The sequence below is a fragment of the Vulpes lagopus genome, chromosome 3, assembly GCF_018345385.1.
Source record: "Vulpes lagopus strain Blue_001 chromosome 3, ASM1834538v1, whole genome shotgun sequence".
NCBI lineage: Eukaryota > Metazoa > Chordata > Mammalia > Carnivora > Canidae > Vulpes > Vulpes lagopus.
The window spans coordinates 1,858,771-2,002,949 of NC_054826.1; the positions used below are offsets into that span (position 1 = coordinate 1,858,771).

Genomic DNA, 144,179 nt, shown 5'->3' on the forward strand with positions numbered 1-144,179 from the left:
GCCACGTTCCTCGTCTCAATCAAACCGCTAATTTAAAGGTGAAGAAGCAGAAGTATGGTGTTTAGAAAACAAAAACAAAACAAAACAAAAACAACCATAGAGCGGGAAAGCTGATGAGAAGGCAATCTCCAAGTGGTGATTTCTAGGCCCAGAACGGGTCTCCTGAGCAATGTACAAAATTATATATTCTGAGTCCCAAAATAATGAATGGTCACTGCAGAAATACTCGTTCCACACAGGACTTTCTAACATGGTGTTAGACAGCCGAGCCACCCTCCGCTCGCCTCTGAAAAGGGAGCCACTGGCAACAGTTTGGGCCAAAACCCCACAGAATTGTCCCGGGTATCTACGTACAGCACAAAGCCACAATCCCACACGTACGGGTCCGCAACCTGCTTTAGTATTTAAGAAATAGGTTTTTGACACCTTTCCTTGCGTTTGATTTTGACCAAATGGATATTGTAATTCCAACGAGACCGTTTTTCTTTTTTGTCCCAACTCCTTTTGTAACACTGATGTTTTGAGGGGGGGGACCATGATGCTTTGCGTCAAGTACCCTGGCCTGGAAATCCTTCCTTCTGACACTGAGTTGACCTTGTCTGAGCAGCGGATTCCTGGGCTTGAGACACAAGAGGGTCGTGGCATCTATTTGGGGGTCTTCGGGAGTCTCTCCGGAGAGCAGAGTTGGGTAGATACTGGCATTTGCACAGTATCTGCCCCGGAGAAGCAGGCCAAGCGGCACCCTTTAATTAATTTATACCCAGAAATGTACGTCCTCTGCATTCTGTTTGGCAACTTGCTTTTTGCACTTAGCAATTTATTTCGGGCACCATGCCTTGCATTGGAGTTGAAGTAAAAATACTTTAATTACCAGTAGGGGCTGATCTGAGAGCAGGGGCAGGTAGGAACAAGGCATGAACAAGGCATGGCGAGACCTCAGGCTCTTGCTATTTAACACTAGAACCTCTTCCGTCTCATTTATCCAAAAGCAGAGCCATGTGAATAATTGTTCTACAACATTCTTTATGCCATTTAAAAGTAACCTGTTCTTTGAAGGTTTTAACAGGCGATTATGGGGGAGGGGCAGCCAAAGGATTAAGGCCTGTGTTGGGAAGCCCGAGAGGCCTCTGCTGTAGTACGCCGCCCCGGCTCTGGAGAAACAGGCGGGCACCATCTAGAAAAAGCCTTTGTACGGGAGGGAGGCAAACCTCTTTTCATCATTGGTTTGATGTATTTTCTTAATAGAAGAAAAGTATCTGGGGACTGACGCGATGGGGGTAAGGGAGACACTGCAGTGTGCAAAGGGACAGGGAGCTGGGATGGGAGCTCCTCGGGTGACGGAGGAGGTGGTTTTCTCCACCCGCCTCTTCTCTCGGGCTACACTGTTCCGGCGTAGTGCCAAGGCCCGCCTGCTCCTTCCGATTCGACTCCGATGCCTGGTAGGAAGCACGCGTTTGCTCGGGGCTCCCGGCTAAGGTTTTACTGGACGGAAAGGGGAGGCTGGAGCGAGGAGGCCTAGAGGCCTGGAGGCCCCGCTCAGCCCCTTGCTCAGCATGCAGCGACCCAGACTGGAATTCAAAACCCCTGGTGGGAAGGCAGCTGGGCCCTGCTCTGGAGGGACCGCTCAGGTTGTGTGAAGGTGCTGCAAGGTGGGCGGCGGCGGGCTCGGGGGGCCCGGAGGGCCCGCTTCGGGGAAGATGTGCCCCATTCACGCCTCCCACAGCCACTGCCTGCGAGACACCCCGACCCACAGCCAGAGGCAGCTTCCCTGCAGGATGTGCTCTTAAGACACATCGAGTCTTTTCCAACTTATGCTCTTTTAAACCAAGGTTTCCCGACCTTGTCATTACAGGCATTTTAGCCCGGATAATTGCTGGCTGCGGGGCGGCTCTGGGGGTACTGGAGGGTACTGGGCAGCGCCGGTTTTACCCGTTAGGTGCCAGTGGCCCCTTCCCATCATACCCGTCTCCCCGAAGGCCTCTGGGTAGGGCCAAACGTTCCCTGGAAGCCGAAGGGCACCTGCAAAGGCAGTTCCTTCACGGGGCCGTGTGAACGGTGAGGTTGGGATGGGGGGGGCATGAAATACATTCACAGATGTCCGTATCCTCCTTTGGTTGGAAGTCACACATGCATTTTAGGGGAGAAAAGCTGCACACGTTCAGACGTCACACCACACCGGCCTTTATAACTCGCAGTTTGCAGGTCAGGCCTTGTGCACGTCTACAGCAACCCGCTCGCCCCGCCGGTGCTTCCGACTAGAGCCGCGTTTCCCGGATTCTCTGTGTGGGTGCCACAGGTGGCCTTGGTGGCCTTGAACAGGAGCTGGCCAGAAGAGGCCCGGCCACGGCGGCCGGGGTCACGCGGGCCGCGCTAGGTCACCGCGCCTCTGTCTCACTCACGTCGGTCTGCATCGTTGATGTGGGATCTCACGCCCTTTTTCCACAATTTAGGAGAGAAGGAAGGGGAGGCGGGGCAGACGCCGGGCCTGGCTGGCTGATACGGGAGCGGTGGGCGAGGGCTGGGGGTGAGATGAGGTCTCCACACTAATCTGTTGTACGCGCCTCACTTGACGCGCTCGCTAACAATCTGGAAGGCCGGACACCGGAGTTCTTGGAAACTGACGAGGAATTTCGGTGACAATGTGTCCGTTATCTTGCAAGCAATTCTTTGGCAAATTTTAAGGAAAGATCAGTGGTCACTGCATAATTTATCTTTCTGATGGGTATTTTCGTGATGCACGTTATGCTCCACCGAAGCAAATTATGCAGGCAATTGAAAATGACAATAGAATTCATTTTACAACCCAGGAAGTGCAGCTTTGTTTATTAAGAATGTATTCATTCCATTTGGAGAGTGAGGCAGCTTTTATTTTCGTGTGTGTAATGTCGACAGGTAATGAAATTTGTCACAGATCGCGCTTTACCATATGCGTCCAAGTCCATTAGTTCATAATCTAAGCAGCCAGTGGCATCCACAGTAGTTAATGTTAACAATTTTCTCAATTCCAGAGCTTCAGATGCTTATTCCTGAAGTCCCTGAGTGAGTTGTTTTTAAAATTTTTTCAAGAGCACACACACGAAAAATGTAAGATGTTGGATGAACGAGTAAAACTCAGACTACAAACGTCACCATATTGGATTCTATGTAATAACGGATTGAGATGTGACATTTTGGTCACCGTTTGATGCATGTCGACAAATCCCGAGATTAATGGCACTATCAGCCCATTACATCATGATTTCATTAAAGAAAATTCCTAAAAAAAAAAAAAAAAAAAAAAAAATCCTTGAGGGGACAGCGAAATCTGATGGGAGACCACACTATCGCCTTGGTGTGAGCCTGTACCTCTATTTCTATGGTAACCTGTGATCTGCTTTCCAGTCACACCTTCGCAAGGCCGGTTTCCGCCCTCACGAACACTGCGCCAGGAGCACTGGAGGTGAACAGACATTCCTTCCTATGTCGTCTCTTTGTGGAAAAATCAGACAAAGGGAAAAATAGAAGGTAATATTCGGAGGCTTCTCATGAAAACACAATAGGAACGGACGCTCACTAATTGTCAGATGCCTTACACGTCTGAAAGACCGCAGAGCTAAAAACCGAATATTAAAGAAACAACTACTCAGGGGCCCTAGCAGATACATTCAGTGGATGCCTTGGGCTTTAATGAAATTGCAAATGCTCATCTGATCTGATAAAGTAAACACTTAGAGGCTTGCCCAACATGGTTGAAAATTTTATTTTGGTCCAGCAGTTCTCAACCTGGAGTGATTTTTGTCTCCTGGGGTTCGTCTGGCAATGCCTGGAGGCACTGTGGGTTGTCACAACTGGTGTCGTGTTGCTGGGGGTGGTGATGGTGCCGCGAGTGTGTGTGTGCCTGCGCGCAGGTGCATACTCACTACTGACAACTAGTGGGTAGAGGTCGGCTGTGATGCTCCACATCCACAAGAGCCCTGACACTACCCCTTACCCGCTCCCTCATCCAAAATAAAAAATTACCCGCCCCAGACAGGAGGCTGAGAAACTCAGCACACAGCCTCGGGGACGGTGGTCAGAAGGAGGCACGAATATGGGACATACGACATCACTGAGCATAACCGTTCAGAGACATGAAACGCTTGGGAGACACCCCCGGTTGTAATCCTCTTCCCTGTCCTTGTACTGCACTTACTTTTTTGCTATTTCACTTAAAAGGCAAAGAAAAGAAAAGAAAGGGGGAAAAGGAAAAAAAGGTACCCGGAAACAAACAAAAAATCACCATTTTTTTCTTCCGGCCTTTCGGTCACAAGGCGAACATTCCGGCTTGCAGGCGTTCAGTCTGTTGTGGTCACCTGGCCCTGCGCGGGCATCCTCGGGGTCCCCCGCACACCTGGCGGGCACAGTCCGGGGTGGACCCTGGCGCCCTGCTTGATTTACATGTGAAGTTCCAATTCGTTTTTTTGTTTTTTCCCCTGTTGATTGAAAAGGCACTTACCTCCCCCAGTTGCCTGCGGACGCACCCGCCTGTGGCATCCTCCCCTAAGGACGAGGCCTCCGTCCCGGGCCTGCGAGGACGCGCCGCCCCGCCCCGCCCGCCCAGGTGAGGAGGGCGCCGCGGGCTTCCCGGGGCCGCGGGCACGCCCAGGCCGTCCGGGCGCAGCCAGAGGGCGCCAGCGGGCCGCGCAGAGGGGCCCCGAGGTCGGCGGCCGCCGGCAGGTGACGCGGGCTTTTGTCTGAGGACGAGCAGCCGGGGTGAGCGTCGCCGCGCCGTCTCCCGCATCCGCTCCCCGCCGACAGGTGAGCCAGGTGGGTGGACTCCCGCCCCCGCCCCCGCCCCCGCCCCCCGGGCGCCCGGACCCCCGGACCCCCGGACCCCCGGACCCGCCGCCGCGCGCCACCGCGCAGGACCCGCCGCTGCCTCTGCTCGGCCGCCGCCTGCCCAACGCCCGCAGCATCCTCGCGGGGCGCGGCGCCCACCCCACGCGGGCGGTCCAGGCGTCCGGGTGTCTGGGTGCCCGGGTGTCCCGGTGTCCAGCTGTGCAGATGTCCCGGTGTCCAGGCGTCCGGGTGTCAGGGTGTCCGGGTGTCAGGGTGTCCGGGTGTCCAGGCGTCCGGGTGTCAGGGTGTCCGGGTGTCCCGGTGTCCAGGTGTCTGGGTGTCCGGGTGTCCAGGTGTCTGCCTGTCCAGGTGTCTGGGTGTCCGGCTGTCCGGCTGTCCAGGTGTCTGGGTGTCCCGGTGTCCCGGTGTCCGGGTGTCCGGCTGTCCAGGTGTCTGGGTGTCCGGTGTCCCAGTGTCCCGGTGTCCAGGTGTCCAGGTGTCCGGGTGTCCGGGTGTCCGGGTGTCCGGGTGTCCCGGTGTCCGGGGCTCCGGCGGGCGCGGCGCGCGAGGGTGCGGGGGTGCGGGACGGGCAGCAGGTGCAGGGGGCGCCGTGGGCACCCGGGGCGGGCGGGGCGGGGCGGGCCTCTGCGGCCAGCCCAGGGGGAGACGGAGAGGGCGAGGCAGAGGCAGCGGCAGAGGCAGAGGGAGGGGAGGGGGAGGGGGAGGGGCGCCCACGGACGCCGGGCTCGGCTCGGCGGGGGAGGGGCGGCGGCGCAGGGCGGGGGAGGGGCGCGGAGGGGGCGCGCAGGCCGGGGCCGGGGCGGGGGTCGGAGGGCCGGGGCCGGGGCGCAGGGGGGCGGGCGGGGCCCGGGGCGGCGCGGAGGGGCGGGGCTGGCGGGGGGGGGGGGAGGCGGGAGCGGGAGCGGGAGGGGGAGGGGCAGGGGGCGGGCGGCGGGCGGGCGCCGGGGGAGGGCGCTGGGCAGGAAGGGGAGGGGGAGCGCGGGCGCGCGGCGCAGGGGCTGCGGCGGCAGGAGCGGCGGCGGCGGCAGTAGCGGCGGCGGCGGCGGCGGCGGCGGCAGCTCCCACTCGCTCCTCGCTGCGGGCTCGGCCGTCGAGCCGGGACTCAGCCTCCGCCCGCGGCCAGGCACCGCCGGCCACGCCCGCACCGCGCGCTCGCGGCTCCGCTCCCGGGCACCGCACCCGAGCCGGTAAGAGGGCGCCCGGGCCCGCGCCCCCCGCGCCCCCCGCGGCCCCCGCGCCCCCCGCGCCCCCCGCGCCCCCCCCCCGGCCCCCGCCCCGGCCCCGGCCCCGGCCCCGGCCTTTGTTCCCTGGACGGCGGCCTCCGCGGGGCTCCCGTGGGCGCGGGGCGCGGGGGTGCGGGTGGGGGGGGGGGGCGGGCGCGCCGGGGGCCGGGGCCGGGGACCTGTCGGGGCGCCGCGGTGCCGCGGGAGCGACTGTCACCGGCCGGGGAGGGGTCGGGGCGCGGGGCCCCCGGGCCAGGGGCGGTTTGCTCGGGGGCTCCCGTGGGCGCCGCCGCGGGGGGCTGCGGGGGCTGCGGGGGCTGCGGGGGGCGCGGCGGGCGGACTGCGGTTCCCGGGTGGGTGCGCCCGCGGCCCTCGGGGAGACTCGCCGCACCCTCCTCCCCGGAGACGCCGCCGCCCCGGGCGGGCCTCGAACCCGCGCCGCCCGCGCGACCGGCCCGCGGAGGTGGGCGCGGCGCCCCCGGTGCAGCCCGAAGCCCAGCTTGGGGCGGGCGGACCCCCTCGGGCTCCCGCGGGGCCGGCGGCGCGGGGGGGGGCGGGGGCCTCCCGGGGTCGCCCCGGGGCTCGGGGCCGGGCGCCGCGGGCCGAATGAATGAACCGGGGCCGCGATTACCTATTCCTTTGTCTCGGCCCGGCGCATGCGCCGCAGAGCTGGGTGTGGAGGCCCCGGCAGCCCCAGCCCAGCCCCAGCCCAGCCCAGCCCCAGCCCAGCCCAGCCCCAGCCCAGCCCAGCCCCAGCCCAGCCCCAGCCCAGCCGGGCGCCCCATCGCCCCCCGCCCCCCCCTCCGCGCCGGGGAACAAAGGCGTCGGCCCCAAATGTTGCACGAGACCCCCGGACGCAGAGGACGGGGTCTTCTTCCCCTTCCAGGTTGCCTCTCGCCCTTGGCATTCCTAGCGATGGAAAATAAGATTATCCTTGGTGCTGAGAGCGAACTGCGGATTATGTCCGTGACCCAACACTGATTTCCCTTCCCAGCACGGCCCATTGTCCCCCCCCCCCCAGCCTATTGCACCGCAGGGATGCAGGCCCCCTCCACTGGCATCACTTAACCATTTGACAGATTTTTTTTTTTTTTTTGCTGCTGGTCCTTTGATTAAGGGACGCTGGTCCCCAAACTGACAGCGGCTCTCCGCCCCTAGTGTCACTACTTGGGAGGAATTAAGACATTTCTGGCGCCTGTGGGAACGAGATGGCCTACGGAGCGGAGCAGGGGGAGGTGGTCACCTTGTCAGAATCCGAACCCGGCCTGTTCTTCTCTGGATTCCTGCCTCATTGTTTCACTAGGGATCCCAAAAGGCCAGCCCCATGGAGAAGGGAATCACGGATAGGGGAGGAGGAAGAAGGCAACCGGGGCTGCTGGGGCAAAGATGCTTGACTGAATTCACGATGCTTCCTTTTTTTTTTTCCCTTTTCTTTCTTTTGGCGATATCTAACAGAAGCCATGATACTCGTACCTTTGATGTTGATTTTCTTCAAAATGATGTGCCATCCAGGTTATGGCCATTCGGATTTCTTTTTGACTTTAGGGGCTACTTTATTGTGCCATCCAAAAGGCCACTTATGGATAGAAAAGAGCTAAATGCCGTATTTTTGCAATGGCCCATTACAAATTTTCTGTTTAAGTATTCTCGGCACACCCTGGTAGGACAACATGTGGCAGGAAAATGGAAGTCATCTCTTTTGTTCCTTTTAATAAGAGGATATTGATACTGATCACGTTTAATACGGCCGGGCCTGTACTTGAGAGGGTAGCTGCTGGTACCCCCTCTATTCCCTAGTATTGAGCCGCTTATTATGGTGTAGAGGGCTATCTGCAGGCTTTCTTCTTTTTCTTTTTTCCTTTGAGGCTATGTCTTTTGAGGGAGAGGCGAGTTGGAGTAGATGGGCCTTGATAGCAAATGTATACCAATAGGCCCCCAATTCAGTAAGTCTTAGTTTTTTTAAGCAAGATAATTTTTAAACCGAATTTGCAAAAATCATCAGTTCCCTTACTCTTTTATCCAGCTTGGTTTTTGGCAGTCCCTGGCAGGTGGAGAAAGGGAGCTAATGGGCCTTTCGACAAAAGGCGCCCACAAGGAGCATATCGACGGTGGCATTTTTGTCTCTTAACTGGTGCTCATGCTTTCATGATGGCGTGCGGAAGAGAACCTTCTCTCCTGCTGGACCACCCTAATTTGAATGTCCAATGGAAGAGCTCTAAGGGCTTCAGCTGCCTATCCTTGGGCGCATCTCTACAATCTTACTGAATTTACCAGAACACGTCACAGGGTAGCGTGAGATGTGTGTGATGCGTTCCGTCTCTTTAGTTTTCGTGGTTTCTGAAACAGATTTACATTCAAGAACACTTTAGAAACCATTTTCGCTTCATGGCCAAGATAAGCAGAGTATGAAAAACTGACATTTGGGGGAGTTTTAGTCACTGTAAAATGGATGTCTGGGTGTTATACACAGTAGTTTTGTAAAGACTTGCAAAATCCAAAACTGTTTTTTAAGGTGCCATGTCTATACACACGTGCTTACACACATATATACACACACAGACACGCACGTACTTATACGTACACATGCAATAAAATACACATGCATTTCATTACTGATGATAATGAAACTAAATTAGTTGTGTAGAATATTACTTAATGGTGCTTCGTGTTGGTCTTTGGAGAGTAATGAATTTTGTTCTTTCTAAATATATGTACGTAGATGGGGGCGTCTAGCTAGGGTCCTAAGAAGCTCCTTTCCAGTTTCTAGCGGTGTAAAACGAATGGGCTGCTCTGAACGTCTCGGATTAAGATGTTCATTTACGGGTTTACAAACTCCCGTTGAGGCACTCCTGAACTTTAAAAGCTGTAATGAACGATGCTCACCAAATAAAGGACTTACAAAATTGTTCTGTCTTATTTTTCTAATCTCTTGTTAAAATCCTGTTTTGAAAAACATCCCAAGAAGGCCTGTCAACTGCCCTGTGTCAGAAGCAATCGCTTTTGGTGTCTGATTCTGTTGAAAGAAATGCCCCGATTTGCTTAGGCCTTTATGTTGCATGTGGTTGGACCTGCCCGTTTGACCCCTTCTGTGCCAGGGGTCAGCGTCTTCGCGATCATTTTAGCTGGTGAAGGGGAAGCTGGGGGGTGGGGTGGGGGGGGGTGGGGGTGGGGGGCCACTAAGGACACTCTGAGATGTAGATGAGCTGAAGTTCTCAGGGAAATGGGGGCAGCATCTAGCATTCATCAGGTCTCCTGGACCACCCTTGGCTTTGAGGTTGTGAATAGCCCGGAATGTTTGCGAAGAGAAAATACTGTGTGTGTCTGGGGGAGGCAGCCGAGGCACAGTGCAAAGTGACTGGGTTTGAAAAATCCCTAGACTCTGGCTCCGCCCCGGTGGGCAGACTCCTGGAGGCCTCCGTGAGTCTCACTACTTCAGCGGTAGGATTGGGGTAATAATTGTTCACTTTCTCACGATACTAAGGACCACCCCTACGGCTAAACAGCGCAGAAGCACAATGACGGGCTCTCCGAGGCCTCCTGACCCGCCGCTGCACCTCCGCAGGCCCGCGTGCTTGACGCCCTCACTCACTCCTGTGCTGGAGCTGCAGTTGTGGCCCAAGCCGATTCATCACGGCCTCGGGGTTTCAGGCTTAGAAACGGGGCCTTCGCCTCCAGAGATGCTCAGCTATCATGATTGCTAACTAGTGTCCTCATACATGTGCGTATTTGACATTTAATGAGACACTGTGGGAATTTGCCCAAAAGTGGATTGGACGAAGCCAGCGTAGCCCCTCATTGAACTTCCCAGGGCCGCTTACGTAACTCAAGAGGTGGCATTGACATTCTTTTGAGAAAATACAGGGGTAGGCCTGAAGCCCCGACGCTGCCAGCCTGCCAAGGAAGGGTCTCGGTTACAGGCGCTTGCGTCCGCCACTGTTTCTCTAGACAGACACCGAGGTTAAGTGTCCGCTGAACCTCACAAGAGCAAAAGATGAGCGTGTAGAATCCAGTTGTTAGCAGCATGTAGGCAAATTGTGATCTTGAGGAGACACGGGCCTTAGCGACGCTGATCCAGCAGCATTCTCCTCCCTCTGGACGTCAGAAATGGGGTGACGTGGAGGCAGAGGAGTCCTGTCGTGCATTTTCCTGTTTCTGCAACCCGAGGATTTAAATAACTTTAAAAAATCAGGCTTTCTAAAGGCAGTAGATCTTTTTTTTTTTTTTTTTTTCAAACAAAAACAGGGAAAGCAGAGAGTTTTTGGACTAGCCAAGGCCATCGGTGAGGGGAGGTTGCAAGCGAGCAGGTTTCAAAGTCTAGGAATAAATTCCTGAAAGCTTTGGAGGCTTAGAAATAGAAACCATCTGCATGCACACCAGGGGCCTGGGGCGTAAGGAAACATTTCAAGATATAGAAAAAGGGCGTTTCGTGGGGAAGGCAATGCAGTCACACCATATTTCCTCCTTATCACTTAAACATTTTATGAACTTTGCTTTTGAATCGATGATTTTTTTCTTCATTTTAGAAAGAACTGGGTTTCATCGGTTTGTTGCTTAAACTTTTAAATACACATTCCAGCCGTCGCTTGTACATTGTGTAGGGAGTATGATGCCTAGAAGAGCATGATACGGAGGGCGGGGTGTGGTGGACTTGGACTTGGGGCCCGTCACTGGGTTAAGAATCGGGTCTCTGCTGTGTGGCTTTCTCGGCAGATTGCTTAGCGTCTCTGTGCCTCCGTCCTCGTCCACGAGATGCAGGTTACTGCTGAGTCTCCGCAAGGATTAAGTGCAGTCGTCAAACACCAGGACACTGCCTCACGTTTTCTGTATGTCTCGGTAAAGCACATTCACCATAAAATGGTGAGAGAACCCGCCTTCCCCTCCGTCTGTAGCCATTCACGTGCTCCTTTCAGAGGCCAGAGGCCGTCCTCGTAAAACAGGCCGGGGCCGTGGGGCCTTGGATGGAAGTTGGTTGAACGTAGAAGTGCGAGGTTTAGGAAGACCCTCCAGGTGTAGCCATGGTACCTTGAATAGGTTGCCAGGGCACTTGTACTCGTTTCAGAAGGCCAGAGTGGGTTGATTAGTACAACCCTAGCCTCCATATGGAACTGATATTTAAAAAAAAAAAAAAAAAAAAGAAAGAAAAAGAAAAAAAGAAAGTCCTTGCCACTTGAGAGACCTTCTGAGAAAGGCTTACTGTTTTGATAATGTTGAGATCTGGGTAAGACTGTATGACCTGGGGAACAGACAGAATTCATTCAGATTCCTGAGCCTGAGCCTCCTCAGCTTCTGTGGTGTCCTGGATCCAGATGCATTCGTTTGCATTTGAAAGGAGTGTCTTACTAGTAAGTCATTAGCACTAAGATTGATAGAAACCACTCTTGATATTTGAAATTCCGAGGACACACGTGGTATACACTTGCTTGCGCACATCCCCACCAGCCTATGCCAGGAGTTGAACTTTTATTATTCAGGAATGTAGAGGTCGTCACCTGTTGACAGAATGCTTGGAATTAATTATCCCCATGGAGACCTTGGTCACCCTGGCTTCTTAAAAGCAAAAAGGAAGTTCTTTGGACTTTCAGATATTTGGGTTTGATGGATCTTGGAATCAGTTTGAACCTTTCAGGTATTTAAATCAGGGATCTGCCCAAGTGATTTGTATTTGACCTTCTGGACACTGAGTTTTGCTCTTAGGTGAAGGCAAAGTCATTTCCATTTTGCTTAAATCATTTTCTTTTCTTTCTTTCTTTTTTTTAAGGTTTTATTTATTTATTTATTTATTTATTTATTTATTTATTTATTTATTTATGTGAGAGAGAGAGAGAGCGCGCGCACGTGCACCCAAGCTGGGGGAGGGGCGGAGGGAGAGGGAGAAGCAGACTCCCCCTGGGCAGCGAGCCCCACCTAAGGCTCCATCCCAGGACCCAGTCATGACCTGACCCGAAGGCAGGCGCTTAACCGACTGAGCCAGCCGAGTTAAATCATTTTCTAATGGTTTTTTAAACAGGTTTTTGAATCTTACAGATGTAGGAGGGAAATTGTATTTTGCTTTAACTGTCAGGTATTCACCATAGGAAACGTTTCGGATAGGGATGTTGTATCTTTTAAATGTTTTCCTCTATGAAAGTTTGGGTATTTTTTGTTGTTGCTTAATCTGGAGAAGTGAAAGGATGAGACTGGACATTTGTTGATATTTCCTTGTATATCCTATGCTCTAATTGAATTTTATCCCCTCAAACAAATTGTAAAATGCATCTTACCCAGGCGTAAGTGAAAAATGGAGGGCTCAGTAATGACCATAAGATTGTAGAGCTAATAGAAAGTCATAGAATTCACATCCATATCGATGGCCCTGTTCTGCTCTCTGGTGCGACACTGTGTTTTCCATGAGCCTTGGCCATTTTATCTGGAATATAATGGGTGACCTTCTAATAGATTAGCGTCTTTGATATTCATTTAGAGAGAGAGAGGATCCTAAGTTCTTCAAGAAAAATTACTTACTGTAGAAGGGATTCAATGCAGAACAAATATTGAGTCAGTACATACGTTAAGTGACCTGCAGATTAGAAGTGCTTCTTGTCATAGAGAACTTGGCCTAGTGTCCTTAAGTCATCCTTTTCTTGGATGGTGATGATGGTGGTGGTGGTGGCCGCTTCGAATAAGGACTCTTAGATGGATATGGCCTTGGTTGGCCCCTTTGCTTTCCTCGATACACCTCGCAAGGGGAGATACACACCCAGATGCCTTACCTGTAATTCGCCCAGTTACTAACCAGGGATGCTACTTGACCTCCTTCCTGCTATGCACTTAGGGTCGCCCGACGAGAAGCAAACTGAGTCCTATCTTTGTGAACCCATTTTCATTCTGCCTCCATGTAGGATTCATTTGCAGAAAATCGGTGACTGCTTTCAAATACCCCCCTAACTCCAGCCTCAATCTTTTGTAAATACTTGTGTCATCCTCCCAGAATGTTTGAAAGCTCGTGACCTAAACAATTATTTTTGGAACTCAAAAGGACCTTAGAAAAGTTGGTGGCTTACTCAAAGTCTCATGAGCTGGTTAGTGGCCCAGTGGAAAACCAGGTTATTTCCCAATAAAGCCTCCCTGCCGCTGCCCCTCCCTTCTGTGGAATTGAGTCAAACTCTTACCCAATGTCTGTAACTTAAATTCTTACCATTCTTTGACCCTGGTACCATTTTTTGAAAATCCAGTCCTGATCCTCTCCCTGCCGCCCTCCCCCCCTCTCCTCTGCACAACGAATCTCTTCTGCCATTGATGGGGACCACTGGTGCCCCTTACCTGTGGTTGGTACCTGCTATGGCTTTACTCCATGCCTTCTTTCCCCTTCAACTTACCTCGCCCCTCTTGCATTATAGGACGTGACTTCCTTCACATGCCAAAGCATTTATGGCACGCATTAAAGTAACTTTGCTTATAAGAGTAAATTTTGGGGTCACATCTTTGCTTTCTTCCTCAAATGAACAGTGGTGCTGGCTGGGGGCGGTGGGGGGGCAGGTGCTACGGAGTGAGGGGACACATTGGAAAAGAAAGCCAGTTGGCTTTAGGCTGGTTTGGGGGCTGTGAAGTGGTGCATAGCCCAGCGCTGTGCCCTAGGAAATGCTCAGGGAGGCCCTTGGAAGATCCAGGGTGTCGTGGGGGAGGGTGGACACCAGCTCTTCCGTGGATTGCTGAGGTTCTCTGGCTCGGTGGTTTGAGAGCTGCGTAAAGCCCGAGGTTGAATCTTTTTTCTTCAGAATTGCCACGGATAGCACTGGGGCCGAGTTAGAGGATTTAAGAGAGCTGCAGGTTCCTGAAATCGCCGTTAAAATACGGCCCTTAAGGCCTTACGTTGTTAAAACACACTGGAGAGCTTAGTAATCGGGTATTTGGAACTTATTTGAGCACTGTGAGTTGTTTGTGGGCATTCACACTTGGAGAAACGGTGGTAAGTTTACTTTGGGTGAGATTCAGTTTTAATTTCATATTTAACAGTGAGTAGACACTGCGGTAAGTTCACTGTTGATGAGATACGGTTTTAACGTCGTATTTACAAGGATCCATCTAGACGTTCCAGTAAGGGGAGAGCAAGCGTCGACGAACGTACGTTCTTTCCAGGGAAACCTGCAATCCGTGTGACTTCACAGTTTTTATAAATGCTTTTAATTATTACCGCTTTGTGGGTCAGAAATATATTCCTAAAATAAATCCAGATGGAAACTTCTTTTTCAAGTTTATGAAGAAACAGACACGAGAGCACAGCCTTTCCTGGTTGAGCTTTCTAAATTACAAGTTTCTTGGACGGCTTGGCAAACCGATTTTGCACGGAGCCACCTCATTTACCTGTCGACACACACCCTCCGGACTAGACTAATACACCCGCCAAGTTATGTAGTAACAGGGTCTAGTTGGGAAACATTGTATCAAAAGAGACAATAAGAGCAACCATCTAGTAACCGTAAGAACATCCCTATTTCCTTTTTTTTTTTTTGAATTTTATTTATTCCTGAGAGACACAGAGAGAGAGGCAGAGACACAGGCAGAGGGAGAAGCAGGCTCCATGCAGGGACCCCTACGTGGGACCCGATCCCGGGACCCCAGGGTCATGCCTCGGGCCAAAGGCAGATGCTCAACCACTGAGCCACCAGGTGCTCCAGAACGTCCCTATTTCTCAAGAATATATAGAAGAAAGGTCTTCCTGGGCCTGTGGAGTACTGTCCTAGCTTCTCTGAGCTTGTCTTGAAAACAGTAGGGGCTGGAGGGATGTTTGCCTCTGGCCTTTACAGATGTCCTCAGCTGTTTGGATGCAGAGTAGGGGCGTCTGTATTTGCCTCGGGCATCTTTGAGCCGATCGGGAGAAAGGAAAATCTAGAGAAATCAGTGGTGTAGAGGTGGGAAGATGAGAGGTGACTTTCTGCCCTCCTTCATCCTGCATCGCGTCAGGAAGGTAGGGTGCGGGTACGTGACCACGTCGGCATTCGCTACAGACATTCATATGATTAGAGAAGGTGGTCTGGAATCTTCTCCAAGTGACTCATGAAAGAATCTCAACAGTTGCTGGTGACCCTGGCTCCTGGGGCTTCTCAGGATCTCCCAGCCTCAGTGGATACCGCCCTGTTGACAGGTCAGGTTTCCTCAGTAGCCCTGGTGATCTTTTGTCGAGACCTCTAGTCTCGAATTCCCAGGGCTCACCCAACTGGACTTGGGAAACCTGGTTCTAGAATTTCCAGGGCTTGGCTCTCAGACACGTGGTAACAGGTGTTTGTAGCAACGTTCTCTACAAGGTTGTTAACGCAAGATGAATAATGGTTTCTCAGGTATGTGTTTTCTTCACGCGACCACCGTCTGCAAGTTACTTTTGTCCCTCATCCAATCCAGTGGTTGGCTGATGACTGAGAAGTCTCACGGAAGGTCTCGCTGGTGTAAGAAATAAAAACATTAATAGCTCACTCCGTTTCCCTCCTTCCTTTCTGGTCTGACTGGGATTGTTCCCACCATCCAGAGAGTTTAGCTTTATTTCATCTGTCCTGGAGTCTCTTGGGTGGGTGGCCATCCTAGGAGACCCCGACTGGCCACAATGCACAAGTCACAGAAGTGACTTTAACGCAGCGGAGTTCTATTACACAGGACTTCACTAAGGTAAGAGTGAAGTATTCCAACTTCCATGGTAGTTGGAATAGGGAATGGAATAAACGCGGTGGGAAAGGAGCTCTCGTAATGTTTCTAAGATCTTAGGTTCAACATTCAACCAACTCTGAAGCAGAGAGTGTAACAAAAAGTGAATTAAAAAAAAAAAAAGATAGATTTATTTATTTATTTATTTATTTATTTGTTATTTATGAGAGACACAGAAAGAGGGAGAAGGAGGCTCCCTGCGGGGAGCCTGATGTGGGACTCAATCCCAGGACCCCGCGGTCAGGACCTGAGCTGAAGGCAGACGCTCAACCACTGAGCCCCCCAGGGGCCCCAAAACGTGAATTTTTGTGAAAGTGACTCTAAATGTCCATCGGCTTCACATCACCCCCTCCCACCACCACCACCACCGAAACAACAGTGTTAATTAGCCTGTCCTGCTTACAGAAGGCCACTCTGTCGCACTTTGAACTTGAGTGCTGCCCATGGTAACACAGTCTTTGACCGAGGTCCTGCTTCCAGCAGCAAGCACCATGACGTTAGCAGGTGCTGCCTGCAGGGAGCAGTTGGCCCCCCGGGACAGGTGTACTCCCGTTCCCCCTTTAACTGCTCTTCTTCAAGCCAAGAGCCACTGCTTGCAGTTCTCACTTCTGAATCGATGCCCATTGGCTGGGCATAGGACCAAAGGAGGACCTTTTGTCACTCCTTTCTATAGTGAGGTAGCCAAGAATCTCCGATAAAAGGCAAGGAAGTCCAGGATGATGTAATATTGCGAAAAATGTCACTGCTGTTTCTAAGAGGAGTGAAGAAAAAAAACTGAAGCCAGTTTTGCGTTGGGCCGGATTCCTATTGGAAGAGGGTGTAACATGGGGAGTGGGGGCAGGGTTCTGCAGAGCCCAAGCCAAGGCAACCCAGACCCTTGGGGCATTGAGACAGTTGTTAGTAGCAGCAGCGCAGAGCACGACCAACCCAGCAGGCCCTGGCGTGTTGGCAATTGTTTGCATAGTTTGCCGGGCAGAGAAATCATCTCACTGCTTACACAACTGTTTTAGAGGATTAAAATGCACGGTGGTGAGTGTGCGGTTTAATTGGCATTCCCATTTAAACCTGATTCTGAGAACGTATTGAACCATCGCCCTGCCTAATTAAGCGGTCTGGTCCTCAGGGGGCCGGGGGGAGGGGGCACCTGTGAGCAGCGGCGTCACTTGTTAAACGCAGGTTTGTGGAACACTTCTGAAAAGGATTGGAACGGGCCGTGCTTGGAGGTTCTTGTTCGGTAATTTTGCAGCTGGGTTTCTGGCCGGAGAGAGGGGAACACCATTCCTTTCTGTTCTGGGCATGTCTGGATTCCCCTTGTGTGGGCAGGATTTCTGGTAAGTAGAAAAAGCAAGCAGAACCGCATTGTTCTGGGTCAGCCCTCAGTGACCCGTTGTTAGTATGCCCGCTGCTCCTTTGTCCGGGCGTCTGAGTGTGAGGAGGGAGGGACGGGGCGTTCTTGTCTTGGTCTCCTGGGGCTCCCACTACACCACCGTCTGCATGGCTGAGACAACAGAAATTGATTTTCTCATCATGTACGGGCCTAGAGGTGCAAGATCAAGGTGTTGGCACGCTTGGTTTCTTCTGTCTCTCTCCTTGGCTTGCGGTGGCCGCCTTCTTGCTGGGACCTCTTGCATCTGGTGCACACACCCACCCCTGGTGTCTCTTCCTGATTTCTATAAACACACCAGTCCTGCTGGATTAAGGTCCCCCTCCTCATGGCCTCGTGTTACCTGAATCACCCTCTTGGAGGCCCGGTCTCCAAATAGAGTCACATTTTGAGATACTGTTGGGAGGTTAGGGCTTCAACGTATGAATTTTGTGGGAACACAGCTCAACCTGTAACAACTCATGCTCATTCATACTAGGAAAGGTGGTCTATGGTGAGGAACATTCCAAAGTCCCGTGTGAAAAGCTGCTTCACTCGCCCCTGCCCCTCAGAAGAGGGTGGAGAGAATCGATGGTGCTTGATCCCCTGGTTTGGTCCTCACCAATCCATGCGGGACAAACCCAAGTGCCTCCATGTGACATGAGATGCAGGGAAGTTAATTTCCCCCCAAGATTCATGTCATTAGAAAATGTCAAGCCTGGTGTAGGTTCAAAGTCATGTTTTTGTGGCTTCATTGGACTGGGGATGGCAAAGGGTGTAGGCAGGTACTGTTTGCTCCCTTGTGGTCATGGTGGACGTTGGTACCTGCCTTGGAATTCTCGACACCATGCCCTGGGCAGTTGCCACCAACCGGCAAGTAGTAGTGTGTGGTGAAACCTGGGTTGTACTCTGGCATCCTGTTAAGATTCTCTGCCCCTGCCCACAGGCTTTCCCATGCACAAGGACATGCACATACCCAAATATTACAAGAGCGTGAACAAAGGACGTGAGAGAAAGATTTACTTAGTACAGTGTAAAGAACTAGCTAGTTTGAGTAAATGAAAATGGAATTATTTGGAGGTAAGCCCTCTTTAAAAATGTCTTACCAAGGGCCCCTGGGTGGCTCAGTGGTTGAGCATCTGCCTTCGGCTCAGGGCGTGACCCCCAGGTCCTGGGATCGAGTCCTACATCAGGCTCCCTGCATGGAGGCTGTTTCTCCCTCTGCCTGTGTCTCTGTGTCTCTCAGGAATAAATGAATAAAATCTTTAAAAAATTTTTTAAAAATGTCCTACCAATTGTGACAATGGCAGAGAGAACTTATTGTAAAGGAAAGAGTGGAAAAGATGTGTAGGCTGATTTAAAATCCTCCTCTAGCATCACGGCTTCCTGGTAGGGATTCACCACGTGCAGTCTCACCGTGGAGCAGGTTTACATGGCTGGAGGTGTTGGAAGACGGGTTTTAGCAAAGGCAAGTGTGTGAGAAGCAGAGTTTTGATGAAAGGTTTACTTAGCATGCAGTTGGGACACTAGGGAGTGGACGGTGAGAAGTGTGAGGAATTGTGTCAAGTCTTGATGACTTCAGAAATCAAGGCTAATAAATTTTGGGTCTTTCCAAATAACGAAACAAGTACTGATACTTATGGGATTTTTTGAGGGGCATTCTCAACAAATGTAGATGTGGGCATATGCCTGTGCTTAACACTTTTGAGAGACTTTCTGAAAAAGCAATTTGCAGGGTTGGAGGATGTCCTCTGGAGTGACTCATCCATTGCCTCTTTGTATTTCAAATTTCAGGTCACGTCATGTTGTGTTAACTACGGCAATAAAAATATTACCTCATTAATCCACCACGAAATTGAATATAACAATTCAATTTTACTACACCAGATAAACCACGGACCCTGAAATAATTGAAAGTTGGTACTATTTAGTGTCTTTTATAAAAGCTTATATGTGGTCAATTACTTTCTGCATAAAATGCGCTGCAAGTAATAGGATTTTTAATTTTAGCTCTTTAATTTACGCAACGTCTATTTTCAAGCTGATGTCCATGGTCTTCATTTCATGCTTATTCTTGGTCAATCCTTTTTCCTCTGATTCTCCAAAACTGGACTCTTCCTGGTGACCCAGCTCCCGTAAGCCTCCCTTGTCAGTGTCTCTCTGTATGTTCAGTACCCTCTGCTCTAAGCCATGAACCTCACAGAAGCTTCTAAGGCTTCTATTCCTCTCCTTGATTACTGCCCTAATACCCTGCTACATCCCTCTACCTAACACTTTATATCATGACTTTCTGGTCCACTTAGAATAAAATATAAAAATCCTTGCCAATCTGTAAATTCCTGCACATGTATCTTCTAGTTTCCTCTTCAAACTCCCTCATCCTTCTCTCTCGTCCACCTTCGTTCTCTCAAGGCTGCTGCATGCAGGCTCTTGCCTACCGTTCCCTCTGCCTGGAATATTCTTTCTCCCTCTGGCCAAGAACCCTTCAGTTAAATGCCACTTTCTCAGAGATGCCTTTCCTGCCTGTCCTCACCTTGTGTAGCACTTGGCATTTTTGTTCTTGCATTTATCAAAGCGGATGTGATTATTTGCTGTCTCCACTCCTCTGGATGAAAAGGATAGAAGGCGGAAATGTATTGGTTTTTTGCCCCTTCTCAGTGTTCTTGTAGGACGGTTGTGGTGCGTACCACGCTCGCCACGCTTCACAGGGTGCAAGGTGGTCTGTTGTTCATTCTATTCATGGGGGGCCTGCATCTTTGGAAAATCACTTTTGGCAGCTGAAATGGCTTCCATTTATGGACACCAAATTTCTCCTCAGGGTTGTGCTTACTATGAAGATGAATATGGGATGAACTCCAATTAGTGTGATTATTCTGTTTCCAGGCAGTAACTTTAGTAGTAATTGTCCTAAAGCCCTGAGACATTACCAATAATTAGTACTAATGGCTTATGCATCTAATCTTCCTCCCTAGGTAGAGTCTCCAAGGAAGAGTGAAACTGTATTATTTGTGGGGAACAAGCACTGTTACACTATGGAATCTTTTCAGAAATAAACCACAGCGAATGGAGGCTGGGGCTGGTTTAGGTTTAGTCCTCACCCTTTCCTCCAAGTTACCAGATATCATGGGTTCAGACTGGATCAATCATTATCGAACGACTTCACCCATGCATTTTTCATAAGAGCCTTTGTGAGGTTGGGCGTGGTAGGCCCCCAGATGCCATGTGGCTTTAAATCTTTACACATTTTGTTGGTTATAACAAAGTGAAAATAAATTTGGCCCAGGTTCTGTGCTGTAACCACTTATTCCAGCTTGTGCATTCCTCCAGGCCTGGAGCTAGCTAGCTTCCTTCATCTTTGGGTGTCAGTTTCTAGCTCAGAACCTGTTGGTTGCAGAAGGGGCTGAATGCACAGAAGAGCATGTTCCATTTGGCCATTTGGCATCATTCTGTACAAATTAGACCTATTTTGGAATGTTGTTATTTGCTTTGCCTTCAAGTCCAGGCACCAGCTGATAATGAACCTTTAGCAAAGGCCATAGTGTTTCCTTTAGGGGGCGGGGGGGGGGGGGGGCACATCATTTGTGATTCCTCTCCTCCTTGTTTTCATACACTTCGTGATGGCCGGCATTCAACTGTCATCATCTCCTCCCTGAGCATTGTGCTTTAGTTTGAACCAAGGCGATTAGAGCAATAAATACTTTCAGTGTCACCTCTGAGATCTCTCATAGATCTGTGTCTGGTTTCCTAAAGCCAAGTTTTAGTGATGGAATTCTTATGAAGTAAAAAAAAAAAAAAAAAAATGCTTCTAGTTCTTTACATTGATACAAAATGGATTTCTGGATCAACCTGTATTTAAGAAATAATAATACAGGGTTTCAGTACACCTGTATCTGACCATCACCATTCACTCATTCTAGATAGTGGTATTTTATTTGCAAAATTTTTGTTATAACAGGTTTCTTTTTTACACACTCAAGTGTAGTTATAGTTGAGATGATTGGGATCCTTAATGCTACATTTGTGAGCTGAGTTGGGGTCTGAGACCATGCACATGATTCATACCCGAAACACTTGCTACTTATACTGATTGTTAAATCAATACTTCGTCTTTAAGTGGTCTCATTTTAAATGAATTCAGTTTATGGATTGGCCAGTGGCATTCTCTGCTGCCGGGACCTCCTTCCCCTAATGCCCCTCATTCTAGGCTACAGAAGGGCACTTCCGTGTCCATCAAAGAAGTTGGCTGTCAGGAAAAGGGAGAGAGGGCAGCTGTAGGTTGTCTGATCCATAGGGTCAACCCAGGTTGGTTTAAATTGAGTAGTAGAATAGAAAGGGCAGTGATACCTCTTTACAGTTAACTTTTTTATTCTTAGGAGGCACCATTTAGTCTCCCTAACTTCATATTCTGTTTGGAAGCCCTGGCCTCGTTGTAGGTTAGGTACTTGGAATATGTAATTAGCTGGAATGACATGGTATCGATGGTTGAGCAGGAATTTATGACACAAACTGGATGACAGATATGCCTTTTGATGTGTATTTCCAAGCAGTTTACTGGATGATATTTTCCATCCTTTATTTTTCCTTAAACCCTCTGATGTGACTTGCATTAAGGAAGCCCACGCAATATTGCTGTAGAGGTCTAGATTCAGTCGTCTTCGAATTCTAGGAACGTTCACCTGGGCCTCCATCTTCAGCCGTTATGAGCACGTGCTTCACCTCACCCTCTTCAGTTTTGAAGATTATTCTATTTCTGCTCCATATGTTATTGTTATTGGGGTGGGTGCACATGAGGTACACTCACACATTTGCAGCTGTAAGTAAAAAAAAAAAAAAAAAAAAAAAAAAAACAACCACACATCATATAGTGAAAAGATACAAATACGGCTTTTGTGATTGTATCCTTTATGTAAAGATCTGAGTCAAGACTAAGCTTTTTTTTTTTAAGACTAAGCTTTTTAAAAGTAGTTCAAATGAGCAGCCAACGTGGGATCTTTCTGTTGTTAAATGCAACGTGGAGAAATACAAACCACATTAAACCGTGCAGAATTAATGTTTGTTTATTGAATGAGCTGGGAGATGCAAAGACTGGTGGTTGCCTTCCTTTAAGGAGCTTCCAGTCAGTGACAGCAAACAAGCGCACCAGTAGTTACAATGAGACAAGTGTTGGCCTCTCGATATGTGGAAGAGGCATCGGCCGAAGATAGCCATCAAATTAACCACCTGGATTGGATCAGTCGTTGCTTCTGTCTTTTCTCTGTTCTGCTGTAGGTCAGATGACCCGCCTCTTCACTTGACTAAGCCACGTGAGATATTCCAAGTTCAGTTGGCAACTATTTAAAGAGTTTCCTGTGACTATCACTTTTGAGATATTCAGGACTGATTTTGTTTCATTTAAAGGTCTTAATTATCAGATAGAAAAGCCATTGATACGGCTTACATTTCCATCAGAAACAAAGCACTTTAGGGATGAGAAGTGGAAGGAAGGGCCTTCCAAAACTAGTTAGTAATGAAAACACAGTGAGAATATACGTCGCGTCTCTACTACACGGTGCCTGAGGACCTCTTGGGGAGATGTCCGCAGCAGGTGCCCCCTCCTGGCAGCTTGGCTCCCTGACAGGGTCCTCGGCTGGAGAGAATGACGGAAGAGTTGCTGTTTCTTCTGTCTTCAAGATTCTAAGAAAATCTCACAGTGGTTTGCAGGACCCTTCAAATCTTTATTCTAGGGAGGCTAACTTCTTGAATCTAAAGTGTAAGTGGCATTTGTCCTTCATTCCGGAGAGAAGTGTAATCACTAGGAACACGAATTGGGGGCGCATGGAAATGACTCCGAAATTAACACATGACATATGATGAAAAGAAGCGGTATCTCTGGGCAAAGAAAACGTTTTATTCTGATAAAATCTGCTCTGGAAATTGTTAATTCCAGAGCCTCTTCTGAATTGGGTCAGTTTGCAGCGCTAACGTAGATAACATGATTTTTCCTCAGTGCTTCGTTATGGGAATTATATTTTCTTCCATATCTAGTCCCACTGGCCCAAAAGTGCTGGATTCTCTGGACTCCGAGGTTGCAAATAGTTTACAGAAAAAACTGAGACTCTTGAGCATGATTTTTTTTTTTTTTCTTTTTAATCTCAGCAAGCTTAGGGCAAGGGTGGTTGCCAATGTCTTCTCGGTCCTCCAGCCTTCCGCTTCTGGTCAGATTTGTATTACCTGCCGTCCGGCCTGGCTGACGGGCAGATGGTCATTTCTCATGGGAACCCTGTCGGCTGAACTGTGGGTTCCCTAGAACGTCAGGCAGTAGGTGGCCGGAGTAATTCCTCGATGTGAATCGGTGTATTAGTCCTTGAGATTATTCTATTATTCTACCTCTCAAAGCAAAAATGGCTTCTCATTACAGGTGTTAAACCAGTGAATACATCGGTGGTGATCTTGGGCAAATCATTCAGAGAACTAATTTCCCGGCTGGTAAATAGGAAATTGTCTTTGTGTTGATGTTCTGGCCTAAATAGTTAAATGGCTGCTGAGTATATTCTGCAAGTATGTCTTACGGGTTTAGTTTTCATGTCATTGTTAAACAAAAACAAAAAACCCAAATATTTTAATACTAAGAATTAAAGATTTATAAGTTCTCAGAGATTCTGATATTTAAAGGTTGAGTAGTTTAGATGTGGTTCATGCACATGTTTAATTAGATCCATATTTAAAAAAATTTTTTTAACAGGCAGTCTTGATATAAATAAGTCCCAATTCTGTGTATCAAAAAAGCTGGTGTGTTGCTGTGTAATTCCCCTGAAATTTTCAAAAGCTCTGGAATTTTTCTGTAGAACTTGAAAGCTTGTTCATGGAATCTTCCAGCCCACACTGCAGTAAACACCCAAGGATTCTTCACGAAAGTGTTGAAACAAGGACTGATAGGACTATCTGATTAGGGACATGAAGAACCTTCCTCTGAGCTCACCAGGAATGCTGCCCTGGGTTGAAGCACAGGCTGCAGTCCTTTGCTCTAGTGACCTGGAGAGCTTTCATTCTGGGGAAGGACAACCACTCAAGTCTGTGGTTGAACTTGCAGGCCTTTCAGGCGTGGACCCATGCATGGGAATGAGGTATTTCAATGGGGCTTCCATCCCCTAACTGGCTGGATGTTCCCTGATGTTGTGTTCTCAAGTCAGAGCACCTGTGTCCCCAACCCGGAGCACAACACAGTGTGTGCGTGAAGAGGCTGCGTAGTTATGTGAATGCTTTCTTGGGGGGAATCAGTGTCTTTTCAGCTTGGCACTTCAACTGCTACTATATTTGGTTTTTGACTTGAAATATTTTTTGTCTATTATCTAGGTGCCTTTCTGTTTTCTCTGTATTGAAGTTGCTTTTTTTTTTTTTTTTTTTTTTTTAAAGAACAGCACTGGACTTTTCCTTCTTCTTAAAATCTTAACAGATCCATTCGGTTCTCACCATTTCAGCCTCTTACACAGGAAAGTGGTCACTGTCTTCAACCAACTCAATTGACATAGCTGCCTTTCTGGGTTTTTATTGAAACCAAAATTAAACTTCAAAGACACTGAAGAAGCTTGAGCCTCCCGTCTCTCCCTTTCAACTAACACCTACCAATGTTTATCTTGGGAATAATTTGATGTTTATTTGATGAAACGTGTAGTTAAGTGTTAATGGAGATGAATGTCAAGCTTCAGAACGGTGTGCAGAAACCTTTAATATTCCGTGTTGAGCATTTGATGCTCTGTGGTCAGGGGTTTCTGTGGAATCCATGAAAACAAGGAGAAATGCTTGCCTGGCCCCCACGTGGTCTCAACTGAACATGCCTGAGGGTGACCATGGCCCTTTCCCATCAGACTTGGTTCACCTTTTCCTCTTTATACCCCCCCCCCCCCCCGCCGTCACTCTACCTGCCTCACATCATCTCCAGCTTGTCATCCTATCTCCTAGTGCCGGGAACTGTTCATAATTTCTGGTAAATATCTGAAGTGTGACATAAATGATATTGCTATTTAAACATGACTCATTATGAATTGCATTTAAATATTGGTGTGACAATGACTTTTCAAAGAATACATGGAAATTTCTGTTTGAGTATAAACTGTTAATCATCTGCTTTCTGTTCAACTTCGGTAAATGTTTGAGTATCTTTCCACTCAAATGAGGAGTGTCTAGTTCTGATAAATGCCTAGGAAAGGAGGATTGGCTTCGTTCTTCCTCATTTTACCCATATAAGAAGCCAGTGGGGTAGCTTCATCCAATAGAATATATCAATGAGTTGACAGATAAAGCCACATACCTCCTTCGTACCTGGATAACCCATCGACACACGACTAAATAGTACACATGGCATATTTAGCTCCTTCTGGAAGAAGATATGGCATATATGAAGTCTTCTCGCTCCCTTTGTTTTTTCTTGATAAACCATTTTTGAAGCCTCCAGATTCAGGATCCGAATAAACAGGTCAGTGTTGGTACCTGTAGCAGAAGGCCGTAGATTTGGTGATCATTGTTGACCTCACACTCATCCTGGGATGGAGGCCTCAGTGTCCCCAGGATGTGTTTAGGTGGCCCAGGCGCTCAATCCAAATTACAGCTTCATTCATCTCCCTTCCAAGGCCTTGCAAAGCAAGGCTGATTCTCATGAGGGCCCAGCTGGGATTTCAGATATGCATGGCATATTTGCGTCTCCTATCGTCCCCTTACGGTTGAAAATCCAGGCTTCAATTAGTGAGGCAAAACTCTTCTAGTTTGGATTCCCTCCAAATCTGTGAATACGTACTTATTGAGAATCCTTTTTACTACTAACTACCATGGTGGCGGTGAAGCCTTTGGAAGTGTCATTCTCACCATGTGATGATGTTTGCATTTCCTCTTTCAGTCTGTAGTCCTGTAGTTGGAACTGTTAATAGAGATGTAATTTCAAAGACTCCTGAATAAAAAGCCTGGCTTGATGTGATTTCGGCTCTAAGCTGACAGCATAAAACCATCATTACAGGGAAGACAAAACTCTGCAGAGAGTTCATTTTTTAAATGATATTTTACAACATTTTATATAATCTCTTTTAATTATGACACAACCAAATAAAACCTTTTGGTTCCTGAACCAGGCTTAACCAGGTGCCACGCAGGCAGTGCTCCCAGCTTTCCAGGGACTGACATTCTAAGGTGGAGCAACCCGATGAGGGGGGCGTTGTTGTTATCCCATTGTACAAATGATGAAATTTTGACACAGAGAAAGAAGTAAGAGATTTGTGGCCACTGTGACTTTGCCCCTTCTTGGTCCACATTCCAGGCTAGTAAGTTCCCAGAAGCATTCCCAGTCAATAGGAAAAGTTACCTGTTGCCTCCAATTTGGCAATTTGGGTAACTTTTATTCAGCTTCGTTACATAAGTACTGTCCATGGGCTGCATTTGCTGGAAGTGAACTAGATCCTGAAGCTCTCGTAGATCTGCCCCAGAACTCGAGCAGAGCCAGGGCACATGGCCACCGCTGTGTCTGAGGGCCTCCTGAGGGCCACTGGTGTCCCAGACACCCCCTGCCCCGGCCCCTTTGCCTACGTGATGAAGGGGTGTCGTGATAGATCCACCTGGACCTGGGTCCTCACTTCACACCTTGTATGTATCTACGTTGGCTGGAGCCAGTTCCTCCACCCTCCTCAACTCCAGTTACTTTTGTGTCTAATTCACATGAAAGAGGTCTAATTCCAGTTATTGTATGGATTAGCCAGGCGGGGGGGCACAAGGGAAGATGGAGTGGTGGTTACTGTTATTCTTTCCCATCTCATCTCTACATCTCTGTTTCCTTAGAGCACTTATGACACGTTGTAAATCTTTTGTCCATGAATTTGTCTTGCTCATTCATGGACAGTGTCTTATTGTGAGATCTTATTGTTGGTGAACTTGTCTTATTTGTGCATGACTCTTAACCATCTCCCCTGTGAGCCTGTAATGTCAGCTGTGTGCTACCAGCCCCAGCTGTTCCATGTAGGGCTCAATTTCCAGCATCCCATACTTCGTATGTCTTCAATGAATATTTATCCTCTACCCACAGAAAACAAAGCAGTAGAGCTCTTGCCAGAATGTTCATCAGGCACAGTTTCTCCAGCGTAGTATGTGCTGGGTACGATGTGCAATCAGGTAAATTTAATGCTTTGCCAATATTTGCTTATACTGTTAACTGAAAAACAGAGTTTGAGGTTTCTTTTCTTTGTTTTTTAAAATATTTTTATTTATTCATGAGAGAGAGAGAGGCAGAGACACAGGCAGAGGGAGAAGCAGGCTCCCTGCAGGGACCCCGATGCGGGACTCGGTCTCAGGACCCCGGGGTCACAGCCCGAGCCGAAGGCAGACGCTCCACCACTAAGCCACCCAGGCATCCCAAGTTCGAGATTTCTAACTGATATTTTAGGTTCTCAAACCTAAATAGAGGATAAGGTTCTATTCTATGGGAATCTACATGTTAAATATTTCCCATAGATACCTTCTTGATAAGCAGATGTACATTACACCTTCCCAGGGTCTGGAGGACGGAGTAGTAAGATGAAAGGTTGGCCCAGCAGTGTGTGTGTGTGTGTGTGTGTGTGTGTGTGTGTGTGTTTAACAAGTAATTTAATTCATGCCAGTATAATTGGATTTATGCTCATGAGTGATCTGCTTTAACTTCAGTCTGAAGTTAAACTGTTAAAGCGACAGTTTTCGCTGCTGTTTGCTTTGCTTTGTGTGTACAGGTAAAAATTGTAGTGAAACTTAAGCATGAATAAATTGTAAGAGTGTCACCCAGTATCAGGAAAACACATGCTGGCTTAGGACTGTGTTACCTGCGAGTATCAGGGGACCTGTGTGGTGCTTGGTAACTCCTGCGGTCTGGGGTTTGACCTTGCATCCTGGGAGTCGCCTCATAAACCTGCATTTTAGGGAGGAGAGAACTCATGGTAAAGGGGGACTCCGGGTCCCTGCACACACACTACGATTGTCCATACTGTCTGACCCTAAGGGGTATTTGAACTTAAGTAGGACTTGATAGGAGTATGTCATGGGATATATATTTGCACTGACGTGCATTGACGATACCATAATTACAATTTTTAAAGAGGTAGTTAAATGTCAGTGTGGAAATAAGACATCGCCCCCCGTAGTGGCTATCAAATAAATTGCATTAAACTGTGTTCACGTTTGACATTTTAAATTATTAATATTAAAATTATTTTAAAATTAAAATGTCTTTTTTTTTTACGAATTATTTTTTGTTCCCTCATTTTGAAGACGGAGTGTATTTTAGTATCCTTGTTGATGCTATTTTTGCCTCAGTGGAGCTATTCCATTAACACTATTTGGTTTCACTAATACATTCTAATTGTTAATAGACATTGTGTAAATGCTAAATTAAATGCCAAACGTGATACTTTGTGAATAAATCTATACAAATCTGCAAGTACCACTTTGCCTCTATGAGTAATTCCATTTTTTTGTAAACGTTCTCACCACAGCGATTTAATGTATAAAATTCTGAGATTAATGATAAATAAATTGTATGATTTTATAGGCTTTTAGAAATTATTAGGCTCTGCCTAAAAAGTTACAAAGTTGTTCCCCGCCCCCTGCCCCCTCCCCCCCCCCCCGGGGGCAGAGTATCTCCCTTACTGTTAGAAAAATACAGAGGAAACTTGCTGGGGTGAGAAAAGACAAAAATACAGAAAGGGGTAAGGGAGGGAAAAAAAGAAAAGGAGAAAGAGGAGAAATTGAGATCATAGGGAATAAATTCATTGTGTGGGATAACTCAGCTGGCGTCAGGATGGATTATTTGGAAGCATCAGGATTCAGAAGGGTGTGTGTGTGATGCTTGAGCTTGTGTTCACTTTTGCAGAGTCGAAATATAAAACTGGGCAATTTAGTGAATTACCGATAACTTGAATAGTACCAGTGACACGTGCGGACAGAGAAAGAAAAAAATGTCAAGAAGACTGTAGAATGGGAAAGACATTTTCTAGAGTTTTTCTATAATTCTTGGAGAGGGCTTCAGAGTAGAGCCCATCGTACTCAAAAGTATTTGGAGGACGGGGCCCCTGGGTGGCTCAGTTGGTTAAGCATCTGACTCTTGATTTTGGCTCAGGTCATGACCTCAGGGCCCTGGGATCCAGCCCTGCATCGGGCTCCACGCTCAGTGGGGAGTTTGCTTGAGATTCTCTCTCCCTCTTCCTCTGCACCTCGTCCCAAGCATGCTCTCTCTTTCTCTCTCAAATAAATAATTACATCTTTCTTTAAAAAGCATTTGGAAGAGGTCTTTTAGCCAGAAATAATCATCATAGCTTGTCCCAGCATTGAAGACGGGCTTAGCGTCTTCAGAGAACAGTCTCAACTGTACTGACAAGAATGGAACCCTTCTGGTAAAACACCTCTGGGAAGGGTAGACATTCTAGATCGCCATGGCCACATCAACCCTGGGAACTATATTGAAAACTGAGCCGCCATAGATGGCGATGAGGGGAGCCAGTGGGACTGGTATTTCGTCAAAGTGTGCATTCTAACAGAGCAGCACCGAGATTCCCAAATCCACGACCCTCGGATGCGAGTGTTGTCACGTGGACAGTGGGGGTAACACTCATGCCAGGTGGCTACTCTCCATGCCAACTAGTGGACTTGGAAGGCGATTTTTAGATTTAGAGTGGGGTTCTGGTTATTATTTCAACTGTTGTTAATAAATTCGAATTCTGCTGAATAGGACGTATTTTAGAGGAATGATACTGTGTGGGGTATTTGCAACTTAGAGGAATTGGAAAGAGGAGTCTCAGTGAATTGCCTGTTTTCACAATTTGCTTTACAGACCCCTCCATGAAAGACCTTTTCCCAAATTGTGTTTTTACTCCCCACCCCCCTCACCCCGGGTCTCTGGGAATCTGAGCTCTGGCAGTAACCGTGGAGGAGAGGCACCCCCACTGCTGTCCGTCATCTTGCCTTATCCTATAAATGTCGTTTCAATATTTGAGTGTCAGATTCTTATACTTGGGTTGAAGGTCTGGACGTTGATCCAACAGGCTTTGGATCCATAGCCCTGCAGATGCTTGAAAGGATGTGGATCCCAACTGCATACACACACAGCCAGGTCATGGTGATGTTTTCTTTTGGTGCCAGGGAATGAAAACCCTAAATGTTCCTGTGTCTTCATCCAACTGTGAAGACATAGTCGAATACCAGTTGTCCAATGGGTGTGTGTCCGTAGACTCTGCTCTGCAAGTTCCAACTCTTATCTGGAATCCTCCTTCCAAAGGTGCACTGGGCTGGGAGCCGCCTTTGATGTGGTCTCTGAAGTTCCTGGCCCAGCACGTAAGCTGGTCTTTGACGGAGTCACTCCTTGGTTAATTTTAAGAAAGTGCACCTCTTTCAGTGTAAGACAGTGGCCAGAATTAAGCACGTGAGAATGGCAGTCTAAATCCATCCTGGCACGTCCCATGTCCCAGATTCAACTTAAAAGAATCGGTAAGACTTTGTGTTATGAGAATCAGGGGATAAGTGCACTGCAGAGGATTTGGAACATATTTAGCATTTTTGTGGTCTCTTTAACAGTGCCTCACTGTTTCCTGGGGGAAAGGCATTAGTGAACAGGGAAACTGTGAGTCTCTGCAACTGGGCCACCGTCGAGCTATCTTGGCCAGGGACTGGCAAGTGCCCCAGGGTCATGAGTCTTCCTTTGTCTTGTTCTCAGTTACTTAAGATTGTCCCAGTTCAAGCTGATGAGGGATATTCCAGACCTGGGGTAGTGAACCGGTGGTTTGACTCGAGTCAGTACTGATAGTGTGGGCCACCTGGCGCCTGGTGGGCTCAGTCCGGGAAAGCATGTGACTCTTGATCGTGTGGTCATGAGTTCAAGCGCTCCATGGGGTGTAGAGCTGACCAAAAAAATATGTGTGTGTATAAAAAAAAAAAAATTCCAGTAAATATATTGTAGATGGTTGCCCATAGTCACGGTGTTAGAATCCTCCCTTCAGCTGTGCAGCGGCCTCTCTGGCTCACACTGAACCTTCAGCCACTGTTTGGGAACTGTGGGGATGGCAAGACCAGGTTCCTGCCCAGGGTTTGTTCCCTGGAGAAGGTGACCGAGAGGTGTGCCCATCAGAGCAGCCTCTCTTGGGACCAGGCTCTGCTGCCACTTCAGTAGGATTATTTAAACTTAAGTCCAGCTTGGGTTGGACATAAGTCTGGGAAATGGTGCTGCTTAGTGATTGTTACGGTAAGGACAGTGCTAAGGACAGTGTGATGTGCGCTCCCTGGGGTAAGGACGGTGTGTGCTCCCCGGTTAAGGATGGTGTGTGCTCCATGGGGTAAGGATGGTGGCGCTCTGTGGGTTAAGGACGGTGTGTGCTCCCCAGTTAAGGATGGTGCGTGCTCCGCGGGGTAAGGACCCAGTGTGTTTCTCGGGGTAAGGATGCTGTGCACTCCACGGGGTAAGATGGTGCGTGCTCAGTAGGGTAAGGACCCTGCGGGCTCCACAGGGTAAGGATGCTGTGTGCTCCTCGGAGTAAGGACGGTGGCGCTCACCGGGTTAAGGACAGTGCGCGCTCCTCGGGGTAAGGACGGTGCACACTCAGGGTAAGGATGCTGTGCGCCTTGTGGGGTAAGGACGGTGCGAGCTCCGCGGGGTAAGGATGCTGTGCGCTTTGTGGGGTAAGGATGGTGCGCACTCAGTGGGGTAAGGATGCTGTGCACTTTGTGGGGTAAGGACAGTGCGAGCTTTGTGGGGTAAGGGCGGTGCGCACTCCCTGGGTTTAGGACGGTGCGTGCTCAGAGGGATAAGGATGCTGTGCGCTCTGTGGGGTAAGGATGGTGCGCGCTCCCCGGGTTAAGGACGGTGTGCCCTCCCCGGGTTAAGGATGCTGTGCGCTCCTTGGAATAAGGACGGTGCGCGCTCAGCAGGGTAAGGACGGTGCACGTTCAGTGGGGTAAAGACGCTGTGCACTCTGTGGGGTAAGGACGGTGTGCGCTCAGCAAGGTAAGGACACTGTGCGCTCAGTGGGGTAAGGACGGTGCAGCATGGGCTCTACGGTGTGTACACTTGAGCATCAAGGTAGCCAAGTTGGGGCATTGACCAGGTTCCGTCGCCGAGGTGTTCTTTCAAACCCAGAAGCGAGGAGACAGTGTGTTTGTTGCACTTGTAGGACATGAGTTGCTTTCAGCCCGGAGGATGGCACGGCGTCCTGAAACAAGCACGTTAACAGGTGCCCCCATTAAACAAGAGGACACTGGGTGATGCCCTAACATCTTGATAAAAATACAGGCCACACTGCAATTGTGCTTTTTAAATAACTTTTAAAGTGCTTTTAGGGATCCCTGGGTGGCGCAGTGGTTTGGCGCCTGCCTTCGTCCCAGGGTGCGATCCTGGAGACCCGGGATCGAATCCCACGTCGGGCTCCCGGTGCATGGAGCCTGCTTCTCCCTCTGCCTGTGTCTCTGCCTCTCTCTCTGTCTCTCTGTGTGACTATCATAAATAAATAAAAAATTAAAAAAAAAATAAAGTGCTTTTATAGGGGCTTGGGGTGGGGGCGCTCAGTGGTTGAGCATCCACCTTTGGCTCAGGGCGTGATCCTTGGGTTGTGGGATCGAATCCTGCATCCAGCTCCTGCATCCAGGAGCCTGCTTCTCCTTCTGCTTCTGTCTCTGCCTCTCCCTCTGTGTCTCTCAAGAATAAATAAGTAACATATTTTAAAAACAATAACAAAGTGCTTTTACATATTGTTGCTGCTTGGCTACCTTGTTCTAGTCACGTACCACCTCTCCACAAGTTCTAGCATCTCTTAATGATGGAGTGCTAATACCACATCATATTAGACTTGAAAATGCTCACACTTGAAATTAAATATATCTTACATTAAGGATAAATCTACATGTGCTGACTTGGAGGAGCTCGGTGGAACATCTGTCCGAGCCCATTCGGGCAGCTCTAACAACAGCCCCGGGAGCAAGTGGCTTAAGCACGAGCATTAATTTCCCTCAGCTTTGAGGCTGGGGAGTCTCGGATCAAGGCACCAACAGGTTCGGTGTCTGATAAGAGCCCTCTTCATGGTTGATGGAAGACAGTGTCAGTGTCCTTGCCCTTGTCCCATGTGGTGGTAGAGGGGGCCAGGTGCTCCTTGGGGCCCGCGTGAGAAGAGCACTGGTCCCATTCATCAAGGCTTCACCCTGGGGACCTTACACCTGCCTCCTGGAGACCCTCCCTCCAGGCACCATCACACTGGGGATGAGGTTTCCTTATGAGAATTTGGTGGGGCCTCAAAAGCATCCAGTCTGTAACAGCACGTAAGTGCTGACTCCTTAAAGTCTGGAGCTTTTTTTTTTTTTTTTCTTCCTATTTTGGAGGCTCTATTTTCTTTCTTGGAGATCTCCAACTTTTGGACTTTACTGGGCCCTTGAGAGCTGACTCCCTTGGCCCATGGCTGCAGGGCCTGCCGATCAGAAAATGTCCCCTTGCAGGCCTCGCCTTGCCTCACCTCTTGGTGGGGGGACCTGACCTGAACTGCGGGGTCAGTCTCACAAAGCCTTGTTTTTTCAGCCAGAAGAAAATCCAAAGGTATTTCGGATAGGCACTCCTCTCTTGTTGGATGTGTGCATGTGGCCGCAAGTCAGAGTTTCATCCCCTTGGGTGGCAAAGTCCAGGGTCTGGGGCGTGGTCGTCTGGGCTGGGGAGGGCGGCTAGCAACAGGCTCCATAGCTGTGCTTTACAGACATGGAATTTGAAAAGCCAGACTCAGTTACTAGCTCCAGAGACCTTTTTCAATCCTCTTCAATCAGGGTGAGGCAGTTCCCATAATCTTTTCTTTCTTTCTTTTTCTTTTTTTTTTTTTTGGTAAAGATTTTGTTTGTTTACTCCCTGCAGGGAGTCCTATGCGGGACTTGATCCCAGGACCCCGGATCATATCCTGAACCCTGAGCCAAAGGTAGACGCTCAACTGCTGAGCCACCCAGCGGCCCCCCTCCTTTTAAAAATCCTACTTAAAATCATCTGTGACACAGTCTCTTCTTGAGTCTATGCCTTCAATGTAGACTCTCATGTTTTCTGTATAAATGACTTTTTTCTTGTAACTAACATTTCTCTGTCTTTGCCTGCTTTGTACCTTCCTATTTTGTTAATTTTTCTTAAACCCACAATCTGATTTCTTTTTTCTTTCTTTATGTCTTTTTTTTTTTTTTTGACCATCCCTAAGCCTTCTCATTTGCATGTGTTTTGAGGATTCTGTTTACTTTGACTGATTGCTAAGACTTGCGTGTGCTCTTTGGTCTCCATACTAACAGACACCCATGCCAATTTGGTGTTTGTTTCATTGACTCTAAAATATCACTTAGCTCTTTACAAAAACTGTGTTTTATACAAAATGTCTTCTTTGATGCATGTATCTCTTTTGTGACATTAGCTGCATTGGCTTCACAGGACGCGCTTAAAAATCAACCTAATTTTTGTTACTATTTATTTTTCACGGCATCAGTAATATTTTTTTGTGGTGAATTCATTGAACAGACTCGGTATTTTCAGGTGCTACCATACTCTGACCACCAGTTGTTGGGAAATGTATGTGTTTGAGAGATGGTCATGGTGGGGAGGGGAGTCCCATGAATAATTTTATCACCACATGTGTTGAGATATTTTCACCTGAATTTTTTGCTGCTTGAAGAGTGGTTTTGAGAAATTTCACTCTGGTAGAATTGGGTTCTTTTGCACAGATAGAGCAGAACATTTTAAATTACAATGGCTTAAATGAGAGCGAAGTTTGATTCTCTTTTACATAAAATTCCAAAGATGGACTCCAGGGCTGATGCGGTGGTTCCATGGGGTTTCCAAGGTGCCAGGATCCCGTGATTCAGCTTTCCTTCTCCATGTGATTTCTACCCTCATGGTTCAGAATGGCTGTTGGGATGCCAAGCCCTCTTTTTTCAGAAATACCCAGAACACTTGAGGCCGTATTTTGTGTGCCAGCACTTAGTAGTAGTGGAGTTCGATACCAGATTGGTGGTGGTCGCAGTGGTGTACGTTGGTCCACAAAACGTCTATACATCTGCCTGGGTGGCAGGGGATGGGGTAGGGGTGGTTCTAGTGTCTTGGATGGGAACATGGGAAAAGGAGTAGGTTCAGGTAGGTGGAAAAGGTGACGATGAGTTCACCTGGAGGAATTTTGAGTTTGAGGTACCCAAGGGATGTCAGGGTTGGGTTCGTGGAATAGCACAGCTTACCTGAGTCTGTAGTCCAGGAAGTAACGGTGGGTAAGCTGTGGACACACGACAGAGGAACCCTCAGCATCCCAGAAGGCTCTCGGGACTGTGCCAGTGGGTGAATCTCCCAGGAAAAGCAAGAGTTGAATTGATAAGGACCAAGGGTGATGCCTCTGTGAACCTTAGAAGGAAGTCATGAGCAGAAGAGAGAAGCTTAGGTTGAGGCTTGAAAATGAGAAAGACAGGTCTTTGGAAAATTAGAGGGAAGCCATAGCTGTGTTTTCTCTTTTTGTTGTTGTTTTTTAAAATTTAATATAATTTTTTTAGAGGAGCAGGAAGGGGTGGAGGGAGAGGGTGAGAGAGGGTCTTAAGCAGACTCCACAGCCAACACAGAGCCTAGCTTGGGGCTCAATCTCATGACCCTGGCCCAAAATTGGACGATTAACCAACTGAGCCACTCAGGCTCCCCAGTAGCTGTGGGTTTTTTTAGCTTCTCTTTCACCATTGGACTATTGTTTGATATTATGGAAGCATCACAAAGATGAGCATTTTAACTTCAGAGAAGGCTAGGTGTGATGTAATCGGAAGGGTATCACAAGCCCATACTGTCAGTGCAAGAAGCAGTTGAAGTCTTTGCTGTCTCATTAAGTCATTAATAGGTCTTCTCAGTAAATCTTCTCTCACCCTGAGATATTATTATCACCATCTCATGCATATGAACAACAGGCTTACGTGGTTAGGCAACGCACTCTTTGCCATGCAGCAGAGGGGGATAGGACTGTGGCTTGGAAGCCTAGCGTGTTTATTGGTTCCGTTATTGGTTTATTGGTTTATTGGTTTATTGGTTTATTGGTTTATTGGTTTTGTGCTTCAGTTTCCTGAGAGGTTCAGTGACCTGTCAGGAGTTTTTGACTTGGTAAATACTGTGTTAACACCACAACCTGAGGCTCTTTGCCCTCAAGTGGTCAGAACACACAGAGTAAGTGATGACAATTAAAAAAGAAATCGAAGAAGAAGACGACAACGACGACAAAGACTATCTTGTTTCCCAATCTTCAGACATTTCCATGTGACCATCTTCTTTTCTGGTATTATTGCAAGCCAAAAAGTGCCTGATTGATCTCTGTGGCATCTCTTAGACTTGAATCATACCTTCATCTGATAGTAGGCATTATGCCACTGGTTGGTGTGTTCCTCTAAGACTAGACAGGGAAGGGATCCGCAAACTTTTCCTCCAAGGACCAGACGGTAAATGTTTTGGGCTCTGTCAGCCGTGCGACAGATAGCAGCTGTGGTGCAAATAGATGGGCTGTGTTCTAATTAAACTCTATTTTCAAAAACAAGCAGGTGACCCAGTTTTGCCAACTCCTGTTCTGGAAGAACAATAAATGCCAGAATTTCTATGTTTAATTCTGCAAGTAAAATCATTTGACAGAATTGTGGATGTAGTGAGTTACTCTTTTTGATTTCCAGAAGTCAGAAAAGTATTTAGCTAGTGTTGTTTTCAAAATCAACTGTATCTCTCTAATGATCTTTTCTAAGTGTAATGACAGTAGCTGGGGGAGAAGAGATGCAAAGTAGGAAATCAGAGTCCCTGTTTTGTTCTGTCCTATTTTGTCCTATGTAGTCTTGATAGAATTCTGAGCTAACCAGCGTCCTTCCAAATGTCTCAAAATAATCTGTATTTTCCAAGTCAACCCCATGATCACCAGACTGAGACTTTTGAGTTGTTCTGATCACCATCAGTTTGCACTCCAGCCCCTAGTGTTACAGGCTGGAAAGAGGAGAGTTGGATACGCAGACTATTGGCAGGTTCTCATGCATTTTATTTTTTATTTGTTTATTTATTTATTTTTTAAGATTTCATTTATTTATTAACGAGAGACACACAGAGAGAGGCAGAGACATAGGCAGAGGGAGAAGCAGGCTCCCTGCAGGGAGCCCAATGTGGGACTCGATCCCAGGTCTTCAGGATCACACTCTGGGCCCAAGGCAGATGCTCAACGCTGAGCCCCCCAGATGTCCCCTGCGTTTTATTCCCCAGCGGTAAGAAGACTCCAGTGCATTCAGGAGGCTTCAGAGAACAGAAAAAACTTCTACATTAGCTCATCTGGTATTTTTTATTTGTATCCCGCAGGTGTGCAGGGCCATGTTAGAAAAGCATTGCAGCGTGGAATTCACATGTTGGTAGTTTTACAACGTGTCCAAATTGCAGATATTTAATTTATACCATAGTCTAGAGTTTTTAATTTGGACTAGACTGGAGTCTTAAGGGAAATCGCTTTTTCTCATAAAAGAACAAACTGTAAGAGGACATTAGCATTTTGTATGCAAAAAAGTGCTGATTATGACAAATGAGCATAATTAATTTGTAAAGACTCCTAGCAAAAAAAAAAAAAAAAAAAAAAAGACTCCTAAGCAGGTTCTTTTTTTTTTTTTTTTTTTTTTTTTTAGTTTTAAGTTCTCATTTATTTGTCATAGAGAAAATTTTTGCTAAAATAATTAGAGTTCACCTTTTATGTTCCTTTAAACGTGCCTTTCCCTCCCAGTTAGGCTGCATGCATTACAGTAACACAGGATGGCATCTTTTTTTTTTTTTTTCCAGATTTTATTTTGAGAGTAAGAGCTAGGGAGGGGCAGAGGGAGAGGAGGAGAGAGAGAATCTCAAGCAGACTCCACACTGAGGATGGAGCACAACTGGGGCCTTGATCCCAGACCCTGAGGTCATGACCTGAGCCAAAATCAAGGTTTGGACACTTAAGCGATGGAGCCACCCAGGCGCCCATGAGGATGGCACCTTTAGTACCTGTACTCTCACAGCCTTTGAGTGCTGTGTGTCTGCGTGACCTTCGGCTTCTGCATGACTTACAGGACATAAACTATTTTCTCCTTGTGTAAAAGGTCCGAGTGCCTGGAGGGACTGTAAGACTGGGTGTGGGGGATCATAAGAGTCTGTGATAATCATGCATGACCGTCAAGTTCTGCTAATCCTAAATCAAAAGACCATTTAGCCTCATCTACTTTCAGAGCTACGTTACAAGTGGAATAGATCTGTGTGAATAAGTAAAATGAAATAATTCAATAAAAACGCCCAATTTGCAATGAACCTCCTGTAGATAGTCAAGAACTCAGTGACCGTTTTGAAGAACTACATGTATTTCTCAGATTTTAATTTGATGAAGAGTTGCAAATCCCCCATTTGGGTTGTCACAGTGTGAGTCATGTGATTTAGAATAATGAAGTTTTTTCATACGTCATGCTTGTACTGATTCCTAAGACATTTTAGGCTTAAATTAGGTAAGGGGTCCAGTATAAAGTGGAGAGACGAAATCCTAGAGCACCATCTGTGCTGGGTGCCTTTATTTCATATATGCCGGGTTGGCCAGCCCGTTTCATTGACACTGAACAATGTTCTGACAACTGATTTTTATTTTAATGGGTGATCCCTCTTTTTATGTGTGGTCTTAGGTCCTTTTAATTCACACTCTGCGTCTTTTCAGTCTTCCAGCTGGCTAACGACATGGCTTTGATTTTTATTTTACATGATAGTTTATTCTCATCTTTTATTTATATATTTACTTATGAGGAACCATTGTTCCAAACATGTAGCTAGTTAGTCCTGGACCTGCGAATTTTCTATATATTGTATCAATATCTTAGATATCTCAAATTTTAGAGGTGAAGTAGCTGAGTCTGTTTTATAGAAAAAGGTCGTAGGTGCAGAGATGTGAGGGGAGGTGTCTAGTCAGCGGGGGTGGGGTGGGGAGGGGGGTACTGTCCTAACGAAGATTCTCTCTTTTCCTTTGATTCAGCTTAATCTATTTTAGGTTCCATGTTCCTGACATAGTAAAATAATCTGCCCACTTAATACTATAATAAGTTTGCTAGGATTTTCTCCATTAAAACAGACTCGTGAGTCATAGTTTAGCATTACCTCCCAAGCTTTTCTTGTATAGTCTCCTTACATCTAAGAGTCCTGCAGAATCTGTGGTACTAGGCCAGGCGAAGGCTGCGTGGTGTTTTGAAATCTCTTACCCCACACTGATGTCTAGTGTCAATCAGGAAATGTTGCAATTTGTAACCCACTGCTCTGGATGGTGTCACAGGGTAGGAAGCTGTGGGAATGCAAGGTGGGTGGCAGGAAGGAGCAGTAGAACTCTCAGAACCTTTGCTGAGGCCGAGTTTTGGCAGCTTGTGTAAGTCAGGTGGGTTTTGTCATGTGAGATACGTCTTCTCTCTCACCTCTGCCGTCTGTTTTAAATGGACATATGTTTGCCTTTGACTTTCCTACTAGGGCAGTGCACCTCTCCTCAGACACGTCTGTCAGAACTTCAGGACTGCCTAAGACGCACACCATCACTGGGGTATTCCATTTAGCAACGTTCTCCAGGCCAGAGCAGGTTCATGGACGCGGAACTGCAGATGCCCACGTAGGAGACATGGGTTGAGTGCGTAGGATGACATCCTTTGCCTGTTCATCGGAAGGAATTTGTGCCTGATTGAGTGAAATCTTTAGGTGTCTGGTCCCAGCTCGACTTCCCACCCTTGCCTTTAGCGCACCTCACGTTAGCAACTTTCACCTTGTTCCACATCTTAGTGCATAAAAAATTTGGAAGGCATCCTTAGGAGAGCCCAGAAAGCCTCATTAGACAAGATTTGGGCCACCCCCTATACATTTTCTGCTCTAACTCTGGCAAAATAATTGACTGTTTATTTTAGTGCACTTGTTAACATTGCTTAAGCCACGCTGTCGGAACCCAAGCCTCCAGGCCAGCGTTTACTTGCTTGTTACCTTTGACCATGTTAAGAGGTGTGGTGTTGCTCTGGTGGAGACCTGCAAGACCTCCGGACCTGGAGTCAGCCTAGGACAGTTCCTGGATGTTTGTGGTGGTCCCGGAAGAAATGTGTGAAGTGGGTTTGAATGCTCCATATAATCTGATCCAATACGCACACGATTATTGCACATTTGTACAGAGACTACAGATACAGACCTAGGGGATGCAGTGATATAGTCACTTACATCACAAAAGAAATAACCAAGCCTTGGGGAATTAAAAAAATGGCTTACCATAGGGGCTACTAGTGGCTCTTGATGTGAAATGTTGGGGTCTGGGAGCAAACTGTCAAGAGAGAATTCTTCAGATGTCTTTGGTGCCAAAAAAGGTGATTTTATTAAAGCCGGGGACAGGACCTGTGGACAGAAAGAGCTGCACCAGGGTTGTAAGATGTGACTCATTATATACTTCCAAGTTGAGAAGGATGTAGGAATAGCAGAAGTCTCCCAAGAATTTGGAGGCAAGGGTTCCAGGACTGTCATAGTCATGAGCCCCTTCAGACCAAGGAGCTGTAAATTGTCAGGAAGTTTATTTTTTTCTTTAAAGATCTTATTTATTTATTTGAGAGAGAGGGAGGGAGGGTGTGCACAAGTAGGGGAAGGGGCAGAGGCAGAGGGAGAAGCTGACTGTGCTGAGTAGGGGCCCCGATGTGGGGCTCCCTCCCAGGACCCTGGGATCATGACCTGAGCCTCATTTTTTCTATATTTCTTTTACCTTTTCTCCACATCGGCCGTAGTGAGATTCAAACCCAAGTTGAACGCGTACTGTTTAAGATTCAGGTTCACAAAATCATGCAGTTACTGATGTTAGTTCCAAGGAGAGTGATTGGGGTGAGTTCTGTTGTGGCCTGAACAGCCCGAGAGGGACTGTCCTGAGGCCTAGTGTAGGTGCTTGGTTTTCAGTTCACACGTTGGGAAGGTATTTAGCATTTGGTCAGCGGGCCGGTAGCAACGTGATCTTGGTGTGGCGTGGAACGCAGCGAGTTGCTCCCTGATTCCAAGAAAACTGCTCGTGGACTTGGGCAATCAATTTTTTTGACTTGCTTTTTCTAAGCCTATAGGGAAAAATAGAGAAATGGCTGACTTCTTGCCTGCGTTTTATGCTAAGATTAAGGAAGTATATGTGGTAGTTCTTTTACTTTGTGTTTGAATATATTACTTTATAGCTGTAGATGGAAAATAAAATATTTCTAGGAAAAGGGTTTATTGATATTTCCATTTTAAAACTATCCTTGAACTCCAAAACAGGTGAAATGGGCAAAACCGAGTATTGTGCGTGGCCCTTTGCCACAGCCTCCCAGTCTTTACCTAAAGCAAGTAAGATGGAAATAGAGTTTGGAAAACTCTCTCTCTTTCCCAAAGTTTCTTTAAAGCACATTTCAAGACATTTTGATTTTTTTTTTTTTTTCTGGAACATTTTCCCCGTATATACTGGGCTCACTTAGCCATTTGGTGTTCCTAGTTGGCATTCATCTTTTCTCACCAGGAGGCATCTGTTCTTATCATTGTAAGGTTTTGCACATTTAGTAACATTTACTTGCTCTTAAAAAAAAAAATCTACAGATTATATAATGAGTATTGCAGGCTTTAATCTAGGATTGAAATGTTAAGGAAAATGATTATTTTGACGGTAATTGAATCAACTTCCATTGGTTGGCCCGTTTTGAATGCGGTGGGTGATCTGTTCTACCTCAGTTTACTTCATCTTGAAATTCGAAGTTCCCACCCATGACACGTTAACGGGGCCGAGAAATGGTTTCAGGCACAGAAGTTTAACCGGGTACATTGAAAGCTCTAATTGGCTAATTGGCCTCGTGGACTGATGCCTGAGGGAGGCAGCGCCCCATCTGGCAAGGGGAGGGGAGCTCCAAGGAATCCTGCAAAACGGAGGGTGTTCCTAGGAAGGAGGGTGGCCGAGGAGGCCCTGGGTGGAGGGGGGAGGCTGGCCTCGGGTAGGGGAGGCTGGCCTGGGGGGGGAGGCTGGCCTCGGGTAGGGAGGGAGGGCGCCTGGCCTCGGGGTGGGGGGGAGGGGGGAGGCTGGCCTCGGGTAGGGCGCCTGGCCTGGGGAGGGGACAGCGGCTGCTGGGGCCGCTCGGGAGGACCTCGCTGAAGTCCTCGCTGAGGCCGGCGCATGTTGCTAGGGCAGGTGGGGGCCGTGGCTGGGTTGGGGGCTCAGCCCTGGGCCCGGGCCTTCTCTCTAACCGGGCAGGGGCAGGTGGCTGCAGATGGCCTGCCGAGTGCCCGGCCGCCTGTGGTCTCCCCGCGGAGCCGCTCCAGGCCTCTGACACCCCCACTCCTGTTGCCCGGGTGAGAGCGAGCGGCCGAGGCCCGGGGGAGCCACCAAGGCTCCGGAGGAAGGGGGGCCCGATGCCATGGGATCACGGTGGTGCTCCTGCAGGCAGCATGGCCTGGGGGGGCTGCGGGCCCAGCAGGCACCCGAGGCCCGGGGGGGTGGGCAGGGGGTCCCCAGAGCCACCGTTGGCCTAGTGCGGTGCCCCCGGCCGAGCTGTGGGCCCGGAGCTTTTGCAGCAGGGGATCCCCGTGCCAGGGTGTGCGCCCCACTCCCGTGCAGCTGCCCGTGCTGCTCCTTGTGTGGCTGCCCCGAGGCTGGGGGTGGGGTGGGGTGGCAGGGGGTGAGGGCCCCGGGGTAGGCGGTAGCAGGTGTCAGGACGGAAAGTGGCCGATGGTGCTCAGGGGTGGGCCACCCGGGAGGCAGAGCCGACTGGGCCGTGAGCTGGGCCGGTAGCTGGGGGACGCCCCCCCGGTCGGATGCAGCGAGCTGTCCTTCCAGCTTGCTCCCAGCCCTCAGGCCGCCAGGAGCCACCCCGGTCTTCGGGACTCTCACGTTTCGCTTTTCACGGATGCTGCAGAAGCTTGCCCTGTCTCGGTGGCGCTGCGCATCCCGGGCCGCACTGCTCCGTGCGTGGCCCCCGAGCCACCACCTTCAGCTCTCATAGGGTCCGCTGGTGGAAAAATAGGGTTTGTGGTTGTTTTTTTTTTAGGACCCATAAAAGGTCTGGAGATAAAAGACCCAGGGACACTGCTCAGGGCATGTTGAGAAATTTCAAGAGCCAGGTGGCCGTTCCTAAAAGGGGGGACCGGGGTGCGTTACGAGTACGTTACATGTCACGCTGTGTTTAAAACTCGACACTGCAGGGGCCTCTTGAAAACAGCCGTTCTTTCTTAATTCAGCAGAGGTTTCCTAAACCTTTATTTGCTTTCTGGTAGGCCTAACACCAAGACAAAAAGCAGATTCCTTGTTTAAAAAATCAAGGGCATGTATACAATATTTTAGGATGGTTTTCATCAAAAATGATTAAAATATGAAATTGCTTCGGGGCTGGAGATACTGCATTCAGTACCGATGCCAGAACCACAAGGTACGTTAAAATGTCAATATGGGGCAATTTTAAATGGTCATAAAACGTGTGAAGCAGCCCTTCGTGATCAGAGATGGAGAAACTGGCAACAAGCTGCAGTTCCTCCCCGCGGAGGTGGACCTGCTGCCCGCGCCTTGGCCGTCCATCCGTCCGTCTGTCCGTCCGTCCGTCTTTGTCCAGCGGGCAGCCCCGAGCAGTCGGTTGTGGCTGCAGGCCCAGGAAGGTCTGTGTAGTTCAGCAAGAAGCAGCAGAAATATCTCCACTTCTAGAAGTCCTCCCCCAGCCCTGTGCTTTATTTAATTCTGTCTCGAGAGTCTGAAATTAGTTACCGTGATAGGACATGCCAGTCTCCCGGGTCTGTGGATGGGAGGAGTGGTTCTGGAGTGATCTTAGCTTGCATTTCCTGAGCTGGTTGTGGTTCACGTACTGGCTCTGACTGATTAAGCTGACGGGTGATCCCTATGCAGTCGGATGTCAGGACGCTGCATGTAAAGGGCCGCTCGTTACGTGCACACGGATAACGACATAGATGCACAGCAGACTCCGAAAGCACGTGTGACTATTGACCAGAATAAGTAACACGTGTTCTGATGGTGTGGCTGCATGTGGCAGGATGCTTTAAACGGGAGGGGAGAAAAAGACCCTCTGCGTTCAGTCAGCTTTATAGTCAAAGACAAGCTTAACTGTCTGCTGTCGTAGCGTTAGCACCGTCATCGATTTGGTTTGATGGGTGAACGGACAATCGGTGGGAGGTAAACTTTGAAAAACTGGTTTCTACATTACGTATATAAAAACTTCAAGAACATCTTGTCGGTATTATTGCAGTGACTTGTGCATCCTCCTCTTTAATTATGCCATGAGTCCTAGTGCCGTAGGATTTGCCATCCCGGGTGATACCTGGACCTTGGCCATGTCTCATTTAATGTCGTGTCAGTTATAATTGTGTGTACCTCTTTCTACTGTTAAGTGACAGCTGAGTTTATATGACGGGATTTACACTCATGGTGCTTCCATTTGAGAAGTTCATACTTTGAAAATTGCATATTTCAGCGTGTGCCGGGTCTGCAATCTTTATCGAGAAATGATCGTGAATTAGCAACCCAGCATGAAATCTTTGTTCGGGGGTTTTCAGATACGTGTTAAATACACCTGAAGAAACTCTTTAGGTCAATGCTCAAGGAAGGCGAGATTGGTTTTACTGCTACAACTGCCCACCCGGTACACCAGAATACGCCGGAGCTAAGCAGCGGTGCTGCTGGCCAATAGCCACAGATGGACGGCCTCCTGAAGGCTCTAGACCAGACTGCAGGATCAGGAAAGAGTAAGTGGAGAAAAGTAGTTCTTAAGAATTGGCGTCCTCCTTATACTTACATGGAACATAAGTATCTAGAGACCAACTGGCTTCCCTTTAATAATGCAGGGAACCTATTTGCTTTACTTTTGCACATCAAGTTGTCCCACAGTAAGACCTCGCCGGGGTCAGTGGTCAGTGGTCACCCTTAGCATCTTAGTTGATGAAATGTCTTTTTCCTCCTTGCCCTGGAGAAATCCTAAGTGTTGTGACATGAAAGAAGCTAAGTGATAAAATAATAAATGACGTAGGTAGATAGGGACCTAAACTAGTAAAAGATAAGCAAGTGTTTCAAACGCTCATGATTTAACATTCACTACAGAGAGGTCTTACCGAGATTGTAGTGAGTCTTTGTTCCGGAATAAATCCAAGTTGACCATACTGACCTGGAAGAAAGTGATGTGGGTGCGGGGTCTGGGCACGCCCCTGACTTAGACTTGCCCTCGCTCCTTCCCCTCCCTCCCCATCCGTATGGTAAGTAAACTTGGCCAAGCTCGACTTCGACTTCTGTCCTGAGTGTTCCAGAACCTTGAACCATCCATCAGTGATGTCTCCTCCTTGTTTCTCCTTTAGTCCCTTTCTTTATTCCTGGTCTCTTCCCATCCTCCATCCGTATTTGCAGCTCTTCCCAACTGTGTCTTGACAGCGTTGCAAATTCTTGTCTTGACTTTTGCTGTTGCTTTAGCAACGCTCTTTAATCGCTGACCGTTGTGCATATGCTCTGGCTCCTTTTGCACTCCGAGCCCTCTCTAAGGGTCACTGTCCTCACTCTTCTACCTGAGTCACTCCAGGGTCAGTAGCTGACAACTCCTCACCAGACCGGATTGCACAATTTCTGTCCTAATCTCTCCTGACCTCTTTGCAGCAGCATGCACAACCTCCACGCTGCCTCCTAAGGCCCTCCCTTGCTCAGAAAGCAACTTTCTGAGACACACACTTTTCTTCTTTCCCAGCTCCTTTAAGAGCTCATTTTCCACTCCTGCCACCTAAACACCAACATCCTAATAGACAACTTTGATAGATTTATATTCCATCATCCCTCCCTCCCGGTAAATACATCCTCCCCTAGCTCCTAAATCTCGAGGGTTTTCTTGCAATCTGAACTAGATCTTCCTGTTTTTCACGTACAGACTTTCTACTTTCCCATTTTCGTCTACATATAGCGTCTCCGTCTTTCAAGGCAGTGGATCGTGGTGGCTGGGGCCTCGTGTAAGAGCCAGCATGCGTGGGCCCCATGCCATCTCCAGGCTAGTGGTTGCATGAGCATCCTAGGTGAATATACCTGCAACACGCCTTCGTGTCCTCGGGGTAAAGTGAAGGTAGTAACAGTTCCTTCCTTGTAGGATTGATGAGGCAGGTCATGAGTTTCATACGCCTAAAAGTTAAGTGGTAAGAGTCCTAAGCAGACTGAGAACGATGTAAGTACTTTCCGTATTTCTACCATCTCCGATCCCGTCTTTTCTATGAAACTTTCCTGATGCCCTGACTCCAACTAAAGATAATCTCTTTGGGGGGAAAACTATGATTTTTCACTAAGGACACTTACTCTCATTTTAATTGTCTCTGTATGTCTTCTCCCCTGTCAGGCTACTGGATGCGTTTTGCTCACTTGTCTTGTTCATGGCTTGTTATACGTGTACCCACTTCAAAAAAAGTTGTCTTCCCATTAAGATAGGTCTATTTTCCTAGAATAATTTCTGAACACTTGAAGTTCTTGAGGTCACTCTGCATGTTTTTTTTTTTTTTTTTTTAAGATTTTATGTTTAAGCAATCTCTGTGTGGGGCTAGAACTCACAACCCTGAGATCAAGGGTTGCGTGCTCCACCGACTGAGCCAGCCAGGTGCCCCTGTCTGTTGGGTTTTTGCTGAGAGATCCCCAAAGATAACTTGAGGATGCTTCTGTACTTCATGAAGGAGAATAACAGAGACGTCACTTGTGGTTCATTTTCATTTGTATCAGAGACCTCTCTGATTTTATAGATCTAGTTCTTCTTAATCAACTCTTTGGGAAAATTGGGTTGTAGAAGTATGAGTGTGTCCTTTTTTCCAAGTATTTCTTGCACATTTTCATAGTATACTTTCACAGTGCTTTTTATTATGACAAAGGGATAAACTCTCTTAAATGTTTTAGAAACTTAGACATAGGTTGACAATTCTTGCTACAGTTCCCTCTCCCTAAGGGACTTTCCCATCCCCTCGGTGGTAGTGACCTTACAGTTGCTGACTAGAGAAGCTTTGACTCAACCAGACACTGAGAACAGTAATTCCAACAATGGAAATCATCACCAGGCATTGATAAAACCTCACAGCAAATCACTGCGACTAAGCGCACACTGGTAGGAATCCCAAAAACACATGTAGGCAATAGGATCTTCATTTCATTTTTTTTCTCTTTTAGAATAAAAGTTATAACTATTTAAAAGAAAAGGAGCAGTTATTTGTTGATATCAGAAATTGTTGGACTTAACTGCCTTCTTTCCTCTCTTCTTATTGAATATAGCTTTTGGGTTTTTTTGTTTTTAAAGATTTTATTTATTTATTCATGAGAGACACAGAGAGAGGCAGAGACACAGGCAGAGGGAGAAGCGGGCTCCCTGCAGGGAGCCTGATGTGGGACTCCATCCTGGGACCCCCAGGATCACACCCTGGGCCAAGGCCCGCGCTAAACCGCTGAGCCACCCAGGGATCTCCTGAATATAGCTTTTGAATTTGTTGTGTTTCTTCATTCTTTGTAGATTCTTTCTTAAAAGGCCAATTCCACTCCCAGTCTTATCCTATCGTTTGCTTTGGCTTGGATGTTTTTGTGACCAGAGTCATTATAAACCCAGTTGGTCTGGTGAAGAGTTTGTTTGCAGATGCAATTCATGAGTCAGTTCTGACTTTATAGATTACATTAAAAAATCAATAATGGATCTCTTTGTTTATAAACCTGTTGAAGCTTTGCAGCCCTGAATTCACAATCGCTTGTTCAAGGATACAGTTCTTATGCTCCGGCTGTACATTTAACTTTTTCAGGAAACATTGATTCATTCTCAGCATCCTTGTGAAGCAGATAGATTTTCTTCTGAACATAGAATGGAACCAAAATCACAAAGAGACTGCGTCTTGCACTGATCACACCATGAAGCAGCAATCAAACCAGGAATAACACTCCAAGCTCTGACGCACGCTGTGGCATGTTCATGTTGTGTTGCTATATATGTGGAGTCATCGTCTTCATTCTGTGTAATCTGTTCGCTATCATCCTTAAAGACTCCCTTGCCCTGGTTCTAGGTAAAATGGTTAGTTCATCCAGATTGGCATTTTCAAAATCAAAACTTGACAGTGGATGGGACCTTTGGATGATTCAAACTGGCCTATATAGGAAGGTGCCTAGATATTATTAGCACAGAGAAAGAAGGCATAAATAGGAATAGCGTGTGAGGTTGTAAATATAGTAACTTTTGGATCATATGGGAGGAATTCTGTATTAGTCATTTTTTTCTGGTTTGGTTTTATATGCCAGTTAAGTATACCAGTGATTTTCATTGTCACAGAATTGTGTTGTTCACTGACCGAGTAACAAAAATGTGCTAATATCCTAATGAGAAATGGAACTGGGTGATGTTGTGGAGTATGTAGTGATTGGTGAAAGGGTACAGTGCATGGTTGTGAGGTAGTTAACGCCTGGAAACTATGTCGTTATGCAAGGTTGCATTTGCTGAAGTGGGCAGTGCTGTAACTGGGGCTTGCATTTTTGTTCCAAAGACTCTGGCAACGCTAATGGATAGAACCAGCACGGTGCTACTGAAATAAAGAATCAGCCATCACAAGTGGTAATTCTCTGCACATCAGCACATCTAAAATTCGGTACATGGGCAAAGATAGATATTAACATTGAACTACCAATAATTTTGCTTGCCACCAAGACACAGATGGGTTCTTGAGAGCTATTTGGAGGGGCCCAGGGATTGGGTAAAAACAACTGAAGAGGAGATTGGGAGACCCTGGCTTCCAGTTACGGGTTGAGGGAGTCTCAGGGATGAAAGGTACAGCGTAGGGAATACAATCCGTGGTGTCAGCAGCGTTGGGTGCTGACAGGTGGCAGCTACATTGGTGAGCACAGCATAACGTACAGGCTTGTTGACTCAACTGTGTCGCAGCCCTGAAGCTAATGTACCAGTGTGCTTCAACTACCATTAAAAAAATCATCTGGAAAGTACGAGGCAAGAAACATATTTTTCAATTTAAAAAACTTTTAAAAATCTAGCAAAATAGGAAATCTTCCCTGCTACATAGAGGAAGAAAGCACAGCCTGGGAGAGAGGAGGTTGTCAGGTGGCACAGGTAATCAGCAGAAGCAGACTCCTTCCCCGGTGCTCCCCCAAAGACACGCACATTCCTCAAATCCTCCTTCTCTCCATTTCTTATCACCCAAGTCTGTTTTGACGGCAGTAGGATGATGGAGGTGAGAGGAGTGTCCTGGAAAAAGAAAGGAAAAAAAAAATGGCGAGCAAGCCATTAGGATGACCCAGTTCTCCAGAGGGACTCTCCAGGGTGGCTGGTGGGCATGCTCCTGAGACCTGCCTCAGAGGATTGAAATCTTAAAGTTAGTCATGACGATGCCGCTGTTTCTTCTACTCAGACGTCCTCTTGATCCGACGTTTCTCCTTTTCTCTTTCACCTGCACCCCAACCACACTGTACAGTAAGTACTGTATTTTGGGGACTCAGGAAAGCAAGTGTGAATGATAGTGCTCCCAGAAGCCCCACATTTCACTGCCAAGCCAGAGGAACAAGTCCATAATGGCTAAAGTAGCCATAGGTGCTCTCCAGGTAAGCAGGCCTCTGCCTTCCTACGTTTGAAAACACTGGCAGTTTTCTCGACTGAAGTTGAAGGCCGTCGAGGTGTTTTCACTCGTAGCAGCCTTAGGGCTTGAGAGTCCCCGCTCTGAAAGGGGGAGAGCTGTCTTCTGTCTGTGGAGGCTACTGAGCATCAAGGAGCTCCCCCACGCCACAGCAACTGGCGTCTGCCAGCCTGGGCTCCTTTCTGAGCACGGGGAAGGGGGGAGACGGAGCACCTATTAGACAGGCTTCCTATTCCAGAATGCCACTGCCTTAGCTTTGGTGCACAGGGGAGTCAAGGTGTGACTCCCAGAGTGTGAGAGAGACTCATCCTTCTGTGCCCTGGACGGGTCCTGCTGGAGAAGCTTGCAGGAGGGAATCTTGGGCTTCCACTGTCATAAGTTAAAAATGGCAGAAAACGATTGGGTCTGAGGGAGGAGTAGATTTCCAGAAGGATCCATGCACGAGAGGTGGAGAGAGACTTTATTCAAAATGAGAAATGTCCTGTGCCGCCTGTCTCATTCAGTCGCGTGCTTACTTTCTTGTTGATGCGAAGCCGATGAATCTTTGCCCTTACAGTGCGTAAAGTCACCATGACCTCACGCTGATGTTACCAAAGCAAAGTTGGCATTTAAAACCTATCAGTAGCCTGGACTCTTTCCCAACGTACAGACTCCAAATAAAATCTTCTAAAGTGTGGCTTTCTGGGGCACCTGGGTGGCTCAGTCGGTTGAGCATCTGCCTTCAACCCAAGTGACAATCCCGGGGTCCTGGGATCGAGCCCCGCATCGGGCTCCCTGCTCAGCGAGGCATCTGCTTCTCCCTCTGCCTCTCCTCTCCACATGCTCTCTCTCTCTCACTCTCTCTCAAATGTAAATAGGTTTAAAAAAAAATAGAATGTTGCTTTCTGATAGCTTTGTAAAAATGGTGATACGTCCTAGTTTTGTTTTGTGTAGCTTCCCTGTGACAATAACTGTAGAAATGAATTCTACCTTGATTAAAAAAAAAAAAAAGTTATTCATGAGAGATGTCTCAGGTAAACCTGTTTAATGAAGTTCTGAACATAGAATATAAAAAGATACGGACCTTTATGAACAAGTTGGATTCTTTTTTTTCCCCCTTGGAAGAAATATTCCATATTTCTGTGCTCAGCTAAAGACAAAACAAACAAAAGTGTCCTACCCAAGTAGACGGTAAAATTGATGGGTGACAATAGTGCTTATGTGTTAAGCTCTTCGGATTCCTCCAAAGAAGGAAAAGAGAAGGAGTCCTCTGTGAAAACCTTCAACTTTGGCAAAATTTAGACCATTTTTATGGTACTGGGCAATCCATATTTATTCTGTCTCAGGAATTTAAGCCACCTTTTCCCATAAAATTCAAGATACTATTTTTTTCCCCCATGAGAAGATCAACTTCTAGGTAGAAGCAAAATTGTCCTGTGAATCTCAAATGCCTGATTGCCAGCTCTTGGGTTTGAAGGAGTTTGTGGTTAGGAGCTTGAGAATTTTAGCACTTACTGAAGAAGAAGTGAATCTAATCACTGCTTAGATAATTTTTCTCACCCGTAGCAAGTGGGTGGAAGCTGGTTTCTGGCAGACAAAATAGACTTTGTCAGGAGGCCACACATGACTAAGTGCTTCGTGTTAGTGTCCCATGAAACAGTATAATCTTGCTTTAGAAAGAAGGCAGGTCCCCCATTTACACTAGGCGGTGTTCCTGAAGGCTTTGCAAACACCGTTGGTGCCCTCTGCTAATTCTGGATGAGGCATTTAAGTCGCTGACTTTTTTTTTTTTTTTTTTTGAGTGTTAGGTGGATAAATCGTTCTATCAAATTGGACCTAAGAACTCTTCCTTTGTGGTTTTTCTCAATATTTCTACACAGCACTAAATGGAATGTCATGGTAGCTTGAGGGACTTCTGAAGGGTCCTCTGTAGATGGACTTAAATTCTATTGAAAAGATAGTTTAAAAATATTTTTAGCATTGCATAAAAAGGAAGATGGCTAGCCTTTGATTGTTTTTAGAAAATGCTCCTTCTTAGAGTTTGGCATAGGGCAGATCTTGGCAAGCAGGACCACCAATGGTTGGTAGATGACCCATCAAAAGTAGGTCAAGGGAAACAACTGAGCATCTTCTATAAACACAACACCACAGAATAGTTCTGCATGAGCAAAGCCAAAGAAATGTAATTTTTCTGACAGTTATGTCTGCATCTGACATGTTTTCAGGGTTCAGGTCCAGTCCCACTCATTACCTACGGAGCTGATATACTCTGAAAATGTTTCCTAAATATAATTGAAGGGGGGCCTGGGTGGCTCAGTTGGTGAAGCATCTGACTTTTGATTTCAGCTGAGGTCATGATCTCCGTGTCATGGGATTGAGCCCCATATTGCACTCCTTGGTCAATGGGGAGTCTGCTAGAGATTCCCTCTCTCTCTCTCCCCACTCCATGCACCTCCCTGTCTCTCTCTCTTTCTAAAATAAATAAATCTTAAAAAAAAAAAAATAAGTGTAGGGACGCCTGGGTGGCTCAGTGGTTGAGCATCTGCCTTTGCCTCAGGGTGTGACCCTCGGGTCCTGGGATCCCACATTGGGCTCCCCAAAGGGAGCCTGCTTCTCCCTCTGCCTGTGTCTCTGCCTCTCTCTCTCTCTGTGTCTCTCATGAATAAATAGATACAATCTTTTAAAAAATAAAAAAAAAATAAGTGTAATTGAAAACATCCAAAAATATTTCTTGATCTTTAGATGTTTTATAAATTTTTATTTCTAATTTTTAGCCAGCTTCATGTTTGTCGAAATTATGGTATATTTATCATACATTAGATGTACAAAGAAATCCAATTGCTGCAGTAAACCAACTGATTGTCAGTGTAATCATCAGGGTGCAAGATGGGGTAAGTTTTTGTGATGATCATTAGCAGGAATATAGAACTGCATTGATTGTCTTAGTCTGTTCCAGCTGCTCTAAGAGAGTACCGTGGACTGGGTGGCTTCAAACAACAGAGATTTGTTTCTCACAGTTCTGGAGGCAAGGAGTCCAAGATCAGGGAGTAGCATGGTCAGGTTCTGGCAAAGGCCCTTTCTGGGGTTGCAAAATGCCGACTTCTTGCTGCATCCTTACCATTATGGAAGGAGTGAGGGAGATCTGTGGGGTCCCTTTCATAAGGGCACCAGACCCATTCATGAAGGCTCCACCCTCATGACCTAAGCACCTCCAGTGGCCCCGCCTCCCCATACCATCAGCTTGAGGATTAGTTTTCAATTTAGGAATTTTGGGAGGACACAAACATTCAGACCATGATGGTGACCATACACATTTTTCACACATAGCATTTTGTTACGTCACAAGCATTCATACACACACACACACACACACATAGCCTGCCCCCGCCCCTGAGAATGAACTTTAAATATCTTCATTTTACTGAATAGGAAATTTGAGAACAAGAAGGGAAGGTGATTTGCTCAGTGGTAAGCAAATTATTGACAGCTGGGGACCAGCACTCAGCACGCTTGCCATTTTTAGCAAACTTCATACTGAGTGCTAGGTGGTTTGTTTTTGACACATCTTAAAGAAATTCATAATTTATTTAGCTTTTTTCTAGATGACATTTTGTCCTCTGCCTTTCTGCCTTTATTTTCCCAAAATGAGAGACTAAATTTTAATTCTAGAGGCTGTGCTGATGATAGATTGGTTTGTTTTAAGCTAAGAAGATTTTTCAGTGCCGATCAGGAAAGTTCTGGATGAGCTGATCATATTAGAGCTTGCGAGAATTGTTGTTTAATGAAATTCTAGAGGGAATTCGGCTTGTACAGAGGTGATTTTGACCCCGTGTAACTGGGGGCTGTGCGTACAAAATAAATATGACTTAGATGATTTTCAATGGCTAAGAAGCATTTTCCATGTGCCCTGATAGGCTTCCTAGAGTGGAAAGTAAAAAAGAATTGGGAGAACTTTGTAGGGGAGGCGTCTCTGTTAGAGTATGTTGATTACAGCCTTTCAAATTTCTTGCCCTTAATCCCCCAGAGAAATTTTCTAATGTAAAATTTAAGCTCTTAAGAGTTCGTCCTTTTTTTTTTTTTTTTTTTTTTTTTAGGTTTCAAGATCTATAGGATCACATTATTTTCTTTTTTTAATGGTTAGATGTATAGTATCCAACTTCCTAATTGAACATATAAACAGGATTTTGTTTTACAAGAAAAAAAATACTTGTCAGCTTCAAGATTCAACAGAGTATTTGTTTTGGAGAAAGAATTCATAACCTTATTTTTAGGCCATTTATTACTTTCCTTCATGTACTCGTTTGAGGCCCAAACCCATCACCTTACCTTGCCTGCCTCACTAGGGAGTAGCTCTTTTATGTGCCTTTCCCCCTCTGAAGGTGTTAGAGAAACACACCCTTGGAGTTTTCATGAAAGTTCATGAATACACACTATTATTTATTAGGAAAAGTCATTAGCTGCCAATAAACAGAGACACTGAGTGTGTAGTGGGAGGGCTGTGAGGTCAGTGTCAGGAGGTGGTGGGTGTGGAGGCCGCCCCTGAGATCCCTGACAGGTGTAGAGAGTGCACCACCACCACGGTCCCTCCTCTGACCTTTCATGGCCTCCCTTCTGGCTTCCCTCTTCCTGTTCCCGGTTGCTTTGGCCCACGAACAGCGCTAGAGTCATCCTTTCTCTCCTCTCATCACCGAAAAGCAGGACTTTAATTCTTCTGGGTTATTTGTGTCCAACTAGAGAGAGGTTTGGTTTTGTAAGATTGGGGGAATAAGTCACAGGACAGCTGTGGGAGATTTCAAACACTATGTTAGGACCTTCATAGGATTAGAGTATTGGCACTTTATAGGAGAAAAGATTCCTCTGCAGAAAGTTGAAAACAAGCCAGGGGGCTGCGGCATTTGACGGTGTTACCTCCCTTCGTAAGAAATGGATGTTTAGCTGAGATAAGGCATAGACCCAAGTTTTTGGCCTTTCACATGTATAATAGACAGTAAATGAATTTTAACTGCAGATTTTGGGTCTGTCGTCATCCTGATGACTGAAATGGAAAATGATTTCTTGCTATAATAGACCCTTAATGTTTTAAAAAGAGTCTTCTGTACATAAAACATTCGGATCAAAGAAATAGACCCTCTAACTATTAGAGCATGGTGACAGTCTGGTGACAAGAGCTAACTGTCAAGCAAGCTTCTCTTGCACACACACCTGGTCAGCAGGAGCCAGCTTGAAACACGCATACCAAAAATCTTCTTGAGATGACTTGAGAGATCTCAAATCTTTAAGATGACATCTCAAAATATTTTTTAAATATTCTTTTAATTACAGGGCTTCTGAGGCCTGATTGCAGAGCTTGTGTGTTTGAAGCCCATGTTCTGCTATTCCCTTGGGGTTTACAAGCCCAGAACTACCTCAGAATTGGAAAATTAAATGATGGGGAAAGGAATTAACATTTATTGCAGACCCATGAAATGTCAGATGTTGGCCTGATGCCTCACATTAAATTCTCCTAAGGTTGGCTTTTTTTTTTTTTTTTTTTTTTTAACCATACAGGAAATGGAAGGACGATGAGGTTAAGCCACTTGCCCAAGGATTCCGGGCAGGTGAGCTGGGGAGGTGGGATTCATGGCAACATCTTAGGAGTCAACCGTGACGCAATATGCAAACACTCCATGAAATAATTCTTGTCCAGAATTTTCAGATTAAACACAGCCGAGTGCTCTCTGTGTTGTTGACTGTTACTTTCTATGCCAACATGAAGCCATAAATCTATAGTTTTGGCCCTTGTGACCTCAGATTGTAATGTTAAAGGACAACTCTGGAGTTTGCTTCCCTTTGACATATTTAAGCCAAGAGATCGACAGCAGTGTTTGATTATTGCATCAGCACATGGAGCTTAGCTTAATGCGTCGGCGTGGGTCTCAGTTTTTAATGACAAGTGAGTGTCCCAGATGTGGGGAAATGCAAAGGTGGTCTTAGCCTTCACTGTAGCTCAGACTTAGCTTTAAGTGAAGTGATTATTTGTTGCTGTTTTTTTTTTTTTTTAACTTTTTTTTAAGCTTAGATGTTTCAACTTAAAACTTTCTACGTCAACTAATTTCTTTGAAAATTAGAAGTAGCCGATATGAGAGAAATAATTAAAATACATGCCCAGCGTTCTCCTTATTTGTTAAGGATCCTGATACAAAGCTTCACTGACAAATGGGAACTTGAAAAGATTAGGGGCAGGGAATACCTGAAGTTCTGAATTTCATCATTATCTTGATGACATCTTGAGTTCTGAGTCACCCCATATCTGCATCAACCTTGTGACCCAGGGTGGGTCACATTCCTGAGACAGCTCTGTCCAGTTACCAGCTTGTTTATGATGTTCCCTTTGATCTCCTGGATGGTGCCTTTTCGCCTTAATTCTGTTGGATTTGACCTTTTGCTTATAGTACTGCCCCATGAGCTAGTTAGAATTTCCATATGGGTAAAAGGAGGATGCTAATGGTCTATTTACTCCCTAATGGTAAGTATCATTGAGAAGATTAAATAAGATCATTGAGTAATGTGTTTAGGATTAGTTTAGGATTAGGGTTTTGCTTGACACCATTATAGATTTTTAAATTACAGTTAATTTGCCCCTGCGCATATGCAAGGCTTTCATCCACATTGTCTTAGGAAACAACCAGACTACCCTGCTTTTCCAGGGTTCTGGTGGATTCTATTAGCCTTCTTCCTCTGGTACCCCAGTGTAACGAACACAAGAAAGTTAGCAAAAAGTAAGGGTGTTTATTAACTTGGTGTTTGAAAAACAAATAGGGATGGAGACTTTCTTACGTACAACCTGATGATGTGCATGCATTTCCTACCCAGAAATGAATCGCAGCTGGGCTGAAAGAATAGAAAGTGGCCCTGTGTTTCAGAAAACCAATTTTAGTAACACAGATTTTAGGTTTGTAAACCAACATGATTTTAAGCCTCTGGGGATGGCTATATAGAATTTCATGCTGTGTGTGTCAGAAAGAGGCACTCCTATGTTCTGTTCAGAAGGCACACCGCATTTGTACTCTGTCTTCTATTCTGTAATTTCTAAGTTTGTGTATGGGTTTCTATTATAGAATTGGAGAATACATAGAAAAAGCAGAGCTGTCAGGTGTTCTGTTTCTTAGCTCTAACCTATTGTACCAAAATACATCTCGAAATATCAGAGCTGAAAGTCCTGCACACTGGCTGCTTAAGAACTCAGAGTCATAGACTACAATTGAGAACACTGGTCCAACTTCTGTCTTTATATTTTCATTTGCTGCTTTGTGATTGCTTATGTGATTAAAGTATATTTAATTGTATTTCTACCACCGTATATATTTGCCCCCCACTTCTGAGGGAAAAATAGCCAAAAATTAAGTCAAATAGAGCCCATTGGATGTCTGAAGTGGGTTGTGACCAAAGCCATTCGTTTTTTAAAAGAGATGTGTAAGAGAAATTCTTTCCTAACATAATAAAGGCCTTCCTTCAGACTAGGAAATTATTTCGGTCATCTTTCAACTTACTGCTTTTTTCTTCCTCCAACATGAAAGACCTTCCAGACAGGAAATTCACATATAGGGTGGAAATGAGCAGATAGAGACAAATTTTGACTGAAGAATAGTGTTCTCCTACTCAACACCCAGCTTTTAAATAAGATAAATGTAGATTATTTAACTGTCCTGAATCATGGTTCAAAGAACTGTAAGGAATAAAATTTTCTGTTCTAAATGAATGACATTAAAAAAAAAAAAAAGAAAGAAAGAAAGAAAAGAGAAGAAAAGAAAAAAGTGACTGGTCAATGAGAACTTTATCATTCAGCCCAGAGTCCTTCACCTGAGACAGAACCAGGTCACCTGTCACCTGTACATTCTAACCCCCACTAGGGCCAGGGACAAGGCTGGCTCTCTCCTGGACTTTTGGATTATTGGGATTCGTTTTCATATCAGAGGAGAAAAATTAAGGATTCAAATACAGTTGTAGTTTCTAATGCCAGAATCAAAGGCCTCCAACGAGTTGAGGACTTTACCTGGAGTAGAAAGTCTGTTAATGACCATTGAATTAGTTTGAATTCTAATCAGGTAATTGATCACGGAGGACATTTTTATATACTACAGAAGTCTTTATTTTAAGCCAAAAAAATCTCAGAAAGCAATGAATACAAGTCTGACACAACAAGCTAAATGTAACTGGAGACACTATCTGTGCTTTTCATTTCTTGAGCGATAGTTTTCCTTTATCTGGTCCTGCTTAATCAGGAAATAGGCCCAATACTACTTGCCTTTGGTCTTTGAAGATACTTGTGCTTATGTGGGCATATATACGAGTAAGGGAGTTTCAAAGGAGTTTGTAGTGTGAGATTATTTTCTAGAAATTTGAGATTTGTGCTTCACTACGGCTCTGCCCTTTCCCTGGAAAGTATGTTAAGACGATGAAGCCTTTTCCCAGCTCCACCACCATGTGAAATGGCTGCATCTGCCATTTTGTGCACGGGTGCTCAACACCCAGTCCCCAGGCTATTGGTCAGGAGGCACATGAGAAACAAACACTGCTCCACCTCTGTTTACCATTGACAAGCTTAGTGTTTAATCACGGATTCTCTGATCGCGGTTGATTATTTCCTCAACTTGCTGCAAGGAGACACTGGATCACTGAGCTATTTACTTTCTATAATTTGCTCTTTTTTTTTTTTTTTTAAGAATTTTTGATTGTAGCAAAATACAGGTAACGAGAACTTTATTTTATTTTATTTTATTTTATTTTTTTCCTGGTAACCATATTAAAGTGTAGGCTTCGAGAGCATTCTGGAGTCTTTATTGGTGAACCGTGGCCTCTTTCACTTTTCCTACTCAGAGACAGTGTCGTGGTCCATGCTGGCTGCTAAAACAAACTACCACAGACCAAGTGGCATGTAAATCAGAGTTTATTTCTCCCAGTTCTGCAGGCTGGGAAGCCCCAGGGGAAGGTGCAGGCACATGTGGCACCGGGGGACCGTCGTGGGCGCTCTGATGCCTGCGCTCGCTGGGTCTGGGGACCTCTGGGGAAGGAGGTCCCTTCTGTGTCCTCTGTGGGGGTGGGGGCGCCCCATTCATGGCCTCATCACCTCCTAAGGCCATCACCTTGGGGCTCAGGATTTCAGCCTTTGGGGGCGCCTGGGAGGCCCAGTGGTTGAGCTTTGGCATCAGGCTCAGGGTCGAGTCCCGTGTGGGGCTCGGGGTGGCGGGGGCAGGTGGAGGGCAGGGGCATGACCTTCCCTCCTCCTGAGGCTTGGGGCCGCGGGGGCAGGTGGGGGCAGGTAGGGAGCAGGGGCACGACCGCGTGGAGCCCAGGGCGGCGGAGGCAGGTGGGGGGCAGGGGTACGACCTTCCCCCCGTGGGGGGCAGGGAGCATGACTTTCCCCCTGCCTGGGCTCGGGGCGGTGAGGGCAGGTGGGGGCAGTGGGGGTCAGGAGGCACGACCTTCCCCCCGCATGGGGCTGGGGCGGTGGGGGCAGGTGGGGCAGGGGCAAGACCTTCCCGCCCCCCCCCAGCCACGAGTAACCCCTCCTTGTGCCCTGTCGTGTTGTGCTGTGTTACAGAGACTCCAAGATGGGAGGTAAGCTGAGCAAGAAGAAGAAGGGGTACAACGTGAACGATGAGAAGGCCAAGGACAAGGACAAGAAGGCCGAAGGGGCGGGGACCGAAGAGGAGGGAACCCCGAAGGAGAGCGAGCCCCAGGCGGCCGCCGAGAGCGCCGAGGTGAAGGAGGGCAAGGAGGAGAAGGCCGACAAGGACGGGCCTGACGCGGCCGCCAAGCCCGAAGACAAGGAAGGCGACAAAGACACGGCGGCGGCCAAGGAAGACGCCCCGAAGGCAGAGCCCGAGCCCACGGAGGCGGAGGGGGCGGCCGACGGCAAGGCCGAGCCCCCCCAGAAGGCCGAGGCCGAGCCGGCGGCCGGCGACGCCCCCCAGGCCGCGGAGCCCGAGCCGGCGACCCAGGCCGCGGCCGCGGCGGGGGAGCAGGGCCAGGAGCCCGGGGAACCCGCAAAGACTGAGGCTCCCGCAGCTCCCGGCGCGCAGGAGACGAAAAGCGACGGGGCCCCGGCTTCAGACTCAAAACCCAGCAGCGGCGGCAGCAGCAGCGCCGAGGCGGCCCCGTCCAGCAAGGAGAGCCCGGCGGCCACGGCGGCCCAGGCCCAGAGCTCGGCCGCGGCCCAGGCCCAGAGCTCGGCCGCCGCCCCCGGCGCCCCCGCGGACGACGCGCCCCCTGCCGGTCACGCCGAGCAAGCCGTCGCGCTGGCCGACTGACTCGACGGCCGGCCGACTGACTCGACGGCCGGCCGGGCCGCCGCCTGTGTCCCCCCCTGTGTCTCTCCCCTCTGTCTCTCTCTCCTCTACTAACTCGTTTCACATCGGAAGTAATGATATGTATTGCCCAAGGAGGAAAAACACGAAAGCAAAAAAAAACAAAAACAAAAAAACAAAAAAAAAAAACACCACACACACACACAAAAAAAACAAAACAACAAAAAAAAAGAAGGATGTTGTCCCATCGAGGGAGGGAGGGGGTGGGGAGAATCCAAATAGTATTTTTGTGGGGGAAATATCTAATATACCTTCAGTCAACTTTACCAATCAGTCCTGGATTTTAAAGCTCAATGTCTGAAAGTACAGTACATCTTTTGTACCTGAACTGCTGTCACATGCGCTCCGCCGCTAAGATCCGAGTATCTTGTCTTCTGCGAGGGGGTTGGGAGTGATGCGTTTGATTCTGCCCGCAGGGCCTCTGCCAAGGCAATCAGATCTTTATGAAAGCAGTATTTTCTGTGTTTTCTTGTTAATTTACAGCTTTTCTTATTTTGATATTTTTTTAATGTTGTGGATGAATGCCAACTTTCAGACAGCCCACTAAGCCTGTCCACATGTATCTCGATGCCAACACTCCATTCTTCCTCCCCAGGTATTTTTGGGAGTAACAAACATTCTCTCATCCTACTTAGCCTCCCTAGATTTCTCATGACGAGTTAATGCATGTCCGTGGTTGGGTGCACCTGTAGTTCTGTTTATTGGTCAGTGGAGATGAAAAAAAAAAAAAAAGTCTGCGTTCATTGCAGTTCCGGTTTCTCTTCCATTCTGTGTCACAGACACCAACACACCACTCATTGGAAAATGGAAAAAAATAAAAATAAAAAAAAAACAAAAAAAATGTACAATGGATGCATTGAAATTATATGTAATTGTATAAATGGTGCAACAGTAATAAAGTTAAACAATTAAAAAAGAAGTGATGAAGACTCTTGGTTTTCTTTTACCGCTCCTTCCTCCTGGGTGATCTCCTCCGGAGACAACAGAGCGCCCTATTAGACACTTTCTTGGTAGTATTTGGTTAGGTGTCTAGAGCAGTATGCTCACACTTCTGGGAACGTTATCTGTTTAAACAATTAGCTGGTGGATCAGTGTTGATAAATTATCTTGGAGAGGCTAAATTGAAAACTGACAATGGCTACAGATATGCGCCCTCCAAAAACAGGGGGGATTGATTTACTTGGAACAAATATTTTGAATAAAACAAGAGACAGTAAGTGCAGCTGACCTTGAAAGCTGGGAAAGAGAATTAGGAGAAACGTCCCATGTATGTACGTTGTGAGACCAGTGATGATCATGTTATTTTATCCATTTATTTATCCTCTTTGTTCAAAGCCTGGAAAGGGGTACCCAAGGGCTATGAGGAGGCCGTCAGGACAGCATGTGAGAGCAAGTATGGACCTGGACTCATGGCGGCCGGATTCCTGTCCTGCTTTTGCCACTAATGACTTGTATGACTTGGAAGTCACTTAACCTCCAGGCCTCTCTGCTTTACCTACAAGAGGGTGAAGCCTCTATGATCTCTAAGGAGAGACCCCTTTTCCTTGGGAAATACTTAGTATAGTCTGTGTACCTGCCTGGCGACAGTTTTGTAGGATAGATAGATATGCAGCGACAAATGTGATGGCACTTGGCACTCTCTTCCTCGGTTTCTCCCCCAGAGCTTGCTCAGATTTCCATATATTCTGTGGAGGAGGGAGAGCTTGGAGAGCCGGGATAAGCAGTGACGCTTAGTCTCTTGGGTCTCTTGGTGATAATACTCTGGATCTTTTCCGATTGGATTCTGGAAACTAAATCTCAAATGTAAAAACTCTTGAAAATGAACGTAACCCTGGCCACAAAAAGGTTTCTCATGATCGAATCAGGTAAACGACAACTTTTGTGGGGGAGTGGGATTGGGAGGTAATTTAATCAGTAATAAGTATAGTTGCACACTCTAAGGAAAATCTTCTGTAGGACTGGTGAAGGATCAGTATCCTGGAATTAATTTCCAAAGAGACCTTAGTGATACAGGAGATGCACATGAGCCTGGTCCTGTTCCTACGGGTGGAAGAACTTGTCTCCAGTCAACCTCTGAGAGGTCTGCAGCATAAACCACACCTGAGATGTTGCCAGGGGGTAACGCTGGAAGAAGAAATGGTGAAACTGAATACTGGGCAAATATTATACCTGTTGGGTTCAATTCACGTCTATCATCGCCTTCTGGTACTTTTGGTTCTTGTTTCTATAGTGAAATGAGTTTGAACCTTCATGCTTGAAAGCCCAGCATACCTGAAATATGTTATTACCTTAACCACCAAGCAGCTGTTTTGGGTACAGAAAATGGCAGAGGAATGTCCAGATTGTTCACCATGTGTCCTGCCATTGGTAAAATAGCTTGGGGTTCGGTTGGTGGTGCTGGTGGGGAGAGAGCAGCTGCAGTGAAGTGTGGAGCACATTTATATGGCTGCTAATAGTAAATGCTGTGCATTTCTTACAGATAAATGTGATTGGTGGAAGCAGTATGTTACATATTCACAGACTTCTTTCCTCTTATTTTAATGAAAAATTGGGGCAGGTTTTTTGGTGGTTACTACAATCAAATGCAGGGCGCCTGGCTGGCTCAGTCAGTGGAGCATGCGACTCTTGATCTCAGGGTCGTGAGTTCAAGTCCCACCTTGGGTATAGAGATTACTTAAAAAATACAATCTAAAAAAAAAAAATCAAATCAGCCTCCTGGATTAGCACTTATTACTTTAAATCACTGGTTAGGGATACGTGAAACAAAAGAGACTTTTTTTCTCAGTTGATTTACACTTAGATGTGTTGGGTAACATAGAGGAGAATTAAAATCTGAGCCAAGTATGCATTTTCTTTCTCTTTTCTAACTCTATTCGAATTGTGTTCAAGTAATTAAAGACATAAATGTGGTCACCAAAATACTTAAATCAGACTTTTAACCTCACCGTGATTCATGACATTCAATTTTACCATACTTAAGGAAATTTGAGATGTAGTCTGAAATCGTATATTCAGCAGAAAAGGTCATATGTGTGGGAGTAATTGACTCAGTCAGGAAGGGAACAACTGGGCAATCCACGTTAATTTTGGAGTAACCCAGATTGTACCCTCCTCGTGGACGATCTAAACTGAAGAGTGTACAATACACAGGCTGTACTTAACAGGCAAGTCAGCACTGTCGGGACGCACCACCCACCTGGCTCACCAACTCACATGGGCACAACATCTATGAGGAACAGAGGGCTCCAGGGTCTAATGCTTGGTGGGGTCCTAATGTGTGTCCTGTAAGGAGGAAGCAGGAATGAAGATGAATTTGTCCGAGGTTGCCAGCTTGGTCCTTCTACCTTGAAGGTCCTGCCTCTGCATGATGGAAATGGACCCAAATCCCAAGAGCTAGGGTGCACCACATACCAGGGCGGCCCTGCCTGGCCTCAAGCTAGCAGAAGACCATCTTTACCCTGTCCATTGAGGCGGAGGGCACCCCTGGCCACAATCCGGGAACACGATTCACCAATCGTGGAGAGTCTTTCGGTGGGGTCAAGACCCAAGGCCTTGTGTATGGTAGGGAATTGGTGGTCAGTTCTGGTGCTGACAAGATCTAGACGTTCTTCAGCTGCCTGAGTTGGGCAAACTGGTAAGTGCCAGCAGCTACGTACAGTCTGTTTTCACAAGGCGTCCAGAATCCTTAATTCTCATTATGTGAATCATCACGGGACATTGACACATGCTGTCTTCATTGGAACATGCACACAACATATCACTTAATGTCCTCTATGAAGGGGTGGCTTTGGGACACCCATCTGAGGTTGTTCCTTTACAGCGAGAACACAGCCCATTTCAGTCAAGTTTCATTTATGGGGAACAACCTACTGTTGATAAAACTTACTGTTTTGGTGATCAGCTTCTTGCCTCAAAATTGATGAGATTAATCTTCATTCTTTTGATCGTTGTTTTTAACTAATTCCCTCAATACAGAAAACTGCACGCTTAGAAGGTAATGCTAAGAATATGCCAAATAACACTAAGAGTTGTGAGATTAATCAGATGAGCTTTTATGTGCATTCTCATAAAAGGAGGCAAGATTTACCTCATTTATAGCTGACACTGCTTTTGGTCTGCCAAGGAGTTAATATTTTAAACATTTAGTTCAGGGACTGCTATTTTTTGTAATTAAGTTGAAATTTTAATTTATTATTATTATTATTAATGTTATTATTAATTACCCTTTCTGCTACTGGAAAAGTGAAAAGGACAATGTAGGGAGCTTTTCATGAAGATAAACGTCTTTGGTTTAAAATAAAAAACTATACCTTATCCTGAGCCCATGTGTTTCATGGCTTTTTTTTTTTTTTTTTTTAAAGGATTTAAGCTATTTATTCGACAGAGAGAGTGCAAACAGGGGAGGCTGCAGAGGGAGAATCAGGCTCCCTCTGGAGCAGGGAACCCTACCCAGGGCTGAATCCCAGGACCCCGGGATCATGACCTGAGCCGTTGGCAGATGCTTACCCAACTGAGCCACCCAGATGCCCTCATTTCATGCCTTTTTAACGATAGAGATTTTATTAATGTATGAAATCTCAAACCCCAGAAACCACTGTTTTAGTACATTCCTCTGAGTCTTTCTCAGTCTTCATTTTATTAAGAGCAATTTTCGTTTTGAACCTGTAATTCTTCTAGCCACATACAGACTTGAGTAAAAAAGAGTGAATATCATTTTTGGAAAAGGACTGTTACCTGTAAAAAGAATCCTCTTAGTGTAATTGTACACACATTTCAGAAAAATCAAGTAACAATATCGTGTATCTCTATCTCATGTACACTTGACCTTCATATTTTTTAAGATCCAAATATAACATGTGTTCCTTATTTTTTTTCCCTTTGAGTGTGGTTTTATGTTTCTCCTGAGTTTCCCTGATTCTAGAAAGTTCACTTTTAGTATCATTCATTTGTAAATTAATTGGCCTCATACAACGTATCCATTTCTTTTGTTTTAGCTCCCTCAGGCCCACATGTTAAATTGTCAGATGACAAAGTGACGAAGGAATGTGCACCGACTTAGAATCACTCAGGGAGTGTTCATGTTTGCCTTCTTCACATATGTTTTTGCTTAGATAGCCCAGGATTTAAGAGAGTAGGCGTAAAGGGGCCACAATAAAAATGCTGTTTGGGGGCTTTCTCACCTTAAGAGATAATAATAACTCACCTTAAGAGATAATAATAACTTGGGGGCTTTTCTCACCATACATTTCCTAATTCTGAGGCCGAGTCTCAGATAATGAAAGCAAAACCTGGTGGAGCTACGGGCTTCCCTGAAGCTGTGCCTGCAGAAACGTAAATTAAAACTTAGAAAGAAATCTGTCTCTTAAAACTTACATAAACATTCTGGCAAATTGAAACAATATATATTGAAGACTGAGTTCTAATTCAGTAGTGAGAAAGGCTTAATACTGGCAACCTCACTATTGTGGCTTTTTAAGCTACGAATGTATTGAAATAGAAAATATGTTACGAGAGGCACCAAACACTTGCCTTGGAATAGAATAAATTAATCCTCACTGTGGCTTGGATTCCCCTTAAGAGGGCCAAGCGACCAGAAAGCCAGCTCATTAGGGTGTTACTTAGTAGAAAAAGGTGACTTTTTTTTTTTTAACCTTGAGGAAGATAATTCTCTTGTAACACATTTTTGTTAATAAAAAGGATGGAGAAGAAAAATGAAAAAAAAAAAAAAACCAACAACACAAAACCTTCTAGCTCCTTTGAAAAAGTGGGGTCGTTAAGGGAAGGCCAAGGCCAAGACCCTGCTGAGGACCTCCCTGGCCAACCTTCGCCCTGAAGAGAAGGGGGAGGCCTGTGCGATTCTCACTGTCTTTGCACAGGTTTGGGGAGTTTGTTCTGACAGGTGAAGCCCTTGAACTCAGTGCCCAGTGTCCACTGTTCTGTCCCAGCTCCCCAATTTGAGAATAGGCCTGCCCCCCCATCACCCACCACAGTGCACCCAAGTCTGACTCATATGCAAATTACCCAGAGTGGGCTTTTTCTTCTTCTTCTTCTTCTTCTTCTTCTTCTTCTTCTTCTTCTTCTTCTTCTTCTTCTTCTTCTTCTTCTTCTTCTTCTTCTTCTTCTTCTTCTTCTTCTTCTTCTTCTTCTTCTTCTTCTTCTTCTTCTTCTTCTTCTTCTTCTTCTTCTTCTTCTTCTTCTTCTTCTTCTTCTTCTTCCTCCTCCTCCTCCTCCTCCTCCTCTTTTTCTTCTTCTTCTTCTTCTTTTCTTTTTTCCAGGCCAAGTATAATGGAGGCTATATTCCACTTGCTACCTATTGAGCTGCCTCCTCTTGCAGGAGCTGAAATTGCCTGGACATTCAGAGCAAATCCTACCTTTTCAAAATAAAACACACGGGTAACAAGCAACAGAACCCATGGGGACACAACTTGGAGCTGAGCTAATCAGAATACGTCTAAAGGGAGCTGCTTCCATTCCAGCTGCTCATCAGAGCCTCATTAGAACTTCTTGCCTTTTGTTTCCTCTCTTCCTCATCCCTGTCCTCTGCATCTTGTCTTTCCCCTCATTTCCTAGGTGGTGGTGGTGGCTGTGGTGGCTGTTTGTCAGCCAATGAAATTCTGAAGTCCTAACTCTCTCCCTGCCCTCCCCGCTCCTTCCCTCTCTCTGTCCCTCCTCACTTCTGTCCCTACATGCAAATGCTGTCCCTGGGCCAGGACTATAAAGGATACACAGCCTCAGTGTGGCCGTGGCTGCTGTTGCCACGTGGCTGACGCCCCTTCCGCACTGGGTGCAGGTGCAGGACACAGGGCTTAGACAAGCTGGTGCCTGCACTGTGCTCACTAAGAGTGGAGCCACCGGCGGTCACCCAACAGGGACATTACGGGGCCATTGACTGTGTCCCCTCTGCTGTGCCTTGTGCTCCTGTGACTTCTTGTTCCCAGGCTGCAAGCCTGTGTCTCTTACTCCCCTTCCCCCATCTGACCCCCTCCACCTTCCTTTAGATGTGTGGTTCCTGAGTACAGGGCAGGCATGCTCTTCTTTCTGACTTTGCATAACCCTTATTATTCATTTGTTCAGGAAGCCGGAGAGTTTACTCGGAACTCACCTGCCCTTGACCCGTGTGTCTCCACCACCACCACCACCCCACTCCTCAATCCAGCTGTAAGAGGGACGTGAGGAGGATACACCCAGGATGCAAGATCACCTGGAACACTTTCTGATGTGGATGCTAGTTAAAAAGAGGGTCGTGCATGTCTCACCACAAGAAGCTCTGCTCCAGTAGGCGGGGCAGGGGTTCCTAGATGCCAGACAACCTGGGGGCATAAAGTCTTCTTGGATGTTGGCATAAAAACCTCCTGGGCCCCTAGCCGTGACTGTGAGTCCGGAGTTCTTATGGAAGGTACGGGGATAGGAAGAGTTGTGTGAGGCCCTGTTCTGGGGGATGCACTCTGATAGTGTGACTTCCACAAGATTGCAAAGGCACCGGGTTAAAATCCGGTGGGCGACGAGGAGGAAAGGGAATTTTTAGAAAAAAGGGAATAATAACACTAGGGTTACTGTGAATATTTTCAGGATGACCTAGGAGTAACCAGCTCAGGATATGTTCTCTGTGAGCCGCAGCGGAGGCCTCAGTTCCTTAAAAAGACTAGGCCCATAAACTCTGGCCTGATCGTCCACTTAAATTACACAGGAAAATGTATTTCTTAATGCTTTCTTGGAAATACAAAGGCAATAACGGTGGAATTGAGACCCTCGTTATCCTAGAGAAGACAGCCTCCTTTGTAAGAAAATAATAAATGACCTACATGGTGTATGGAAACCGTTTGGGGGGTGGGGGTGGGCATCAGAATTCAAGATGGTTTTCCTGAAAATATTCAAATTACAGAGGTGGCGCAGATGTGAATCAAGGAGGGAGAACCAATTACCTTTGTGTACTGCAGGTGAAGTCATTGGGGTCCCGCCTCTATACTCGGGTGGCTCCGGGACCTGGGGACAGATGTAACTTTTTGGAGCTTCAGAATGCTCATCGGAGAACTAGACAATGTTTCTGCCTCAGGGACTGGTGGTGAGAAACAAAGGTTTAGCAGAGGGCCTGGTAGTTAAGTGCTCCTCAAATGGATATAGTACTGGGATGTGCGTTTCCTTCTGGAACCAGTGACAGTGAAGATTGGGGCAATTTCATTCTTCCCCTCGCCCTAATTTTTATGATAAATCTCTCTTTTTAAAGCAAAAACCTATTTTATGGATTGAGCCTGGTATGGTATTTATTCATCCTGTGTGTATGACGTGTCCTGTGCCCAGTGGCTTCAGTGAGGCAGGACGTGGAAGGAAGGGGTGCTCCGAGAAGAGTGTTGAGGGTACAAAGGAGTTTGCTGGCTTTGACGCTGTGGTTCCACGGCATATGGTGGCAGAGGCTGGGGTTGGGGAGGAAAGCCAGCTAAGTCTGCAGGGAAGCAGAATGCATTATGGGGGTGATGGAGTCTCAGCAAGAGGGGACCCATGATAGCTGACAGCTGGGTGTTGGCCGACGACTGGAGGTGAGAGATGGAGATGAGGCTCTTTCTTTCCCTTTGAGGATGGAGAGCTTTGGCCCTAAAGGCCGTGGATTTTGTTTCCTAAGACCTGGGGTGAGGTCCCTCCAAAGCAATGGGTAGGGAGGCCATCAGTTCTGCTCCTGCATCTCTCTGCGTGGTGACTTTTTGGAAGTAGATGCTACCTGAGTGAGCAGAACGGAGGAAGCCCTTAATTTTCTCTAAGATATCCACTCTTCAGCCTCAGGAGCCCTAGCAGGCTGGCCCTCATGTAAAGCACGGGTGTGGGGGGGGAGGGGGGGTGGACCCGCTTGGCACCACCCACCTTAGGAGGGCTAAGCACGTGGCTCCGATGGCCTGAAATCTCTCTGAAGACCTCCGGTGAGTTTATGCTTCTTGACCCTCTCTGTCTCCCAAATGGCACCCAGAAGCTGCTGGCAGGTCCCCTGGCTGGAAGCTTATCTTTGAGACTTTACGAGTGCAGGGACCTTGTTGGGCAAGTTCCTTGACCTCTCGGTTCTTCACCCTCCTTTATCTGTAAAACGGGACTCATAATATCACTGTGCAGCCTTGTCTCTTCCTCTTTCCCCAAATGCTCCCTAACCTACAGGCTGACTGGATGTGCTCAAATTCACCTGTCACCGCTGCTCTGTCCTTGAGGGGCCTGCACTTCCTTCCCTTCACAGTCCCCGCCCTGTGTATTTCTAGCCTTCTCCACCCCTACCCCCAGGGCCTGTAGGGGTCTACTCCTTGTCCAGCGGTCCTGTCCCTGGTTCTGAAGCCCCTCAGCGACAAGGAGACATTGCGTCACAGCTCCTGAGGGCCCCTGCAGCTGGCACACAGCTCCCCGCAGCCAGAGGCATGGGCTTCTAACCCACTAGGCTGAGTGACCGGAGGGCAGGCACATTCCTTGTTTCCTTATCTCTAGTGCTTTGAATGTTGCCTCACTTAGTATTTTAAAAATATTTGTTGAGATGTAAATGATTTGTGTAATATGACCTCTGTGTCCTCTCCCAGACTTCTTTGACTTTTAAAATGAGATAAAAAAAAAAAAAAAGTAAAAATGATTCCCAATTGTTCAATTTCAGATAACTGGTCAGGCAGAGGGGAAATAGTTATGGGGGAAGAGTGGGGTGGCTTTGGGGGCGCGGGGCAGTTATTGTTAGTGAAGATCATCCTAGAACCACTGAAACTGTGTCATGCTTGCCCATTTTTAACTCAATTAATATAGCCAGTCCTGTATTTGGTAGCAACATAATCCATTATCTTATTAATGAATTTAAAATGTAAATCATATTTGGAAAAGAAGGGATGTGAGGGCTTGTCCTAATTCAGATATTACAAATGACAAACATGTGTGACTCACAGACTGAAGCCGAGTATTATTACTTAATGGAGATGTTGGAGAAATTGCATCACGAAGCTTCCATCTCTGACTGGATCCCAGGGGATCTCCAATAGTCTCCACAGGGGACCGGGCAGGCATTGAACAGAAGTCCTCCCAGAGATCCTGCTGAAAATACTGTTGCTCAATTTAAACTTGGCCAAAACCAAAGCAATGAGCAAGGCCTTTATTTTGCTTAATGTTCTTTGGTCAAAGTAACATTTCTTGTTGGGTTCTTCATGAGTCCTGAGAAATTTGAGATCCGTTTCAGTGTCTGAGATTCAGCCTTTTTTGAAGGTCCCCTGGGAAGTTCAATGGGCTGCTCTAGGCTGATTAGAAGAGGTGGTATTTTCTTACCTAATTCTCTAAGTCTCTCTAACGACTAACTAATAATCATTAAATAACTTTATCTTTTTTAAAACAAGGAACTAGGAGTTTACATACCAAGTCTATAATCAATCCATTAAAGTTATTAAATAACTAGAGAGTAAGTTTATTCTGGCAAAGCCCCTACAGTAACGTAACATAAATGTTATCGTCTCTCTGTATGTTACACACGGTGATTTGGTAAACTTCCAGGGAAAACACACACGATTCTTTTATAGATTTTCTTTTTATGAACCATGGTGTTTTTTTTCCTAATGGGAAAAAATGTGTTCATAATCTCCATCAATTAAAGCACGTACTAGCATGCTGTACCTGCACACCTACCTATATCTTCATTATGCATCAGTGACTAGAGAAAAAATCCTTACTATTCTTCATTTACACAAGTCATACAAAAAAGATGCTTCACCTGTGTTGCACTTTAAAAAAAAAGTGCTGTTATCACACTCAAGCTTGTTCAGTGATCGAATTTTTGATACCATGGAAACAATCTGTATGAAAATTATAAAGTACATAGATTATTCTAATTAACAAAAACGCTCACATCGGTAGTTTCTTCATATAACCTGGCATCTGGGTTTAAGGAGAAATTGTGGCCAATCATGGTACTTAGCTTGGTTGATACTGTCTTATAATCCCAGTCTCCAAGGAGATATCTGGATCTATCCGTGGTCTATAACTTTGATGAAATCTTGGTTGCCTTTTCCGAAGCCCGTCATTTTGTTGGCCTCCCAACCGTCTATATTCCATAGTTCAGATTCACTCATAAGAGGTCCTCCTGATGCTCGAATCAAATTCTTCCAATTTTTTTCTATCTCCCTGTTCTCTGAAGCAAGAGCAAATTCATACTTATGAGAGATTTCATACCAGCTACAAGCCGCCACAACTTTCAAAAGCAAGAAGAGACCAAAATGTTGCTGATGATTCAGTTTCGTTAAGTCTAAAAGTATTTTAAATTGTGGCCCCTTTTTTATATCTCAGACCATGGCTCTGCATTGTTCCTTGAGAATAAAAGAGGAAGAGTTTATGGAAGAGCTACAAGCGAGTCTCATGTGATCTCTGAGGATTTGGGAAGGCCAAGGTCCTGAGGTCAGAGCTGTAGACGGGACAGATGCCTGAAAACGGATAGAGCCCAGAAAGGAGCACGGCAACTGGCAACTAGCAAGTCGAATGAGGAAGAAGCTGATAACCCACCTGAGCACTCAACCAGCAGACAAGGTCAAAATTCGAAGATCTTTCTGATTTATGTAGCAAAACACCCAAGCATGTAAGCATTTACCGTAGATACTTAAGCTTTCAACTTGTCCTCAGACCTTCCAGGGCTTTTCCCGAACGTGTGGGAACGTGTGCCCTCCTGTTGTGTGCACCAGTCTTCATCCCACTTGCATTTCTGATAATAGGTTTGCTGAGTACAAGGGAATTTTTGCCATTTTGAAATGGTAGAGGTGGAGGATAGAGATAGGAGGAAGTTTCTTAGCATATTTACCTTCGCCAATTAACATGTATGTTTAAAGATAACTCCTCATAGTCGCTATGATGGAGAGTTTTCTGCCTAAGAAAGGCAATTTTCTAAATTTTCATGAATGAACACACTGAAAAGAGAAGTGGGCTAGCTAGCATACATCTCAGAGTATTTCCTGAAACTAATACGCATCTCAATCACCTAGAGCTCTTGTTAAATTGCACGTTCTGATTTTGTGGGTCTGTCTGCACTGGGGCTAAGGCACTGCATTTCTGAGAAGCTTCCAGGAGATGTCCATGCTGCTGGGCCCTGCTCCACGCATCGAATAACAAGGTCTTAGGGGACTTCAAATAATTATTATTCTGTGCGATTGTAGAGTGTTCATTTCTGAAAATATATGGCATAAGCATATATCTAATTTCTTCCAGTCTGGTACTTAAAAAAAATATCTCTAGGCTTTGTGCTTTGCTGTTTATATCTGAAAAACTGCAAGACTTAAACATGAAATATTTCAAGGATGAAATATTGCCTCACTACCACACTAGGATTCATCTTTGCCTCCAGTATAGAGTGCAGGGGGCTTCTGAAGCCTTAGCTCAATCAACGTTGATGCTAATAAAGGCTCTGTGGCCTTTCGTCCTGAGGCCCAGTCCCCACCTTGAACCTCCTTAGGGTAGAGGATGAGCAGCATATCCCAGAACCTATGCCCTCATAAACCTATGCTCCTCCTCTTCTAGACTGGGAGTCCTGGTGTTGAGCTCACTGCCAGTGGTGGGGTCTCAGCCAGCAGCCAACACAGGCTTCCTAAAAACATAGGCTTCTACAGAGGCTGGCTGTAGAATTTCCGAATTTTGCTGGTTATCTAGACTCCCCTGCCCCTCACACCTCTGCAGATGATCCTGTTACCATTATTCCATCTTCTACATCCTAACACTCACTACTTGTCTAGACTGATTGAAATTTGCCAGATTCTCTGGGTACCAGGTTTTGTTGCCAGACTTGGCTCTACCTTTAGCAAGAGTCCAGGCATTCCCCATATTAACGGGGCAGGCCTATTGCTAGGCCCAGTTCTTCCAGAGTAATCTTTCCACCACAATACATCTGACTACCTGACGACGTGCCGAGATGCGATGTGGGTGGCGGGGAGGTGGATGATCCGATGTTTCTGATCATTTGATGATGGTTCACCCAATAGAAGAACCATGTACTGAAATTTTGAGACAAGGGTATTCTAAAAAGTTCTGGGGAAGAGTTCTTCGCCTAATCTCTAGACAGGACCCCAGGCTCATGAGCCAGATGTTTCTTGTTACCATGAGGAATAAAGCTCACTGCCTTCACACACTATTAGATTTCTACACATGACTGTAGAGTATTTATGTTTGATCACCTACTACTATGTTGTCAGTTAGGGAAAAACATTCTTTTGTGAAATAGGAGATTGATCTTGGGACTATCATTGTGAATTGACAGCTTATCCCCCACACACACAAAAAATAGAGATTGTAGATATTTTTTAGTTCTTAAAAAAGGCTCTTCTTTGTCAGACTTCGGAAGACTTAAGCCTGATCAGGATATATATTATGTCATAACTATATATGTAAGCCTACACATATGTACACATATTAAAAATGTCTCCAATCCAAAGTTTTCTTTCATTTGCTCACATATAAACTTCCTAATTTTGCTGCATTCATACAACACTGGGACTCGTTGACTTAATGTTCTCTTCAAATTCACTTACTGATTTATCTAATTCTACGGACACATGTTTATTCAAAAAGAAAACTTTGTTTCGCTATCAAAATAGAAAACCATTCCACCTTGCCATAAATAGGAGACACTGCAAGACAGTAGACTCTTGAATTCTAGGCAGATGGTGTGGGCCGCCGCTGCCTGGGGATGAGAGGTGTCCTGGCTCCAGAAAGATCGGTAAGTATTTATTAGGATGGGATAAAGACCTAGCACCTAGGTGGGGACTCTAACCCGCCTTTGCTCTGGATGGAAGAACACTGAAGAGGAAACAACTATGTGATTCACTCCTGTGTTTCCTGTTGGTTTCCAGAACCACCTAACACCATCTTGCCAGTCTCCCAGGCAGACATCACACTGCGTGTATATCGATGACCAAACTGTCAACAAGAAACCGTGTCTGTGCTCAACAGACACCGTCTAGGTTTGAGCTATTTTGAACATCATTTCTCTGGTACCTAAGCTGCCAGTGCTATCAGTTGAGAAGTGAAAGACGAGTCCGATCACACACCATCCATCCTCTTTTAAGTAACACAGCAAAGAGCTCCTTTCACTGGCTTTATCATTAACTTCCGGCTACCTGGGCCAGAAATAGTGATTAAGAAGAAACAACCCGTTCGCTACTTCTCTGTAGAGACTCCACCGTTGGGAGGTCTTCCCTCGAGTTTGCTGGGAGCCACCTCCAGCCCACTCTTCAAATCACCTGCTTTTGCAGTTTCAGGGCCCTAACCTCCCCACTTAAGCTCATCTCTCTTCCATCTCTCCCCACACTTGTCCACCTGTCGCATAAGCCTTAAGATTAAGGTCCAGTATTATGTGTTGCCTCCACATCTGGGGGAAACCGGGAGAGTCTGGAAGGGCCAAACCCCATCGGTGCTCCCCGGGCAAGGTGCCGCAGCCAGTTGGTGCCCTCATCATGGAGACCCACGCTGGGCCTGCTCTTCTCCGCTCCGGCCAGTCCACGGACTTACCCACACGAGCTCCTCACATCGTCTCGGGAGGGGAGAGCCGCCTCCCCCCTTGTGACTACAAAACCAACCTCCCGCTGCCCCTCGTGTTCGCGCTGCTCCCAAGGGCCTCCCCCTGCACCCTGCGAGCAGTGCACCCCTCCCCTGGGCTGTGAGTATGTGCGACTCACAAACCACTGCTGTCGTCTGGCCCGTGTTGTGCACCGTGTGTTTGGCCACCTGCACAACTCTTGGGTGGGAATTCCTCCCTTACCCGGGGGTGAGGAGGTGATGTTGAAACACCTCCTGTGACCTGCCACTGCTGCCACAGCGCGCTGTCACCCCCACGCCACCCTTGGCTACGGGATCATCGTGATGGCAGGAACCAGGCTGAAGAGACATTTGTATCAAACTGTCACCATGTGGCCGTTCCCACATGCGCTCTGGGAATGCGGTCACTCAGGGTAATCAGTGGCTGGGAGAGCTGTTTCTGGAGGTGGACATCCTTAAGTCCCATCGAAGAGAGGACTGTCCTCTTCGCCTAGTGGTAAGACCTGTCCCTAAATACCCAGCTCATTGATCATACGGCCGAGGAGGGAAGCTCCCCTGAACACGAAGTACAGAGTTATGGACGTAAGACCGGAAGGGTTTTTAAGAAAGGGGCCTCATGCAGACCCTATTTTATTTACCACTTAAAGTCCTTCCAAAAAGCTGCACCACCAGGGGAAAAGGAAAGATTTACTTCTCTTGCTCCTGAAGGCAGATGGAATTGGGGTGAATAAGAGACTCGGGGGTTCTCTTGCTGGGCTCCAGGGGCAGTTCTGATTGGAACTGCTGATTATCCTGGCCGGTTGCTCACCCCTGAGCTCATCTGTAAGAGGGGGGTGAAGACAGCATCTACCCCAGGAGCTTCCTGTGGGGATAAATGCGGCTTCTAGTCCCGGGGCCTCGGGGAGCGCAGCTTCCATCTTCTATGGAAATCTCCATCTCAAATGGGTGCTTGGCAGCATCCACACGTCTTGGTGTTGCTGACTTTCCGCGGATGTGTGACTAGCATCTTATTTTAAATCTGCCTTAAAGCCTTACTTGTTCTTGATTGCATTGCCATTTTATTTAAAAGTAATTTTTTCCTCCTGTCTGAAGGGTGAAGCCCCGAGTCCTGGGCATAAACATGCTCGGTGCATTGTCCGCCAGCATCTGGCGCCGTGAACGCAGAGCCTGCAATACATTCTGACTTAATAATCTGGATTTTTCCACAGTAATGCCGGACCTATTTCTGTATTCATATCTGTGTTCAAGATGGCTAGACTTTTTCAAAAGTCTGACTTTCAGAAGAAGAAAAAATGTTACTCAATTATTGCCTCGAGGAATTGTGCCTTGGTCATCATAAGCTATATTCCGTTTTCCCTAGGAAAAAAAATCATAATTTTAAAACAAAGGGCTATTTTTCATGTTGGAAATGTGGCTGGAGCTCCATGCCCTGTTTGTCTAGTGGATCAAACCTCTAAAAGGGCAACATTCCTCCGGAAGCACTAATGTGCTCTGGGAGGGCCCATTATTTATAGATAATGAGTTCAGATAGGGGCGAGGTTGATATGCCACATTTGTTAGAGATGGAAAAATAAAAGGAGAATTGGACTGAGACATTACAGATTCAGGCTTGAATTTTAGATTAAGTTCATATGTGGGCCAACAGGTGACAAGGTGGGGCAGCGGGTCTCCACACGTGTGTTCGCAGGTGTGTAGGTGCGTGTAAGTAGGTGGAGAAGGAACCCAGGGAAGGAATGGGCCATAATCATGAAGCTTCGGTGATGACACGAAAGGGTTGATAGACAACAGCGCAGTAGAGGACGAGTGACGCTGTTACCATCACTCTCTGCCCTCCTGCCATCAGAGAGTGTAAGGATTATGGCTACGTTGATGGTAATTTCTGGAAGAACCAATTCACACTTTTTTCCATAAAGGCAGAGTAGAGCTAATAATGGAAATGAGATGGGACCTTCTGAAGTTGTTTTTATTAGAAGTTTTCTAGCTATTGAGAAAAATATATTTATCTTGGGTCCCTCATAAACTGGGGCAAGCATCCTCTATAAGTACATATCTGGAGCCAAAATCATAAACGGTTAAGGACTGAGGCACTTTGGTGGCCACACTTATGCACATTTCCAGCAGTAAAAGGTCACTTTTTTGTTTTAAAGAAATACATTTTTTTTCCTATTTTAAAAATGAAAACCCACTTTATTTTTTTTTAAGATTTTATTTTATTTGAGAGAGAGACTGAGAGAGAGAGAGGGAGAGAGAGCAGAAGCAGGGGGAGCAGAAGAGGGAGAAACAGGTTCCACGTTGAGTGGAGAGCCTGATGTGGGGCTCGATCCTGGACCCTGGGAGCATGACCCGAGCCCAAGGCAGACGCTCAACCGACTGAGCCCCCCAGGTGCCCCCATTCTTTTCTTTTAACCAACAAAATATTGTAAGTATGTTTTGTGAAAACCAAACAGTGCATTAGCACTACAACGTCCCTGTCCTCCGGGACGGGGGTGGGGTCAGGCTTGAGGAAACTCATGAAACTCGAACCCAGGAAGAAGCCAAAGAAACCATGAGCAGAAATCAGGGAAAATTCAGGTTATGAAGCCCACGAGGCACTGCTCTCCAGAAGTTCTTAGTGTCATACAATCGTCTGTAAATAAGGGAGTGGGTGAGAAAGAGGGTGAACGGATTATCAGCAGTGGTTGTGTGTAGAGGGAGGAGACCTGAAAAGCCATGAAAGTAGACGAAGTATCATGGCCTGAGTCCATCGAGCATGGGGCAAGCGCACCTTTTCTTTCCCTGTTTAAGGTATAAGTTTACTTACCATCACAAGAAAAAACAAAGTGCAACTATGGTGAGAGATGTTCGCTGGACTTGTGGCGGCGACCAATTCACAGTCTCTTCCAGTACTCAGTCCTTGCGTGGTACGCCGGGAGCCAACGTGATGCCGCATGTCAATTTTACCCCCATAAAAAAAATAAATAAAACAATATACTGAAGTGATAAAGGCGGAAGAATGGAAGTGAAGCTAAGGAATCTTGGCCAACATTTTCCAAGAATGCTTGAAAGCGAAGCACCTGCACCACGATGCACAGTAAAATATCTGGGGCTCGTAAAGATAACCAGATTACAAAGCAAAGCTTAAATTATGCTCAATGCCATTCATGGGCTGGTTTCTTTTCATTTCATCCCCCCGACACTAGCTGTCCCCTTGGTTACGCTGTGATGAGGAGTGCCTACCTCTCCTCTTTGGTTTCTTCTTCCTGCCTACAGATGCCAGGGAGGCTCCAACCAGTCTTTGGTATTAAGCAGTGACATTCTGGTGTCATATTAAGTTGTAAAATTGTGAGCTTGCACGATGTGTGTGTGTGGTATATGGAACCGTTGACTCTTGCCCTCGCCCCCTCCCATCACAGCTGCTGTCTGCCCCTCACCTTTCCTTGCTCCCTAACACTGCCTTGTCCTCTAGCTCAGAGATTGCAAACTCAGGAGTGGGGAACCCAGAGATTGCGAACTCAGGGGGCTCTGGAGCCGTGTGGGGCCCACTGGGGACTGCGGCAAATTGTTCTCCAAGGTTGGTTGGCTGCCCCTCAGCTTCTCTGGATGGTTGCTATAAGTGAATGTGGGCTCAGAGTTGCCAGAATTTTTTCTCAAAAGAAGCCCTCATTTTGGATTTTTTTGTGAGAGATTTATGAATTTTACATGACAGTTAATGCAATATCTAAAAATACTTTTGTTTTATTTATTTGTTTATTTATTTATTTAAAGATTGTATTTATTTATTCATGAGAGACACAGAGAGAGGCAGAGACACAGGCAGACGGGAGAAGCAGGCTCCCTACAGGGAGCCTGATGTGGGACTCGATCCCAGGACCCCGGGGTCACGCTCTGGGCCCAAGGCAGACACTCAACCGCTGAGCCACTCAGGGTGTCCCTAAAAATACTTTAAAATGTGTTGTATTTAAGTCTGAATTTTTATATCAGTGAGTGTTGTATACCTGGAGCTAATGTTAATGTGATTTTTAAAAATATTTTGAAATGTGTAAAAAATATTTAATCTGGCCATTTATGGGACACATCTTGCCCATAGATTTGAGTCTATCATGTCAGCCTTATCTATTTTTGAAAGTCACTCCATCTCCGAGTTTCCCCCATGCCCTCCTCGCATCTAATAAGATACGCGTTAAGGACAAGGATGTGTATTAAGACACCACTTCAAGCTACAGTACATAGTAATGTTGCATAATAATATAATAGATAGTATGATAACAATAGTGTATTCGAAGAATATAAGCCTGGACAGCAATGTATTTCCCAAAAGGATTATATATACTCTTTAGTTATAAATGGTGTACTAAGGGGAAAAAAAAAGCTTATATATAATTTATTCTTAAAACCTTGAATTCATAACAGAACAAAAGAAAGCTCTAGTTACTATTCTTCGATGGTTCATAAGCCTCTCTAAACTATTAAGATGCAGCCTGGGGCAAATTTAGGATGGTGGGAATAGAATTCAGATTAAATAAATTGTAATCACGATCCTGTCTCTAGCACAATAAACACACTTGCATCAAATCATGGAAATAGGAAAGTCAGAGTGGATTATATCTGTCATGAGAAGCTTATTGATATTTTTACTTGTTTATCAAGTTTCTTTTTAAAAAATATTTTATTTATTTGAGAGAGAGAGAGCGCGCACAAGTAGGGGGAGGGGCTGAGGCAGAGGGAGAAGCAGGCTCCCTCAGGGGAGCCCGAGCTGGGACTCGATCCCAGGACCCCCGGGGTCACGCCCTGAGCCGAAGGCAGACGTCCAACCAATGAGCCACTCAGGCATCCCCTGTGTCATGCTTTTAGAGAATTCCTGGTATAATTTGTTTAATTATTCCCCTCTTGATGAACTTCCAAACTTTTCGATCACAAACACGGCTACAGCAGCATAAATTAAAACGACTCTTTCTTACAAAATTATTGGTCTTCCCCCCACCGCCCCCCAAGAACAACCTTCTCAGTACTTGCACATACAGGATTAAAATGCTTCTGATAGTTTTGGCAATACCTATTGGCAATATCTATCGGCAAGTAGCCACTTGCTCCTTGAGTTTTCAAGGCCTAGGAAGGGACATTTATTGAACCTCTTTGCTCAGCAACTAGCAGGAATCGAGCCCCTACTCATTTTCATAGTCCTTCAGCATCACAACCCCGATTGCCAGGCACCAGGGACACAGAACCTTGCTCTTGAAGACCTTCTGGTTGGAAGTGGAAATTGCAGCCTCACCGATGCCACGTATCAGAGACCTTGTGTTCGTCTGCACGGTGTAGTTTACTGGGTCAACGGCAACAAATGTTCAAGGTTAGGAAATATTTCTCTTGCAGCTGATAACTCAGTGGAGTCACTGAGCTCTGAGAGACTGAAGGCCTCTCATTGTGTATCTTTTTTGACACTTGCGGAGAATTTTCCGGAAGCTGGCTTATAATCTGATTCTTTGAGAAGACGGACACCTCTGCTGGGGACTAAAGACAGAATTTGATTCTGCAAGTGAAGGAGCCTTAGTGCACATATGTGAACAGGATTTTGTTTCTTGTGAAGAAAACTTTTATTTGCTTAAGGAAGACACGTCTTTCTGAAAACTGTCACTTCACAGGGACATTAAATTAGCATTGGCTAGGAGCTGCCAACGACAATTCATCTAGGTGTTAAGAGTCTTCCACCAACAGGATTACTATTGTAACGTGTGAAGGAACCTTTAGTTGAAATTAAAAAAAAAAAGAAAAGAAAAGAAAAAAGAAGGCATAATTGTTAGAAATCGAAACACAGTCTAACTAAGCAGAGACTCGCACAGCTCCTAGGCAGGGTGACCGTCTTGCCTGGATTCAGTGAGCACGAGCGCAGGGTCGGTGTTGCAACCTTCGGTGAGGCTCCTCGGGGCAGATAAAATAACCGTAATGTAATGGGGAAGTAGAGCGATGCCAATGATACGCCCTTTGAAGTCACAAAACAAGTCCCAGAAAGATTTCTCCAAAATTCTAATACTTCAAAAGGATCATCAGGCGATTATTTGAGCAGATATTTGGCTCTAGATTAAAAATGAAATTTTATGGTCACAATTTTTGTCAACGGTGTTGACTTTGGGTGGCTAACAAGCCGGGGGCAGGCCTGCTGGATATTGCTTCAGGCGGTGATGTCAGCAGCTGCGTGTAAAATAAATAAACGAGAGATTTGGCCAATGCCAAGTTACACAGGCAGGAGCACAACCACCTCTTTCGACTTGCTTTTCACCATGAGTTTTGTGTGACTTCAAGGAAAACCCAGAGCAAGTTCACCGGCAAACCTGGAGACTAGTGAATATTTTATAGGCTGACGGGTAAGCTGCATGCACTGGCTGAGAAAAGTCCCAGCCAGTTTCTCAGTCCCTGGGAGGTGTCTGGGGTGGATGAAGCGTCGTAGGAGCAGGTGGGAAGCTGGATCCTCCGCAGGAGTCTCCTCCCCCGTCCCCCTGCCAGGACTGGACCAGTTCTCTGTGACGTCTGCCTTCAGCCGTGTGCTGTTTAGCACCGTGTTCTTTTAATTATTATTACTGACAATAACAACTGCTATTTATTGAGGGCTTCCTACGTGCCCGGCACTCCTTTAGGAGGTTAAAATACATTCGGCCTTTCATCACTGTGGAGTCATTTTAAACATTTTTCAAAGTTTTGAACAGCATCTTTTTAAAAAAAGATTTTATTTATTTGAGAGACAGAGAGTGTGTGGGTGAGAGAGAGAGAGGGAGAGGGAGGGAGGGAGCAGGGGAGAGGGCAGAGGGAGAAGCAGACGCCCCACTGAGCAGGGAGCCGGATGTGGGGCTCCATCCCTGGACCCTGAGATCACGACCTGAGCGGAAGGCAGACGTTGAACCGACTGAGCCAGCCAGGCGCCCAAACATGACTTTTCAACAGATTCAGGAATGGATGAAGAAGGGAATTAAAAAAAAAAAAAAAATACACTTGAAAGCAGGTCCTCAAACACGTGTACACAATTTTTCTTAGAAGCTTTAGTCACGATATTCAAAGGTGAGACCAGCCCAGTGGTGGTCTGCGACGAACCCCTCAACGTGGCCTACACAGGAACAGGCTGTCATTCAGGCACAGAAGGAAGAAAGTGCCAGGCAGCAACAGCGCTGCCTGTGGATGAGCTGCGGAAGCACTATGCCTCGTGCCAGAAGCCCCAAGGAGAAGGTGTTGCAGGCCGCAGGATCCCGTTTCTATGAAACACCCAGAAGAGTACATGTAGGGAAACAGAAAGCAGATTGGTGGCTACCGGGGGCTGGTGGAGACGGAGAGTGACCCCTTCCAGATACGGGGGCTCCTTTTGGGAAGATGACAATGTTTTAGAGATGGAGCCGCAACACTGAGAAGGCGCTAAACACCGCTGCCGTGCACAGGTGCCACAGCTCATTCTGGGTTACGTCAGGCTCGTCTCAGTAATACGAATTTTAAGAGACTAGTCCTAGGACTGAACCAAAGGGATCTAATTTCCGATAACCCTATATTCACCCTGTTTCATCCCAACTTGAAGCACTTGTGACAGTCCCAGTGGGAAAGAGCAAGCAGCTGGGTTGGTCTCACTCACTTGATGTCTTGGTTCAAAAAACACCCTTTATTAGAAAGTTCCCTCCAGGGACGACTGGGTGGTTCGGTGGCAGAGCATCTGCCTTTGGCTCATGGGATCCAGGATCGAGTCCCGCATCGGGCTCCCCGCATGGAGCCTGCTTCTCCCTCTGCCTGTGTCTCTGCCTCTTTCTCTGCATCTCTCATGAATAAATAAAGAAATAAATGTCTTTTTTAGACAATTTCAAACATTTAAACAACGTTCAAATGTTTAAACATTTTAAACAACATGTTTTTTTAAACAGGGCCCGGACTCACCTCTTTGTTTTTACAGCACTTTAAAGCAGCTGACATATTTATTTGTTAATTTTTCTTGCCTCTCCTCCCAATTAAATATAATCTCTACGAAAGCAGAATTTTTATTATTTTTATTCACCCTTGTACTTAAAACAGTGCCTGGTAGGAGCAGGAGCCCAATACATATTTGGCGAATGAACCGAGTCCTGATTTTCTTCACCGCTAATGATCACGGGTCCCCTAAGGGAATAACATTCGTGGGGGAAGGGCAGGTGTCATTTACCTTTTACTTCCACGTCTAGGACGATGCCCAGAGCAGAGGTGATGCTCACTGAATGGCGTTGGGACCAAACTAAAGACGGTCCAGTTGGCAAGATGAGACACAGGTAAACAAGAACTTAAGTGACGATGCAGAAAGAGCCGATGATACTATAGGGAAGGAAAGCGTCATCGGGGAGTCATTAGATTTGGTTTCTAATTCTGGCCCCTTTCCTCCTCTCAGGAGGGGATTTCAGTCTCTCTAGGCTTCGGTTTTCTCATTACAAAGTTTAGAAGGTGGGACTGGATGGACTTTCTGACCCATCCTAAGCTTTAATCACAACACACATATGTGTAGCAAAGGAAAAGAGTGTATGCATGTAAATAGATGGAAAATCACCCCAGACGGGAAAGGTGTGTGGTTAGCTTCCCTCCCTCCCCAGCCTGATCAAGTGACCGCTCTAAAGAGTACGAAGGCTGAAGAAAATCTCTTCCAAACGTGAAACTTTGTTGCTTCGTATAAATTTGTGAACTGTAGGCACGAATGAGTTCTAAACGACATCCTACGCCTTTTGGGACAACAACGTTTAGCTGGAGAAGCGGGGAGCTTACGCAGTTTGGCTTACTGGATGGAAACTCTTCACAGGCACGTTAACTGCATTAAAAAAAATTCTAAAGGTTGATGGGAGCTTAAAGGCATCTCTAAGCCTACATAGCAGTGAAAGATCTGATTGCGATGATTCCCAACTGGAGTTCTCAAGTGCCCCCCACCCGACCCCCTGATTTCTCTTGTTTACAGCAATACGGAAGGTGTTTGCAAGCTCTAGATAAATGCAGACTCGGAACTGAAGCCCAAGCAAAAGCTCTGTTCTCCCTGCCTGGGGAGGTTGACTTTGAACAATGATAGCAATAGCACGCAAACGGAAGTCGGGGTTCGGCTGACTCCTTGAAGAAACTGGTTGGCTTCAAGGCCCTTAACGTGTTTGCTGAATTCTTTGTGATTTGACAGTTCTCTCTCTCTCTCTCTCTCTCTCTCTCTCTTTAAGGGGAAAGGAGCAGAGGAGAGGGAGAATGTCAGGCAGGCTCCCCACTGCGGGCAGAGCCCGATGCGGGGCTCCATCTCATGACCCTGAGATCATGACCTGAGCCGAAATCAAGAGCAGACACTTAACCAACCGAGCCACCCAGGGGCCCTTTGGCAGGTCTCTCCTCCTCGGAACTGTAGCACAAGAGCAGAGACGGGAGCTGCCCCGGACAATCAGACACAAACCCTCGGTGGGCCAGCGCCGCAGAGACGTCTGTGAAAGGCAGGCTAAAAATCCATTTAAAGATTTTTCCTTCAGAGCGCTATGAAAAAGAAATAATCTTGCCAAACCGAAGTCATTTGAATTCAATGCAACAAACATCTATCGAGTACATACTCTGAGACACATACTGTGTTGCAGTGAAAACAAAAACGGGGTTGAATTTTTAAAAATCTAAAGGTCGTTGTGTAAATGTGACCAGTACGTGACTAAGTTCTTCCTCTTAGTCCTTTCCCCGCTTAGAGGACATTTCTGCCTCATTCTCACATAGAATGTAATTTTCTTTCCTTCTCTAGTATTCCTTGAAATATGCATGATTATCTTTTTTACCATACTTTGATTTTTCTTATACTTTATTTTGTGCTATTTACAATGATATATACATATAAAATATACTACACTACATATTGTATTATACGTAAGTATATATATGTGTGTGTGTGTGTGTATATATATGTCTTTAATTATGTATATACATTTTTCCCCTCCTTTCCCAGGACTAGAATTTCCTCCCACCCTCCCATCCCCCAGCTACATGGGCCCTGTCTGAATATTCGATGTAGTTCTTTGCTTTGACCAAGTGAGCCGAACTGGGTTATAATTCTTGCAACTATTGTTCCGTTGTGCAAATTGGTTAAATTCTCTAGGCCTCACTCTTCTTTTTCATGAAATTTATAGGCAATAAAATAAGGAAAAATAACCTCTGGATTTATTGTTGGAAGCCTGGGTGGAGCTGTAACTCATGGACGTCAGGAGGGGCGATGGCAGGATGGCACAGACGGCTGATAGGTGGCCGCCTACTAAGCTGACCCTGTATTAGCACAAAGTAAATGTTTGTTTAGTTGCACAGATGTGCAAAGTGTCGCTGAGAGATTGTAATAAAGGTCTTAGATTAATGATAAAATCTGAGACAGGCTAAAATAAAATATTTAACTAAGAAGTATTTTGCATGCTACCAAGTGGTAAAGACGGTAAGGACACGGGCTTGCCGGGCTGAACGTACCCTAACACTAACGCGACGGATCGGGCTGATCCGGAAGACTGCACCGCATCTGCTGAGAAGGCGACAGAGACGACGCCTGCTGCTAGAAATTGAATTAGGGACCAAATTGCACAAGTAAGAATGCGGCTGGCATCTAGTGTTCCGTCATCTACGTGACTTCTGAAAGGCAACCGCCCGAAGCATCACGGAAAGAGCCTAGAGTGGTCAATAGTGTCCCCCGGGTGGCCCCTAGCAGAAATCAGGACGGCTTAAAAAATGGGAGATTGTAAGACAACACCCCCCCTCCAAAGTCCCCAAAGCAACACAGAACCACCTTCCTTGAGCTATGTTTGTTCCAACCATGTTCTTCGGGGAGCTTGTAGGTGGAAAAGCAAGAGATTTCCTACCAAACAGCTGTTGGTGAAGGATCAGAAACGGAGCAGTGACACGGAGGCTGACCCTGGCTTCGAAGGCGGTGCACACACCCGTGTGAAAGAGTCAGAACCGGGGGAGGTCCTCAGGGAAGGTGTCAGCTGACCTCTCTGAGCGAAACCGGGTCCCAGGAGAACTTTAAATCGGTTCACACGGGAGATTCGGTTGCTGGTGTAGTTTATACCTACAGAGTTTGTGCCAACTCTACTATTCCATGAAGTATTTGCAACTCCTCCAGGGGATTTGTTGTTTTTTAAAGATTTTATTTATTTATTCATGAGGGACACAGATTGAGAGGCAGAGACACAGGCAGAGGGAGAAGCAGGCTCCATGCAGGGAGCCCGACGTGGGACTCGATCCTGGGATCGAGCCCTGAGCTGAAGGCAGACACTCAACCCCTGAGCCACCCAGGCGTCCACCTCCAAGGGATTTTTGATGATATTCAAGTTTGGAAATCAATGCTCTTAAGTCAAAAGTCTGCGAACTGTGGTCCACCCACAGGCCAGGTTCGATCAGTTGCCTAATATTGTCTGAACAAAGAATGGCTTTCGTATTTTTAAGCAGTTAGAAAACGTGAATACTCTTTTGTGACATGTAAAAATCATCTAAAATTCAAATTCTCCAAGTGAGAAATGCACCGTGAGGCTCAGACCAGTCCTTTGGGATCGGAAACAGCAGAGTGGGGCCCAAGGATCTGTGTTTGAACTCCTGGGTGCCCTGTCCTACGGTGTATTTGATTAAAAGCTCATGCGTGTCCTCTATGCAAAAGGCACCATGCATATGCTATTTCATGCTTCTGGGCTAATGCAAATCAACTCCGAGGGAAGTGCTATTCATTTATGGGTATACAATGCAAGCTGTTCTTCTTCTTCTTCTTCTTTTTTTTTTTTTTTTAGAAGGGGAGAGAGATAAGGGGAGGAGGGGCAGAGGGAGGGAGAGTCTCCAGCCGGCTCTGTCCCATGCTCAGCACGGAGCCCAACACGGGGCTCAGTCTCCCAGCCCCGAGATCCCGAACTGAGCCAAAATCAAGAGTCAGACACTTAACCGACTGAGCCCCCCGGGTGCCCCGGTGCAGGCTGCTTTTAATGAAACCCTTCCTTGCACTAAGGAAACAGATCTGGTCCAACAATATGAGATCCTGGAAGGTGCGATTACTTTTTCCCCAATATTCCAGGCATTCCAAGCCAGGGCCACCCCCATACATAAGGGAACCAGCAGCCAAAAGCCCCTTTAAAATAAGTTGGCATTTTGAATTCAATTGTACGTTAGAACTTTGAGCTGTTTTTGTCTTTTTAAGAGTTTCCATTGAGACGCCCAGGTGGCTCAGAGTTGAATGTCTGCCTTTGGCTCAGGGCGTGACCCTGGGGTCCCCGGGATCGCGTCCCACGTCGGGCTCCCTGCATGGAGCCTGCTTCTCTCTCTGCCTGTGTCTCTGCCTCTCTCTCTGGGTCTCTCATGAGTAAATAAAGAAAATATTAAAAAGACTTTCCATTAGTTTTTATGGAAGGTGATAGACAAAAGGCTGAGTGAAACTCTGTATTAGTTTATAAAACCCATCCACTGCCAACCAGAATGAACCGGAAAGCAAGAATGCAACGACCGAAGAACAGCAGTTTGCTATGACATTTTTTAGCTGATTGTTCCTTGCAAGTGACTTGGAACCTCATTGTCATCAGGGGCATTTGTAGAATTAAATGTGTTTGTGTAAGTTACTTGTCAGTCAGAGATAAAGGAGGGTGACTTTGGGGACCGCTAATGTCCCCGGCACTAGCTCAGTGTTGCTTGAAATGCAACAGTGAGACCTGAAGGCATCGGGCAGTGCACGGAGGGCTGGCAGGTGTGCAGGTGGCTGCTGCGGGCGGGTCCCGAGGGAGGAGGGCGGAGAGCCAGAACGCTCCGAATCGTTTCCCGGAGAGTGCGGGGATATTCTAAAGGACTGAGCAGGTTCCCTGGCAATATATTTGGAGGGAGGGGCCAAATGGAGGGAATATAGTCTGTGGCCAAGTGCAGAAGAGATTAAAGGACGCGTGCCCCCCGGGTACGGTGCCTCCATTCACAACTGTTTTGTCGGACTGGGTGAGGCCCTGAGTTTCCGTCCTTCCCGACTTCCTTTCTCTGCTGCAAACATTTTTGAAACACCTACGACGTGTAAAACGCTACACGCTGGGAAGTCTGTCGAGTTTATCATTTGCGTTAAGTCACCTGTAAGAGCTGACATTTCTCAAAGGTCTTGGATTTTAGTCTGAATCTGTTTGAAAACATTTTTAAGTTGTTAGAGTTGAAAATATTTGTCATACAAAAATAATTGAACGAATCACATTTTGGCCAAATCCACAAGGTGATCTGGTGTTTCTGATGCTTCCTCAAAAAATATGCTCAGCACATGCACAGCCTCAGCACCTGCTGGGAGCTCGTTGGATGTGCATGGTCACGGGCCCATCCCGGACCTACGGAGCCAGACCCTCTAGGTGGGGGTGGCGCGAGCAATCTGGGTCTCAATAAGCCTTCTAGGTAATTCTGAGAAGCCCTGAGCTAAGTGAAATTATGAGACCATGTACTATTGATTTGTTCTAATTAGTAGTTTGGAGTTTCAGTGATGAGGAAAACAGTACGGTGCATTCAGCAGAATGGGCAAAAAAGGTCAAAATCTTATTTTTCATGAAATTGAAAATATTGCCATATGATAATCATTTACACATTCCCGTGGTAGGAAGACGGATGTGAAGAGTTGGGGGGAAAATGTTGGGAAAGACATTTAATACTTCTTTTTACGTAAGAAGGCTTTGGATTGAGTTTCTATGTTAATTAAAGTTATCTGAGCCATTTAATTTGAGGAGCTGGCTCATAACCAATAATTGCATAGGAGAGATTTTTCTCTTTTAATAAAATTGGAATCTAGAACATAGTGGAATAAATCAACTTGCACGTTTAGTTGTTCAGACTGGCACTTCAAAATGATCCATGAAAGGAAGAATATTTTGTTTTTGTTTGTTGGTTTTTAATTTCCAAATGCATCCTGGAGTGTTACTTGTGTCATATAAAATGAAACCACTAGAAAAATGAGATTAGAAAGATGCACGAAATGCAAGCCCTGGGTTTTATTGCTACAGTCATCAGACACTGAATGACTCTAACAACTGGTATCTCCAAACGCCGACTCTCCCTCTCCGAACCAGCGTCCCTGCAGACTGGCAACGAGGTTCACGGAGGGACACGCATCTGCAGGCCGCACTTGGCATAGCCCCGGTTAAACCGCCTCTAGTGCAAGCACCGGTAAACCAGCTGCAGTAAGAGACCAGGTGAGTAAGCTCCAGGAAACCAAGCAGCGGTGGAGGTTGCAGGGTCTTGGCTAGAATCTCAGTTGGACCTTTAACCTTGTGCCTCAATGTTCCAACCTATAAAATGGGGATCATTATACCACAGACCGCCCAGGATGCTGGAGGCAGCAGATGTTAGTGGCTGAGCCTGCTCTCAGTGAAAGAGTATGGGATTTAAGCTCTGTAGGGAGGGAAATGAGGACAAGAGGGAGGAGGAGGACTTCGAGAAGTGGTAGGATCAATGGATTATAAATCCCACTAGGGTTAACCGAGTTAGTAGGATAAGGGGAAGGACGCACACACACAAATGGTTGTCAGGGACTGCGTGCTTGTGACCCCCCTCCACTCACATGTGAAGGTCCTGAACGCAGTGTGACTGTATTTGGAGATGGGGCCTGCAGGAGCCGATCAGGGTTAGGGGAGTTGGTGGGAGTGGGGGTCTATCGACGGGACGTGTGCCTTTGTAAGAAGAGACACCTGCGAGCACACAGGAGAAGACGAGGGTCTGCAGCCAGGAGCGCGCTCTGGCCATTAGCGGGCCTGGCCGAGCGGGGCCGGGCTGCTGAGTCCGCACCTGGGGGAGGCTCACCTCTGCGGGGGGAGCTGCTGGCCCGCGGCATTGGTCCCCGCGGCGCTGGCGGCCTCGACGGTGGGGCTCGCCACTGAGATGCTTGGAATTAGGGTTCCTGGGTGAAGTCCAGAACAAGGACAAGATCCTTTAACTTCTGTACCGGGAATGCTTGGACCAGCGGGGGAGGAGGCCCTCTTTAATCCTACAGTGTAATCCCTGAGACGAAGCCTGTGGCGCTGGATCGCGTCCAGGGTGGTCCAGGGCGTCCAGGGTGGTGCACGTGGGTTCATCGCCTCGATAGTGGCCCGTGGGCCAGGGGCGGGTCTGTATCTGTGTCCCTGAAGGTGTCCGACTGTCTGCCCCTACTTGCTTTAGGCCCAAAGAGATTTGCATCACTAGTACCTTCATTCATTCAGGGATACTTCAGTGCCGCTGAAGGTGCCAGGGGGGCTCCCTGAACCCGGAGACCCCGGTGGGCCACCCCGGTCTGTCTGCACAGCTCGGCCGGTGCGCCCTGCACTGGGCGCTTGCAAACAACCAACAATTCTTTTCCACGGTTCTGGGCGCTGGAAGGCTGGGATCAGGGTGCCGGCCTCCCCGGCTCGCAGGCTGCTTTCCGCTTAGGGACGGGGGACTGGCTTCTCCTTGTGTCCTCAGAGGGTCGAAGGGGCTTGGCAGCCCTTCGGGGTCCCTCTTATAAGGGTACTAAGCCCCCTCCAGAGGGCTCTACCTCAGGGCCCCATCCCCTCCCAGCGGCCTCCCTCCTGCTACATCACACTGGGATGAGGCTTCAGTGTATGTATTTTGGGGAGAGGGACCTGGAGCCCTAACACATGTTCATCTGCTGTCCTTGCCCCACAGCGGCCTGTGTTCTAGGCATATAGAAGGACGCTGGGGGGGGGGGCGCTGGGGGGCACTGGGGGGGGCTCTGGGGGGCGCTGGGGGGGACAGATCAGAAGCAGGGCGCGTGTCAACTGCGGGCGGGCAGGGCCGACCCTGGGCTGACCCTGGGCTCACCCTGGGGTGGGAGTGGAGCGCTGGGGCCGGAGCTTGCACACGAGTGAGGGACAGTGGAACTGAATCATGGGCGTTTCCTGCCTCCAAATTCATACACAGCATTTGAGCATCCTCATCCTCACGCCCCTCGGTGACCTCCCAGAGGCCGAGCTGGCCGAGCTGACCCGTGGGGCCCTCCCCTCCCCCCCGCCTGCCTGCGGGTCAGGGACGCCGGAGCCCCGCGGCCCACGGATGCGTGCGAGCCCCTCGGGCGCCCAGACCAGGTCCACGCTGCCCGCCGCGCCCCGGGCCGGGGGGGGGGATGGGGGGACCTGCGGGATCCAGGAGCAGCAGGGCCTGCGGGGACACGGGCCCCCACACGGCCGCCGCCGCCTGCGCTCGCCGTCCCGCGGCCACACCCCTGCGGCGGCCCCGACCTGGACCCACCCGGCCTCGGTGCTCCGGCGCTGGACACGCTAGGACCCTTCGCTCCTCAGCCCCCGCCCTCCGCCCCCCCGTCCCCCCAGGTCCCCCCGCCCCCACCTCTGCCCCCCAGGTCCCTCCGTCCCCCCCACCTCTGCCCCCCAGGTCCCTCCTCCCCCCACCTCTGCACCCAGCAGGTCCCTCTGTCCCACCCCACCCTCCCCGGGTCCCTCCGCCCTCCCCCCCTACCCCTCAGGTCTCTCTGCGTCCCCCTGACCTCCCCTCCCTCTGTCCCCCCACCTCTGCCCCCCCAGGTCCCTCCGTACCCCCCACCTCTGCACCCCAGGTCCCTCCGTCCCCCCCCACCTCTGCACCCAGCAGGTCCCTCTGTGCCACCCCACCCTCCCCGGGTCCCTCCGCCCTCCCCCCCCACACCTCAGGTCTCTCTGCGTCCCCCTGACCTCCCCTCCCTCTGTCCCCCCACCTCTGCCCCCCCAGGTCCCTCCGTACCCCCCACCTCTGCCCCCCCAGGTCCCTCCGTACCCCCCACCTCTGCCCCCCCAGGTCCCTCCGTACCCCCCACCTCTGCACCCCAGGTCCCTCCGTCCCCCCCCACCTCTGCACCCAGCAGGTCCCTCTGTGCCACCCCACCCTCCCCGGGTCCCTCCGCCCTCCCCCCTACCCCTCAGGTCTCTCTGCGTCCCCCTGACCTCCCCTCCCTCTGTCCCCCCACCTCTGCCCCCCCAGGTCCCTCCGTACCCCCCACCTCTGCCCCCCCAGGTCCCTCCGTACCCCCCACCTCTGCCCCCCCAGGTCCCTCCGTACCCCCCACCTCTGCACCCCAGGTCCCTCCGTCCCCCCCCACCTCTGCACCCAGCAGGTCCCTCTGTGCCACCCCACCCTCCCCGGGTCCCTCCGCCCTCCCCCCCTACCCCTCAGGTCTCTCTGCGTCCCCCTGACCTCCCCTCCCTCTGTCCCCCCACCTCTGCCCCCCCAGGTCCCTCCGTACCCCCCACCTCTGCCCCCCCAGGTCCCTCCGTACCCCCCACCTCTGCCCCCCCAGGTCCCTCCATACCCCCCACCTCTGCACCCCAGGTCCCTCCGTCCCCCCCCCTACCTCTGCACCCAGCAGGTCCCTCTGTGCCACCCCACCCTCCCCGGGTCCCTCCGCCCTCCCCCCTACCCCTCAGGTCTCTCTGCGTCCCCCTGACCTCCCCTCCCTCTGTCCCCCCACCTCTGCCCCCCCAGGTCCCTCCTACCCTCCTACCTCTGCTCCCAACAGGTCCGTCCCTCTGTCCCCGTACCCTCTGCCCCCCCAGGTCCCTCCGTCCCCCCCCTACCTCTGCACCCAGCAGGTCCCTCTGTGCCACCCCACCCTCCCCGGGTCCCTCCCCCCCCCACCTCAGGTCTCTCTGCGTCCCCCTGACCTCCCCTCCCTCTGTCCCCCCACCTCTGCCCCCCTCAGGTCCCTCTGTCCCCGTACCCTCTGCCCCCCCAGGTCCCTCCTCCCCCCACCTCTGCCCCCCGCAAGTCCCTCCGTCCCCCCGCACCCCCAGCAGGTCCCTCCTTCCCCCCGCCCTGCCCTCCGCCCCCTCACGGGCCATCCCCGGGGCCGCTCTCCGACCAGAGGAGGGGACCAGCCGGGGCAGGCGGGCTGCGGGCGGGAAGCGGGGCCCCCCCATGGGAACCGGGTCGCCCCGTCTGCTCCCCCCCCCCCCCCCCCGCTGCCTGCATAGACGTTGCATTCACATTTGGGGTCCGGGGCGCGGGCACCTGTTTTCTTAGCATCTGATTATGGATCTGGATTCAGCGGAGCCTGGGGGGGGGCTGCCCCCTCAGTCCTGCCCCCAGCACCTGGCACGACCCGGAGGCGGAGGTGGGGGTGGGAATGAGCTCCTGTGGTTGACCCACGACGCCCCCAGCTCAGACTGTCACTTCCTAAAGCAGCTGCGCCCTGCGCGGGCCAGGGGGGCCGGGGCCTGTGCCGGGGGTGCTCCTCTCCCTGCCCCGGCCCACCCCTCCTGCCCCCCGCCCCCCCTTCATGCTCTCCCCCTCCTGCCCTCCCCCTCCTGCCCTCCCCCAGCGCCCGGGGCAGCGAGGAGCCTGCGGTCTGGGAAGAGCCGAGAACAGCAAAAGCGTCAGGGGAGAGGAGGGGAAGCACAGGGAACTCTGCAGGGAGAACAGACTCCGGACCCAGGAGGAGGTCTTCGTCCTGTGTAGACAGATTATTTTTCTTATGACTTTTATTATGACAAATTCCAAGACTGGGACGAGGGTGACAAACATCTGTCCACCTGCCCAGCTGGATCCACAAGTTGTTAACATCTGCTTGTGTCCGCTTTGGCCGTCCAACCATCGGCGCCCATGTCCCTCTCTCCATCTCTTTATCCATCCCAGTCCATCCATCCACTGACCCATTTGGCTCTTTTTAAAATATTTTATTTATTTATTTATTTTTAAATATTGTAGGGCAGCCCTGGGGGGCTCAGCGGGTTAGCACTGCCTCCTGCCCAGGGCTGATCCTGGAGACGTGGGCTCAAGTCCCATGGCGGGCTCCTTGCTTGGAGCCTGCTTGTCCCTCTGCCTGGGTCTCTGCCTCTCTCTCATGAATCAATAAATAAAATCTTTAAAAATAAATAAATAAATGAATAAATAAATAAATAAATAAAATTGTATTTATGAGAAAGAGAGCCCATGCACATGCACACGCATGCACGGGAGGGCAGGGGAGAGGGAGGGGAAAGCAGAGGCCCTGCTGAGCGCGGAGCCCAGCCCAGGGGTCATGACCTGAGCTGAAGGCAGAGACTTAACCGCTGAGCCACCCAGGCCCTGGTCTTAAAGCCTTTTACAAATAAGTTGCCCACACCATGAGCCTTGATTTACAAGTTAGCTTGCGTCTCTTCAGAATAAGGACCTGCCCAGCACATCATCAGTACACTTCAAATCATTAATGATAATTCCTTCGTATGTCAAACATCCAGGGTTATATTGAGCTTTTTCCATCATTACGCTTTTCACTTTGAGACGTTACAGTCCGTTTAAATTTTGCCTCTTTCCGGTTCACTTTTTAGAGCTTCTTTTAAGAAATGTCTTTGAGGCGTCTGGGTGGTTCAGTGGGTTAAGCGTGTGACTTCGGTTCGGGCCATGGTCCTGGGGTCCTGGGATGTAGCCCCTGTGGGGCCCCCTGGTCAGTGGGGAGTCTGCTTCTCTCTGGGCCCCTCCCCCTGTCAGTGCTCTGTCTCTCTCTCTCTCTCAAATAAAATAAATAAATAAAAAAATCTTTTCTAGAAAAAGAAGTGTCTCTAAAAACTATCAGCATACTTATTATTTATGTTGTATCTAATAATCCCAATATGTAAAATTTTGTATGTCTGTTTCAGCTGTTTGCTATTTTTGCTGATTCTCTTACGGTGCACGCTCCTTTTGTGTTTCCTGAATTTTGAAGGAGAACTTCCCATTTTCCTTGGAAATTTATTAACGGAAATTCTTTGAAATTTGGTGTGAACTTAAAATCCTGCAGAGAGCATGTGTCTCGCTTTTGCTTGCAACAGAACTGAGACGGCTGTATCCCAGGTCTCTGCTGAGATGAGCCTGAGCACACGGGCAGTGCATATTTAGACTGAAAACCCAAGTAAGGGCCACACTGTAATTACTAATCCGTAGAGATTTCTGTTTCATTCATTCAGCATGAACTTTGGGATAGATATGGAGTTTTTGTTTTGTTCCCTTTTGGTTTTGGTTTCCTTTTGTGTGTGATGTATTTCTTGGTTCTCTTTGAGGGTCTAGCTTTGGGTACACGGTCTCCTATTAGATTCCAGATTGGACAATCCTAAACTTTATTGGATCTTCCGATTTCAGCAAAAAAAAAATCACTTTGGGATTGACTTGCTTTTCAGAGTTTCCAGGTTTCCCCTGGGTTGTCATATGACCAGAAAGAGGAATTCCACAAATCCTTCACTAAGATTAGAGGAGACAATATTCAAGAAAGACGATGGCTGTAGGGAAAGACAAGTTTCAAGGTTGGAGTTTAATTTCTCGTCTTCAAATAGTCTAGAATAATGGTGATACACAGAGGTGCATGCCAAGGTTTTCTATTTCATTATAATCAAAACACGAAACAAAGATTGACTTCATCTGACCATAAAGCAAATATTCAATTTTCTTGCAGCAATGGAGGTTATAAATTGTCTAAAAAGGGATACTTTACACTTTCCAAACCAGGGCGACTACATAATGATCTGATTAATAACCAGAAGATGAAGTTCCTGCTTTTGATCTTTAGAGCAGGAAAAGGTTTCTTTAGACGCACCAAGAGATGATCCCATAAGGGAAGTGAAAGATGAAGGTGACTCTTGCGGGTGTAATCTTTAGGATGGGCCCTATAGGAAACCACATGTCTGGCATCTATGATGACTCAGATGAAGGAAGCCAAAGTCTACAATTCGACTGAGTGACCATCACCATTAACCAATCTGAAAATCCAAAGATGTTAGTAAAAATCTGGTAGATAATGTTACCTTAAAATTTTGAATTTTATTATCAGGTAGTATAGAAAACATTATCTTTTTTTTTTCAGTTTAATTCACTAATAAAATCCAAACCTCTGACTTGTTTATGTATACGAGGAAGAAAATGAAATATTAGGACAGGCCTCCTATTACATTTCCTCCAGAGTAATTCCACAGTGACAGTAGGATACATGGATGAGCAATGAGCTCTCTTCTTTTGAAGACGGAGGGGTTGTTGTGTCTTTTTTGTTCAGTTGGCACATAAAGAATATGTGGATATCGGGCTCCTGAAGGTAACCTTGCCTTGTTCCTCCCAGGGTGGCTGAAGACAATCGAAAACCGTAACACACTCAACTTCAAATCACTGGATAAGGATTTTATGGGTCTTTTAATTCTTACTTGACTCCCCCTTATAAAATTCCTCTAATATGCCTGGAGAGGAAGTTCCCCTTTTTGAAGTAAGATGATTTTTATCTACTACATAAAAAAAAAAAAAATGATGATACGTCCTTCCAGACTTTCCTGTGCTTCTTTAAGAGTTCTGTCGAGAAGCAATGAAACAGGACGGGAGAGGCACCTACTGTTTGGACTCAAAATGATGAAGTGGCTCCTGGTCTTGGGCCTGTTCCAGCGTCTCAGGCCATACAGCCCGGAGAAGCCCCATGGAGCATTAGCTTGTAGATTATTTTTGTGCACTTTAGTTGAACTTGCCCTCTGGCCTGGTGTTGGAGAGTTTTTGGCACCAAGATTTATAAACTCCTACATCACTGTCAACCATGTAGACATTCTTCACTTTGTACTATTTTCTCTCTTCTCTTCTCGTTGCTACTATCTTGGTCTAGACCCTCAATCCCAGCCTGCACTGGGATTGTTAGAATTTTAACCAGTTAGAACACTGGTTCTGTATTGTTAGAATTTTGACCAGTTAGAATACCGGCTCCACCTCTCCCCACACCTGTCCACCCTGTGTGTGACAGTCTGTTAATCCTTCCGAAAGCCACGCAGTTTAGGTTCCCCTGTGCTTGGAAATACTTAATGGCCTCCGCGGTGGCTCCATAGAAAAAGCCCAAACATTGAAATTTTGCTGTAAGGTCCTTTAGGATCGGGCCCTAAGTTCCTTATTCAACTTTATCTGTCTCTTTACAACCACTAGGAACCTTCGATCTTGGTTACATTCGTTGATCGTTTGTAGCTCGCTGCAAGGATCACATTGTAAACCTCCAAGTCGGTGGAAATCGTTATTTTTATAATGTGAGACCACAGAGAACGAGGTTAAGGATAAACACCAATGGACGTGTAGAAGTAACAAACCTATTTCAAGATTTAATGGCTGTTTCTAACTCCACACATACCAGCACAATCTTTCTGAGTAACTCCTTGGTCGCAAAAGAGGGATGTGACCCAATCCATCTTACCTGGAAGCCAAAGTTCACACCGTGTAGGAACTTCTGTTTCAGGTAGATCCGTTCTTCAGCTTTTCTCTTTCTGCCCTCTCCTTCCACACTGTCCTCTCTGACATTTATTGTTAACGGTGTCTGCAGGCCTGTGCTCCTGAGTGTTTCCCATCCTCAGAACAGCTGGGTTTATCTTGATGGATGTTCCATTGTTCACCGTGCAAACACAGCATCACTTTGAATTTGATTTTCAAATTGATGAGTATTCTGAGGGCTTATTATGCGTGGGTGGTCTTGTCCATAACAGAATCCCTAGTCGATTTTGGCAGCTTTCCACATTCACATGTTTGTTGCCCTGGAATTCATTTTGTTCGCTAATTCTAAACCCCAGATCCCTTTATTCTTAAAAACCGTGTGATAAAATCAATAATTTTGTATTGAAATATTACCTATGTATGTATTTTAATCTCCTTTCAGTTTTGCTTTTGGGCTATATTGTATGCTCTGCACGGTATATTATTATATTAGTTCATCTTATTATTTGCATAGAAATAAATCGCATGTATACTGAGGAAGAAACGCATAGTTTTAATGACAAGGGTGCATGATATTATGAGATTAAAAGTTTGGTGGCCATTTTTTTAGACCGTTGATTTGACATTTACTACTTTTCACAATATTCAATTATGTGCTTAAAGACAGCTTTATCGAGGTATAACTGATTTTCCATAAAATTCACTCATTTTGGGTGTACGATCAAATAATTTTTAGCAAATTTACAGAGTTGTGTGACCATCAGCACAATCCAACTTTGGAACATCTTCATCATGCCAAAAGATCCCAATCTCTCTTCCTAACCCCAATCCCAAGCAACCAGTGATCATTCTTTCTCTATCGATTTGTCTTTTCTAGATTTTGGGTATAAATGGAATCATACAGTATGTGGTCTTCTGTGACTGGCTTCTTTCACTTAGTACATGTTTCTGAGGTTCATCCATGTTGCAGTACGTATTACAACGTCATGTTGCAGAGCGTTATCCCGCCGTGTGGCTATCCCACACTTTGTTTATCCATTTACCAGCTAACGGTCATTTGGACTGTCTCCACTATCTTGATTATTGTGACTAATACTGCTAATGGACATTCATGTGAATATATGCTTTTATTTCTCTTGACAAGATAATTTCCTAAGACCTAGTTGCTGGGTCATATGGTGACTTGATGCCTAACTTTTTAAGAAGCAGCCAAACTGGTTTCCAAAATGGCAGAGCCATGTCACGTCCCACTAGCAATGTGTCAGGGTTCCAGTTTTTCCACATCCTCCTCTTTAATACTTGCTATTGTCTTTTTGGTCATAGTAATTCCAGGGGATGCGTCTAGTATTTCGTTGTGGTTTTCATTTGCTTTTCCCTAATGACTAATAATGAGCCTGTTTTCCACGTATACCTTCTTTGGTGAAATGTCTATTCAAATGATTTGCTGGTTATCTTTTTATACCTTCTTCAACACAGGAATCCTCCATGGGGATAGGGATAATATTTTATACTTCTTTGGATCCCAAATACTTGCCTGGTACATCATAAGGTCATTTGCGTATTGGTGTCCCAAATGCCCAAAAGGGTGATGATAATTTCATATGTTAAATGTAAAAAAAACTTCTATATTTTATCTTATTGGTTCACAACCCCAAATGTCTATAGTCACCGCGCTGGTAATGTAAATGCATAACTTGGGGAGACTTTAAGGAAATAGGGAGTGGTAAAGAGGGCAAGCCCTCCTTTACAAAGACATCTATGTTCATTAAAAATAATCACTGTGCAGGCAAAGGAAGTTCATTTATCACTAGGTTGACCCTCTTCCCCCCGCCCTGTAGATGCACTCCAGACCCTCCACCACTGAGCCTAATTCTGGAGAAGTCATCATGCTACTCAGGGTGCATTTCCCTAGCTGATGCTATGAGGATCTTCTCTGAGAGATTCCACAGGCTTCCAGTAAGTTTTCTTTTCAGTTTCTTTTCGGCATGCTATTTCTACACCCATTTTACTGCAACCACAGGGGGTCTTTTTGCCTGTGGCCTTGCTGATGACCCTGGGACACTTGGAGCCCCTCCCAGATCTCTCGTTACTCTTTAGGTCAGCTTGCAAGGCTCCACGGCCACCTGCGAGGGCAACTGATGGGACCCTGGTTCCCTGCTGCCAGCTCCCATTCTCACCACTAGCTCTTTGCTCCTGTCATTTCATTGTCCTGCAAGATTTCCCAGCCTCCTCCTCCACCTTCAGCTGCTCCCACTAATCCTTCCAGCTCAATTCCATACCACCCCCCCAAAACCTTTCATAGGACCGCATTTTGCTCTTGTCAGAGCACAGTCCACATTTTATTGTAATTTCCTCTCTCCTTTTCAATTTCTCTGTTCCTTGAGGACAAGGGCTACGTGGAGCGTATTCACTGGTGTAGTCTCCGTGACCAGAGTTTTGGTTTCATGGAGGAGCCCCAAAAGATGGCATAGCCTGCCAAATGCATTGATGTATACAGGGCCCTAGAACATCACCTTGGGGAAGGACGTCTTGGTGAAGAGTCAGTAGGCCTGAGTAGCAAGGATGTAATGAAATCCCCATATACCTGCCCGCAAAGTGGATATCGGATTTTCACTCATATTCTCTTCTGAATTTGAAGCTTGGGAGCCACATAGCATTTTTCTTAGCTTCAGGGTTATTGCAGGTGCTCAGGGAGATAGTGTCTGGGGCCTGAAGATGAGAGACTGGATGGTGTGGCTCCAAGCTGTGGAGCCATCCACATGTGATCTGACGGGTCTTGTCACTGTGATTGATGCCTGTGCCCTTTAGTTACCCAGCCCCTTCTTCCAATAGAGTCCTTCGTCGGGGGAGGGGGGGCACTTACCTAACACACCAGTTTCTATGATATGCCAAGTGATGGTTGCCCAACTAATCCATGGACTTAATCCTCACCCAAGGAAACTCAGGGCTGGGAGTGGTAGAGATCTGTAAGTGCCAAAAATATGACTATCTTCTCCTTTCAAAGGGCTTAAGTCATCTACAAACCTCTAGGGCCATATACACTGGCTTAACCTTCATTTGGAAAAGGAAGTTAACTTTCGGCTCAAAGTTTTCAAGTGACTTTTTAAAACTCGACTTGAAATGATGCCTGACGTCGGCATGCTATCTTGACGACTTGTCCTTATGCTCCGAGCTTTGAGTGCTTCCAGAAATGAGAACTGATGAGAGAGATGCCTTTCATTACATTCATTTTCCCTTTTTCTTGGGCAGGATTGGACCTCATTTGTGGAGCTTGCCAGGTAGATTCTCCAAATTCTAGGATGAGTAGAACCCTGCCTATGATGTTGCTCTTTCAAATCCCCTCCTGTGTGGCTATTGGCAATACCACAAAGGACATGATAAATTGAGGAGGTTCTTCCCTTGGGTGTCAGAATTTCCTCAATCTTTGTAACCCTAGAGAGTTTTTCTTTCTTTCTTTCTTTCTTTCTTTCTTTCTTTCTTTCTTTCTTTCTTTCTCTTTCTTTCTTTCTTTCTTTTTTTTTTTTTTTTTTTGGCAGTGTGAGTAAAAGGACTTCGGATTCCTCAGTATTACTAATTAGCATGGGTTTAATTTAATAATATTTTAACACTTCATTTATTTGGCATAGTTGTGGAATGAGAGGCTTCCTATTAAGTGAGTTATTAAGGGATCTTTCCCTAAGAAGCATTAAAACATACACTTAATTATCTTTACAACTACAAAAACATGCTTTTCTGCCTTATTAAAGCATTTTATAAAAACCACAATGGAATGCCATACTGATTACTTAGGCAAATCATAAGAAATCCAGATATTGCATATGATTCAGTGCATTTCTATGCCGAGGGCTTCTGCTGAGGTGTCTAAATATAGTTGATCCTTCACTAAATGGCCCCAGGCAGCTGCCTTTTGTTTTTTCCTTCCTAAATTCTGCGGTCTGTTTTTTTTTTTTTTTTTTTTTTTTAAGACTATCTCATTCATGTTGTCAGGTTGTGTGTGACCTGTCACTTCTTTCTGCTAATATTAGATCTCTTGTAGCTGTCCACTCGTCACACCCTTCTCAGATCTGGGCCTTCAGATCTTACAATGGGCCGGACAAGTAGATCACTGAGCTGGTGAAATCTTACCCAGGAATGATTATGCACAGAGATGCTCTCCTTGGGGTCAAAGAGAGGAAATCCACCAAATGGAATGTGTCATATCCGAATTGGTTAGTTTTTAAGATCATTTTATTGGCCCGAGAGTGGCCTTTTTTCTTTTATAGGTAATTTCTCTGTGTAAATGATGTGTTCTTTCATTGTACCTGAATGCTCCAACTAAGGAATAGAATTCTAGAAGGAATCCAACATTCTGTTGTTTTCAGGCTGTGAAGATGATCATGGTGAGGTGGGGGGGGAGAGAAGATAAACATCACAGAGATTCGTTACAGGTCCACAAATCAGTTTTCATCTTTCAGAATTCTGATTTTTTAGCTCGCCCTGAGGTGATCCGGCTGTACAATAAGTCACACTGACTGTATTCGTTTCTCACTGTTGCTGTAACAAATCGCCACCAACTTAGTGGCTCACAAAATATGCAACTTTATTAACTTACGGTCTGAAGGTTCAAAAGCCCAAAATCAGTCTCACTGGGCTAAAGTCAAGGTGTCTGGAGGGCTGGCTCTTCTAGAGCCTCTTGGGGAGGATCAGTCCCCCAGTCTGTTTCAGCTTCCAGAGGCTGCTGACCTTCTTTGCCTCCCGATCCCCTTCTCCATCTCCAGAGCCAGCCTTGCGATACCTTCAGTCCTCTCTGACCATCTGACCTCTGCTTGCATCATCACCTCTCCTTCTCTGACCCTGGTCTCCCAGCTCCCTTTTATAAGGACCATCGTGATTGCCCTGACCCCACCAGACAAACCAGGATGCTCTCCCTGTCTCAAGGCCCTTAACTTAACCACACCTGCAACATCTCTTTTGCCATGTACGGGGACATAGTCACACATCCTGGGGGTTAGGGCAGGGGTGTTTTCCGTGAGAGGAAGGGAGCATTACGGATCCTATTGCACTAACTAAACCTGTAATATGCTGATTCAAAAACTCGAATGGCAATTTATGATTTAAGGTTTTAATATATCTAGTAGGATAACTGGAATTACCCATTACTTCAGACAGTCTCTACTGCCTGGTATTGGTCAAGCAAGGAGACTAAATAATAGACGCTTGCTTGGTGAGTATATGATTATACCTTGGTCATTGCCAAGAAACTACAGAAGCCTGATAAAGTGCCTTTGTACTCTGACTATGTCTACCCAGGTAGGCAGTACTGGCTGTTAGATGTTTTTTTTTTTTTTTTTGGATAGTACTTGAGTTTAATACCTTGACAAACTCAGCCTCACTGGTTCTTCCTTCGATAGACCTCATGGAATCTAGAACTTGCTGCTGTAATTATGTTTTCTAGTGTATAAAAAATGTGACAAAACTGTGTTAAAATTAACTCTGATCTCCACAGTTAAAATGCCTGGATCAGAATCCACATTTGAGGGTGAATACTTAGCCTGTGGAATATTATAATGAGGAACCAACTCTTCTACTTATTAAATTAGTTCTTTTACTTATTAAATTAGTTTACTTATTAAAGAGTTCCAATCTCTGAAAAATCTGGATGCAGGAAGTAACTTCACTGGTGCAATGTGCTGTCTTCAAGATTAAGTGAACCCTTGGCTGGATCTCTATGACTTTGGTGAATAGGGCCCAGGACCCGGCAAGCCCAGTGGGCTGCCAGGGTCTGTGTAGAGCTCAAAGTCTAGAGCCATCTTAGTGCTGCCCCGTCCTGCTTCAGGTCGATGCTGACATCCCACTAGGATCTGGATGGTACTGTCTGCAAAATATCATTTTACTGGCCCGAGAGTGAAAATTTCATGTCAGATGCTGGTCAGAGGGTCCAAGAACAGGTAGGGGACTCTCCTAAGCTATAAGGATAGATCTCCTTCCCGACTGCTTGGCACCTGCTCGCCAGTAAATGTTGCCACATTTGTCAGAAATTGGACTAAGTCTTGCTTTCTTCATAATCTGCCACCTGGGAGGAGGATCTTGGGTCTCTGTGGGCAGAAGGATGAGTTGGTAGGTCTTGGCGTCCCAACTTCAGCAAGCATCAGCGTAACCCAGAGAGCTGGTTAAAAGGCAGAGACTGAGCCCAAGCCCCTGAGTCCCCAAGGCATAAGTCTTGGGGAGGGGGTTGAGAATCTGCATTGCTCACAGGGTCCCAGGTGATGCTGTTGCTGCTGTTTGGGAACTGCTCTTTGAGGTCCTGCGGGGCTGGGCTTTGCTGCGCCTTACAACAAAGGGTTATTTCTTGCTCACACTACATGTCTCCCGTGGGTCTATAGAGGCTCTGCTCTGCATCATCCCTGATCGCACTTTGCAATCCAGACCGATGGAGCTTTGCTGCTTGCAGTACGTATGTGAGAGCCCTGGCAGTGCCATGCTGGCGGCTACAAGACTTCCAGCAACTCACTGGCTAGAGCTGGTCACATGACTCACCCAAACCAAGTGGTACCACGAAGCACGATATCTGGATGTTGGCAAGATGGTACTGATGGCCTCCTCAGGTACAGCCCAGCTTTAACCGAAGAAGCCTGGTAATAGCTGAACAGTCAAAGTGACTTAAGTCAGTTCACAGGGCTTGGGAATGATGTAGCTGAGGCCATCATGGCTCAGTTTACCTTGGCTATTGTTTCATCCTCTTAAATAGAAACGGAAATCATTCTAGCCTCATTGCTGCTAGATCTACACAGCATCTTTACCTCTGTTCCTCTTAGGTGTGTGGTGGATCCATCTCTCCCCCTTAACTCCCTTTTTATTTTTTAAAAATATTTTATTTATTTATTTATTCATGAGAGACACACACAGAGAGGCAGAGACCCAGGCAAAGGAAGAAGCAGGCTCCTCGCAGGGAGCTCAACGTGGGACTCGATCCCGGGTCCCCAGGATCAGGCCTGGGCTGAAGGCGGTGCTAAACCGCTGAGCCGCCCGGGCTGCCCTTAACTCCCTTTTTAATTTTTAGGTTCTACTGCAGACATGATCTTTTCTGCCTTTCTCTTCAATTTTAAAGATTGACCTGGCTTCAGAGACCTGCTGCCCTGATGTGCTGTCTACAACGGCGTAGGAATAGTCTGCAAATTTGAGTCATCACCGATTTTTGCTTTGTGGCCCTTCCTTCCTTCCTTCCTTCCTTCCTTCCTTCCTTCCTTCCTTCCTTCCTTCCTTCCTTCCGTCCTTCCTTCCCTCCTTATGCAGCTTTGCAATCAGTTAAACCATCTATGAAATTGCAATGACCTAATGCATCATTTAGGCATAAACACATTTTGGCTCAGAAATTATTTCTCAAAGCCTCTTTTTTGAATTGTCACTTCAGCACATATTCCTGTCAAGCACTGTCCTCTTACTGATTCTTAATTTCTTTTGAGGCAGCCAGAGATAGTAGTTACCTCTTCACCAAAGGAGAAACCATAGGGGAAAATGACCCGGTGAGGACTGCTGGTTTTCCATTCTTCGGTTCAATCACTTTGGTTCATCGGGGAAATAAAACTGTCAGCACAACATCTCTGGGCACAGAGGACATGGGTAGGGTGTGTGATTCAAAGGATTGCCTACGGCTAAAGCCACTGTGTAAGCTTTAATTAACTGGGACAGCCAGGGGCAGGTACTGTAGAAAGAAACACTATCATTATTGATGTTAATTTTTTATGTGGATATTGGGAAACTCCTGGATGCATTGTTCCATAATTAATTTTCTTATAAGTTATGAATGTCCTAGGATATCCCCTAAAGGAGAGCTGGAGAGAGTGATTCATTTAACTCAGTTTAGTTTTTAGAGGCTCTTCCTGTAGCCATATATTTATGACTACAGTTGAGTTTTGGTTTCTTGTGTGGCTTTCTAGAGCCTAGAATAACTTTGCCTTAAGATGGAAACGGTTAATGATTACGACTATGCTTTTTCAGAATAGTTTAAGTTCCTTGGGTGCATTTTTAGGCTGCAGGCTGAAGCAAGATGAACGGAACTTGCAGTTGCATTGGAGTTTGAACCGGTTATTGCAGGAAACACACAGGTATTTATTCGCCAACCAAATACATATTTCCTTCTTTTGTTTTTTTAAGTTGAGGTTATCCTGAAAATTGGTTTTAGTTATAAAATATATTGCCTTATGCTAAATATCATGTATATTCTAATATTTTATTCTCTTAAAAGTTGAAATTGTTTGCCTTCCTATTGTTGATACTGATATTTTTACTGTTTTTTACCACAAATCTTTAAATGGGAACAGGTAGGGCAGGCTACTTGTATTTGCCCCATGGCTTAGAAACCCAGCTGATAAGACCATTTTTAGTTGAACCAGATTTTCAGGTAGAACAGAACTGCTAACATTCAACAGAAGCCCCGGGCAAGGCTGAAGTCAACCCTGAGGGCGAATGGGCTGGGGGAGAGCTCAGTGGTGCAGAGGAGCAAGTTTTCTTTAGAGAACATGACTTCTTTTGCAAAATGAGGGCAGTTCCAAAGATACAGGATATCACAGGGTATGAAGAAGATCGAATGATATGCAAATGGCAGCACGAAGAGTAAGAACTTGGTAGATAGTGAACACTCAGTAGAAGTTGGCTTTTATTTTTCAGGTCTCTCTTCCTTATTCCTTCTTGTATAAATAAATAAATAAATAAATAAATAAATAAATAAACAAATAAATAAATAATCAAGCAACAGGTGAGCACTGCTGTCTTGTCTTCAGTAGTAAGACATTGTGGGGCTCGCAAAGAAACATCGAAGTCAAAAAAAAAAAAAAAGAAACATCGAAGTCTTCTCTGAAAGTATTCAAAGCAATTGGCAAGATGAATCATATGTGATAACTTAGAAAATGTAAGACAGAAGGACGTTCTCATTGGTTCTCAGACAAGAAGCACACAGCATGGGCATCAGAGAAATCCAGGGGTGGGAGACGTGACTCTGGAGTGAAGTGGTCTGGAAGGAACCAGTCAATCAGATGGGTATGAAAAGTGCTGGTGGAGGTGAAGGCAGGGTGGATAGTTGCAGTACCAGGTAGGAAGGAGCAATAAGACTCAAAGGACAAGGATCAGAAAGTGTGTTTGAGGAAGAGTAAATAACTTAGTTTGTTGGTAGGAAAGTACTCTCTACTGGTGAGTATTTGGTGACAGAAAGGTATATTAGAGTCATTTTAGGGTAGAAACTTGCTGGCTCGTGTACCTTTTTGTTAGAACCACGTTGTAAGTGAGGTTGAAAGATATGACCACTAATATTTTAGTTGGGAGTACATATTTGATTCTACACTATGGTTAGAATATGGTCACTAATATGATCTACTCATAAACATAGTCAAGACAGTATAAATCCACAGGCATATGGTGAACTCTCCAGAGAGCCCCTTCACGCCTTCTCTCACCGGTTTTTAAATAGCAGTCCAAGCTATTCAGATATTATACAGTACTTATCTGATCTCATATAATAGTTATCCGTTTTGCTACATTGCTCATTCTTGGCACTGGCCATTTTTGGCCTATGGGATGTACTTATTGACCCGGCAATAGAAAATATTCAGTCTTGGATCAATATGTAAGTACTTACATCATATTAAATTTAATTATCTATCAAAATGTATCTGCTGCTGCCATAACTTATCACTTTTGGGGGGGCTGCTGATGCTAAAGTAGTATTGAACAGCTTGAATGATTCATATATTCTTTACTTTGTCATTTCTTCTATTGAACTCCTCAAAATATTTAAAATATTTTCGCCTTTAGTGTGGAATTATTTTATGTAGTTTGTGACAAAAAGCATCTAAAGCAGCATGGATAGCCCTCGTGTCAAAGTTGATGCTTTGTAGGATTAAAATATTTTCTTCATAAAGTAACCAACTAAGCTTACGTCTAAAAGACATATGCTTGAAAATATTAACAACTCATACCTTTGAAAAGCTGTCCTAGGATTGAATGAAGAGAAGAAGACATTTTATTTTCACAGAATATGCTTTTATAATTTGAAAATTTTACTTTATTCATTTTTAAAGTTTAAATTTTAGAGTCAGATGCCTAGATACTGTTTCTTTAAACTTTGGGGAAAGTTTTGCTGTGTTCAAAGTGATAGAATATAAAGGATGTTTGCACTGTATAAAGCATTATTTACTAAGTGTCTGCTCGGTTAATATAATGGTGAATGAAGCAGAAATATTTGCTAAAAAATAAGGCATAAGTGCTTATGCTTTCTGGGTTCTCATTAAAATTATAGCAGCACAGATCAACAGGACATTCATGGTATTTAAGTATTTCCTTTTTCTACTCTGATATCAGAGTGAGGCACCAGCCTTGACATTGCAGAGATCAGATGGAACATAGTTTATAAGTTTGTATCGTCTTGGGAGCTAAGGGGCTCATGTGTTATGCTACTTAGAATCAAGGGAATTGGTGCATCTTGAACGAAGTCAGGAACTTAAATTAGTATGCTGAGTAAAGGTGTTCTTAACATTAAACATTTAAAAATTTAAACATAAGAAAAAAATAAAAAATAAAAGGCATATGCTTGATGACAAATGCTTCTTCTTTTAAGATTGTGTGTGTGTGTGTGTGTGTGTGTGACCATAATCAAGAATTAGGGTAATAAGGAAAGGAAGGAAGGAGGAATATAATCCAATAAAACGACCTTTGGGTAGTTCAGATGTTCTGGATGTATAGGTATTTCTTTTTTCATTTTGTTGACATTTTATTATGAAACATTTAAACTTACAGTAAATTTGAAATAATTTTATGTAACCATCTATATACCTATAATGTACCATAAGCATTTTACTGTGCTTTATCATATATTTATCCGTCCCTCTACCCGGCACATGTACAGAATTTAATTCTAACTATGTAAGGAATGACTAAATCAGCTCTATACAGTCAGAGCTCCAGTTGTTTAGATTTATGCTATTTGTGTTCCTGTTTCTGTAGTATCTACCATCACTTCCAAGCAAGACCAATGGGACAGATTAGAAGAGTCAGTTCATTTTATCAAAAAAAAAAAAAATTTCCTTTTTGAGCATGTTCCCAGCATGAGTCTGTGGAGCTGTGCAGGCTTAGCTATGTAACAATCATCTGGGGAGCTTGTTAACTTGATATTCTCGCACTCCCTGAAATTCTTAGTCAATAAATCCAACATGAAGATTTGAAATCTGCATTTCTTTTTAGAAGTCTTTCAAAAGGCATCAGAGGTTATTTTGACATGTGGTTGGAATTGGAAACCATTGACCAAAGGACTATATCTTACAGTCTTTGGAGGAGGCAAGACATTTTGAGGGAAAAGTCAATAGTACAATATATAACCGAACATTAAATTCTGTGGTTTACCTTCTAAATTCTAGAGATTTTCAGGAAATGGAAAGCCCCACGTGGGCTAGAAAATTGGCCAAAGTTTCATAGATGGCAAGAGGCTTAAGAGAATGAGAGGAAAGGATGGAGGAGATACGAAGTTAGTAGGTTTTGAAGGGTGTCAGATGCTAGAGAGTAGAAAATGTAAATTCCTGAAGAACTTTCAAAGAACAGTCTTGAAGGACTTTACTCCCTGTCTTACCAGCAAACACACACCGATCATAACACACACTGAGTATTCAGAACCCTTCTCATGGGAAAATTATAAAAGTTGAATTAACCCATACCTTGGGACAAATGGGGGGATTTTCTGGAAGGCTTGTACAGCTCCAGGAAGGCGGGGGTGAGGACACAGATGTATGCAAGGGACCAAGTCCCACTGGGGCTCACCCTTCCCATTTCTCACTTCAGTTACTCTGAATTGGCCTCATCTCTCAGACTGGCTTCTACATGGTGACCAGTCGGCTTCCGTCCGCCCTTGGGCTAGCCCCATCATCAACCCTCAGGCATTGACCCTGTGGTGGACACACGGGTGGGGGCCGAAGTTACAAAACCAGAAGCAGATTCCCCGCTAAGGACAAGGCAGGGGGCAGGAGGGTTAAGAAGCTCATCGGTAGGCCTGAGATGGCCCATCTGCAGACGGGGGGCGGGCTGTGGGCGCTGGGCCAGCGAGGGGGAGCCTGCAGGCCGTCGGGCAGGCCACGCGTCATTTCCACGCCGCTTCAAATTTCCCTTCCCTTTTTGTCTTTATGTTTGGCGGAGTCTACTCAGTCCCGTCTAGGCTGCTGCTTTGTGGAGCATCAGAAGCTCTTCCCAGGCTGTGCTCCGAGTAGCACCTCGCTTGCTAAAAGGCACTGGATTTCGAACAAGTCATAACAGTTTCTGACAAGATCTTTCTTTTGAAGGAAAATGTGAGAAAGCGAGGGAGATGAAAATGTCTTTGTTTTCACCGAAGCATAGTCAGGATGAATAATTAAGAAACTGATACTGAATTCAGTAGCATTATCCGAGCTGTTAGTCAAAAGAAGGTGGATGAGGGTGTGGGTGTGTTTGTGTTTCCAGACGACAGGTGGAAGTTCCTGAGTCTGTTCCTGTTCATGGTTCCATCCAACTGAGGATGAGGGCAAAACCGTCACCTGGTTGGGCAGAGCTGTCTTTCCAAAATGACACACTTAGAACAAGCACATGGCTACCCAGTGGTACGATTTCAGGAAAGAGATTGGGCTCTAAGGCCAAAATACCACCCTTAACCCCATGTTCAGTATCAAAATGCTTTTGCCAGAGGGCCAAGATACTTTCTTCTACCTTTAAAAAAAGCGACAGACACAAATATTTCTGGAAGGGTTAGGACACTCATGTAAATGCATATCAAAAAGTCAATAAACCGCATCAAACACTTTCCTGACTTTTTTTGTTGGATGAGGCGTGTGCTCATGCATGTTTGCATTTGTGTCTGTAAATCAGACGAGGCACCTCGACCCCTGCCTGATACACAGTTTTGCCTCGAGCGGATCGGGGTATTCGGTTTTCATTCTACTTCGTACCACATGCAGTTCATGGGCTTGAATGGGAATCCTGTCTGCAAAATGATAACCAAGAGCCCGACGTTGGAGGGTTGTGGGGTATTTATGGCTTTGACCCTGTTAACAACTCGTTTGGATATTAGCATCTACAAGGCTAAGTTCTCTCAACACTCAGATCTTTTCAACCAGCCCGTAGGAGTTAACTTTTTTCTCTCCGGTTTCTTGTTGAAGAGCAGAGGAAAGTTCCACATTCCTTTCCCAATGTGCTTTCGCTAGAGGGTTATCGCCTTCAAATGACAACCTTTGGATGCAATTCAAATCAGATAAGGCCTGTTATTTATTTAAGGCCCTTTAAGAACAGCCAATTAGAGACTGTTGGATAATAGGCACATCACAGAGATTTCCTAGAAAGGGCCCGGTAACGGGGTTTTAGAGCTCCCATTACAAAGCATGGCGGGTTGCCTGCTTTTAAAAGAATGTTTATTTTTGGAAAACTGCGATTCTCTTGTTAGCTTCACACTCCTTCGGTTGTAGGTGTTTCAAAGAAATCTGAGCTCTTGTCAGGCTATTTCTATGAAGCCACCTACTTTTTTATCTCATAGATTGCTCGCAAGAAAGAATTATAATTAAAAATAGGTTTAATGAAACTGTGCTCTACATGATTCCACTAACCTCAAATTAAGAGTGCACCGAATTTCGTTAATAAATTGCTTTGTTAATTTAATTCAGTGACTATGTGCTGAGGGCTTACTAGGAGCCGAACGCCACAGCCAACGGATAGATGAGTTCTCGACTCTTATTTGACGATACACAACAGCTAGGCTCCCATGAACGGGCACACACAGGAGCATCGTAGAGCAGGCAGGTGCCAGGCTGAGAATCACCTTAAAGTGAAGGGCTGGGCAGTGACCGTGTCAGCATCTTCCTTGAGGGCACTAGCGACAGTCGTTTTTAAGAGAGGCCACTTAATTGACGTCTTAAGACCAGAAGGAGTCAGGCTCGTGGAGACCTAGGGAAGAACATTTGAGGCGGAGAGAGGCCGAGGGAAGAGCCGACTCGCAGGCCCCAAGACGGACATGGGCTTGGGCATGTTGGAGGAAGAGAAAGCAGGTCCATGTGACAAAAGCTCGTACGCAGATTCAGAGAAGTGGGTAGCTTCTAGATCCTGGACAGTTTTGTAGGTTAGAGGAAGAAATACAAGTTTTACGTGCAATGAAAAGCATCGGAGAGTTTTAAGCAGAGGAGTGACATGATCTAATTTAATTTTTCTATAGGAAATGGATAATAGGAAACAGGATGGCAGTCGGGAAATCGATTATGAGGGAATCATAGTAAGCGAGGCCAGTGGCTTCAGTGCAGAGTGCACACAGCCCAGAGCGGGTGCAGGGTAATCCCTTAGACCGGGGAAAGAACGTATTAGAGGGCCTGTGTGCATAGATGTGCATGTGCATAAAATGGATATATATGTATATATATATATGCACGTGCATGTGTACGTGGATGTGTCCAAGCGTGCATTACATACGTGCATGCTACACTGTCTTCTTTAAAACCTTCTATTTCGGGCAGCCCGGGTGGCTCAGCGATTTAGCAGGGCTCCTTGCATGGAGCCTGCTTCTCCCTCTGCCCATGTCTCTGCCTCTCTCTCTCTCTGTGTCTCTCATGAATAAATAATAAATAAAATAAAATAAAATAAAATAAAATAAAATAAAATAAAATAAAATAATAAAATAAAATAAAACCCTTCTATTTCTATGTCATATAATGCATGACATATAAATGCCACCATCCATATGTTATTTAGAAATAGATCAACATACATAATGGGTGTGTATGCGTTCAAAGATATTTTATTGGTTCAGGCATGATCCAAAAGTTTGGAAGTCACTAGTCTGGGCGTCAGGTGGTGATGACTTGGATTTGGTGGTGTAGTGGGAATGGAGAGCAGGAGATGCTTTAGGGATAAGGGTCAAAGGTAAAAGTAACAGGACCTGGGGCGCCGGTGGCTTGGCTGGTTGAGCGTCTGACTCTTGAGTTTGGCTCAGGCCATGATGTTGGGGTTGGGAGGTTGAGTCATACCTCAGGCTTCATGCTTGGCACAGAGTCTGCTTGAGATTCTGTCTCTCCCTCTGCCCTTCCCCTCTCCCAGGGCCCCACTCGTGCTCTCTCTCTCTCTCTCTCTCTCTCTCACACACACACACACACACACACACACACACGCATAAGACCTGTTGAGTTGGGTTGTGTTGCCGTGTGGGTCCAGCTCTGGCTCAAGAGAGCCCAGCCCCAGGGAGCCCTGTAGGTCTGTATTTTCTAGGCGGAGGACTAGGGACGTAACAATTTTCAAGGCCTCATTTACCCGCCGCTTTCACACACAGTATGGCCTCCACTTCTGCAAGACAAAATAGCTATGTCTTCATTTCAGGGCCACAGCTGCACAACACCGAGGGCCACCGTTAGCTTTCTAGCCTCTGGAATCGTGTTGTGTGCGGTTGTGGCTGTGGGACAAAGAGTTCAGATTTACACCTCGAGGAGGCGCTCTGTGTGAGCGTGTGCGCATGCACGTCTTCAAGAGTCTTTTCTCGGGGCACCTGGGTGGCCCTGTCTGTTGGTTAAGTGTCTGCTTTCAGCTCAGGACACGATCCTGGGGTCCTGGGGCCAAGCCCCACGTCGGGCTTCCTGCTCAGTGGGGAGCCTGCTTCTTCTGCTCCCCCTGCTTGTGCTCTCTCTCTGTCTCTCTGTCAGATAAGGAAGTAAAATCTCTTTTAAAAAAAGAGTCTTGGGACACCTGGGGGGCTCAGCAGTTGAGCATCTGCCTTCGGCTCAGGCCGTGACCCTGGGGTCCTGGGATCGAGTCCCCCATCGGGGTTCCTGCAGGGAACCTGCTTCTCCCTCTGCCTCTCTCTGTGTGTGTCTCATGAATAAATAAACTATTTTTTTTTTTAAAGAGTCTTTTCTCTTAGAGTGATTTGGGATTAGGCTTATTCCCCTGCCCACCTTCCAGATGAGGTTCTTTACTTGAGACGAGAGAAACAAAGGAATACTTTGAGCCTAATGGGGCACTTCGTGGCCGGGGACTCAGGTCTCAGGGATGAGAAGCCGACTTCGGGGGGATCTGCACCAGCACCGGGGCTCTCACTGCCTCTTCCTGAGGGTGGTTGTAAAAGCGAGGGACCCTGGGGTGTGGGCATTTCCACGCGTCATCTGCTTTTGCCCTTTGTCAGGCCTGATGGAACATGTAATACCTCTTCTCCTTTTTTTTTTTTTAGAATTTATTTATTATTTGTTTGTTTGTTTGTTTGTTTATTTATTTATTTAGAGAGCAAGTGAGCCCCTGAACAGCAGGGAGGAGCAAAAGTAGAGGGAGAAGCAGACGCCCCGCCGAGCAGGGACCCTGATGTGGGGCTTGATCCCAGGACTCGGGATCATGACCTGAGCCCAAGGCAGACGCTTCACTGACTGAGCCACCCCGGCGCCTCCTTCTCCTCTTATCCCCACGCCCCTCAAATAACCCACCCACCTGAAAGGCATTAGTGACCTATATTAACCTTACTGAAAAATGCGTCCCCAGAAGATATTTGTCCCTCCCTCGTCCACTCCTAGCTCTGCCTTCAGAGAAGCCGACCTCCCCGCAGCCCTGAACCTGGCCTGAGCTCGCTCAGCCTTCTGTATGGCACGGACTCTCTCCTGGTTTCCCACACGTCACGCCAGGAGCTCTTGAAGTCGTCTTCGGGGCAGCCCAGACCCCTCACTGAGGGGGACCCGGGCACCTACTACCACGACAACGCTCTGTCCGTGTTGGTCCCTGGAGTTTGCTGTAGGTGTTACATGTACCCAGCAGGTTGTTACTGCGGTGACATGAATTCCAAATAAACTGTTGGAATACAACCTGTATTTGCATTAGAGACTTTTTTTTTTTTTAAGATGTTTATTTATTCATGAGAGACACAGAGAGAGTCACAGAGACACAGGCAGAGGGAGAAGCAGGCTCCATGTGGGGAGCCCGACATGGGACTCGAGCCCCAGATCCCCAGGATCAGGCCCTGGGCCCAAGGCAGCGCCAAACCTCTGGGCCTCCCAGGCTGCCCTGTAGGGCTCTCCCACTGTGCTGTGCCTTCTGCACCCCTGAGACGCCCGGGATGTCCCACCTCTGTTAGTTCTCTATCGCTGTGCTTAGGAAATGCTCACAGAGGTGCTCGGGGCCTTGGTCGACCAAGTGCCCGACTCAATGTTGGCTCCGTCATGATCTCAGGGTGGTGAGGTCGAGCCCTGGGAGCCGCTCTGCGCACAGTGGAGTCTCCTTAGGCTCCTGTCCCGGTGCCCCTCCCGCCTGCCCTGCCCACTCACACTCTCTCTCTCTCAAAAAAAAATATGTATATATATATGCATATATATTTTAAAAATATAATATATAATTTATATGTATATAACCAGAAACTCAGTGGCTTAAAATACACAAGTCTATTAAGTCATAGTTCTGGAGACGGGAAATGCAAGATCCATGTCTCTGGGGTGAAATCAAGGTGGCAGCAAGCCTGTGTTCCTTCTGGAGTCTCCGGAATCTGTTTCCTTGCCTTTCTGGCTTCTGGAAGCTGCCTGTGTTCTTAGCTTGGGGCATCCTCCTCTAACTGAAAGCCAGCAGCATGGAGTCCCCAAGCCTTTCCCTCTGGCCTCTGCTGCTTTCGTCACATGTCCTTCTCTTTTGCTCTGACCCTCAAGCCTCCTTGCCACGTAGACTCTTCTGGTGAGATAAGGCCCACCTACATGGTCCAGGATGATTTCCCATCTCAAGGTCTGCAAATTCCCTTGCCGGGCCAGGTCACGGGCTAGCCGAGTCCCAGAGCATGGCCATCGTTGAGAGGCCTCACTGTTTGCACCACGTCACCTTTCAGTTCAGAAGCTGGACTTTAAAAATAAAAATTTTATTCACTTATTCCTGAGAGAAACACAGAGAGAGGCAGAGACACAGGCAGAGGGAGAAGTAGGCTCCCTGCGGCGAGCCTGATGCAGGACACGATCCTGGGACTTTGGGGTCATGAACTGAACCAAAGGCAGATGCTCAACCCCTGAGCCCCGAGGCATCCCTATATTTTTGTTTTATTTTTTTAATTTAATTTATTTTATATTTTAAAATTTTTATTTATTTATTCATGAGAGACATACAGAGAGAGAGAGACAGAGACACAAGCAGAGGGAGAAGAAGGCTCCACACAGGAAGCCTGACGTGGGACTCGATCCTGGGACCCCAGGATCACGCCCTGGGCTGAAGGCGGTGCTAAACTGCTGGGCCACCGGGGCTGCGCCATTTTTTGTTTTAAAAAAAGGAAATATTTACGAGAAATCTAAGGGGGAAGCTGTATATTAATTCAGAGAAACAATATACATACACACATACATATGTACTTAAATACAACTTTCTATCCATCTATCCATCATCTATATCTGACTATTGATTGATTGGTTGACTCATTGGTGGGCATAGGCTCACGTGATTGGGGGCCCTGGCAATACTGAAACTGGTAGAGTAGACTTGTAGGCTGGAGATTCAGGTAAGATGTTTTAGTCTTGAGTCTGAATTCTGCAGGGCTTCAGGCCGCAAGCAGGTGGGGTTTCTACATTCCAGTTTTAGGGGAATTCTTTCTTCTGATGAAATCTCGGTCTTTGCTCTTAGGGCCTCCAACTGATTGGATGTGGCCCATCACTTTATGGAGAGTAAACAGCTTTGCTCAAAGTATCTTTATTGATTTGAATGTTAATCACGTCCATAAATACCTTCTCAGCAACACCGAAACTGCTGTTTGACCAAACAACTGGGCACGGGAGCCTACCCACGTCTGCACGTGAGATTGACCATCATAAAGCTCAAAACAAGAGATTTGATTTCGATAGCTCTGTTTTCTAAGGGTAATTTCATTTTTTTTTTTTTTAATGTGAGAGAATAAAAAGGAGGTGAAACAAGGATGTAGAAGAAATACGGGAGCTAGAGTAAAAGTGATTCTAATATTTCTAGGAACTTCCTTATCCTTTTAAAAATGTTCTTACTTCTAGAGCTTTTGTATGGCAAAACCATTAAGGAAGCATATTCAGTAAGCTGGTGGACCAGAATTTTCTTTATAATTATTTTATGTAGTACCACCAAGTTAAAAAATAATCTTGTACTTTGACAACAGGAAACTACTGCATATCCTGGATAAAATTAAACTCTGTATAATCTGAGGCTTTTTCAACTAGGAAGGAGATAATTGACGTCTTTCATGAATGTGGTATGGTTTGATCAAAACGCGTAATAATTGGCTGTGACAGTAAACGTGTATAAAGGACTAATATCAGTGAAGTAACCGTGTTGGGTTTTGTCCCTACAGGGATGTCTCTCGCTATGGCTGTGTGGTTATAGCTTATGTGTGTGGGCAATCTTCGAGGATCGCCAGTTTCGATTGTTAGATGGTCTTCTCTTGAAAAACAGGAGCCCCGGCTTCCACGTCTTGGTAATGGCCTCCCCCCATCTGATAGACCCTCTCCTGACCCCAGATCTAGGATGATATTGTGAACCAGGAAATATTGCCACACTGTGAGTGTCAACCCGCCCAGCTGGCGTACCAAGGTGTTGAATCGAATGCTGCTGTGGAAGTGTTTTGTAGATGTGGTTGTTATCTATCATCACCTGACTTTAAGGGGATAGCCCTTGGTAATTGGGGTGGGTCTCGTCCAATTAGTTGAAGGCCCTAAGAGCAAAACCTGAGGTTTCTTAGATGAAGAAGAAATTATGCCTCAAAACTGAGGCACAGAAATCCTGCCTGAGTTTCTAGCCTGCCACCTGCCATATGGATCTCAGACTTGCCAGCCTCTACAGTCACGTAAGCCAATTCGTTGCAATAAATTTCTCAAAAGCCTCGTATATACTGACTCCGTATACACATACACGTATATTTATGCGAATATATCCTTGGTTCAGCTCCTGTGGAAAAGCCTGAATAATACCCGCACTCATATTGCTTTTGTTTGACTCATTCATGTGCATTGTTGAGCTTGAAATGTATCTGTTAAAAATTAGTATTTATATGCCTTTGCTTAATCTAATGGAAATCAGCCGTTTAGGCCATGATGCTGTGGACCTATTAGTATAGACCAAACAACTATTTTCCTGGGGATGACTAAGGACTTGTAAAACCTCTTGTAAGTTGGATTGAATGTAGTAGAGTTTATTAAACCAGACAATATCATCCTATAAATCTAACATGTTTGGCTATGGGACTCAACATTGAAAGTATTAATTGCCAAATATTCCTTAGAGTTGGGTATCTAGTAAAATAAATAGACTAAATACAATGTCAAGGCCTAAAATCACGACCAATTGCAAGTTACATGGATCCCTCTGCAAACGGAGCCATCCATGAGCAGGAGGGTTGAGAATGTTTATCGTCTCAGATGGATGAAGTTCAAGGCATGTGGTAAGGATCCCTGCGTGAAATTTCAGTGCCTTAAAAAAGGATTCCAGAATCTGAGCTTGGTTTAAAAACAAATATCAGCCAAGGGATGCGGCTTCATTTTCTGAAAAAGGACACTAAGATAGAGAACACCAGGGATGCTCAGGGCATCGACGAATAAGGAAACTTACCCCAAATTGCCATCAATAGATTTGTTTGAGAAGAGGCTGGCTGTAGACGCATTGTCACTACTATTCTAGAAATGCAGACACAAATACAGGGCCTTTGGAAGCTCAGCCTGAAGCCATGTTCTGACATGAAACCCTGGCAAGCGTTTCTTTTCTTTTCTTAAGGTTTAATTTATGTATCTGAGAGAGAGAGAGAGAGAGAGAGAGAGAGAGAGAGAGCGTGGGGGGAGGGCCAGAGGGAGAGAGTATTCGAGGGACCCCCACTGAGCAGGGAGCCCTTCGGGGAGGCTCTTTCCCACCACCCGTGATATCAAAACCTGGGCTGAAACCGAGAGTCAGGCGCCCGACCCACTGGGTCATGCAGGCGCCCCAAGAAGAGGGTATTTCTAAATCACAATGAAGCATGGAATTATGTCGAGGATCCTCCAAATCAGCCAAAGAAAAGATTTTGGGTCGTGTTGTGGCCACCTCGCTCAGAAGAGTCTGGAAGACCTCCATCTACTCGTGTGGGAGACAGATGGCAGCCCCCAGTCATAAGCTTCCTCTAGAGGGGAGCCGGGGACATGGGCCCCTGAGCCCTGACTGGCAACACATGTTGGGGGACACACGAGGCCTTGCACAGAGATCAGAAGGGCAGGGGGAGTGGGAGAGAGAGCTGGGCCCCGTGTGGACGCTGGAGGGGTGGCCTGAGAAAGGACCAGAAGTGCTCTTGCACGTGCCTCAGGTTTGCACGGCTGAGAACAGGTGGGTTTCCTCCTGGGCGAGGCCGGGGCCTACTGCTCCTCCTGCCCTTGCGGCCGGGCAGCGCCTACCGCTCCGGGTGAGGTGCCTGACGTGGGGTGGGTGTTGCAGTCCTCTCTGTGGTTCTTCCAAAAGCCTCGCCCTCGTATCTCTAGCTCCCTCCAGAGCCAGAATCCCCATGGCCGCGGGTGTGAAGGGTCCAGCCCGCCCCAAGCTCTCCGCACCCTTCCTCGCCCACTTCACGCTCCTGGTTCTCAAAGCCCTCACCGTCTCCGGGTCAGGACCCTGGCCCTTTGGAGTTCTCGGCTCTTCTGCACGCCTGATGACTCGTCCGCCCTCAGCTCCGTGTTCTGTAGCTCGTGGGCTCGTGGGCCCATGGGCCGGGTCGTGTGGCTCCACTCCTGGCTCTGCGGACCCTGACCGCTCTCTCCGAGGCTCTTTTACCTCGTGGGTCGGCCTTCTACTCGGCTTCCTCCTCTTTCTTCTCTCTTTCAAGCTGAGTATTTTAGCTAGACTTGTTTTCCTAAAAAAAAAAAAAAACAAAAAACAAAAAAACAAAACAAAAAAACTCCTCTTGTCTTGCCTCTTGTCTTGCCAGACAAAGCCCGCTTCTTCTTACCTGGCTGGCTTTCTGCTCGTCCCTTGGAGGGTAGGCTCGTTAGCCAGGATGGTTTCAATTCTTGAGACCCCCCCTCAGGACTTGGGAGCCCAGGAGGCGCCACTTCGTTCGCATTGTTTGGCCCCTGTCCCTTCTCATCTGCTTAGCCCACCCGTCCTGTCTTCCGTCTGGCGCTGGCCTTGGACCACAGACGCGGGGCGTCACGGTAGGCACCGGGCACGTGCCACTGAAGAACACAGGCTACCTCCTCATGAAAACGAGGGTCCCAAAGGCGATCTCCGATGACTACACACACCTGGCGCAGGACACCACGTTTCCTTGTGGCCACCGAAGAAAGCCCTCACAAGGCGGCAGTGAGCAATGTCGATTTTACCAAAGATTCCCAGGGAGACCGCAGGGGAGGGTGTCGGGTCCACAGCCGGTGATCACAAGACATTTTGGTGAGCCCTGAAACCAGTGTCATCTCCTGTGTCCGCGTTAGACAACCCTGGGACCAAGCACGTTTTCCTGTCCTTGCGTTGCCTGGAGTTGGGTGTGCTTTCCTGTCTGTGTGTAAAACACCACTGAGGACGATTCAACAAAGACAAAACAAGCGAAGCACAACACAGTACGACCAAACAAAACACAATGACGGAGATCTTCCTGACTCACTCCAGAAAACACTTTCCTGGAAGACCAGATGCGAGTCACCAGGTAGCCCGCTCTCCAGGGCTCTCTTTGAAATCCGCGCCTCCCTGTCCCCATCGACCACAGCTCATATGTCCCAAGCTCTGGCCAATCCCCATCAGATCCCTGCCTTGCAAGACCTGTCGGAAGGACACCCCGGTTTCAAGACTCCACGTGTGTGTTGTCCCAATTTCCCCATTTTGAGACACTGCTAAGCCCTGTCAAGTGTTGTTCCGTCAAGTACTGTTATTATGGGAAGTTAATAAATTAAGCTTTGCTTGAGCAACAGGTTTTTCTGGTGGCTTTTTGGAAAATCAATGAGATATTTTTCTCTCTGTCTCAAAGTCTGTCATCTTCAGGCTTCGAATCCCTCATCATGTGGCTTCTAACTGAGTTTCTAGCCCAATTTCCTGTTTTAGGGCAAGGAAATTTAGGTCAGCCGGACTGTCAGACCCATAGGCCTTTGGAGCCCGACCATCAGGTAGACGAAGCTAAGCATTTACCTGACCACGTGGGTTTCTATCTATGGAAATTAAAATGATGGTCTTCATCACGGTACGTAGCATAACTCTACCTTGAGTCTGGATGGTGTAGAAGCCTCGCTGGAGTTTTTATTCATTTTTTTTTTTTTCATTTCTTTCCTTTCTACCCTACCTATCTCAGGAGGCTGGACCAGCTGCCTAGCAGCTGCTCAAGAAATAGTTTGAAAGTGTAGGATCAGCACATGGCAGGAAGAAACATGCACAAATCCCACTGCCGCACTTCCTCTATTCTAAGGACAGAAGAGTTTGTTTTTCAGGTGGATATAGATTTACATGAGGATTACATTCCTCTCCAACCAACTTCTCCCAACACCATGATCATGTCAACGTCTCTGATTTCAAAAAAAAAAAAAAAAAAGAAGAAGAAGAAGAAAGGATATGAAGAAATCCAAAAATTCTTTGGGATTAACCAGTGTTTCTGTGAACCTTTTGGAAGCATGGTGGAATTTTTTTAGAGCACAAGTGTGCTTTTAAAAGTTCCCGATAAATATAATTTTTAACAACTATATGACATCCCATCACGGTCACATGCAGTAACTTTCTTTACTGCTTCCTTATTGATGGACATTTAGGTTGTTCACAATGTTTCAAGATTTTGGATGTTCCTGAAAACAAATCCTTGTCTTCATTCCATATTGTTTCCTTCCAGGGTAAAATTCTGGTTGTGGAATTACTGGATAAAAAGCTATGGCTGCTTCAAAGTCTTTACCTAGACATTGTACACGTGTCTCCCATTGGAAATGTGAGATGTCCCTGACGTATGCTGAGAAAAAAACATGCCCAGTTAGTCGTGGGCGCTAGGTGCCGACCACATTAAGAACGGAAATCGAACTTTTGAGTGTCAGTACATGCCAAGTCATACCTTTGCTTTTAAGCAACAAGCTGACCCAGCGGATGGCAGTCAGGGTCTGTCTGTTTTAGGAGAAAGCTTTGTTATTTTCAAATGCAAGATGTGGGAAATGCCATACTTCTTCATTTCCCACCAGAGCTGCAGGGACTCTGGGCTTCCCGGAGAACACGGAGGCCAAGGCCCCGAAGCCCCTTCCTGGTCTCGGATGCCTCATCTGAGGCATTCATGCCCACTTGGGAGCATCGTCCTCCCTTGGAATTACTTTCCATGTGTTCTTTTTACTGGAGCACATTGTACTTTTGAAAAGCCAGACCCTCTTTTCTCTCCTTCCTTTACGCTGTGTTGAGAGTGGTGCATTTTGCTAAATTGTCTATCCAGGCAGAGCAATTAGTGCCCAAGGAGACGGGAGGCTGACTGCCTTGCCAAATGAATGGTTTTCATGGGAACAGTGGTGAACGCACTGGGCTCAGCAAGGAAACTTGCCAGTGACCTTGTTTGGGGCTGGCCCCCCTGTCTGGTTTTCTAGAACTTGTTTATATTGCGGATGATCTAATAAACAGCCCTTTTCATGGGGCAAATCCTTGAGATAGTTTTATTCCCAACTTGAGTCCCTATGCCAGTCAGATGCTACAGCGCACAATTGGCTGAGTGATTGCTGTTCTCTGGTAAATTAGCTCAGAAATCAGTAAGCCCCTGGTCTTTTACCTCCTGTGTGAAGCTTTACTTCCACTACTCGGTCTTCAGATATCCATCAATTGGCCAAGTGGGTCAGATCCTGTTTTGGGCGCTGGGGATAGTGTGATGGATGAGACAGACAAGGTCCCATTTCTCATGGAGCTTGTATTCGGTGGGTGTAATCAGACAATAAACAGATAAATAAATACAAAATATGTCAGATGTTGATAAGGATGGCAGAGAATTAGAATTGCCTGCTGTCATGGTGAATTTCCACTCCTGTTTGGGTGATCCAGGAAGGCATGGCTGAGCTAAATTCTGAATAATAGCTCAGACTGGCCTGTTGAGAAGAGGGTTGGAACATGTCAGGCTGAGGAAGAAATAAGTATAAATTCCCAGGGGGGTGAAAGATTGGGGGATTTAATAAACAAAACCAGGAGGAGGGCCACGTAGGAAGGACTTAATGAAGAAGGGGGCGTGGTGTGTGATAAAGTTTGATAATTAGTCAAGGGTCAGATCACAAGGGGCCTGAAAATCAGAATAAGCTGACAAGGGATAGGAAGCCAATGGAGAATTTTAAGCAAGGAGTGACAGACATCCTGTCATTTACGTTCTTAAAAACCCACTCTGCTGGTTGAGTGTTAACTGTTTTGTAGGCACAACAGAGGAAGCCACAAGGCCGCTCAGGAGCCCAGTGCACAGGAGATCTAGGAAAGAGATGAGAATGGATTGACCTAGAAGGGCAGTAGGGAAGAGGGAGACTAGTGGTGGAATCGGGATACGCACTTACACAGTTTTTTCTAACAACAGCCAATTCTCCAACACCAGCTGGGTGTCCAACAATTCGTTCAAATCTACCTGGAGTTAGCCCAGACCCTAAGGTTAAAGACCCAGTTCCACAAGGCTGCCCCACTTCCGACACCCGCGGCTTGTGGGCTCTCCAGGCTCCCTGCGCTTTTTGCCGGGCTGACTATAACTCTGAGGGTGCCCATGATGCGTCTCCCACTTGGATAACTTGCTGGAAGGACTCAGGGAAGTGCTACACTTACTATCAGAGTCATTATAGAGGGTGGAGTGGACAGCTACGTGGAGCGGCACATAGTGTGAGGTCCGGAAGAGTCCCAAGTATGGGAGCCCCTGTCCCCATGGAGTCAGGATCACCACCTGCCTGGCATATGTTCACCAACCCAGAAGCTTCTTTGGCCTCATTATTGCTGTTTTTCTCTATCCAAGTTTCATTGCACAGGAACGATTGACTAAATCATTGACGGTTGGAGACTGAACTGAATCTCTGGCACCACTTCTTTTCCTGGAAACGGTGAAAGTTCTCACGCTCTGATCAATGCTTGGTTCCCTCGGGGGACCAGTCTCCATCTCGAAGCTATCCAGGGGCCCCGCCAGTCATCTCATCAGCACGAACCCAGGTATCCTTGACAGGGGCTAATTGTGAATAACGAAGGACCCTCCTATCCCTCAGGAGATCCAAGGGTTTCAGGAATTCTACCAGGAAAGGGGACAAATATAGTTTTTTTTTTTTATTATATCCCAGACCTGGAGATAGATTTTATAGATTTGGATGTAAGGAGTACAGAAAAGAAAGTCTGGGGCATATTAGCCAGGGTTCTCTAGGGAAACAAAACCAACAGTTATCTATCTTCCATCTATGTATCATCCATCCATCATCTATCATCTATCTACCATCTATCCATCTATCTATCCATTATCTATCTATCATCTATCATCTATCCATCTATCATATATCTATCTATCCACCCATCTATCATCTATCTATCCACCCACTATCTATCATCTATCTATCCATCTATTATCTATCTACCATCCATCTATCCATCATCTATCTATCTATCTATCTATCTATCTATCTATCTATCTACCTTTTCTGTGTAAAAAGAAATGGCTGATGCAATTATGGTGACTGGGTAGTTCAAAATCTACAATATAGATTGGCAGGCTCAGGACCCAGTGGAGCCAGTGGCATAGTGCCAGGAGGAAAGATGTCCTACTGGAGCATTTTCTTTTGTTTGGAGAGACCACTCTTTTATCCATTCAGGCCTTTAATTGGTTGGATGAGGCCCACCCCTGCTACGGAGGTCAATCTACTTTTCCCAAAGTTCATCAGTGTAAATGTTAACCTCATCTAAAGACACTGCAAAATTAACTATCACTATGGGTGGCTCCTAATTTTCTTGCTTATGTGTCACCAAATTGTACTGGTGTTTTGGCTTATTCAATAAGAACACAGACATAAGACATAATTTGAGTTTTATGATTTCCAAAGCTTGTTTAGACGACCCTACAAAGATTTCATGTGCTCCCTAGCATTATTTGGGTGGGCGGGGGGGGGGGGGCAGTGAGGACTTAGTGGGAAGAAGAGGAGAGTTAAAATTACTAGTTGATATATTTTAAAATTTCAAATTACCTAGTAACCCTTGGCCTGCTGTGTAAGAGAAAGAATGAAGACCGTCTGTGCACGTGTTGTGGGGACAAACACCTGCAGCGCTCTGAACCTGCCTCAGTTCCAGGGGTCACGGAGCAGCTTCCACTCAGCAGCTTCCTCACCAATATGTGATTTCAGGTCCACAGACAATGTGAGCCAAGTGCTGCAGCAGGAGGCGGTGGCCCCCCGGCTGGGGGCCAGCACAGGTGAACTGGCTGCTGATGAAGTGAGGTCTTCACAGGCTGAAGGTAGGAAGGACAGCAGCATTGTCCTAGGGCACAGACCATGCCCCCCGAGTGAGGGCTGTGGAGTGTGCAGAAGGTGGGTCACTCAGGTGGGACTTCCAGGACACAGGCAAAGCCTCTTGTATCTTTTCTTCTTGCTCCTGTGGTCCCTCGTGTCCCACCCTTTTGTCAGGGATCCCCAAATCCTATTTTCCTTTAGGTTCCCCTGTTTCCGTAGCCTGAAGTTGTTTCCTGGTCTTTGGAAAGAAATTCTTTCTTTTTCAGGCACATTCCTGCAGGATTTCCTTCTTTCTTTTGCACTGCCCTTAGCAGAAATTCTGAAGCGCCTTGGCTTCAATTTTGAAATCAGGCTTTGGGAAACCAAAAGTTCTGAGCTTTTGAACTCAGGCAAACCAAACTGTTTGAAATGGAGTGGGGGTGGAAAAAGGTGTCAAGAGTTTTGAAAAGGAAAGGAAAAAACACTGGAGGAAAAGAAAAAGTCATTTAATATCTCAAAAAAGTATTAGCTCGACAAATAAGGGTCAGGGTCTCCATCCAATATTTTTCTTTTAGGTAATCCACAAAAGTCTGCTTTCCCATCAGTTTCTAAAGGGATAGCTTTTTTCCTCTTTCAGTCAATTTTTAGTAAGTCATGTTTTTTTTCATAATGAGTTAAAAGGCTATCCAGATATCCGAGAAGGCTGTAAAAATGACTGAGATAATTTATAGACACAGAGAAGCTGTTAAAAAGCAGTATAAACAATAGCCTCCGTTTCAAAATTTTCCTCTACCATTGGCCAGTCTTTCTTCTTTATAGACTTCTCTTGCAGGCTTCATCTCTGTCCTGTTCTTCTCTGTCCTTGCCTGGAGGTGGATGGTCTCCAAAGTGGAATGGATGCATAGGGTTGGGTGTGGAAAAGCCAGAGGATCTATTTGGGTGTAGGAAGAAAATACTAGGATTTATACATTAAAAAAAAAAAATCTTATCCTTTTTTTTAAAAATATCTTATCCTTTACATTTTTCTATTTTTTGATGTTACAATATTGGCATGACGATGACATATATCCATATTGCATGTAAATAATAAAGAAGTTATCGTGGTTGAACAATGAAAATATTTAGAACTGTTGTGCTAGGAATCTTGAAGGGCCACATTTTCTTTTCTGAGCCTGATTTTCTAAGTTATTGGTCTTCAAAGCTGAGGTCGCCTGTAAAAAGTGCTGATTCCTGTTTGTCTCCCACCCCAGTTCTGTTCCAGTTGGTCTTGGGTGGGGCCCAAGAATCTGCATTTTAAGAAGGTTTCCAAATGGTGCTTGAGCAGCTGTTTGGAAAAGACCTCAAAGTTTTAATTTCCAATTGTTCACGGCATCTCTTTGCAAAGCAAAACTCACGAGACAAGATGAGTTACCTGCAGATTTTGACTGAGGCAACTCGCCCCAGACTGGGACCCTTCTTGTCGGTCTTCTGCATTGAGGCAATGGCTGCCCATGTGTTCTGACCCCCGTCCTGGATTCCAAAAGAGGAGAGGGACCGTTTAAGATGTTTTACTGTTGTCTTTTCAATTCTTGCCTCTACATGTCCTTCTGTCGCTCCCGGTGCTGTGAGCAGTCATGTCTCTACATTTGTTTCCCCTAATTCTAAACTGTGGTACGGTGTCCTCAAATGATGCTTGGAATGGCCTGCCCCTCCTGCCCCGAAGAGCGGACCCCTTTGACATGAGCACCCTGACACTTCCTGTAGGGATGTTTTCAGCAACCCTGGCCGGGGCCATGCCCATTAGTGAACTAAAGATGTGACCTTTAAATATCACTTCTCTTAAGGTCACACATGGTGGGATGAGTGTTGGGAAAATATCGTGTCGATGCGTAAACAACCTCGCCAGTACAATTTACTCTATTTTCACCACTGGGGGAAAATGTTTGTTTTAGCTGTAAATTATTTCTTCTTTCCACAGAGCCTAGCAAAGGAAACACAGGAGGGAGAGATGAAAGAGGTGAGCTGTGCCTCATACCGCAGAAGCACACTCTCCAAGGGTGCGCTGGAATCCTGGAGAGTTTTCAGATGATTCGGCTTCTGGATTCTCAACTTCTGTATATTCTCTTCCTTGGAAAGTGATCGGCCTCAGACCGTGCCCTGAGCATGCCCGGTGGCTCCCCTTCCCACCTCTTCTCACATCTCGTTTCTGCTGCTTACAAAGAACAGCGTGGCCCTCCCATATGACAGCCCTTACTATGCAAGCTTGTTCATGATGAAAACATCTTGGGAAGGCCACAGCCCGGACGACTCAGAATGCCATGTACGTGTCAGGGAAGTCTCTTTTAATCCAGACTCCCAAACCTCACCTGTCCCTCTTATTAAACAATGTATTTCCAAAAAAAAAATTACTTTTAATTGCTTATTAATTACCAAAACTTATAGGTGCTATGTTGTCTTGATCATTTATGGACTAATAAATAATATTATTGGTTCCTGAAACCTCTGCCCCCCATTTTAACTTAAATGACTTTATTTTTTTTAAATTTATTTATTTATTCATGAGAGACACAGAGAGAAGGCAGAGACACAGGCAGGGAGAAGAAGCAGGTTCCATGCAGGGAGCCTGATGTGGGACTCGAGCTCAGATCCAGGGATCATGCCCTGAGCCGAGGGCAGGTGCTCAACCGCTAAGCCACCCAGGCGTCCCAGCTTAAATGACTTTAATACTATTTTAATTTAAAATTATATACCTATGTTTGGTCACTGATGATCAGGTGATCAATAAACAATATTCCAAGGGAAAGGTATATCACCTTATGGTAAGTTATTGGGAAAATAAAATAAAAATATGGTTCCCAAGGGAAAGGAAGTCATGTACAATTTATGACTTTTACAAAAGAGCTTATTTGTGTATTTTAAAAATGGATGATGGTCAGGAGCACATTTAAATTAAGTTTATTTTAAAATACCGAATTTAAATATGATGCCCAAAATTCTGTCCTTTGCAAGCATTTAGACCAACAATGAAAAATTGGGGATATCACCTTAAAATGTGTTATGTCATCAAAAGTTTGAGGGTCTCACCACCCGTTAGCACTGCTGTTGGAGGCCTTGTATCTCAGGCCTATTTTTCCTCCTGATTATTTCTCTGGTTTTAGTTTATCGGTATGTTTAAACTCATCCTCATTAAATCTTTGGTTCTACAGGATGGCGGAACTTGAGGTCTTACATGTGATGGGAAGGAGCTAGGAAAGATGAAGAGGTGGGAGGTACAGATGAGAGGAGGACCCAGTGAGGGGTCAAGGCCTGGGACGCGTGGCTACTTCGTGATGAGACGTGTGCCCGTTTCTTTGCCTCTTGTGGGGAGGACGTGAGAATAACTATGGAGCTAGCTGTGTTTGATGGCGATGGTGGCGGTGATGGGGGAGTGGAGCGTTGCTTAGCTAATAAAGGCAAGTTGCCTCAATTTCCTTGATGGAGGAAGAAGCACATTTTTTGAGGGTGAAGAAGGCAAAATTGAGTAGTTGATATATGACATGTTAAGCTTTGGAGAGAACGGCTCCTACCCAGAGATTGTGACACGGTGCTGAGCGTCAGGTTGCACCCTTACGATGACAGTTTTTTAAAAAAGATTTTATTTATTTATTTGAGAGAGAAAGAGAGGAAGAGAGAGCATGAGCGGGGGGAAGGGCAGAAGCAGAGTGAGAAGCAGATGCTCTGCTGAGTGGGGAGCCCACCGTGGAGCTCGACCCCAGGCCCTGGGATCATGACCTGAGCCCAAGGCAGGTGCTTCACCCACTGAGCCTCCCAGGCGCCCCCACCCCGACTATGACAATCCTTATGTGAGTCAAGGAGTGGACTTACTCTTTTACAAATAGTTTTTTATTAACTTTTGCTTGTAGGAAAGACCCGTGCTGATGTGCAGTTCTCCCCAGACTGGTCTGGAAGCATTCTCGGAGCAGCCGATGTCCTCAGAATTTAGAGATCTTCGCTGTTTTTCTTCTTTCTATTCCAATGAAAAAAAGAAAACCTACCGGGTGTGAAGTGTGTCTGGGGTACGTTCCTCACTGTGAGTCAACCCAAAGCCTTGTCAGGGGCTTTCTGGATCTCAGGACCCTTGGGGCTCTCTTTGTATCAACCGATGTGAGTTGTAGAACAGGAGGCTTACTGGATGGGAATTGGGGTGAGGATGCAGCAGCACAGGGACCCCGTTGCCGGTCCCAGGCCCACACTCGTCTTACAGCGAGGTGGCAGGTGCAGCCGGTAACCGCGCCCCACGCATGGGCTCCTGCCGGTTGGCCTCTTAGACATGACCCCTGCGAGGCTCCTGCCCTCTGTGCCTCCTCCACATCCCCCTTTACTCTGAGCCACTCTCTGTGCCAAGAGAATGTTAGGATTAAGACCAAAGTCGTTAACAGCCTAGCACCCTTAACATTCTGGGGCTTTAGAAATAAAAACGTTCTTCTGAGGTCTCAGATTAAAGATCTTATCTTAGCTTTTTCTTTTTAATGAAAAAAATTTTGCACCTGGTGTTCTTTTATGGCCAAGAGCATGAACATCCAAGACACACCGTAGAATCACTGTTACATAATGTATTTATACTGTTTACCTTCTGTTTCTTATAGACAGAATAAGAACTTAAAGACTGTGTAATACAGATCATGTTCTCTTTGATCATAATGATAATCGATTTTTAAAGATTTTATTATTATTTATTATTATTTATTTATTTATTTATTTATTTAATTATTTCGAGAAGGGCAAGCAGGAGGAGGGCCAGCAGGAGAGGGGGAGAGAGAATCCCAAGTGTATTTGCTCCGAACGATCTGATAACCGTGAGATCATGACCTGAGCCAAAATCAAGAGTCGGATGCTTGACAGGCTGAGTAATAAGCCATTTTCGAGAAGCCTGATGCATCTTGTCACCTTGAACCATAGGCATTTCCAAGAAGCAGTAGGTTGAACTTGACACACTTTAGAAATGGGCTAAACTGGTAGCTGCAAGAGCTGTGCCAATCCCCAACTGTCAGCTCCTTAAAGAAAGGCAGGCAGCGTGCCGGGGAACTCCAGCCTCAGAAAAAGTTTGGTTAGGGAGGGTGAAGAGATAGCGGCAAAGTCTGTTGCAACATCGCCCTGTTCTGTTCTGTTCTCAGCTTTCCAGGTCCTCTCCTTTTTCCTTTCTTACTTCTTTTATGTGTTCCACACTTGGGAATGGATCTGACCTTTTTTTTTTTTTTTTTTTTTTTTAGCATGACACTGTGTGGATGCAAATCAAAAGCCACAGATTCCTGAATTCAGAAAATGCAACTTAATTTATTTTCCTTTATAGAATTTAATTCCTATTGCAAGCCTTCATGACACCAGGCAGCAAAACCTCGAGTTTATTCAGTAACCCTCTTTAGCCGCTTCCCACATTTTGTAGGGGGGTAGGGGTCCAGCCTCATTTCCAAGGAGCTTTTAGAACACGTCTCTTCCCAGCAGGAGTGAGGGGGGTTCTGGCTGTCCTCGTCATCAATCCCCATGACTCTCTGCGGGCTATACTCATTCCTGCCTGCGTTTTGGTCATTGGTGCATTCAGATCACACTCGTTCTGGGTCCTGAGACTCTCACTCTGTGTCCTTGTCAAACATGGAGAAAATTCCACCCCTTCCTCCAGCAGGCTGCCTGGACCTACCTCCCGTCTGTGTAACCCGTATTTTTCTGAACCTCGATCTGCATGGTGACATAGCAGTCAGTCAAATCTGGGGTCATGCTGCTTTCCCAGGACCCACGCATGCCCCTTGCAGGAAGCAGGTCTAGGCCCAAGCCTGTGTGCCCAGCTCTGGGGTGGGAAAGAGAACAGGGTGAGGCCTCTCACTCCTCCTCAGGCAGGCCCCAACTTCCTCTGAGTCTTTCTTTCTCCTTGTTCCTCTTGCCTGGGCAAATTTCCTGGACAGAAAAGAAAGCCTGTGCCTGAGTCCTGCTTTAAAAGCGGAGGCTATCGTACCAGCCTGCCTCCTGCCCTTCTGTCCTTTACCCCGTTATCCAGCCTTATTTTTCCCCACAGCGTTTTCATCTGCTGGTCCTTTAGAAAACATTTGTCTAAAATGTTGACCTTTCCCCACTGGCATATAAAGGGCTATGAAAATAGACTATTTTCAGCACATAGGACAGTGGCACGCAGATGGTGCTCAATAAAAAAAAAATTTATTGAAATAAATGAAGTTGACCCTCATGTCCTTTTGAGATACTCCTTTCTCGAGGGAGTGAAAGTAGAGATCTGTTGCCTGAGGTGGGGTGGGGGTGGGGGAAGGCTATCTGCCCACAGATCCCAGAAAAACAAAAGCAAAAAAACCCCAAACTTGAATAATATCTCAAGATGTTGCCTCGTGATGTATCCACACACGCACACAGGATGGCAACTCTACTATTAGGTTATTATGAGGACGGTGTTTTCCTAAAGGTGGAAGAGTCTCCCTGGCTCCTTTCTGGTAGGTAGATTTCATTTCCTGATGTGTTTGCCAGAAAGCACTTGGCAGAGATTTGGAATGTAGCGCGGCCATTCATCTTGGGATAGCTCAGTAGAGATTTTTGCTCCCAGTCGTATTCATGTGTTCTAGCCTGAGTCAACTGTTTACATTCCTTTTGGAGGCTCTTGATATAGCCGGTTGCAAAATCACTGTGGAATGCAATAAAATATAAAAATGAAGACTCGAGTGGGAAATGGATTTGAAGTTCATGATGTTGTTTTTTCCCCCAGCAAATATATTAGTGAGGAAAACACATACAGAGCTAGATTTATTTTCCAGAAATAGTATTTGTTCTAAACTACTTATTCTAGATAGAACTGTAACTTCTTTGTTTTTTTTTTCCTTTTGCTAAATCTGCATTGAGTAATAAAGAACAGAAATATTTTGAAAAGATTTACTGATTCATTCATGTGTCTTCAGTTGAGATAAAGAGACATACATTGGGGAAAACCAGCGAGAGTCTCTAAGGTCGTGAGTCTTGGTGAAAATTCTCCTGGGTTAGAGAGGGGAAAGATTTGGTGTTCTCCTTGAGAGGGAGCTTCCTCGTAGATTATAAGCACCAACAAGATTAAGATTTTAAATCATATGTTTATTCTTAATACCAAATGATCACTTTTCAAGTCACAAATGGCTGTCTTTGCAGTCATTTAAAAATCTAGGCAATAATGGACCTGTACGTCACAAGTTAGATATTGGGAGTTGAAAATGTAGCCTGCTTCTTGCAGATTCTGGGGGTGTTCGAGGGCCTATTTCTAAGAAAAACTATGTGCTTTCCACATAATTCATGTTTTAATCAAGTCTCTCCTTTCTGGTAACTCCCGGTTCAGATGTTTCTCATTTTATGCCATCCTGCTCCCTGAAGAAGTAACTAAACTGGATCATCCTTTAAATGTACTGAAAGCCCTGGTTGCAATAAATCAGGAAAGGCGATCTCTTCTCCACACTGAATCACTACCTCTAATGTCGCTGACTTTTAAATTTGAATTCCCTGAGGCTTGACTTAAAGCTTGGCCCGCAGCCAGACTGCCATTAGGAGATTTGTGCAGGTGACTCCGATACACTCAGTGTAATTGCCCCCAGGCTTGCATCTGGTCCCAACAAAAGGACAAGACACATTTTTATATCATCTTATAGACAAAAAAAGACACACTGTGGAAATTTTATTACAATCGCCACTTTCCATTCGCTGTTATTGCTTGTGTGCTTACAAGAAAAATACTAATATAGGTCTAATTAAATTGGAGAGGAAAATATATTACTTACCCCTTTTGTATTTTTCCCCATTATAGACAAATCTCAAATAAGGGACCATTTGGTCACGTGGCCACATAAATCATGCCACTTTGACTATACATCATATGCCTGAAGATTGTATTGTTGCCTCCTTCCCATGTTGGCTGCCAAATGGAGCAATTTATCAGTGAGGTGTTCCGGGAGCTTGTAGGAGAGATATATTATAGGGTCCCTGCGCTTTGATTTTTGTTTTACAATTTTGTGGTTCCTAAAAGAATGCAGACTTGCCCAAAAGTTCAGCGCTCCATGGAGCCGAGTTGCCAGTACTGCTCTTAGTACTTGGGGGCTCTTGTTTTCTGTTCTCCCAGAATTTGAGATAAAAGATTTCCCAATGAAAGTTAGCTTTTGAAATCAACTGAGTGGGATTCAAATAATATGAATTTTTTTTTTAAAAGACAAAATAGCTCTTAAGACCCCCTAACCTAGGGAAAGCATTCTCTCATTGGAGAGGCTGAGCCTCTTGGAAGCTTGGGTAGAAGGAGAGTCACGCAGAGAGGGCATTTCCCACCTAAGCGCTACCTAGGGGAAGCGAGTTTTAGCCAAGAATCCTCAAGGGCTAAGGACCTCAAGGGATGCCACTGCTCCAATTCTAGAAGTGGTAGCCCAAATAACGTTAACTTTCCTACTAACCTTATTCCCTGTGTTCTTATCCCAAATTCATTAGGCCCCTTGCTGAGGACTGTTCCTTCTCTTATATATCTGTTTGCCTGGCGTTTCTCAGTTCAGGCAGTGGACATCGACCTACATCAACAGAGTCTTGCTCCTCTTGCCCACTTGGTCACTTAGGAATATGCCCCTGAGAGACAACAGATCTCACGTCCAGCACACAGAAAATAAGACAGTTTTCTTATTCATTCACTCAACCAAGCACTCATCATGTACCCAGTACTGGTAATGCCAGCCCGGGAGTCCTCTTGGGACAGAGCAGGGGATGCCTCACTGGCTCAGTACTTGTTCCTGCTTGGAACTCTCTGCAAGCCTTTCCCTTGCTCCTTTCCACAGTGGACTCTTCTTCAGGGTTGGATGTGACACTGTCGGTGCCAGATGCTCATGCAAGCTTTGAAAGGCTTTGATAATTTTCATTAGCTTTTCCTGGGTGGCAAGGTGAGGGGCAAAATTGCGCTTAGGTTTGCAGGGGAAGCTTTTGAAAACCCTGAATTGCAAATCCTTCCCTATTGTCACTTTCAGGGCTGTCCCTTCCGTGAGGCGTGGCTCCTGGGTTTCTGGGAAGGCTCCTTAGCACACAGCAGATCTTGACTAATAGTCATAAAATCTTGGGATGGTTGTAAAAGCTTGGGGCCATTTTGGAGCTGGAAGGAGCCTGAATGATGATCTGGTGTAGCTCTTCTGTTTACGGAAGGAAACAGGTTCAGAGGTTAAGTCATTTGGTCCAAGACTTGGCCCGCAATCTACAAAAATAATTTTACTTGCCTTCTGTGACTAGGGGGCAAATTTTTCACAGTTTCCAGGAGTGTGCTCTCTCTCTCTCTTTTTTAAGATTTTATTTATTTATTTATGAGAAACAGAGAAAGAGAGAGAGGTAGAGACACAGACAGAGGGAGGAGCAGGCTCCATGCAGGGAGCCCTATGCTGGACTCGATCCCGGGTCTCCAGGATCAGGCCCTGGGCTGAAGGCGGCGCTAAACCGCTGGGCCACCCGGGCTGCCCAGGAGTGTGCTCTCTTGATGGTGGGTGCTTCTAACACTGATCATGATACTCCTCAAATTATTAAGATTCAGACCAGGCAAACTCAACCTGACTCAGATTAAACTAAAAAGTTCATGATATGATTTTAAAGAAGCAGAGAGTGTTTTAGGATGCACCAACGAGGTCTAGTTCTGAGGAATACTACAAATTGATGATGAAGGCCTGCCTCTGTTGTTTCTGGTTGGTTGATAGCATCAGGTTGTCATTCACTGTCACTTGTGTTATTCACCTTTGTTGCAGTCCCGACTGAGCCTCTGAGAGATAGCTGTGTAGGCAGGCTTCTCCGATGGCCCACAGGGGATCGCCGCCTCCTGGCTTCAGGGCCTCGTGTTATTCTCTCCCCTCGAGCCTGGGCTGAGCCTAGTGATCTGCTTCTAACCAACAGACACGGCAAAAGTGCGAAGATGCCCCTTCTAAGGTGAGGTCACAGAGGATTGTGACTTCCACATTGCTAGACTCTTTACTGCCCTCTTGGCTTGAACATGTTGACAAAGCAAACTGCCACGGTGGAGGGGCCAGCATGGCAAGGGAGTGAGATCCTCCCTTCCACTGCCTGTAAGGAACCAAACCCTGGAAGCAATCACACGAGCTTGGAAGCAGATTGGTTTTATCCCTTTTAGAAGAGACAGTGACAGCTCAGTGTATGCCTTGATGGCAGCCCATGCGAGCCCTGAAATGGGTGGCTACAGCGAAGCCCCGCCTGGCTCCCTGGCTCGTGGAAACTGTGAGGCAATAACGGTGTGTTGTTTTAAGTTGGTACATTTTGGGGGTCATTTGGTTACAGCAACAGATAAGCGATACGATAGCCAAAGGGGTAAGGCACGTTCATAAGCATACATTTATTTTAAGTGCATTGCTGCTCTAAAGGCATTGCTGGTCACGCGAAGTTTTGCATTATGCATGACCTGAACTTGGCAACTGCAACTCGAAGAGCATTTTGAATGAAAATGCATTCAGATACAAATGTGCCAAACTCCCCTGCTCCTTTTAAATCCACGGGGACAAAGGCGCTGCATTTGTGCCTTAATGTACAATTTGAATTGCACCAGGCTTTTCAGATTCAGGCAATTATGAGATGCGGAGAGAAGAAGAAAGAGCACATGCCGTCATAGTGTTCATGATTACACAAACCATAATAGCAACTGTTTACTGAGCCCTTGACAAGTGCTAGGTAAAGTGCTAAGTGATTATGAACCTCACTTCATGGAATCCTCTTACCAGCTCTGATGTAGAAGCGGGTTATCCCAGTGTTTCAGTGGAGGGGAAGGGGGCTGCGACATTTCCCAAGGATTGATTCGCAGCCGCAGTGACATCGGAACCCGCTGGGTCTTGCCGGAAAGCCTGTGCTCGTTCACAGCTTTCAAGCTTAAAAAGTTGCCCAAAGTGATGCCCATTCCTCTCCGCTGCTTTGTTCAACCACAGGTAGCAGGTCATTAGCAATCATACCTTTGTTTTGGAGAGCGCAAAGACTAAACAGACAAACCCAAAAATCTCCCTAAACTTCCTGACTCTAAAAGCCACTATTTTCTCACGAGCATGTTTGCAACAAATCACATCCTCCCTTGTGATTGTTTTACACTTGTCCTGTCATGTTAGTTTTATTGTTGATATTTTTATCCCTCATTTGCTCTGGTCACAGGTAAGTTCCTTGAGGACAGGAATACTCTTTTATACTTCAGTGTCCCCCGCCACGTCTGGAGCTGGACGTGCATATAATAGTAGTCCAATAAGTCTGTTGATGGGTTTGAGTTACTCTGAGCTAAATACGGTGATAATCCGAGAGATGATTTCTCTCTAGGACAGACTGTCAGCTTTGCTGAAGGGGCCAAGGTCGTCAGGAAAGATTCTTGGCTTGAGTTGTGCTGAGGATCAGACGTTTCCATCAGATCAGCTGTACGAGTTATCTCAGGAGCCCCAAGACCCTCGTGGAAGGGTTGGCAGGTGAATTGGGGTGACCGACCATCCTGGTTTCCCCAGAGCTGAGGGGTTTTCCAGAACCGTCAGTGCTGAGATCGGGAAAGTCCTAGACAAGCTAGGAAGAGTTGGTCATTCCAGCAGGAAAGCTCTTCTGGACATTCATATGTTACAGCCCTAATCCCCAGTGTGACTGGATTTGGAATAAGGAATTGATTCAGGTTAAGTGAGCTCTTACGAGTGGGGAACTGATCCAGTAGGATAGTGATCTTATAAGAGGAGACAGCAGAGCTCACTTGCTTGCGCTCTCTCTCTCTCTCTCTCCACCATGTGAGGACTCAATGAAAAGGAAGCCATCTGGAAAAAAAAAAAAAAAAAAGGAAAAGAAAAGGAAGCCACCTATGAACCAAGAAGAGGTCTCTCGCCGGAACCCAACCATGCTAACACTCTGACCCAGGACTTCCAGCTTGCAGAGCTGTGAGAAATCAATCTCAATGGTTTAGGCCACTCGGTCTGCGGTATGCTGTTGCGGCTGCCCACGCAGACTAACGCACGTGTGCATTTGGTGGCGAGGGGTGCTGCGTTCACTACATGTAAGTGGCTTGTCACTTCTATGAGCTCAAACCCAATCAATCAACCAACCAACCAACCAACCAAACTCTATGCATCTGGGAAGTATACAGCAGCTTATTATTTCATAAGGAGTAAACGTTTCTCACCAGGAACGTTAGGTAGGTTCACACGGTCACTGAAGGTGGAAGCTCTAACAGTCTTCTGAAGGCCATTATCATCGATATTTATCTGTGATGTGCAGAGCCCCTGGGTCTTTTCCATGTTACAGATCTTCTTTGAAGTCCTGGAGAGTTTGGCCCACTGAGCCACCTTCTAGGGCGCAGAGAGGAATAAACCCGGGGAATTAGCGTGCACAACGGGTCCAGGAGAGCCGTATCAAAAGCTCACACCCCAGGCTATTTAATTTGTTGGCCTGATCGGTAGACGGACACCTGCTGGGCCAGGGTGGGTTTGAAGAGTCAGAGGGAGAGAAATGCAAATGAGTATAATTCACGCTATCGTTTCTTGGCTGCATTCACATATGGATGAAAAGTTTTTCCTACCTCAGAGCTGGCATGTGTCTTTTGCTACTTTTTCGGAGCTAGTACCTTGGCAGCTGAGAGTTGGTGGAGAAAATCACACAATTGAGAGCCTGACTCGTGTTTTTACTTTCAAGTTATTTTAAACTTCCGATTGGCATTGCCTGGTGGTTCCACGGTGCTGCTTTAGCAGGTGATCTTTCCTGTTCACTGAGGTTCATCTTTCCTACCTTCCTCTTGATCCCAAGCCATCACAGCTCCTCCTTCAGCAGATGACTTTGCCTCATTCTTCACAGGGATTTAAAAAAAAAAAAAAAGATGCCAGTGGACCAACTCCAGTAACAAGTCACCACCAATGATAACAATCCACTTCGGCCTGCACCGTATCATCCTCTCCTGCTCAGCTACCATGAAAGAAATGTTCCTCTTTCTCCAGGACCCGTCAGTTCACGTGAGCGCAGTGGGCCTCTTTGTTCTCTGCAGGCGGCTTCCGAATTGGCCCGCAAAGATTCCCATCTCCGGCTACTCACACTTGGGAGGTCTCCTCGCTGGATTTAGCAGCTTGCCTCTCCTGAGCAGAATAAGGCAAAAGTGATGGGTTGTCTCTCCCAAGATTAGGTTATGAAAGGCTGTGACTTCTGCCTTGGCCCGACTTCGTTTCGATGATCCCTGTGATGACGCAGGGATGCAAACGTTGTCATTGCATCGGACAATGACATGTCTCTCCATGTCTGGACCCCATTGGCGTGATTCTGAGGTGAGTTCTATACTCGTGGTGGCAGTGATGTCGACCAGCACGTCCCAATTTCCGTTGTCCTTGTGGACAGAGTAACAGACGACATAGTTGGTAGAATGCAGAAAGGTGTTCGATCTCTGAATTTAAACCCTTCATCACGTTTGATAAATACAGTTCGAAACCTTAGCATGCTTTTTTCCCTATAATTAGCTATTTGTTGTATGACCTTCTCCTCCTTACTTTGTTCTCAATTTGAGTTTTTCAACTTTATTCCAGTTCAGTATCTCAACCTGGTTGACGTAGGTGAGAAAGGGATTAGCCACAACCCATTTCTTTGGGAGAGAGAAAGATACGAGTATTTGAGAAGAAGATGCAGCATTTTCTTGATGACCTAACATGATTTATACCTGACAGAAGAATGGGAGGAAAGAGTTGGTGCTCCAAGAAGCTGTCCATACCCTAGTCACTTCCTGCTTGACCGCTAGACTCTGGGCAGCCCAGGTCTGGGCCAACATGGCATTGTGCAGCCCAAAGCTGAAATAGTTTTATATTTTTATCCACTGAGAAGAAAAGAGCTTCCTAAAGAAATCAGAGGTGTTTCTCAGGTGCTAGCCCACAGAGGTGTTTCTGATCTGTCCAGGGGCACGGGCTCCATCACGAAACAGCGCATGTGAGTATCGGTTGATGTGAGATCCTGAATGGAAGTGGAGGAATCAGGGGGTGATAGACAGTCTGCTCTGTCTAGGCAGGAGCCTCGCCTGGTGTTATCCTCCCTGGGTCTCCAGCAGGTACAAGCATATAATAAGCACTTAATAGATCTGTATTTACTCACTTGAGTAACTAGGTCGTATGTAGCACAACTAGACGCTGAGGTAAAAGTCAAAAACAGAAAAGTCCCCTGAATAACTAACTGCTTGCTGAATTTAATGCTTGCACTCTGAAAAGACTCCGTAAGTGTTCCTTTGTATAATCAACTGATATTCAATTAACTTGTAATAACTACCTTAATAATTCTAGAGCGGTAATTGGAATCTCCTGAAAAATCGTCTAGCATTTCCCTTTGTAGTCTTTTCTGGGGAAATGAGTCACGAGTATTCATTACTGAGTGGGGATTCTTTTTTTTTTTTCTTTTTTTTTTAATGCAATGTTAAACATGTTGCACTAATATTAAATAAATTACTGAGTTTGTGATAATTTAGAAGTCATTAATAACTGTTGGGCAAAGGGAGGATTTTATTCAGTTGTGCAAAGCACATGGCAAAAGAAAACTAGCTTAAGTTGTTGAATTTCTGCTTCTCCTGAAAAGCTGTTTAAAAATGAAACTGGAGAACATGTAATTACCCCAATGGAATGATTACGGGACATGGAAAAACTGGTTGCCCTAGGTGGTTAACTGCATGATTAAGGAACAATAATGGCGCGGAGAACATGAACCTTGTCCAGTAGTGATCTCGATTTGCATTTTGGTTCAGCAAAGCACAGTAGGTTAACTGAATACCAAAGAGCAGTGAACTGCCTCCGATTTGCATCTTTACGTGGTGATTAAGAATTCAAGAAATTAGAGGGGCGCCTGGGTGGCTCAGTCAGTTTAGTGTCTGCCTTCTGCTCAGGTCATGATCTCGGTCCTGGGATCGAGCCCCCCCATTGGGCTCCCTGCTTGGCGGGGAGTCTGCTTCTCCCTCTGCTCCTCACCCCACTGGTGTTCTCACTCTCGCTCTTTCTCTCTCAAATAAACAAATAAAATCTTAAAAAAAAAGAATTCAAGGCATTAGAATGTAGTATTTGTAGCACTATATGGACAAAATATCCCTTCAACGTCTTATACTAGGGAGTAGAAAGATAGAAAGGGCCATATTCTTCACTTATGCAACTGATACCTATTAATTTTCTAAGAATTTTCCAGTGATTGTTTGCTTTAAAATGTAAGATGGTGCCAGAAGCTTCAGCATGTGTTATTCACACTGTAATTTTGGTTTATTTCTTTCTAGACTTTTTTTTTTCCAATGCATAGTTTTTAGAATCATTATAATCATGTTGTTCTTAAAGTTTACCCTCACTTTTTAAAACCTAGTTGTTATAAATGTTACTGAAGTCCATAATAGCAAGAAATCTGGAAATGAGGTAAATATTCGTCATCATCGATGGACACGTGGCACTCTTAAATGTATTGGTTATGAAAATGATAGCATTTAGTTAACAATCCCCAGAAAACTGGGTACTTGGACTCTTCCCATTTTTAAATTTTTGTTGTTACAAATGAGATAAATGTTATAATGCGTTTATTTTTTTATGCACAGATTGTTTTAGGATTTTGACTGTTTTCTTAAGAAAAAATTCTACAAGGGACGTTAGTGGGTGAAAATTTATAAATCTCTATTAATTGCTTTGGAAGCAGATGTTATTTAGAACCTATTTGTTTTCGAGTGTCACTAATTAGCTTAGAAATAAAAGGGGAATTTGTTAGATGCAAACTATTGCATATATAGAACAGCAGGATGGAAAGAAAAGTGCTTCTGGATGGCTGGAACCGGGGACTTACCTGCCCTCGGGGTTTTCTCTGACTCTGCTTCCTTCTGGGGTTCAGCTGTCAGCCTTATTTTATGCATTCAGAGGTCGACTTTTATTTTCTCCCCCAGGGGTAACACAGTCTCCCCAACTTCTGTGTTTCCTCCAGTAACAAGGGTCTGGATTTAATTCCAATAGGGAAGGTTCTGGAGAACTGCCTTCATCTCAGCTTGGCTCAGGCAGGCAGGTGGCTGCTACAGAGCTGTCCCCTCTGGAGCAGTGGGCAAGACCTCATAACGCAGACAAGGTTTCAGAGACCCAAGGTTTTTTATTCGGTTCATTCCTAGAGAATGCAGAACTCAGGTGAGCCAAGTGTCTTTATTTATGTCCAAATATATGATAAAGTTGCCTTATCAGTTGACAGTCCTATAAACACTGTTATATAAAGGTACCAGTTTGACCACACCTTCACCAGTGCGGGCTACTGGCATCATCATTATTATTTTAAAATATTTTCATTCTGGTTCAGGAAGGTAGACCTAACTTACAGGTATGTAAGTCCTTGTTCATACAGATCCACTGGAATAATGTTGAATAAATGCAAGAACAATAAATCCATAAGAACTTTGGAAGGGGATAAAGAGCCCTAAGTCGGTCAGTGATTCGGATACATTTATGGAGGACACAAAGATAATTCTGATGGATGAGGGAGACCCGAGGATGGTAAAGTGCAGAATAGGTGCAGAGAAGGCCACGCTGGAGGGAAAAATTATTCTTACTGATGTGGCCCCAGAGAGGCTTCGTGCCTACAGTGTACAGATGAGAAGAGGAGAGAGGAACGCAAAGCTATGGCAGAGGAGTCGTAGTGAAGGACGTGATGCCAGGGGCCGTCAACTACCCTTGTTCAGGTCAGCTCCACCCTTCGTCGTGTAACTCGACTGCACAGCAGCAGCCTGCGGTGCCCAGATAAAGTCAGAGCAAGATTGTTCCCCCGAAAGCCTGGAGGAGTATGTGGGGCCGGCACTCCTAGGGGACCGTCGGCCTGCCAGGCTGGAGCTTCTCTCGTTCGGCCGGGTCTCATTTAGGTATCATGATCTATTACTGAATAACAAAGAGCCTAAGAACTTAGGGGCTTAAAACAACATTTTTATATTTTCTCAGGAATATGCGGGTTGGAGGGCCCTGCTGGGTGGTTTCCTCCCTGAGGTGGGATTGGCTGGGCTACTCTTTCGTCTACGTTCTGCAGGGGGCGAAACACCCAAGATAGATTCCCTCCCGCATCTGGAGCTTCACCCCTGGTGTTCGCCGTGCCCGTGGGCTCGCTGGGGGGCTCTCTCTCATTACATTGTCTCTTACCACCCTGTAGCCTAATCCCAGATTCTTTATGAGTGATTCTATCATGGTAGCTGAACAGGAGGTGCAAGGTCCCTTAGATCATACGGCATCACTCTGACCTAGTCTGATGGTCAAAGCAAGTCACAGGCTAGGCCAGGTTGGCGGGAGGAATGGCGAGATCCTGGGTGATTGTTCATGTTATGTGTCAACTTGATTGGGCCAAGGGGAACAAGACATTTGGCCAAACATTACTCTAGGTGTATCTGTGAAGCTGTTTCCGAATAAGATTAACATTTAAATTTGTGAACCGAGTAAAGCAATTGCCCTCCCTAATGTAGGTGGGCCTCATCTGATCAGTTGAAGCCCTGAATGAATACAATGAGTAAGAGAAAACTCCTCCTTCCTGACCATTGAGCTGGATCAGCCTTTTCTGGCCTTTGGATTCAGGCTGAAATATCAGGTCTTCCTGAGTCTTGAGCCTGCTAGATTTTGGACTGGAACTCATAGCTTTTGCTCTCCTGCAGTTCAAGACTTTGGACTTGGGCCACAACTACACATCAGCTCTTCTGGGTCTGGCTTGCCAACTCCAGATCTTGGGGGCTTCACAACCTCCATAACTGTGTGAGCCAATTTCTTATAGAAAGTCTCTCTCTCTCTCTCTCTCTCTCTCTCACACACACACACACACACACACACGATTGGTTGTTTCTCTGGAGAACTCTGACTAATTCAGTATTCTTGGACACGAAGTAGAGATTGTTGGTGACCCTTTTTGTGACTATTGTACCACAAAGACGGTGAGTGGTCGTGCTCGCATTCTAAAGAGGCCACGTGCATAGAGCTGGGACTCAGTACTGCCCACAGGGAGAAGACTGGCGGGGAAACAGAGCTAGTCTCACATCGGCAGGCTGCATTTCTAGTTATAAACAGGAAACAAAGGATCTGAGACACTTAAGGAAAACTATTAACATGGAAGGGAAGAATCAAGATGAAAATACAATGATTAGTTTTGGAGGAAGAAGAGATAATTCATTGAGTAAAATAGAACTTTATAATGATTATAATTAGTGTCTATCCATTTTCTAACACTTCTAGGGCAAATTATCACAAACTTAGTGGCTTGAAATGACACAAATCAACTAGCGTGCAGCTCTGGGATTCAAAACTCTGGAATGGTTCTCATTGGACTAAAATGAAGGTGTTGGCAGGTCTCGTTCTTTTCCGAAAGTTCTAGGGGAGAATCCGGTTCTTTGCCTTTCCAGTTTCTAGAGGCTGTCGGCCTCCCTCGGCTCATGGCCCCTCCTCTACCTTCAAAGACAAGAACAGCCAGCTGAGCCTCTATCATACTGCAATCCATTTTTGACCTTCCTATCTCCTCCTTCCCCATTTAAGGACTTTTGTGATTACATTGGGCCCACCTGGAAAATTCCGGGTAGTCTCCTTGAAGTCAGGTGACTGGCAGCATTAATTTCACCTGCGACAGTAATTCCCAAGTAACCTAAAATATTCACACAAATTGTGGGGATGAGGACATGGACGTCTTTGGGTGAGTGAGGGTCATTATTCTCCCTACCACAGACCAGGGAATCATGAGAAGAAACATAATCCTATGAAAATAGGAAGCAGACCATTTATTTTTTGATTTGGTGTCATTTATGTGTTGACAGAACCTCAAACATATTAGGGAATCAATAAGCAATCATCTCTTGGATGACTGGAGGGCATGACTGGAGGGATGACTGGATTTAATTCCAATAGGGAATGTTCTAGAGAACTGCCTTCATCTCAGCTTGGCTGAGAAGTGAAGACAGGTGATAGAAGACAGTTATCATGGACCCTGTGAGGTTTCCGGGTCTTGGAAACATGGATAAATATTTTAAAGGGTGTGTAGAATTATTTCTGGAGACACGGTGCAAATGAAAGGTTATGGAGCAGGATCTTGCCTTCAAATAATTGCTTACGAAATGGTATCTTACAAGGAGGAACGTAGGAGATACCCGGGGGAATTGAAGTCTGTGAGTGATGCTGATTGGGAAGGAGGTGGAACATCTAACACCATAACTTGCATGATTTGTGAGGGAAGATCTGAGTTGAAGGAAGCAAGTTCAAGGTCCTAAATAGGCAACTGGACTGTAGGGTTAGGCAAGGCTAGATTGCTCGTGGGAATCATCTTGAAATGTTTTTCAAAGTATGTTGCATGGGACAGACAATAGAGTAGATTATCCACAGAAGGGCTCCCCCCGCCCCCCCGCACCACCCTCTATATGTCTTCAGTGTCAAAATGATTTTTCCCTCTGGTCTGAGCAGGACGCTATGTTGGTTGTTGACACAGTGACTTTACAGTGGACGTCTGCTTTATTTTTTTTTAAATTCCATGAACTTTGAAATAAATTATTTTTATGTAGTGTTCTTTAATATGTGTAAACAAAATGTTCTGCTGAATCTAAACAACTAGAGCTTTAAATTTTGAGTAACTGTGAGAAAATTGACTACCAGAGATTCAAGGGAAAATACATGCAAACCCTAATGCGGGTTCCTTGTCCCAAAGCTGCTAAGTCATTCGATGGAGATTCTCTCAGGATCTGGGGCAGAAAACCCCAGATATATCTTTTGAAATATCTCAAGAATAAGAGCTTCAGATTTATGAGCAGGGGGTTTCAGTATATTTTGTGTCATGAAAAATCCTACATGACGTGGTCCTGGGCCCTTTCACATTCTGGGACACAAGAAAACTTTTGAGGCTTAATAAGGTAAACAAATAACAGCATTCCGTTACTTTCTGTTCCAGTTTGAAGGATCACATTTCAGGGTTTTTTTTAAATTTTTATTTATTTATGATAGTCATCAGAGAGAGAGAGAGAGAGAGAGAGGCAGAGACAGAGGGAGAAGCAGGCTCCATGCACCGGAAGCCTGACCTGGGATTCGATCCCGGGTCTCCAGGATCACGCCCTGGGCCAAAGGCAGGCGCTAAACCGCTGCACCACCCGGGGATCCCACATTTCAGGGTTTTAAATGTGGTTTTGTCTTAGGCTTCGTGAATATTGCAGGAAATAAGGCTTGATGTTCTACTTCATAATGATGCATTTCAATACCTATATACTTTTGTAGTCAACTTTTTATTCTGAAATAATTCGGGGTTTACAGAGAAGCTACAAAGATAGTATCGTCTTGTATATCTTGCCCCCAAATTCGACTTCCTCTCTGGTTATCTTACGCTGCTATGGCACAT

General features: G+C 46.3%; 1 protein-coding gene and 1 long non-coding RNA gene across 6 annotated transcripts; one reads left to right on the top strand and one right to left on the bottom strand.

The window, feature by feature from the left end:
- Positions 1–2,887: 2,887 nt before the first annotated feature.
- LOC121488332 lies at positions 2,888–4,532 on the bottom strand. Its single transcript, XR_005987025.1, has 3 exons — positions 4,259–4,532; positions 3,346–3,468; positions 2,888–3,256 (listed from the first exon to the last, which is right to left on the bottom strand). It is a non-coding gene; the product is annotated as an uncharacterized LOC121488332 (long non-coding RNA).
- A 134-nt stretch (positions 4,533–4,666) lies between these two features.
- BASP1 (brain abundant membrane attached signal protein 1) lies at positions 4,667–60,913 on the top strand. Of its 5 annotated transcripts, none has more exons than XM_041750829.1 (2): positions 4,667–4,776; positions 59,229–60,913. In XM_041750829.1, exon 2 carries the CDS (start codon positions 59,239–59,241, stop codon positions 59,935–59,937), a length of 699 nt encoding a protein of 232 aa, XP_041606763.1. In that variant the 5' UTR covers positions 4,667–4,776; positions 59,229–59,238; the 3' UTR covers positions 59,938–60,913. The 5 variants fall into 5 exon arrangements, with proteins under 5 accessions (XP_041606763.1, XP_041606764.1, XP_041606760.1 ...); XM_041750830.1 differs by having other exon boundaries at positions 4,696–4,785; XM_041750826.1 differs by lacking the exon at positions 4,667–4,776 and adding an exon at positions 5,775–6,005.
- Positions 60,914–144,179: the final 83,266 nt, after the last annotated feature.

Coding starts and splice junctions, on each gene's coding strand:
- BASP1 (XM_041750829.1), top strand. CDS start 59,239: ATGGGAGGTAAGCTGAGCAAGAAGAAGAAGGGGTACAACGTGAACGAT.